At 35.9% G+C, this 144,179-nt stretch overlaps 1 protein-coding gene across 3 annotated transcripts; it reads right to left on the reverse strand.

Moving 5' to 3' along the window:
• Positions 1–38,949: 38,949 nt before the first annotated feature.
• Positions 38,950–116,816, reverse strand: ADAM29 (ADAM metallopeptidase domain 29). 3 transcript variants are annotated; one of them, XM_045462594.1, is made up of 4 exons: positions 116,732–116,815; positions 98,887–98,992; positions 39,408–41,810; positions 38,950–39,359 (listed from the first exon to the last, which is right to left on the reverse strand). In XM_045462594.1, the coding sequence occupies exons 3-4, from the start codon at positions 41,682–41,684 to the stop codon at positions 38,979–38,981; spliced, it is 2,658 nt and encodes an 885-aa protein (XP_045318550.1). In that variant the 5' UTR covers positions 41,685–41,810; positions 98,887–98,992; positions 116,732–116,815; the 3' UTR covers positions 38,950–38,978. The 3 variants fall into 3 exon arrangements, with proteins under 3 accessions (XP_045318550.1, XP_045318536.1, XP_045318545.1); XM_045462580.1 differs by having other exon boundaries at positions 38,950–41,810; XM_045462589.1 differs by lacking the exon at positions 98,887–98,992 and having other exon boundaries at positions 38,950–41,810; positions 116,732–116,816.
• Positions 116,817–144,179: the final 27,363 nt, after the last annotated feature.

A 144,179-nucleotide genomic window follows, 5' to 3' on the forward strand; every position in this document is an offset into this window, starting at 1 on the left:
TATATATGGTTAGAAAGAAAATTCTGCTCTGCACAGCAATATGGATGATTCTGGTGGACATTATGCTAAGTGAAAAAAACTGGTCACAGGAGGGTAATTTCCACATCATTCCAATTACATGAGCTATTTAAAACAGTCAAACTCATTGAAACAGAGGGGGATGGTGGTTGTCAGGGGCTGGGGGAAGAGGCAGATAAGGAATTGCTGTTCCATGGGTATATACTTACAGTTATGCAAGATGAGTAAGTTATAGAGATCTGCTGTATAGCATCAGGCCTCTATTTAACAATACTGTATTGTGTGATAAAAACTTGTTGAGAGGCTAGATCTCATATTAAGTGGTATCAGAAAATAAATAATAATTGAGGGAAATGTGAAAAAAAAAAGTATGTGGGGCACCTGGGTGGCTCAATTGGCTAAGCATCTGGCTTTTGGTTTTGGCTCAGGTCATGATCTCACGGTTTCGTGGGTTCGGGCCCCATGTTGGGCTCTGTGCCGCAGTCCATAGCCTGCTTGGGATTCCGTCTCTCTGCCCCTCCCCCACTCAGACTGTCTCTGTCTCTAAATAAACAAACAAACAAACTTAAAAAATAAAATAAATATGCGAATAAAAAATGAATAAATTTCTAGAAAGTAGAAAAAGATAAACTAAGAAAAAAGTTCCATAGACTATTATGTTAAACTTATTTCCACATGCTAAAATGAGAAAGTGACCATTTATTATTTAACAGATCCATTTTTGCCAATGATAATCTTCTTTAGGAATACTGTATTAGTTTCAACTGAAATGGACTATGAAATGTTAAATTTTTATTTTGCTTATAAATATTGCCCAGTAATGCTTTTACAATTCTTATCTTATAAGCCAGTAACCTAGGGCATAAATATTATGAGAGCTAAGCCACTTTCTCCCCCTGAGTTGCTTATGCTTTAAATATTTAAAGCATAAGTTCAATGTATTTCTAGAAAGCTTGTTTCCTTTATATATATCTGTGTGTAAATGCTTATTAATTTTTTATAAACCAGTCAAAAGAATTTTATCTATGAAAATTTAACAAAATTTATATTTAGATACCTTAATTCCCTCCAAAATAGAAAAAAATATGGAAATTTATTTTAAAAAATAGTTTATGCTCTCCAGACAGAAAGCTGTTATCAAATCTTGGGCACAGTGTCAATAAACTACAAGTTTTAAAGTTGAAACAGAAATATTGGTTTTCATTAAGAATGTTGATTAGTAGAGTAAATAACGATATAGTTAACATCACTGGACCTTTCAGAGCAGCATGAGTGGTAAAATATGAAAGTTCTATAAAGTTTCTCATGAATCCACCAGAATAGTTATTTTTCTAATTGATGGGGAATTGTGAGATACCCCCAGCTGACAGACGGTAATAAATTAGGACCTTTAGACATATAGCTGCAATAAATGAATTGTGCTGACAATGTGAATAAGCTTGGAAATGGATTCATTTCCAGATGAGCCTTCCCAGATGAGAATACAGACTGATTTGTGAGGCCCTGAGTAACAGACCTAGTGTTGCTCTACCCAGATGCCTGATTCACTGAAACTCTGAGATAAATTTGTATTGTTTTAAGCCAATAGATTTGGAGTGATTGCTTACACAACAATCAGTAACTGTGTTGTACTTTTTAGAACACATTTTTCCTATCTCTGCCATCTTTAGTCTTAAAGACTCTTGAAAACATAACAATGCTGTGTGCTGTTTGTTTTTGATACTAACTGCTACCACCACCACAAAACCAAAACCAAAACCAAAACCAAACAAAACTGAACAAAGCAAAAAACCCTGACCACTTTGTGCTAGAGATTTGGTTTTCCTTTTTTTGTTCTAAAGTGTTACATAAGTATGTTACCGTGCTAGATTCCAAATGTTCCCACAGTGGATCATTTTATATGAACATCATCTTTTGCCCAAGATTTCTTTTTGTTGGTATTAACTATGTGGTCCATAATGAGTAGATTTAGAACAGAATGAAGTTTTGGACCTCACACCATTCAGAATGGCTAGTATCAAAAAGACAAGAAATAACAAGTGTTGATGAGGATAAGGAGAAAAGGGAACCTTTCTGCACTGTTGGTGGGAACATACATTGGTGCAACCGCTGTGGAAAACAGTATGGAGTTTCCTTAAAAACCTAAAAATAGAAACACTACATGACCCAGTTATTCCACTACTGGGTATTTACCAGAAGAAAACGAAAACAGTAGTTCAGAAAGATATATATACTCCTGTGCTTCTTGCCGTGTTATTTACAATAGTCAAGATGTGGAAGGAAGCCGTGTCCATCCATAGATAAATGACTGAAAAAGATGTGGTACATATATACAATAGAATATTGCTCAGCTATAAAAAACAGTGATTTCTTGCCATTTGAGACAACACGGATGGACCTGGAGGATATTAAGCTAAGTGAGAGAAGTCAGACGAAGACAAATACCATATGATTTCACTTAAATGTGGAATCTAAACAACAAAACAAAAGAAAAAAAACAAAAGAACAGACTCTTAAATACCGAAAATAAACTGTTAGTTGCCTGAGGGGTGGTGGGTAGGGGGATGGGCAAAATAGATAGAAGGAATTAACAGTTACAAACTTCTTGAGCCAAACTGCTTGTATGGCTCAGTTGGTTGAGCATCCAACTTCAGCTCAGGTCATGATCTCACGGTTTGTGGGTGGTTGGAGCTCTGTGTCAGGCTGACAGCTTAGAGCCTGGAGCCTGTTTCAGATTCTGTGTCTGCCTTTCTCTCTACCCCTCCCTGCTTACGCTCTGTGTGTCTCTTCCTCAAAAATAAATAAACATTAAAAAAATTTTAAAAAAGAGTTACAAAGTTCAGTTATAAAATAAGTCACAGATGAAAGGTCAATATAGGGAATATGGTCATTAATATTGTAATGACATTGTATGATGACAGATTGTGACCACACTTATGGTGAGTAATGTATAGAATTGTCAAATCAGTGTGATGTATACTTGAAATGAATATAACATTGGATATCCATTATATTTCAATAATAAAAAAAAAGAAAAAGCTATCTGGGAGGTATGTAAAGACATTCATTTGGGTTAAAAGTCACACTTTCACCAAACGTAATAGCAACACAGATGTCTCTATGATTGGAAATTCAAGATATTAATGGCTTCTATAACATGTAGACTCAAATATCAGTAAATATCTGAATTCTAAAGAAATGTACAAATAAACTAACAACATGAAAAATATAAATTCACACTCATTTGCCACTTGAAAATTAATAGAGCATCTACTATTAAGCAGAAATCTCTAAATGAATGTACCACATAACTAAAAATCAGAATCCACACTAATGTGGCAAATGAAGACAAATAATTTCTCAATGTTCAAACCAAAATCAGAACCAAAATTATTCTTGGATAAGAAGGCATTTGGCACATAGAGAATTACTGACAGTATTTAAGAGTTCCTGGAATGTCAAGGCACTTGTTTGGATAACATATTTTGTTATTATTATGCAAGTGAAATCTCCAGATGTATGTCAAGGAATATACCAAAAACTTCCAGAAGTATCCAGTCAAATATTTAAAGTAGATTTTGTGAAGTGAATCTTAGAGACATTCTTGGCCCAAAATCAAGGAGGCATACTGCTTCTTTTCCAAATCGAAAATTAATTGTGAAATTTTTCTGAATTTGTTTTGATAGTAAGGAGAAGATTCAAAATCCCAAGATTAGCCATCAGTCAGAAACAATTTTCAAAACAGCTCCTCTCATAATCACATATAACTCATATTGATTTCCTCAGAGATATGCTAACGAGGTTCCCTTTAGCTTCATGAGTGTTTTCTATATTACAGTAGATCTGGAGACTCCTCTATCTCGGGATGGGAAAGCAAAGAGAAGGTTTGCCCACAGAAAAGCTTACTGGACACAATCTGTTCAGGTTATTTATAGGTAATTAACAAATTATGCTGATTTAGTGGTTTAAACCAAAACACATTTTATGAAGTTTTACAAATATATAGACCAAGAATTATGCAGGACTTGTTTGGGCAATTATTTTCCTCCATGTCATGTCCATTGTTCACCTGGTGGCATTTAGCTGATGGTTTTGCTGGACATGACAGTCTGTGTTACTTTCATTCATATGTCCGGTGCCTTCACAGAGATTGACAGAAGACTGGGCTTGTTGGATCTGTTTAGTAGAGAGCCTGGAGCATAGAGCTATCTTTACTCTAGAGTGTTCTGAGTACCAACATTTCAGGAGGCCCAGGAAGGGATTGAAAGGCTTCTTACCACTTACCTTTAGAAGAGCCAATATGTCACTTTAGCCACATTCTATTAGTCAAGAAAGTATAAGTCTAGGCCAGATATACCTGGGGATGGAAAGATGGTAAGAAAGAAGACAAAGAAATTCCATCTCGTAATGAGAAATAATATTTATGTAGAGGAAAAGAAGACATTAATGACACTCATAGTGGATACAAGACACTTCAGTTCTCCCACTAACTCCAAAAATTAATCTGAGTGGTAAGCTATTTTTTAAGATAAACTTGATCTTTTGAGCAGTTTAAGGTTTACTATGAAAATAAGCTGAAGATACAGAAATTTCCCATAACCTCTTTCCTCCACACATGCATAGTCTTCCTCATTTTTCATTCCCACCAGCAATAAATGAACATTTCACCCAAGAGAGCAGAATACACATTCTCAAGTGCACATGGAACATTTTCCAGGATCACATTTCCATATGCTAACAAATCTGAAAGAGAAAGAAAACAGTCTTAAAAACAATAAAATTCTTACAATAAATTTAATTAAGACATGAAATATCTGTACAATGAAAATGAGACATTGATTGAAGAAACTGAAGAAACACAAATAAGTGGAAAGATATCTCATATTCATAGATCAAAAAATTAATATTTTAAGATGTCATATATCTAAAGCTATGTATAGATTCAATAAAATCTCTATTAAAATTCCAATAATATTTTACACAGACATAAAGTAATCCTAAAATTTTATATGGAGCCACAAAAGACCCCAAAAAGGTAAAGTGTCCTGAGAAGGAATAATAAAGGTAGTCACCACATTCCTGACTTTAAATTTTATTAAAAACCTACAGTATTCAAAATAGTATGATACTGCATAAAATCCGACACATAGACTAAAAGAACATAATCAAAAGGATAGAAATAAACCCATGCCTGTATGGTCAACTGATATTTAACAAGGGAATAAAGAATATACAGTGGGGAAAGAATAGTCTCTTCAATAAATGATGTTGGGAAAACTGGATATTAACATCCAAAATAATGAACTTGGAAACTTGTATTATACCAGACACAAAATTGAAATCAAAATAAATTTAGGATATAAATGGAAGTCCCAAATTGCAAACTTCTAGAAGAAAACAGGAAAAAAAGATCTTTGACTTTGGTTTTGGCAACATTTTTTTAAAATATGACAATCAAAAGGATAATCAACAATTGACAAAATAAATAAATATGATTACATCAAACTACAAAGATTCTACAAAGCAAAAGAAATAATCAACAAACTGAAATGCCAACCAAGGAAATAGAAGATAATAGTTGCAAACCATTTATCTGATGAGAGATTATTGTGTAATTCATATAAAGAACTCATACATATCATTTAAAAAAATCTGATTAAAACATTGGTAAAGGACTTGAATAAACATTTTGTAAATAATCAATTAGTACATGAGAAGAGACTCAACATCACTTATCATCAAGGAAATACAAATCAAAACCACAGTGAGATATCATCTCACACCTGTTAAAAGGGCCATCATCAAGAAGATAAGATATAACAAGTTGGCAAGAATTGGAGAAAGGGAACACTAGCGCACTGTTGATGGGGATGTAAATTGGTACAGACACTACTGAAAACAGAATGAAGGTTCTTAAAATTTTAAAATAGAACAACCTTATGTTCTAGCAAACTGATTTCTGGGTATAAGTTGGAAGGAGATGCAATCACTATTTTGAAGAGATATCTGTGCTCTCATGGTTCTTTCAGCATTATTCACAATGGCTAAGATATGGAAATGACCTAAGTTACAAGTGTCCATTAATGTATGAATGGTTAAAGAAGATTCAGTGCATATATAAAATAATAGTATTCAGTGAAAAGATGAAATCAATCTTACCTTTCTTGACATCATGAATGAACTTTGAGGGTATTATGCTAAGTGAAATAAATCAGACAGAGAAAGACAAATGCTGTATGATATATCACTATATGGAATCTGAAAAAGCTACCCTCATAGCAAGAGTGAACAGGGTGGTTGGTGATTGCGCCTGAGAAGTGGGGGAAATTGGGGCATGTAGGTCAAAGGGTATGAACTTACAGTTATAAGATGAATACGTTCTGGGAATCTAACATACAACATGGTCACTATAATTAGCAAAACCATATTGGATACTTGAAAATACTTAAGAGAGAAGATCTTAAATGTTAAATCACCACACATATACAAAAAAAAAACCAGATATAGCAGGGGATGGAAGTGCCAACTAACTTATTGTAATTATTTTTCAATAATGTGTTTATCGACATCACATAGTATAGCTTAAATTTGTGTATTTTATATTTCAATGATAGTTTGATTAACTTGGGGAGAAAATAAAAAAAACATTTTTAATTTCAAAGAAAATTTTAGAAATTATGTATCTTTGACATCCATTTTATATCTTGACAGTCTAAGACCAATATGCCATAGAAAACTGTCCCAGGTCATGAATAGAAAAGAAAACAAAATAATAAAATTATTATCATTGGGTCTCAAATGCTATGCTAAAAATCATTTTACCTTTTTTTACTTATATTGTAGAGAATTTATGTTTAATGTATTGTGATACAACCTCTCTAGTTAAATCATATACTACATGTGAATCCTGTGACTCCATAAGATATCATTGGCTTCTGGTGTGCCTGGGTGGCTCAGTCAGTTGAGCGTCTGACTTCGGTTAAGGTCATGATCTCACGGTTTGTGAGTTTGAGCCCCGTGTCAGGCTCTGTGCTGACAGCTCAGGGCCTGGAGCCTGCTTCGGATTCTGTGTCTCCCTCTATCTCTGCTCTTCCCCCTGCTCACACTCTGTCTCTCTCTCGAAAATAAATAAAGATTAAAAAAAAAAAAAAGATTTCATTGGGTTCTTCAGCTTTACCAGGAAACTTTCTGTCTTTAAATATCATTACAATATTGCTTACTTAAAGCATATAGTGTGTTTAGTATTGCTTTCTCTCTATTAAGTTAATGATTATATTTTAGGTGGTGCCATTTTCCAGAGAAGCACTTGTAGTCAGTTTTTCTGTGTGGGAAGTGGTGGGAAAGTCAGCTTTGAAATAACAATTAGGAATTGAGATCAATCCATAAAGCTTTCTTGGCATATATTATTTAATTTCATATGTAAAGTTTCATTTGATATAATCAAATTTTGTCATATCAAAGTAGAAAGTTCAAAAATAGGAAAACATTGAGTTCTTATTCACAATAATTGTGTTAATCATGATTGCCTAATAATTTCAGTGCAGAGAAATTTCATTTTGATAATTGATTAATGTCATCAGTGGGAAACTCATGACATGAAAAATTAATTGGTGTACTTCACCAATAGAATCAGTTAGCTATTAGCACCTAAATATATGCATTAACTTCAGCATCTGCAAAAGTGAGACAACCAATTTTTGTGTGCTTCCCAATACAATTTAATATTAAGCAACTGGAACAATCTATTATGTAATCTTTCTAAAAAAAAAACTTGGCCTGTATCTTATCAAAACTTGACAGTCTAATTGAACTTAGATGGAAGTCAAGTGATAAAAAAAATTTAGTATACCTCCAAAAACACTTATCCAAGAATGATATTTTCTTCAGGTCAACCGATTTAGTTTCTGTAATAAAGTAAAGATAATAACAACACCAAATACAAAAACAGTACGCAGAGAGCAACTGTTCTAATACAAAATAAACTTAAGAAACACAACCAAGTCCAATGCAATGTGAACCTGGGATGGATCTTTATTTACATAAATGTGTGGAGTGATATTGTTATATTGTTATAACATCAGAGAAATTGATTATTATTAGCTGATATAAAAAAACATCTGTTTAGTTTGTCTGATATGATAATGGTTTAATGATGTCTGTTTTTTGGAGTTTCAGGTGTAGATATAATTTGTGGTTTTCTCTCAAGGTTTTAGCAAAGAAAAAGAAGAAAAAGAAATATGTAAACCACATATAAAATAAAAGGGAACCCTGACAATTTAAGCAATAAAAGCTTTCACTATATTTTCCTTCATCCCTCAAATATATATATGTATATTTTCCCAGTTTTTATTTAAATTCCAGCTAGTTAATATACACTGGGTGTTATATGTAAGTGATTAATCATTAAATTAAAAAAAAAGAAAAAGAAATACTGAATCTTGGAAAAGAAGCTAAAAGTAATTTAGTTCACCTCCCTTATGGAATATTTAAATTTTGTTTTTCTTTTATATATGTATATGCAGACATATACAGACATACTACAATGGACAATATTATAAATTTGTGAGGCCTGAATAAATATATGGTAAATATGATTATTCCTTATTATAAATATAATATTAATTACTTGAATAAGCAGTCCATGCCAAAAACAAATTAATTAATTAATTAATTAAAAGTACCCAATATGCAGATCAATGTAGATATAGACTGATGTGAGATATGGGCTGGAGATATACCAATGACTGATACACTGATGACATTAATAGCCATGATATCACAAAAGGAAGGAGGAAGAAGGAGGGGGAGCAAGAAAATAAATAGGGACTAGAAGAGAATCAAAAACTGGGACAAATTAAGTGCATTGATTGTGGATAAGGAGAGTAACCAGCTAAGAATATGCAGAAGGAATAACCAGTGAAATAAAAGGTAAACACTTTTATCACTTATGTAGTATGTAGTTATGTAGCATGTAGTATGTAGTTATGTAGTATCACTTAGGTAGTATGAAAGTTAAAAGACCAAAATAGTAAAATCAGTTATATCTACAAAAGTTATTTAAGGGATACACAAAATAAAAAGATATAAAATATGTCATATTCATATAACATGGAGCAAGGGAGTAAAAACGTAGTTCTTTCAGAATGTGTTCAAACTTAAGTGACCATCAACTTAAAATAGACTACTATGTAGATAGGATGTATATATGAAACTCAGTTGAATTTTTTGGTTCCCCCATACAAAAGTTTACACTACAGTATAGTCTATTAAGTGTGCAATAGTCTTATGTGTAAAAAAAAACAATGTCAATAACTTATTTAACAAATACTTAATGCTAAAAAAAGTTAACCATCAAAGAGCTGAAATACTTTTGTTGGTGAAGAGTCTTACCTTGATTTTCTTGGTTGCTGACTGATCAAGTTGGTGATTGCTGAAGGTTGAGGGGGCTGTGGCAATTAAAAAGAAATAATGTTTATTTATTTTTGAGAGAGAGAGAGAGAGAGAGAGAGAGAGAGAGAGAGAGAGGATGAGTGGGGAAGGGGCAGAGAGAGAGGGAGACACAGAGTCAACACAGAGCCCGACACGGGGCTCAAACTCATGAGCTGTAAGATCATGACCCGAACTAAAGTTGGACACTTAACCTACTGAGCCACCCAGGCATTCCTGTGGCAATTTTTTAAAAGAAAACAACAATAAAGTTTGTCACATTTATTGGCTCTTCCTTCCACAAACAATTTCTCGGTAGCATTTTACTCACAGCAGAACTTCTTTCAAAATTGGAGTAAATTCTCTCAAACCAGGCTAGTGCTTTGTCAACTATATTTATGTAATATTATAAATTGTTTGTTGTCATTTCAATAATCTTCACAGAATCTTCATCAGAAGTACATTCTATTTCAAGGAACCACTTGCTTTGCCATTCCATTAGAATCGACTCCTCATTGGTTAAAGTATTATCATGAGGTTACAACAATTCAGTCACATCTCCAGCCTTCATTTATAATTTCAGTTTTCTTTCTATTTCCACCACATCTGTAGTCACTTCCTCCACCGAAGTGTTTAATCCCTCAAAGCCATCAGCAAGGGTTGAGTCAATTTCTTCCACATTCCTGTTAAGGTTGATATTTTGACCTTTTCCCATGAATCATGAATGTTCTTAATGATAATCAGATAGTGAATCCTTTGCAGGAGGTTTTCAATTTACTTTGCCCAGATCCATCGTAAGAATCACTATCTGTGGTAGCTAGAGGCATATTAAATGTGTTTCTTATAATAAGACTTGAAAGTCAAAATTACTCCCTGATTTACGAACTGCTGCATGGATGCTGTGTTAGCTCGCATGAAAACATTACTCTCACTATACATTTTCATCAGAGCTCTTGGGTGAACATGTGCATTGTCAATGAGTTTTGAACGGAATCTTTTTTTCCTGAGAAGTAAGTCTCAACAGTGGGCTTCAAATATTCAGTAAACTGTGTTGTAAAGGGAAGTGCAGTCATTCAGGCTTTGTTGTTCTCTTTATAGAGCACAGGCAAAGTAGATTTAGCATAATTCTTAAGAGGCCTATTGTTTTCAAAATGACAAATGAATGCATTGGCTTCAACATAGCTTCCTTAGTTCACTGTCTTATATAGGTACTGATCATGGCAATCCAAAACAATAGCAATAGTAATAGTAAAATAAGTGATCACTGATCAGAGATCACTATAATAAATATACTAATAATGAAAAAGTTTGAAATATTGCAAGAATCACCACATGGTAATATAGAAAAGCAAAGTGAGCAAATGCTGTTGGAAAAATGGTGTCGCTAGATTTGCTTAACACAAGGTTGCCACAAATGTTCAATTTGTAAAATAATGCGATATCTGTAAGAAGAAGAAAAAGCATAATAAAATGAGATATAAAGACATATAGAAAATTCTGAAATAAGTTGATGGACAGGGACACCTTACAGAGGAACCAGGTAAAGAAGTACACTAAGTTTCTTAATAAACATAAGCACTGCCAACCTATAATTCTACACACAGAAGAATTCTCCTTCAAAAGTGAAAGAAAAATATCTTCTTACTAAGGAAAACATACAGATGGCAAATAAACACATGAAAAGATGCTCCAGATCATATGTTCAGAGAAACACAAATTAAAACAATAATAAGATACCACTGCACATCTATTACAATGGCCCAAATCCAAATCACCATTTGACAATATCAAATGCTGGTGAGGATGTGAAACAATAGGAACTGTTGATAAAAATGAAAACTGATATACAGACACTTGGAAAGACATTTTGGCAGTTTCTTTCAAAACTAAACATACTGTCATCAAACAATCCAGCAATTATGCTCATTGATATTTACCCTAAGTATCTGAAAATTATGTACACAAAATCTTGCATGTGATGTTTATAGCAGCGTCATTCATAATTGTCAAAACTCAGAAGCAATCAAGATGTCCTTCAGTAGGTGGATGGATAAATAAACTGTGGTACATCCAGACAAAGGAATATTATTGAATGCTAAAAGGAAACGAACTATGAAGGCATATTACTAAGTGAAAGAAACCAATCTGAAAAGGCTACATACTATATAATTCCAACTGTATGGCATTTTGGAAAAGACAAAACTATAGAGACGGTAAAAAATTTAGTGGTTGCCAGGGACAGTGGGGCAGAAAATAATGAGCTGGCAGAGCGCACAAGAATTGAAGCCCAGTGAAACTGTGTATGATACCAGTATAGAGAATGTCATTGTACATCTTTCAAAACCCCTATGATGTATAGCACCAAAGGTGGATCCTAATGTCAATTATGGACTTTGCATGATAATGCTGTGTCAATGTAGGTTCATCAATTATAACAAATGTACCACTCTGTTGGGTGATGTTAATAATGAGGGAAGCTATGTGTAGAAGCAGGGATAATAACGGGATATGTCTATAGCTTCCTCTTCATTTTGTTGTCAACCTAAAACTTCCCTCTAAAACAGTTTATACATTTTTAAATACAATTTACAAAACACCAAAAAAATTACTTAGTAATAAATCTAACACACTATGTGCAGGAATTATAAGTAGAAATTTACAAAAAAATTGATGACATAAATAAGAGAAGACATAAATACATGGAAATTGTATTTCATATTCACGTATCAAAAAGACTCAATATTATTAAAATTTCAGTTTTTTTTAAATATGATCTGTAGATGTAGTGCATGCCTCATCAAAATCATAGCAAGGTTTTTAGAAATAGCAACAAACTAAATCTAATATACAGAAAACAGAGGAACAAAATAGCCAACACAATTCAGAAAAGGAAGAACAAAAGTTCCAGACTCACATTAGCTGATTTTAAGAGTTACTGTTAAGCAATTTTAATCCAGACAGTGGTTCTGGCAAAAAACAAAAAAACAAAAAAACAAGAAAACAAAAAAACAAAAAAACAAAAAAACAAAAAAAAACTAATTAACCAATGGAACATAATATAGTGTCTATGAATGTACATAATATATGTCTAGAGGTACATACACAAATATTTTCATACACAAATATTGTCAACTAAGTTTGGTGAAATCACAAAGACAATTTGATAAAGGAAAATGATGCTGGATCAATTGGAAATCCATATGTAATCATCATCACCACCATCATCATCATCATCATCATCATCATCATCATCCAGAGACCTTACACCTTACACCAAATCTCAAAATGAGTCATAAACCTATATGTAAAATGCAAAACTGAAAAACTTCTAGGAGAAAATATGGATTTTCATGGGTTTGGTGATAAATATTTAGATACAACACAAAAAACACAATCCAAGAAAGAAAAATTGATGTTAAAACTTTATTTAAATTAAAATTTTCGAGGCGCCTGGGTGGCGCAGTCGGTTAAGCGTCCGACTTCAGCCAGGTCCCGATCTCGCGGTCCGTGAGTTCGAGCCCCGCGTCAGGCTCTGGGCTGATGGCTCAGAGCCTGGAGCCTGTTTCTGATTCTGTGTCTCCCTCTCTCTCTGCCCCTCCCCCGTTCATGCTCTGTCTCTCTCTGTCCCAAAAAAATAAATAAACGTTGAAAAAAATAAAAAAAAAAATTTATATTGGGTGCCTGGGTGGCTAAGTCAGTTAAGCATCTGACTTCAGCTCAGGTCATGATCTCACGGTCCATGAGTTCGAGCCCCGCATCAGGCTCTGTGCTGACAGCTCAGAGCCTGGAGTCTGCTTCGGATTCTGTGTCTCCCTCTCTCTCTGCTCCTCCCTCACTTGCACTCTATCTCTCTCTGTCTCAAAAATAAATAAATATTTTTTAAAAAAACGTATAAGAAAGGCAATATTAAAATAATAAAAACAAATTTTGGACAGAGAAAAAAAATTTGTATATCATATACCTGATAAAAGATACATTGAATATATACGAAGAACTCTTACAACTCAACAGTAAGAAAACAAACAACCCAATAAAACTGGGCTAAAGATCTGAGAAGATACCTCATTAAGAAGATATGCATACTGCAAATAAGAGTGTAAAAAATGCACACATTAATTTTATTGGGAATACGCCTATTAAATTTATTTTATACCTTTACCACACCAATCATGCTTCTAGATATTTAGCAAACTTAAAACATATGTTCACACAAAATTCATTCGTATGTTTATTGCAACTTTATTCATAATTACCAAAAACCAGAAGTAGGTTTGAATAGGTACCTGTTTAAACAAACTATGGTACATACATACAATGCAATACTTTTCAGTGATGAAAGTAATAAACTATCAATCCATGAAACATGGATGAAACAAATTCGTAATGTTAACTGAGAAAAGGAAGTCTGGAAAGGCAACACATTGTGTGATAGTCCAGTCTAGTTTATGATATTCTGGCAAGTCAGAATCATACAGATGGAAAACAGAGCAGTGGTTTAAAAACCCTAAGGGTTAGGTAGGATTGGAGAAATAAAAACATGAAGCATAGGGGATTTTTTTTAATAGTGAAACTATTCTGTATGATATTATAATGGAGGATACATGATACTTGAATGTATCAACACTCATGGAACTTTATGACACGAGTAAAACTTAATGCATGTAAATTTCAAAAAAAAATCAATATTAAGATGTAGAATTCTATAATGGAATACAGACAGCAGCAAAAAAAAAAATTAATTGTATTGCAAACTGACATAATTTGACTGAAGTGAGAAGGAAAACAATGGTGGTGACCCAAATAACTTTTGAAAAGGGTGGACAAACTGTAAGACAAACACTGTGTGGTAAATTTGTTTCTTAATGAGGATAAATGTTATTAATCCTGAAACCACTGTGTATACAGTGATTCTGTATTAACTGTATTAACTGTATAAACAGTTAATAAACAGTGAATGCTATGAATGAGATCCCTCAGTATTGCATTGGTTGAGGTGAGAGAATACAGATAATCAAGAGGTAGAGATTAGAATAAACCATGTGGTAATAGAATACAATGAGACACATCAGCACCTCAGAATGAACTCATTTGTAGCTTAATATGGTTAAGTTAATACATCTTTACATTCGTGTGTGCGTGTGCATGTGTACATGTGTGTTTGCAAACCCAAAGCCTATATCTTAGTTTCTTTTTTTTTTTTTTAATATATCTTAGTTTCTAATACTATTCTGCAATAAAAGAGATTATGATTTCTTGGAAAGATGACTAATTCTAGGACTGAGACAGGTAGTATACAAAATGAGCCAGTGCATCTAATAATGCCAGAGAGTAAGGAAGTGCTCAAATAAAAGATGGCATCTTATGTCAAAGGGACATAGCAACTAACTGAAAATCCCTCAATGGCCAGAACAATTTGAGTGACAAAGTGTAAAATAAATATCCTTGAGAACATACTGATAGGAATAAATTACTGAAGATGGGGCGCCTGGGTGGCGCAGTCGGTTAAGCGTCCGACTTCAGCCAGGTCACGATCTTGCACTCCGTGAGTTTGAGCCCCGCGTCAGGCTCTGGGCTGATGGCTCAGAGCCTGGAGCCTGTTTCCGATTCTGTGTCTCCCTCTCTCTCTGCCCCTCCCCCGTTCATGCTCTGTCTCTCTCTGTCCCAAAAAAAATAAATAAACGTTAAAAAAAAATTAAAAAAAAAATTCCTGAAGAAAGAAATAAATTGGGATAAGACCAACCTCCTTTACAGAATAATTCTAAATAATTTATATAGATATTCTCCCAAGGAGTTAGAGTGTGTTTCCTCACCCTGTAACTGTGGACTATGTATAATTTTCAAAGAGTACAGTTTAGAAATAGGCTAAAAGAGGGGTGCCTGGGTGGCTCAGTCAGTTAAGCATCTGACTTCAGCTCAGGTCATGATCTCATGGTTTGTGGGTTTGAGCCCTGCGTAGGGCTCTGTGCTTACAGCTCAGAGCCTGGAGCCTGCTCTGGATTCTATGTCTCCCTCTCTCTCTCTCTGATCCTCTCCTACTTGCACTCTGTCTCTTCGTCTCTCAAAAATAAATAAACATTAAAAAAATGTTCTAATAATAAAAAAATTTTAAAAAAGAGATAGGATAAAGGAAGTAACATTATATGTAGAAACCAAACATTAACTCAGCAAGGTAATTAAGGTTAACATCATCATTGATAAGTCTCGCTGATAGCATGTATTCTTGACAGCATCGTAATGAAAATGGCAGTTTACTTCTGTGGTCTAAAACCCATAATCCTGGTTGAATCATGAAAAAACATCAGAAAAACCCAAACTGAGGGACTGTCCACAAAATGATAGACCAATACACCTCAAAAATTTCAAGGTCATCAAAAATAAGGTAAGTCTGAGAGTCTCAGCCAAGGGGAATTAAGAAGATATGACACTAAATACACTGTGATATCTCATCTAGAAAGCTGGAACAGGAAAAAAAAAAGTCAGGTAAAATTAGATTTAAAAAAAAAATATGGGCTTTAATAAATAATATTGTATCAGTATTTTTTTTAATTAATTGTAACAAATCTACCAAAGTAATGCAACAGTTAATGACAGTGTAAACTCAGTGTAGGATTTTGTTTCCAGGAACTCTAACCAACTTTGCAATATTTCTCTAATCTAAGGGATGCCTGGGTGGCTCAGTGGGTTAAGCAACCCAACTTCAGTTCAGGTCATGATCTCAGGCTCTGTGCTGACAACTCTGAGCCTGGAGCCTGCTTCAGATTCTCTGTCTCCTTCTCTCTTTTTCTGTCCCTCTCCCACTTGCACTCTGTCTGTCTCTCTCTTTTTCATAAATAAATAAACATTTTTTGAAAAATGAAATAAAATTAATTTTAGGGGCGCCTGGGTGCCTCAGGCGGTTAAGCTGCCAACTCTTGATTTCGGCTCAGGTTCTGATTTCACGGTTCCTGAGATGGAACTGTACCTCAGGCTCTGAGCTGACAGTGCTAAGACTGCTGGGAACTCTGTCTCCCTCTCTCTCTCTGCCCCTACCCTGTTCTCTCTCTCTCCCTTTCAAAATAAATAAACATTAAAAAATAGAATAAAACAATTTTTAAATAATTTATTTAAATAAGCAAAAAAAAAAAAAAGAAAAAAGAAAACAAAGTTTACCTTATCACTCTAACATAGAAGTAGGGAGTTAGATCAATTTTACATTTAATTTTTGTTCTCAAGACTGCCTCAGGGGAAAATAACCAACAACTTTTAAGTTACTGCTTAATACCATGCATATTCAGAAATGACACTGGCTTTTAATCTCTCCTTTATATACTCTTGTAGTATGATTTTTGTAAGTTTAAGTCTCCTTGTATGATTATTTTAAACTAAGTTCCAATAATAGTTTTACAAAATTTGTACTTTCTACTGTATGCTTCTTTGAAATCATAGCTATTATATTTGGTATAGAATTAAAGAGAAATAATGAAAGTCACAAGATTAATGCCGGTTAAAGAGAAATAATGAAAGTCACAAGATTAATGCCGGTAAAAATAATTAAAATTTATTAATGGAGTTATAACATCATACACTGATGCTGCATTATTAAAGGAAATACAGATGTTCTTTTTACAAACACTGAGTCTATATGACAAAAAGTAAAATAAAGACTCACAACTATTTTTCTTTCATCATTATTAGTATAACAAACCAACGAAAAAGTTTAGATCAATATTGAGTTAGGCAGCTGTGATCTGAGGTAAGCATATTCCTAAATCAAATAGCGAGATTATCAGATTTTCATCTCACATTTTGCTTAATGGTCCCATGTTTGATTATAATTATTCCAAGTACAGTTGACCTTTGAACAACATGGGAGTTAGGGACCCTGACTCTTGTGCAGTAGAAAATACACACATTAACATCTGATTCCCCAAAACTTAACTACTAATGCCCTACTGTTGACTGGAAATCTTACCCATAAGTAGTCGAGTAGCACATATTTTGTGAGAAGAGAGCACATATTTTGAGAGAAAAGAAAATGTTATTAAGAAAATAATAATAAAGAGAAAATTATAGATATTACATTTATCAAAAAATCTGTGTAAGTGGACCCATGCAGACCCATGTTGTTCAAGGGTCATCTGTACTGTATCTTCCTCTTCCTTCTAATTTTCCTAATGAAATTCACATTAAATAGCTATATTATTAAGTTATGTTGATTTAATCATGCTGATTGATGGTACAAAGAATGTCTTCTATAATATTATTGAATATAGAACACATAGGATTTATTAATTGCCGGAGTAATATGCAATGATTAATTTCCCCTACTTACAATAAAAATGATTTAAAAATTATTAGCAAATTTTCATTTTTTGTTTATTTATTTATTTTGAGAGAAAGTGTGAGAGCAAGGGAGGGGAAGAGAGAGAGAGAGAAAGACTCTCAAGCAGGCTCAGCACTGCCAGTGCAGAGCGCAATACAGGCCTCGAACCAACGAACCATGAGATCATAGTCTGAGCCAAAATCACAAGTCAGATGTTTAAATGGCTGAGCCGGCCAGGCACCCCAGAAAATTTTCCTTTTATAAGGAGCTCCTTTCCCAAGTCAATCTTTATTTCAAAAGATCAGTGCTATTAATTAATAAGCTTTGAATCCTGCTAACTAAAAAGGCTTTTGTTCTTAATATTCAAAAGTTGTCCCCTCTGCACTAATACATTTCCCATATATGTTTAAAATGAGATTCACTTTCATTCTATAAAAGGAATTTCCCAATTGATTTTGCCTTTTTTTCTTAGTTTTTCCATTTGTTTCTTAAATTTTTTTCATTTTAATACTTAAAATAATATATATACAATAGAATAAAACAGGCAAAACTTCCTGTCTACCCTAATGAAACATGGCTTTAGTATTGAAACCATGTATTAAGGGTAAAAATTTTGACTTTTATTTATAACTAAACCAAACAAAGGCAAGAGGTTAGTTCCATCGAGCTTGGCCATGAAGCAAACAGAACAGTTTTCAGAAGATTTTGTTTTAAAACTCTTTTAAAAAAAATGTCTAAGACTTTGAGTGCATTGAATTATTGGTTTTAATTTTGTTTAAAGTATAATATGCATGTAAAAATGAACATATCACAGAAATATAGATCAAAGGATTTTCATAGTGAAATATGCCTATTTAACCAATATTGAGTTCAAGAGTCCTAAAATTACCAACATGCCAAAAACATATTTTATATTCCTCCTTTAAAAAAATTTTTCTTTAAGTTGGTTTATTTTAAGAGAGAGAGAGAGAGCATGAGCGTGTGCACAAGTAGGGGAGAGGCAAAGAGGGGGAGAGAGAGAATCCCAGAGTCTGATGCAGGGCTAGAATTCAACAAACCATGAGATCATGACCTGAGCCGAAGTCAGATACTTAACTGAATGAGCCACCCAACCTCCCCTTTTCTTTCTCCTTGGAGAGTAGTCTCTATGCTGATTTCTAAGAGCATAAAGTAGTTTCACTTATTTTGTGACTCATATAACTGCAATTCTACAATATGCATTCTCTTGTGACTGGTTATTTCATTCATTTTGTTTGTAAAATTCATTCACATTTTTACATGATTTTACGTCATTCTTTCTCATTCCTGTGTATTACTCCAGTATTTGAATATAGCACAAGTTGTTTACCCAGGCTACTGCTGATGGACTTTTGGTAGTTTCTAGTTTTTTGGCCATCATAATTAGTTTTTCTATGAATGCTTTATTACATGTCATTCAGGAAAATATGGAAACATTTCCATTGGGCCTATAACTTGAATTGGATTGCTTAATCCGAATGTGTGCAATCAAACTTATTAAATACTTCAAAGCAATGTTCTAAGTGGAGGCAAAAATTTATATATCTAACATCATATATGAGAGTTCTAATTAGTCCATATCCTTACTAACGTTTGACAGTTCCAAAATTTTTATTTTAGTCATATTGGTGTGTGTAATGTGGTATCAGTTTTAATTTGCAGTTTTGTTTCCATTTTCTTAACTATTAAAGTTAAGCACCTTCTCATGTTTATTGGCAATCAAGTGTCTGAGTTATTTGCCCAATTTTCTATTGGGTGATCTTTCTTTTACTTCATTGGTTTGAAACACTTCTGTATTATGAATATATACCCTTTTTATATACATGTTTTGCAAATATATTTTCCAAAAATGCTAATGGCATGTATTTTCATTGGTTTAATGAAACCTGTTTATTAATTAAAAAGAGAACCTCTTAATTTCACAGTCTGATTTTTATTTTAAATTTACAGATTTTCTTTTTGTTTGAATAATCTTTGCCATTACCAACATTATAAAGTTCACCTATGTTATTTTTTTCTAATATTTTTAAAATTTCTCTCTGACATTTAAATTTGAAATTCATCCGGAATTGTTTTAAGTATTTAGTGTGAGCAGAGAAAAAGATACATCATTTCTATATGGATAACCAATTAACCCAGAACAAGTTATTGAAAAGACTATTTTGCTCTCCATCCTGTTTCATCAGTCAGTGCCACACTCTCTTAAATTCTACAGCTTTATCATAGTTCAGGATATCTGGTAGTATAATCCCCTGCTTTTTTCTCTTTCAAATTACCATAGGAGTAGAAGTTTTGGATTGAGTGTATCAGAAGCTCAGGGTACCCTCTTTGCCAGCCCACCAACCACTTAACTGGTAAAAGTTATTTTTAAAAAATGTCTGTTACCTATAACAAATGGATATAACAAATGGAGAAACATTTACCCATAAAACATACTAAATCTTTGGAAGAACATCAATAATCTGTGGCCTTTCAACTACAATCTTCTCCTATGCCTCTCAGGTTCTATGTCATGTAAATTCTATTCTGAACAGGTATGGCCAAAATTATGGTGCCTATTTCAACTCTCAGCTCCACCTCTGGAACTCTGATTTCATGTAAGCATGCAAAAGGTGCAAGGAACTCTGATTTCATGGCTCAGCCCAACCACCCATCTTCCACTCATAGGCTATGGGTTCTGTTCTAGGTACAGCAGACCTAAAATATTGAAGATGTAATTTTCCCAATCTGTCCCAGATTGCTCATACCAAGATTTTATGTCAGGACTAGTAAACTAAGAAGATATGGTATACTAGGCCCTCTTGTAGAGTGGAAAAGTCACTTCAGAAGAAGTAGGCCACATGGGGCGCCTGGGTGGCTCAGTTGGAAAAGTGTCTGACTTCGGCTAAGGTCATGATTACCCAGTTATGGGTTCAAGACCCACATGGGGCTCTCTGCTGACAGCTCAGAGCCTGGAGCCTGCTTCAGATTCTGTGTCTCCCTCCCTCTCTGCCCCTCACCTGCTCACACACACTCTCTCTCTCTCTCAAAAATAAATAACAATAAATTTTTTTTTGAAAAGAAGAAGAGGTAGACCATTATTCCAAACATCCAAACATCAAGGCATAGATGTGCTGCCCAGGCAAGAACTTGGCCATGAGAATAGCTCTTCTTGAAGAGACTGGCTTTATTTGGAACAGAAATGTTTATGACTAAGGGCATTGTCAAAAACAATGGAGATTTTGGTAGCAAGAAATTAAGAGGGAGCTAGTAGCTCAATGAACTGAATAGCTATAAGCAAAATGGCAGACCAGGCAGAACTTTAGCAGAAAGAACCAGAGAAAGAAATAGTAAACAAGATTCATCCTGAGATCACACTCATCCTTAGGTTTTTAGAAGATTGTGTATTTATGTAAGCCTGCACTACTCAGTAGCAACCAGAGTATGACCTGTGGTAGATCTGAAGTCTTTGCTAAGCCATATATGTTTCCATGGATGAGTGTGGCAATAGCTTCACCATCCGAGGAGCAGCCAAGAAAATAACTGTAGTGCTACTAGTCCCTAGTTGAATACAGGACAAAATCACAAATTACCTGAACTGTTAAAAGTCTTCAAATAACACACACACACACACACACACACACACACCCCATAGCAGAGTGAAAATCTGAACCAAAGGTTTTGGGTACAAACTTTTATTTAATAATAATAATAATAATAATAATAATAATTCCAGTATAATGAACATACAATGTTTTATTAGTTTCAGGTATACAATATAGTGATTCAATATTCATACACATTACTTAGTGCTCATCACAGTAAGTATACTCTTAATCCCCTTCACCTATTTCACCCATCCCCCACTCACCTGCCCTCTGGCAACCACCAGTTTGTTCTTTATATTTAGGAGTCTGTTTTTTTTAGTTTGTCTCTTTTTTCCCTTTGTTTGTTTTGTTTCCTAAATTCCATATATGAATGAAGTCATAGAAGACATACAGATAGCCAAGACACCTGAAAAGATGGTCAACATTACTAATTATCAGGGAAATGCAAATCAAAACCACAATGAGTATTGGTGAGGATGTGGAAAAAAAGGAACCCTTGTGCACTGTTGGTGTATATATAGATGTGTGTGTGTGTGAATATATATATATATATATATATATGTATGTATATATATATATATATATATGTATTATATAACATTTGCAACAACATGGATGGATCTAGAGACTATAGTGCTAAGTGAAATAAGTCAGAGAAAGGCATAAACTATTTTAACTAAATGTCTCCTTTTGACTTGGATGCTAGAATTAGCAGAGAATTCTAAGCAGCTATTACAAATCTGTTCCAAGAACCAAAAGAAACCACTTTTATGAAAAGAGAAAAATGTAATAATAATAAAAACTCATCAAATAGAGAATGTCAATAAATGATAAAAATTATTAAAAAGAATCACATGTAAATTCCAGAATTAAAAAGGTAATGAGCCCAATGAAAAATCCCTAAAAGAATAAAACAGTAGATTTGAGTTGGCATAAAAAAAATATTTACAATATGAACAAAAGAAATAATCAAAAATGAAGAAAAATAAGGGCTCCTGGGTGGCTTAGTTGGTTAAGCATCTGACTCTTGATTTCAGTTTGGGTCATGGTCTCACCACCATGAGACTGAGCCACACATTGGACTCTGTGCTGGGCATGGAGCCTGCTTGAGATACTCTCTCTCTGTCCCTCCCCTTATCAAAAAAATGAAGACAAATAAATGTTGCAATTAAGTCATGTAAGACATTATTAAATGTACCAACATACCCACAATGAGAGTTTCAGAAGCAGAGGAGAAAAAAAGAAGTGGGGAAAATAGATATTCACAGTAATAATGACTGAAAACTCTCCAACTATGACGAAAGCCATTAATCTACACATATTAGAAATTCAGTGAACTCCAAGTAAAACAAACACAAAAAGTTCCATATGCAGACACATCATACTAAAACTTCTGAAAGCAAAGGTAATAGAGAAAACCTTGAAAGCAAAAAGAGAAAAATGACTTATCACATCTAAGGAAAGCACAGTAAGCTTGACAGCTGACTTCTCATCAAAAACAATAAAATTCAGAAGGTAGTGGAATGACATAGCATGCTGACAAAACAAAGGCAAATAAATATCCTACATCCGTCAAAGATACCCCTCAAAATCCAAGGATAAACAGTGATGTCTTCAGCTTAAAAACAAAACAAGCAAAATAAAGCAAAACACACAAAAAAGTGGAGAGAAATTATTTTCAGGAGACCTGCCTTAGAAGAAATACCAAAATAAGTTCTTCATACTGAAAGGAAATGATAGCATCAATAGTCATTTCCATGTGAAAAAAAGAAAGAATACCACTAAAGGTAATTTTGCAGATAATGATAAAAGATAGTATAGTTACATATTTTTCCCATCTCTTCCATGATTTAAAACTCATTTGCACAAAACATAAATAATAAAGTTGTATTGTTAGACCTATAATGTAGAAATGTAATATATTTGACAATAGCAACACAAAAAAGAAGAGTAAGACTGACATTGTGTTAGAATAAGGATAGACATCATTTAAAATATGCAGGAAACAATGAACAAAGCCAGAAATGGAAATAATGTTTATCAATTACCTGTTAGTACAAATGTGTGCTAACATTTTTATGGCCAGCAAACTAAAACTTAAGGTGTGGGGAGGTTTATTGGGTTTATTTTCTATACTCATAAATTTGTTCTCTTCTTTCTTAAAATAAATCTGAACATGTTTGCTTTTCTTCCTCTGGTTGTTTCATTCACTTTTTAAAAAGGAAAATAAACATAAAACAAAGAAAGGAATTAACCAAATGGTAAATGGTTACCAATCAGCAGGTAACTCTGCCTTCTTTCTCTGGGGACAGGGTCTGGGGGCAGGGGAGGGCCACTGTCAGCACTATCTCCATTACCTTTCTTGTCAGTTGGAAGGGCCACTGGACATTGCCTTGATATTTATGGCTTTAGATCTCCCTCATATTATAAGTCTGAGGAAAACAACCCCTTTTCAAAAAAAGACATATGGATCTTCATCATATGGATGCAGATATATTCTGGACCACATTCTGTGCCGTCTTTCACTTCACCAACATCATCCCAAAATGGTAGTCTGTATCTTAGCATTGAAGTGAGTCCAATTAAAGCCACTGAAATGAGTCAAATGCACAGTAGAATGATCTCTTAAAAAGTGAATTCCTTTTTTCTAATGCTGACCTCTTCAATACAGATATCTTAGATATCACATTTTACATATGTAAAACCACACATACCACAGTGACCAATTTGGGGCATTTAATTCCCTGTTGCAACTTTGAGTTACACTCTGTCCCATGGCCAAAAATCTCCCTACATTATTCATCATGGCTGTTACATCTCTTTTTATAACAACCCCTGAATGGGATCCTGTCCTGCACATAGACATCTTCTGGCCACTGATAAGATGTCCCATTGCACCGCTCTGGAAAGCCATATTTATTGTCTTCATTTCTAAAATTTCATCTGATGGCATGAATTTGCAGTATTTGCAAAAAAACTCAAAAGCGCAATTAGCCTCAGGACTCAGTGCAGTTTGAAAGAACACATATCCTTTTCCCGATGTTATAAGGATCTGCAGTCACGCTTCTCTCCTTCAACCACACTGTTCCCACTGTGCTTCCATAGAAAGATGTCCCCTGGATTTTAAGAGTTGTTCATGCATTCTTTTTATGCAATAGTGTTACACAAATCAGCATAACAGCATTTACTGAATCGACTGGTCTTTAACTTTGTTGGATATGTTACACACACTGTTTACTCATATGTACACATTTTTTCATCCTGTTTCATACTCAAATTATGATTGAGCTCATGAGTCACAGTGAATGCAAAATCTCTCAAATTGACCCCTTGGAAACTTTCAAATACACAATCAACCTGATGCTTACATATCCCTGCATGTAAGTGATACTCAAAGTAATGTTAAAATATTTATTTACAAAAAGATGAGCCACATTAGGATGCAGGTGAGAATTAAAGATGATTATCTTCCAAGTACAAAGATTCTTCCATAGTTGACTTTGTCATGTATTCCATGGGATTTTCTTGACTCTAGATCACAAACCCAAATAAAACCACATCAATTGCCAATGAATCAAAATAAGAATTGCTATATTGGCTACAGTGCAGGTGTCCTCTTGCATCTATGAGATATTACTTTCTGAATAAAGAAATCAATTGTGGTCTACCACCACTGTCTGTTTAACAAGATATATGTGGTTCCACCATCCCTCATAAGAACTATATTTCAAAGAGGAATTATCCCTTTCTTAAAACTTCATTTGTGGTTCTTCTCCTTCTGTTAAGCCACAGTTTGTGGGTAGAATATTTGTCTCTTCACTGGCAATAGTATACACCAGATGTTTAAATGTAGAAAGCCTTTTGGGCTCGATTTCATAAGCAATATCATTTATCTATAACATTTCTCGAAAGCGACCAAAACAGGAGTTGAGGGCAACCAAGGGTTCCAGGTCCTTCGTCACATAACCACAGTAGTAAGTCATTTTGGACAAAAGGCTAGTCCTTGAAAAAAAGAACCTTGATCTGTGTAAGTGAACACTGGGAGGTGTCTGGACAGCAAAACTTCTTGACTTTCAAATGGAGAACGTGTCTCTGACCCCCAAAACACAGACTGTAAGAGTGCCAACATGGAGGCTTCATTAAGCCCCTGCCCATTCCCTTTACCCTCAAGGGAATTACCACTTCTGGAGACCATGGTATTGGGAGCACCCAACCAGAAAGGACCAAAAACACCTCCTGCCAGAACCGAAGAATAATCTCACATGCACCAGGGTCTTATGGAGCAATCATATGGATCCATTGATGAAAACAAAAGAGGACAGGTCAGGAAACATCACTTTTCACGTTCTCCCTCTGAGCTGGCTGTATGCAGTGCTGATTTTTAAGGATGTTTCTTTTGAAAGATTGAACTATCAGAGAAGAAACACTATCAAAATTAAAAGAAGTATAGAATGAAGATGGTTATGAGCATACTGGAGTAGAGAAGAAAGAGAAGGATCCAAGATAAAAGTGATTAGCGTTTGGCCCAAGACATCGCTCAATGTATTGCCTTGGATATGTTCTTAACATTGGTGAAGCTGAATGATATTGGAAGAGTAGGAGAGAATGGTGATTAACTGGAGATTGATAATTATTAAATCTGAAAAATGAACACATATGGATTATTTTACTGCTCTCTAATACATAAATATCTGTGAACATTTCCACAACTGACATTTAAAGCAAAAAGGCCTTGGGGAAAAGATGAACATAAATCTTAGTTTTCTGGGGATATTTCAATTTACATATGTTGACTTCACATAAATATTAATAGTTTTTCCTTTAAATTTCAAATGATAAATTACTTGGTCACACTACTCAAGAGATGTATATACAAAAATTAATCATAAATTATATTACAAAATCTTTCATGGTAGTTCACATATACTATATGGCACAATTATGTATTTACTTGTTTTCCCCATGCTCTCTCTTGTAACCCTGTCAAACTGTAATGTGTTAATTGCAAAGAGTCAACTATTAGTATCCATTGTAATGTTTGGTTACTTCAAGTAATAATAAACAAAGGTAGAATTTGAATGGGAAATATTTTGAGGTGTTAGATGTGTGTTACCAAACTGTGTTTATGATTAATTTTATTCTTTTTTTTTAAGTTTACTTATTTACTTTGAGAGGGGTGGGGAGGGGTAGAGAGAGTGAGAGAGAGAGAATCCCAAGCAGGCTCTGCACTGTCAGCAGTGAACTCACAAACAGGAGATAATGACCTGAGCTGAAGTCAAGACTCAGACACTTAACCCATTGAGCCACCCAGGCACCCCATATGATTGATTTTATTCTTAAGAAAAATAACATGTTGCATTTTACAATGAATATGTTTTGCTCTTGTAATTAGAAAAAAGTGTTTACTTTTTATTAAAAATAAAACCTATGATTCTCTCCTTCTGCCACAAAAAAAAAAAAAAAAAAGAAAAAAGAACATGTTTCAAATCCTCTGGCCATATGAAATATAAAACAAATTAACTTAGTTAAGAAAAATTGGAGGGGTGCCTGGGTGGCTCAGTCGATAAAGCGTCCTAATTCAGCTCAGGTCATCATCTCATAGTTCCTGAGTTCAAGCCCTGAACTAGGCTCTGTGCTGACAGCTTGGAGTATGGAGCCTGCTTTGGATTCTGCCTCCCTCTCTCTGCCCCTCCCCCACTCACGCACTGTCTCTTGCTCTCTCTTTCTCTCAAATATAAATCAACATTAAAAAAATTATATATAAAAAAAAAAGAAAAGTTGGAGATCGAGGGATAGTGTAGACAAAAGGAAGTGTCTTTAAAACTGAAGAGAAAATTAATGAATCCAAAAAGGAGCGAGGGAAAGTTGGGGGAAGGTGTGGTTGTCTTTCTGGGGCAAAATCATTAAACTCTAGCATTTTTCAAATGGCAAGCTAACCTGCTCCAGAGATTGACTTTCAAATGCGTTTATCTCATATTTGTGAAAGTGAGAAATCTGGCACTGGCACAACACTAGCTGGGATGTTCTCTCACTACATTCTTTCTTTGTGAAAAGAATTAATAAAAGCCACAAAATGGTGCAGACACTGTTACACCCTTGGGAAAAACAAATGAATGATATAGGCCTAGCATACAAATTTGGGCAGAGTAATTGGGATATGAATAGACTTGAAGCGCTTGTAAAATTGTGTTCAATATTTTACCTATAAGGTGCCTGTTTTATTTTTGTAGTGAAAGGTTCCACAGTCTTTATCAGGTTATAATGATATGTGATTATTTAAGGTAATGACTGTAAGAATCTCTAGCCCAGTTAAAAAAAAAAAAAAAAAAAAGAAAAGTCTGTTATGAGAGATCTAACACACACCACTCAAAAATCAATTCTCGTAGAAGGTGATATAAAAATGAAAGATGCCTGATTCAGAACGTACCATCTCCTGAATGCTTTATTCATGTCTGCTTACTTTTTCTACCTTGATTCAGTGTGCCTTGACTTCTTCTCTCTCTGAAATCATTTTCCTGTCACTTCCTTTTATGAAAAGCAACAATTGCTTCTTTATTCTTCGTGGAGAATTCCTTATTCCTACTTAATCCTACTAAAACTTATATCTCAACAATCTGAAGCCCTGCAGAGGGAAAGATTCACATAGTCAGAATCCCCGTATACCATACAGAGTAGACAGATGGTCATAATTTTCTTTGATTACCAAAGCCGCTTGCAAACCACTAAACTTGGTAGCCATCTCATTAAATCACTATTTACTCTTTCAAAAACACCACCACCACCACCAACAACAAAACTCTTACAGCTCAAGGAATTTTATCTCTGTTTTATAGATTTCTTCTCCACCATCTTATCCATACTCTGACTATGTTTAGCAAGCAAGTGGACAACGTATATAACATCTAGCTTATTTTACCTTCAAAACTCAATTTCATTGCTCTCTAGCCATCAACCCATGGCCATGACCTATATTATATTATATTATCACACTCTCAACTCTCCTGGTTCTTCCGTCTTAAATAGCTTACCACGATTTTTATTTTTAATCTAAATTAACTCATCAAATTCATAGAGGACTTAAATAACTGCTCTTTCCATTTTATTGCACTGTTTTCAGGAACACATTATTTTCCCTTCCATTTTCATAGCCTTTCGTGGAGTCCATTAATTCAACCACCATTTTCCCAACTCCTCAACCTAAAACGAACTGATTCCTTCACTACTACAACAAACTGCCATCACTCCTGGGAAAATGTCATGCTATGTTTAGGAAGATGCTTAAAAGAAAGTAATGCAATCGGAATTAGAATGATACCTTGATACCCCAGTCAAAAGGTTGAAATTATGAATATTTCTTTCACAAAACTCTTATACATTAATACTTTGTCTTTTGTTGTCCACAAGTTTTTTAACTTCCTGAATGTCTAAATTTCTTCATTAATGCACAGAGTGCTGCGCTGAAATTCTACATTTTTTTTTTGTCTTCACAACTTATTACTGTTGGCTTTTGATCATGGTTGTTTAAATGTTTAAGCCAAGAATTCCTCATTACCCTTGTTTTAAATACAGGATTCAATATTTGTATTAAACTTTACTATCAGATTGTAGATAGGAAAAAAGGATGTGCTTCAGGTAAACATCATCCTCATCATTAAGGTGACAAAGTACCTGGTTTACCCAAGTACTTTCCAAGTACTAATGTGTAGGCACCATACAAAATGCCAAGAACACATAAAAATAACTCAAGATCATGAGCCAGAATCTTTGTCCTCATTAATTATTGTATTTGATGACTCCAGAAACCAAAGCTTCTGAAGCAGTATAACATTTTCATTAGTAAGTGTAATAATGACATAGTATAGTGACTTCAAATTATGCTGCTAGATTTTCTATGCATCTTGTATAAATGCTTTTTCCTTCTAACAGTTTCTTCAAATTCATCAATATCTGTACTCTAATTACCACCTCCCTCTTATTCTCATTCATAGCCTAAATCAGTGTTTTCTAAACTAACTCCTCCTAAAACACATTTTTGTCCATCTCAACAAACTAAAATACAACTGAATAAGATACATTAAATGGCATGAATCCTAAACGGGATGTCACCACTTGGCAAGAAAGAATACTGTTGTTTGTGTGTATGTGTGCATGTGTTCATATATTCATATATGCACAAATATATTCATGCATGCATATATTCATGCATGACCAAATACTGGATGCTTCTCTCCTTCACAGCTAAACTTCTTACATAACTTAGCAGAAGAAAAATTAGTGAGGTTTTCATGATCCCTTCCAACTATAGTCCTTATACTTAGTTTGTCTCACCAATCTTATGGACAAAGATTTTTATTGGAGACCTCACATGGCAAAGGGAAATATAAATATCTTCCCCTGTGCCTCTCATTTGATTAAGATCAAGATTTAGCTGCTTAGCAACAAGACTTTCTCAGTTTCACACACCATGGCAACTGGCTAAAGTCCCTCCCAATTGTGACTTCACCACCCCCATCCAAGCTTTACTTCTAATTTCTTCTCAATATGAATAAATCCAACTAACTTTCTTACCCTCATCTTATATGCTTATTTAAGCACTTCAGTTTAGTACTTTCACTCATACTGTTCTCCTATTCCCAGATTGTTTCCTTAAGATTAAATCATATCATAAAACACTTGAAGGTCTAGAAAAAAAGTTTGCCCCCACTATTAAACTTTCTCTAAAGAAAACAGACATCAATAATCTTCTCTACTTTTCTTTTTACTCTCAAACAATATTTCAGAGACATTAGGTATCTGCACACAAATATGCTTCATCTCTAAGGAGAACTGTTGAATTGTCAGCAAGAAAAACCAAAAATAAAATTCAGAAGAGAGGCGAACAAAAAAATAGTGTGGGAATAAATTTAATAGGTAAATGGACTTGCTAGCAGTTAAAAATGCTAATCTGGGAAGTCTACATTTAGCAATTTGGTTGGATAAATCACAGAAACAAGTTTAGCTATGTCTTATCTTTGAGGGTTTAGCTTTGAGACAGAGAGGAGGTTTTCTCTGGTATTCTCTGCCAGTATGATTTGAGAACCTCAGAAATATTCTGGGTTCAGTTCCAAACTGCCACAATAAAGAAAATATCCTTTACCATTCCATCTAAATAAGTATGGACGTATACCTTTTCCATAAGTGGAGTTTCTCATTTTTCCATAGCTTTGGTCACAACCAGTTTGCAAAGGGACAATATTTGACCAAGAGGGTTTTAATCTTTTCAGCTTAATTTAAGCCTCTATAGGAACATTCAATTTACTTGAACATTAGATGGGTAGGAGGGATACATGCATGGGAATAGCAATATGCATTGTGTGAAAAATTTGGCTTTATCAAATTTTCTATACACTCTAGTCTTAATCAGATAGATAAGATGAAGGGTTAATTTGACTAACTTTAATTGCATGGATTTCTTTTCATAGTTTACTTTTATTCCATCTTGTTTGCAAGCCTTTAACCAGGTATAAAAGATGTATTAGTTGTTTTTTGTTTTGGTGACCAATAAATAGTTGAGAACTATTCATTTGTTTAAGATTATTTTAGCCATTGATGTTATATATGTCTGTTGAGTCTCTAACATTTAATTGTTTCATTTTTGGAGGAGGACAGTTACAGAAATTGTGTATCACATATTTTAATCTAGAAAATTTAGGCCAGAGTAAAACCTTGATACGCAGAGATAAAAATCTAGTGTCTCAGATCACTCTTGATAAGTAACTATATTTGGCTCTTAATAAATGTGAGAAACTGAGGGCATTGCATAAGTACTTACAAAGACCACCTGTCCATATAAAGAACACATGTTTATATGATAAACACGAGAAGTTCTTTTGATTAGTTAAGGGGTATATTGGAGGAGTTTTACACTGAGGAGACAAAAATGTATGCTTATGCCTACAGTAAGGAACAATTATCTACATTTAACAGATCCGACTCGGAAGGAAAAAATTAATCTTGGGGAAGTTGAACAAATCATGCAATGGTTTTGTATGGTTTTATAAAAAATATTTGGGCTGTAATTTCTATAATTAGTTTCTTCTCCCTTTATTTTCTGATGTCTTTGGATCTCTTTGTGGATATTGGAAATATTAGTCATCAGATAACTTTAGGGATACACACACACACGTGCACACACACACACACACACACACACCACCTCTTTTTTATCCATCCATCCATTGATGGACACTTAGGTTGCTTACATGTTTAGCTTTTTATAAATAATGCTGCAATGAACACTGGAATGCAGATACCTCTTTAACATAATGTTTTCCTTTCCTTTGGATAAATACAAGTGTGCCTCAGAAATATTCTGGGTTCAGTTCCAAACTGCCACAATAAAGAAAATATCACAATAGATCAAAAATGAATTTTTTAGTTTCTGGTACATATTATGTTTATACTATCCTACACTCTATTTAAAGTATATAGTAGCATCAAGTCTAAACAAACAATGTACATACCTTATTTTAAAAATACTATATTGCTAAAAAACGCTAATCATCATATGAGTTTTCAGTGAGTCATAATCCTTTTATTGGTGGAGGATCTTACCTCAGTGCTCATGGCTGCCGACTGATCAGGGTGGTGGTTGCTGAAGGCTGGGGTGGCTGTGGCAATTTCTTAAAATAAGACAGCAATGAAGTTTTCAACATCAATTGACTCTTCCTTTCACAAACAATTTCTCTATAGAATGCAATGTTGCGTGAAAGCATTTTATCCACAATAGAGCTTCTTTCAAAATTGGACTCAATCCTTTCAAACCCTGCTACTGCTTCATCAATGATGTTTATGTAATATTCTAAGCCCTTTGTTGTTATTTTAATAATCTTCACACTGTCTTCACCAGAAGTAGGTTCCATCTTAACAAACCACTTTCTTCATTCATCCATAAGAAGCAATTCCTTATCTGTTAATGTTTTATCATGAGATCACAGCAAGTCAAATATTATAATAATGAAAAAGTTTGAAATATTGTGAGAGTTACCAAAAATGTGACACAGAAACATGAAGTGAACATATGCTGTTGGAAAAATGGTGCCAATATTCTTGCTTGACTCAAGGTTGTCACAAACCTTCAATTTGTAAAACATGGAATATATACAAAATGCAATAAAGCAATGTGCAATAAAACAAGACATGCCTGCATCTGAAAGTGAATTGCTAAATGATAGTTCTATTTCAATTTTTTGAAGAACTTTTCTACTGTTTTCCATGGTGCCTACCCTCAATTTATATTCCCACCAATAGTCACATCAAAGTGCTGACCTTGATGAAATAATTTTTGTATCTATTGAGATATAATTTTCTCAGGTACTCTGTTAATATCAATCATAAAGATTTTTTTTGAGTCAGAAATACTTTCAAAATTTGATCATGATGACACATTATTGTTTATAAAAACATGTTGAAATTTATTTGCCATAGAAACACTTTAAGAATATTAGATCTACTCTCATAAAATAAATTGCTTTGAAAATTTTGCCCTTGTCAGGTTTGCGAATTAAGATAACCCAAAACTCATAAAAAGAGTTTGAGCCATTCCTTTTTGTCTCCAAAGTTCTTGAAAAATATTTTTTGGCAGATTTCTCTGAGAAAAATTATATTTATGGAAGATTTCACTGAAAAGTTATCTGGGACTGGCTGAGTCTTTGAACGCTAATTCAATCTCTTTAGTATTTATTTCTACTGTTGGCCTGGTAATTTAGATTGTTCAATAAACTTGCTTAATTGTCTAAATTGCCAAGTTTATTGGTAAAAAACTTCCTATTTTTTTTTCATTACACATGCCCTTTGTGATACCCATTTTCATTTCTGCTCATGGTAACCTGTATTTTCTTGTTTTTACTTTTTTCCTCAGTCAAATGAAGGTTTTATAATGTTTTAATTCATTTAATCAAATTTTATCTTTGCTGATTTTCTCCATTGTGCATTTGTTTTAGTTTCATTGACTCTTTCTCCTAGTTTTGTTATGACTTCTAATTGCCATAGATCTAAAGTGTGGTTATTTTCCTAGTTTTTGACATGGAAAGTTAAATCAATGTATCTTCACTTTTTTTTGTTGTTGTTGTTAACATAGGTATATGACTACATTTTCCCTAAAAGACTGCTTTAGGTTAAATACTATGTAACTTAATATATTGTAGTTATTTGTATTTCAATTCAAAATATTTCCTAATTTTTGTTTTGAATCTTCATTGACATATAGATTATCAAAAATATATATAAGGTGTGATATTATATTGTGATTTATTAATAAGAAAAATGTTTGGTCATCATCCATCCTTTTTGGCAGAGCTCCTAAACCCTTAAATCTCCCAAATTAAGAAAGCAATACAGTTGTCTTTTGTTACGTTAATGAGGCTACTTTTGGAAACCACTTAAGGATGGTGGTCGGCTCCCAGTGGAGCCAACAATGTTATTAGAGAGTTAGAACTTCCAGTCTCAACTTGTCCCCCACCATCACGTCTGTAGAGGAGAGAGGATCTGGAGATTGAGTTCAGTTACCAATGGGCAATGATTTAATGAATCATGCCTAGGTAATAAAGCCTCCATAAAACTCCAAAAGGACAGGGTTTGGAGAGCTTCTGGATTGGTGAATGAATGGTGAGACCTGGAGAGAGTAACATTCCCAAGAAGAACATTCCTTTTCCCTTCCTACATACCTTGCCCCGTGCATCCCTTCCATCTATCCCTTTCTGGATTATATCCTTTTATAATAAAACGATAAGACAATCAGTAAAAAGTTTCTCTGAGTTCTGTAAGCAACTCTAGCAAATTAATCAAACCCAAGGAGATGGTCTGTCAGAAGTACAGATGACAAACGAGGGGACAGGGAGTCTTATTGGCCTGAGCCCTTTACCTGTGTCACCTGGAGCTAACTCTCAGGAGACAGTGCTAGGATTGAGTTAAACTGTAGAATACCCAGATGGTGTAAGAGAATTATTTGATGGTGTGGGGGTACCACGGCTCTACCTTAGAACTGGGTGCAAAATCTTGGTTGGTAACCAGATGTGAGACCAGTGTCACAATTGTCCCAGGTAATTGGAATTTGTCCTGTTATCTTTAATGCGATTGACTTGTAGATTAAATATATAAGGTTTAGGAAACGACTCTTCTTGATTAAAACCATATGAAATTTGTTGGGACTTTCTGGCCCACCATAAAGTGGCTTTTGGTAATAGTTTATGTGTGGATGAATCAAAGTCAATTTAGCCATTTTGAGTTTAGTATTTCTTTTCTTATATATATAATAGATCCAGTTTGTTAATTATATACCAAAAATCTTATTCTGCAGATTTGCTGTTTATCTTTTCTATCACTATTAAGAGAATTGGGTTAAAATTTTCCCTCTTGTTTACTATGGATTTCTCTACCTCCATATTCCTCCTTATATCTTTGTTTTTTATTTGTCCTTTAAAGTTTAAGAGAGAGAGAGAGAGAGAGAGCACCTGTGCAAGTGAGGGAAGGGCTTGGGGGGAGGGAGAAAGAATCTCTCCGGAGCTGGACACAGGGCTTGATCTCATGACTATGAGATCATGCCATAAGCCAAAGCCAAGAGTCAGACACTTAATCAACTGAGCCACCCAGATGCCCCCCCCCCCTTATATATTTGAAGTTATATTAGTGGGTGCTCACATATTAAGGACATCCTACCTCCTAATGATTTGTCTTTTATCATTACAAAATATCCCCCTTTATTTCTAGTAATGCTTTGTTCCCCAGTCTTCATTATCAGATAATAAGAGAATTAACACTAAGTTAATTTGGTTAATCTTGCATAAAAAATTATTTTTCAAGTTTTTACACCCTCTAGGTCTTTATTTTTAAATTGTGTTTTTAGTAAACAGCATACTACTAGGTTTTATAATACTAGATTTTTACACTCTGAAACATGTCAGTCTTTTAATTTCTTAATGTAATTCATTTTACATAGGCCTTATATCTACCATAGGTTTTTTTTTCTATTTTCACATACCTGCATTATGTTTGTTTCCTTCTTCACTTGCCCATATCTTTACTAATCAAATACCATTTATTTTGCCTTTTTTTCTTTTATTTCTTATATTTACATATCTTATCATTTTAATGGTTCCCTTTCGTTCTTGTTTGTTTTTGAGAGTGAGAGACAGAGCGCAAGAAGGGAAGGGGCAGAGAGAGAGGGAGACAAAGAAACCAATCCAGGCTCCAGCCTCTGAGCTGTCAGCACAGATCCTGACAAGGGGCTCAAACCCACAAACCGTGAGATCATGACCTGTGCCTAAATCTGACGTTTAACCAACTGAGTGACTCAGGCACCCCTTAATGGTTACTTTAAAGATTGCAGCATGTGTTCTCAATGTCATGTACTACTATGCATATCATTAATTTACCTCTTCCCCGTACTGCTAGATGCTTAGACCTGTTAACTATTTGCATACCTCCCAGCTTTTGTGATAAATACGTTTGCGTTTTGTTCTGCACATCTTTATAATCCATAAGATACTATTAGTATTGTTTGGTACATTATTTTTAATTATTATATCCACATAGTGTTTCTTGTGCATTTTATACCCACCTGCACATTCATGCTTCTTTCTGGTATTATGTTTCTACCTACCAAAAAAGAAATTTCAATATTTGAGTGCTAACTGCTGGCAATGATTTGTTTGCCAAAGGAAAGTTTTGTTCTCCTTCATTCTTGAAGGTTGTTTTTACAAAGTAATTCTACTGTGGTAATTATATTTATCAAGTAAATATCTTATTCCATTATCTTCTACATTCAAACATTTTGTTCAGGTCAGCCATCTATTTTATTGTCATTCCTCTTAAGAAATATATATCTGGCTGCTCTTAAGATCTCTCAGTGTCTGGTTTTCAAGTTACTCTTAGGTGTGAGTTTGTGTATTTATACTGCTTGAAATTCATTCAGTTTTTTGAAGTAGTGAGATGGTATGTTTCCATGCTTTTAGGAAATTCTCTGACATATCTTTTTTATTATTTCTATTCAATTATCTTTCTCCTCCTCCACTGGGGCTCTATTTTACTAATTTTAGGTTTGTTGATCTGTTTCACATATCACTAATCTGTATCCTAATCTTTAATATTTTTCACTATGTGTGTAATTGATATTTTTTCACTGACTGCTCTTCTAGTTAACTAATGCAGTTAATTGAAGAAAGCAGTCTATAATTCAAAATGTTCGCTAATTCCCTGCATTTAGTTAGTTTATTTTTTTAGTTCTAGAATATCTTTTTGATAATTTTGAATAGGGTTCTAATTTTCTGGTGAAAGTTATCTATCTTCTTTCACATAGTTTATTTTTCTTCTATTTTCTCTAAAATAGTAATCATGGTGGGGTTTTGTTCATTATTGTCTTTTCCACTCTCTGAATCATCTTTTAGATGGCTTCTAGCATCTCTTTTACTGTCATTGTTGGTGTTTTCTCTTTACCATTGGCCACAATTTTTCCCTCTTGATATGTGTGATAATTGTTTTTTATAGTCTGCTCCATGTTATGTATAAATAACCCTAGAAGTTCAGGGAAGGCTTTGAGATTACCTTTGACTTGAGAAGTTTTCATCTGTCTTACATTTGGAAGATAGGCTGACTGATAATTCCAATACAATTAGCAACTGAGTTGGTCAGCAAATAGTGTAGTTTTAGTAAGACAAATATATCTTGCTGTACTTTCTTTTGAGAGCCCATATGCCTCTATTTTTTCAGCTCTAAAAGCAATTGGTGATTATGTTCTGATATTCAAATCTTCAAAACTCAATTCTCTAACCTATTTCCAAACTCCTTCAAAATCAGGCTAACATTGTAAAGGGAAGGTAGGACATGTCCTAAGGAAATCCTCCTTTTCCACCAAATCTTTGATTCTTGAGTACAACAGATTATAGAGATTTCTTCCTTTAAAGGCTTCAACCTGTCTCCCCAGCCTCCCAGAGAGGACCTAAATCTAGCAAATGTGTTATAGAGAAAACTGATTTTGAATTTGATGCTCATTTAGTGTCTCGTCTACCAATCTGGTCTCCTATATACACTAAGAAGCTTCAGGCTTCTCGTTCTCCAACAGAGGCTTTCTAACTGGGATGGCCAAGTTGATCCTTAATTTGTATTCAGAATCATCACATTACAGGGAACAGTCACTTTTGTTCCCAGGGAAAAAGTACTGATATTTCTCATTGTTTTCCTTTCCTTTTAGTTTTTAAGTCTTTTAATCTTCATTTCCTTCATAGTTCTCTGATACTTTAAACATATAATTAAAAAATGCGTTTGGTATTGCACAATTGTTTCTATTGTTGTTTTCAGTGGGGGAAAAAACTTATCTACCAAGACCTACCTAGAAATGAAAACATTTTCTTTATCTCATTTTATAACCAAAGAAACACCAAAGGTTGAGAGACAATTCTTATTATCATCCTGTTCTTTCTTTTTTTGGTTGGAAAATTGAGGTACATTTAAGTAATTTTAAGATGGGAAAGGTCAGTGGTAAAGAAAAGCTCAAACAAACAAAAACTGGCACCTCCTGACTTTCACTTTCCTCATTACACAAAGATTAGTACTGTAACAGTCAGGATTGAGTCAGAAAAAGTAAAACCACATCAGCAATTTTAGGGGCACCTGGGTGGCTCAGTCAGTTGGCCATCTGACTTCGACTCAGGTCATGATCTCATGGTCTGTGGGTTTGAGCCCCACATCAGGCTCTGACAGCTCAGAGCCTGGAGTCTGGTTTGGATTCTGTCTCTCTCTCTCTCTCTTTCTAATCCTCCCAAGCTCGCACTCTGTCTCTCACACTTTCTCAAAAATAAATAACATTACAAAAAGAAAAAGTAAAAACACATCAGTAATTTTAGAGGGATAGAATTAAGTACAAGAATTGGGTAAATAGATATTGAAGAACAAGAAAAGGGAGTCATGTGCTACTAACTTGTTAGTAGGCATGAAATACTAACTGTTAAAAGGTGATTTCTTTCAAGGAGCTAAGGAGCAAAGGGAAGAGCTTGAGGGTTACTGAAATCTAGAAGACTGTAGGTCTGACTGCGTGGATCTGAGACCCAGAACTCTGACAGTAGGTAGTGCTAAGCTGGTGCAGAAGATTTGGGATACTGGTAGGAAGCTCAACGATCTGCAACTCAGACCTCTCAGGATAACACACTGATGCTGGATGACAGTGAAGTTGGTCTGCAGTGAATTTAAAAAATATACATAAATAAGTAAAGAAATAAGTATTTTCAGTAAATATTTTAGTGAAAAAATATGTAAACGAAGTATAACTGACAGTGTAAAGCATGTTATTGAAGTGATATTGACATACAGGAAGCAAACAGATCTCCCAGGTTTCCAAACTCTCACTCATTCCCCTTATTGCAGATCCCTATAGGAAGAGGGCCTGGTGCAGCAGAATATGGTCCCTGTGATGAAGTGTACAAAATGGGAAGGGGATTTGAAGCTGAGTAACTTGAAAACTGGTACACAACCCATGTGCCATGCTTTTTCCCAGAAAATATAAAGAAAGAAATTTTAGGCAAAATGGATCTTCTAATTGTTTAAAATAATGAAGAACAAGGAGAAACATTCCAGGAAGAACCTTGTTTAATGCATACTTATTTGGGTACATTTTTTACTAGTGATGGCCTTTGTTTCCCACCTTTACCCTGTTGAAGTGATAGGCTAGCTTGACTCTGAAGTCTTTGTGGTGGTTTTGAGGGTTGAGCTTTTTGTTGTTTTGCAGATTGAGTCGAAACCTTACTCACTTGTCTTGAAGGAGCCCTACTCTCTTGTCTTAAAGTAGCCTTACTCTCTTGTCTTGAAGGAGCCCTACTCTCTTGTCTTGAAGGAGCCCTACTCTCTTGTCTTGAAGGAGCCCTACTCTCTTGTCTTGAAGGAGCCCTACTCTCTTGTCTTAAAGTAGCCTTACTCTCTTGTCTTGAAGGAGCCTTACTCTCTTGTCTTGAAGGAGCCTTACTCTCTTGTCTTGAAGGAGCCTTACTCTCTTGTCTTGAAGGAGCCTTACTCTCTTGTCTTGAAGGAGCCTTACTCTCTGGTTTTGGAGGAATATTTTGTGCTTGTTTTGCAGGTTGAGTAGGAACATTTAGCATCTGTTTTGAAGGAACCTTTTGCACTTGTTTTAAAGGAAACGTTTGTGTTTGTTTTGCACTTTCAGCTTCCTTTTCCTTTGATTTTTTCTTCATGCAAAGACAAATAAGACAACATAATAAGAGAAGCAACCAAAGAAGTGAGAATGCTAACAAGTAACCCCTCTTTATTCTTTCTCTCTTCGGGGGTGGTCCACTATCAACACTACCTCCATTGCCCCGTTTTAGGCAGTTGGGTGGATCCCACAAATAGTTGCAATGGCAGTGATGTTTATTGTTGCAAATTCCCCTCAAGTTACAGAACTTAGGTGAACAACTACTATCCAAGCGAGATATATGGACACATTGCCTGTCAATGCAGAGATGTTCTGGGCCACACTCTGTGCCATCTTTCACTTCACCAATATCAGGTATGGGCATCCCAGAGTGGTAGTCAATACCCCAGCAGACGCCGTCATTGGAGTGAAATTGATGCACAGTATAATGTTCGATCAGAGTGGGAATTTCTGTCACATTCTTACACTGAACTCTGCCACACAGGCTGTCTGAGATATTACATTTTATATATGCAGCATTTTTGAGACCACAGTTACCAAAACGATCACCAAGAGTGTTTATTTTTTTGTAGCAACTCTGACTTGCACTCGTCGCCTCTTGGCCAAAAAGCTGCTTACACTGTTCATTGCGGTCATTACAGTTCTTCTCATAGCAATAGGCACTTTCATTACAAGGAATTCCATCCTCCACATAGACATCATCTGGGCACATGTGGGATATGCCATCGCACCACTCTGGAAGATCACATTCATTGACCTGTTTTCTACATATTTTTCCTGATGGTAATAACTGGCAGTCCTTGCAACAAAGCCCAAAAGCACATGTAGACCCAAAGCTCAAAGTGCAGTTTGACAGACAGCAGGCATCTTTTGCACAACTCTGTAAAGGTCCACAGTCACACTCCTCTTCATCTTCAATAATACCATTCCCACAACGTGTCTGTGAAAACATGTCCTTTGTATGTATAGTGTAGAACAAACATTTTGCCTGGTGTATAGAATATCTCCAAAAATAAGAATAACTACAATTGCTAAATTTAGTTATTGGTGGGTTTGAAAAATGCATTATGCATTTAGGCACTGCACATGTACAAAAGTCAGTATCGTGAGTCATACCCAAATTATGACCAATATGATGAGCCATTGCAATTGCAACAGTGCCCAAGGTTTTTTCTACATTAGTAACAATTGCACAATTAATGTGTGATTGACACAGTCCTTGAACATAGCCTAAGCCACTCATTCCTCGTACTGTCTTATTTATAAAAAGGTGTATAGTATCATGTGGTAGGCGGATATCAAGGTTTTCCTTTTTCCAAAGGCAAAAATATCTCAGAGATCTCCTTATATCATTTACTTCAATGTAGTTTTTTTCAGTCCAGAACTCCACACCAAACAATAGCAATTTAAGACCCAAGACGTCATAAATGGAATCCACTATATTTACAATAGTATATAGGTCTTCATTAAACTTTGAAATGTTCTTTTTTATATGAAGATATAAACTATGGTCCACCACCACTGCTATTTCAATAACAAACATATGGAGCCACCAGCCCATATAAGAACTTTGTTTCTGAGTAGAATTATTAATCTCTTGAGACTCCCATTGGGGTACAATTTTCTCTCGCATAAAGTCAGAGTTCATGATTGGGAATTGGGCTTCCTCACTCTCCATTTTATATACCAGATGTTCAAATTTAGTAGAAAAAGTCATGGGCTCAATTTCATAAGCAATGTCATTTATCTGTAACAATCCTCGAAAACCACCAAAACAGTAACTGAGGGCAACCAGGGATTCTGGGTCTCCCTCCACATAACCATGATAGTAGCAGTCATTCTGAACAAAAGGTTGGTCCTCAAGGAGAGCACCCTGGTCTGTATAGGTGAACACTGGGAGGTGTCTGGACAGCAAATGCTTCTTGACCTTTATATGGACAATGTGTCTCTTGCCCCCCAAATGCAGGCTGTAAGAGAGCCAGCCTGAAGGCTTCATGCCTCTGCCAGTGCCAGGTATCCTCAAAGGAATCACCACTTCTGGAGGACTATTATATTGGGGGTGCTCAGCCTGGGTGTGTCCACAAAAGAACAGACACACCCCAAACCAGTGTAGCAGAAGTATGATCCTCATGTAGAGCAGACCTTTAATCACAGTCATTATGAAGCCACCATTATGGAAATATTGGTCCAGATGCTCTGGCTTCTTATCCTGAGCTGGTCAATATGAAGGGCTAATCATTTGGGATCTGTGTTCTGGCAGAGTTGAACCATTACAGTATCACCCCTATAAGTAAAACAAAAAGCAACATGTGGATGGAAGTGGTTATGCCTGGTGAAGAAAAAGAAAAAGGCATGCAATAAAAGTAATTAGTGTTTGCTCAAGGAATAACCCAGGAAACTTCCTAGAATTTGCTCTTAAGTATTAATCCAGCAAAAAGGGACTCAGGGTATACAGAAGAATGAAAACTGGCCACGGATTTATAGTTTTTAAACCTAGATGATGGGAAAATAAGGATTTATTGTACTATTCTATAAATATGCATATGCATGAACATTTCCAAAATTAATAGTTAAAACAGAAGGGTCTTAGGGTTAGGTTACCATATATTGCTGGGATTGTCTCAATTTACACATGTTAAGTTGGCATAAGTAGTAAAACCTCTTTCTGTTTTTCAAACTCAACTGATTAGTTAAGAGACATTTTTTTTTGTAAAAAGCACTTATAATATTTTTAATATTATGATATTTTAATATTAATTTAATATAAATAGAAATATAATTTAATATTAATTTAATATTAATTTTAATATTTTTCATGGTGCTTACCACATACCTCCCTGAAGCAAAAAGGTTTATTTCTTTTTTCTTCCTTACATTATTCTTACTAGGCTTATCAGACTAGAAATACTCAAGAGCATTATTTGTGCCTTTCACAAATGTTGGTATCTCCTATAATGCCTATCTTAATTCTTTACGTAATAAAAAATGGTTGACTTGACTTTTATTGTTCTTTGGAATGTTACTCAATAGTGTTTATTACATTTTTAATATAGAACATCATTCAAAAAAATTGGCCAATTTAATTTCTGCAACAAGGTCATATAAACTCAGTTTCTCTGCTTGTTCCCTCTAAATGTAACTAAATACCCTGAAAACATTCAATGAGAGGGAGAAGGCGGGCCAACATGGCAGAGAAATAGAGGTATCTGTACTTCCCGCATCTCTCAAACAAAGAAGTACTCAAGCCAAAGGACTTTGAACCCCAGAAGTCTGGGAGGAAAAGAGACTGAGTCTTAAAAGGAGATACCGGGACATCCTTGATGGGATATAGGTGGGTGATTGTGAACTGGAGGAGATAAAATGGGCTGCATAGGCATCAAGGGGAAGGATCCCCTTTTGTGGAAAGACAAAGGGAAGAGAAAGAGCGGCTGGGGAAGCATAGGACTGTATCTGGACAAGAGATAAACCTTGGACTGGGACTGAGAGAGATCCCATAGTTAACTGTGGGGCTTTCTTTGGACTGGGGCCAGCTGCCCCATTCGTGCACCTGGGGAAGGGAGCCAGGTTCTGTGGTAGGTTAGGGTGCAGGCTGCAGTAGGAGAAAGTGGTCCCCTCCCTGGAGTGCTGTGGGATGGAACAAAGCCTGCTGTGTCCGCCACCCCCAGGCTTGGCAGCTATGTCAGTGGTGCAGTCCACAGCTGGAAGTGCTCCCTGAAGTGCTGCAATAGAAAAAACCAGCTGGGACCACATCTCAAGCTGCACAGAGAGGCACCTCCCCAGTGCAAGAGTGCACAGAGTGGGACTTTGAATCCTAGCAAAGCACAGGGTCAGGGGAGTCAGTGAAACCAGAAGGACTGCCCCCTCTGCACCTGCAACACAGTAAGGACAATTTGAATGGAGTCCACCAGGTCGTGGAGAATGGACTGGGTATCGCCATTTCCCCCCCTCCGCCCCCACCACCACCAAGGCAGGACCTATAGTGGAGGTGGGACCAGCCTACACCAAACCACTCCCCTCCATGCCGGGTAACTGTGTATCTGCTGGAGCAGATAGATGCTGTGCAACCAGATGGCTCCATCATCCAGACCAGTGATGCTGCCTAGCCTGGATTAATTCCAGGACAATTTTTGTTATTTAGATGTATTCTCCCTTCTTATCTCTTCCCTCCTCTAGCTGGTTACTCTGGTTGTTGGTTTGTTTAAGCAGACATATTTAATCCATTCTCTTCATACATGTTCTACACCTCCTTCTGTGCTTTCCTTTCTCTCTCTCTGGAATAATCAAGCCGTATAGTTTCTCTGTCTGGGTACCTTTATCTTCGTCCCCGCCCCCTCCTTCTTTATTTTCCTTTCTCTCCCTGGTTTAAGCCATTTAGTCTCTCGGACTGTCAATGTATATTTTCTCTTTGTCCCTGCCCCTGTCATTTCTCTCTTTCTATGTGTTCTTCCATCAGCACCGCCTCTACTCTGTTCTTTACTTGTACTTGTTTCTGGTTTTTTGCTTTTGGATTGTTTTTGTTTGTGTGTGTGCTTTGTGTGTGTGTGTGTGTGTGTGTATCTGTTTACTTGTTTGTTTTATTTGTGTGTTTGCATGTCTTTGTTTCATGTTCATCTGTTTGTTTTCCTTTCCATGGTTACTTCAAGGAAAAAAATCAAAGCACACCTCGTGGTGGGTCCAAAACATCATTACGAGTAAAGAAATAAAATAACCAAAGACACAACAACAGAAAGAAAGTAACACTCTCCAAAAAACACCTCCTAAAGGGCCAGGCCCTGGATAGTAGATGACCACCCTTTAATATAGCATTGCTCACAGAGGCAGAGCACATAACAAGCTTTTAAAACTCATACTGGACAGAAAACTAGCAAAAATTATGAAATGTGAGAATTCACCTCAAAAGAAAACCCAGAAAGAAGTGACAGCTAAAGAAATGATCAAAGCAGATATAAGCAATATAACGGAACAAGAATTTAGAATAATAGTCGTAAGATTAATCATTGGGTTTGAAAAAGGCATAGAAGACAGCAGAGAATCTATTACTGCAGAGATCAAGGAACTAAAAAATAGTCATGATGAATTAAAAAATTCTATAAATGAAATGCAAAATAAAAGGGAGGCAGACACAGCGTGGATTGAAGAGGCAGAGGGGCAAATAGGTGAATTAGAAGAAAAAGTTATGGAAAAAGAGGAAGCTGAGAAAAAGAGAGAAAAAAAAAATCCAGGATCATGAGGGGAGAATTAGAAAACTAAGTGATGCAATCAAATGGAACAATATATGTATCATAGGAATTCCAGAAGAAGAGAGAGAGAAAGGGGCTGAAGGTGTACTTGAACAAATCATAGCTGAGAACTTCCCTGATCTGGGGAATGAAAAAGGCATTGAAATCCAAGAGGCACAGAGAACTCCCTTCAGATGTAACTTGAATCGATCTTCTGCACGACATATCATAGTGAAACTGGCAAAATACAAGGATAAAGAGAAAATTCTGAAAGCAGCTAGAGATAAACGTGTTCTAACATATAAAGGGAGACCTATAAGACTCATGACCGATCTCTCTACTGAAACTTGGCAGGCCAGAAAGGAACGGCAGGAAATCTTCAATGTGATAAACAGAAAAAATATGCAGCCAAGAATCCTTTATCCAGCAAGTCTGTCATTCAGAATAGAAGGAGAGATAAAGGTCTTCCCAAACAAAAACTGAAGGAATTTGTCACCACTAAACCAGCCCTACAAGAGATCCTAAGGGGGATCCTGTGAGACAAACTACCAGAAACATCGCTACAAGCATGAAACCTACAGACATCACAATGTCTCTAAACCCATATCTTTCTATAATAACACTGAACGTAAATGCACTAAATGCGCCAATCAAAAGACATAGGGTATCAGAATGGATAAAAAACAAGACCAATCTATTTGCTGTCTACAAGAGACCTATTTTAGACCTGAGGACACCTTCAGATTGAAAGTGAGGGGATAGAGAACTATTTATCATGCCACTGGAAGTCAAAAGAAAGCTGGAGTAGCCATACTTTATCAGACAAACTAAACTTTAAATTAAAGGCTGTAACAAGAGATGAAGAAGGGCATTATATAATAATTACAGGGTCTATCCACGAGGAAGAGCTAACAATTATAAAGGTCTATGTACCGAATATGGGAACCCCCAAATATATAAAACAATTACTCACAAACATAAGCAACCTTATTGATAAGAATGTGGTAATTGCAGGGGACTTTAACACTCCACTTACAGAAATGGATAGATCATCTAGACACACGGTCAGTAAAGAAACAAGGGCCCTGAATGATACATTGGATCAGATGGACTTGACATATATTTAAAACTCTGCATCCCAAAGCAACAGAATATACTTTCTTCTCGAGTGCACATGGAACATTCTCCAAGATAGATCACATACTGGGTCACAAAACAGCCCTTCATAAGTATAAAAGAATTGAGATCATACCATGCATACTTTCGGACCACAATGCTATGAAGCTTGAAATCAACCACAGGAAAAAGTCTGGAAAAACTCCAAAAGCATGGAGGTTAAAGAACACCCTACTAAAGAATGAATGGGTCAACCAGGCAATTAGAGAAGAAGTTAAAAAATATATGGAAACAAACAAAAATGAAAATACAACAATCCAAACGCTTTGGGATGCAGCGAAGGCAGTCCTGAGAGGAAAATACATTGCAATCCAGGCCTATCTCAAGAAACGAGAAAAATCCCAAATACAAAATCTAACAGCACACCGGAAGGAAATAGAAGCAGAACAGCAAAGACAGCCTAAACCCAGCAGAAGAAGAGAAATAATAAAGATCAGAGCAGAAATAAACAATATACAATCTAAAAAAACTGTAGAGCAGATCAACGAAACCAAGAGTTGGTTTTTTGAAAAAATAAACAAAATTGACAAACCTCTAGCCAGGATTCTCAAAAAGAAAAGGGAGATGACCCAAATAGATAAAATCATGAATGAAAATGGAATTATTACAACCAATCCTTCAGAGATACAAGCAATTATCAGGGAATACTATGAAAAACTATATGCCAACAAACTGGACAACCTGGAAGAAATGGACAAATTCCTAAGCACCCACACGCTTCCAAAACTCAATCAGGAGGAAATAGAAAGCTTGAACAGACCCATAACCAGCGAGGAAATTGAATCAAATCAATCAAAAAAATCTCCCAACAAATAAGAGTCCAGGACCAGATGGCTTCCCAGGGGAGTTCTACCAGATGTTTAAAGCAGAGATAATACCTATCCTTCTCAAGCTATTCCAAAAAATAGAAAGGGAAGGAAAACTTCCAGACTCATTCTATGAAGCCAGTATTACTTTGATTCCTAAACCAGACAGAGACCCAGTAAAAAAGAGAACTACAGGCCAATATCCCTGATGAATATGGATGCAAAAATTCTCAATAAGATACTAGCAAATCGAATTCAACAGCATATAAAGAGAATTATTCACCGTGATCAAGTGGGATTCATTCCTGGGATGCAGGGCTGGTTCAACATTCTCAAATCAATCAACGTGATACATCACATTAATAAAAGGAAAGATAAGAACCATATGATTCTGTCAATCTATGCAGAAAAAGCATTTGACAAAATTCAGCACCCTTTCTTAATAAAAACCCTCAAGAAAGTCAGGATAGAAGGAACATACTTAAACATCATAAAAGCCATTCATGAAAAGCCCACAGCTAACATCATCTTCAATGGGGAAAAACTGAGAGCTTTTTCCCTGAGATCAGGAACATGACAGGGATGTCCACTGTGACCGCTGTTGTTTAACATAGTGTTGGAAGTTCTAGCATCAGCAATCAGACAACAAAAGGAAATCAAAGGCATCAAAATTGGCAAATATGAAGTCAAGCTTTCACTTTTTGCAGATGACATGATACTATACATGGAAAATCCGATAGACTCCACCAGAAGTCTGCTAGAACTGATACATGAATTCAGCAAAGTTGCAGGATACAAAATCAATGTACAGAAATCAGTTTCATTCTTATACACTAACAATGAAGCAACAGAAAGACAAATAAAGAAACTGATCCCATTCACAATTGCACCAAGAAGCATAAAATACCTAGGAATAAATCTAACCAAAGATGTAAAAGATCTGTATGCTGAAAACTATAGAAAGCTTATGAAGGTAATTGAAGAAGATTTAAAGAAATGGAGAAATATTCCGTGCTCATGGATTGGAAGAATAAATATTGTTAAAATGTCAATACTACCCAAAGATATCTACACATTCAATGCAATCCCAATCAAAATTGCACCAGCATTCTTCTCAAAAGTAGAACAAGCAATTCTAAAATTTGTATGGAACCACAAAAGGCCCCGAATAGCCAAAGTAATTTTGAAGAAGACCAAAGCGGGAGGCATCACAATCCCAGACTTTAGCCTCTACTACAAAGCTGTCATCATCAAGACAGCATGGTATTGGCACAAAAACAGACACATAGACCAATGGAATAGAATAGAAACCCCAGAACTAGACCCACAAATGTATGGCCAACTAATTTTTGACAAAGCAGGAAAGAATATCCAATGGAAAAAAGACAGTCTCTTGAACAAATGGTGCTGGGAGAACTGGACAGCAACATGCAGAAGATTGAAACTAGACCACTTTCTCGTACCATTCACAAAAATAAACTCAAAATGGATAAAGGACCTGAATGTGAGACAGGAAACCATCAAAACCCTAGAGGAGAAAGCAGGAAAAGACCATCCAATGAAAAAAAGTCTCTTTAACAAATGGAGCTGGGAGAACTGGACAGCAACATGCAGAAGATTGAAACTAGACCACTTTCTCACACCATTCACAAAAATAAACTCAAAATGGATAAGGACCTGAATGTGAGACAGGAAACCATCAAAACCCTAGAGGAGAAAGTAGGAAAAGACCTCTCTGACCTCAGCCGTAGCAATCTCTTACTTGACACATCCCCAAAGGCAAGGGAATTAAAAGCAAAAATGAACTACTGGGACCTTATGAAGATAAAAAGCTTCTGCACAGCAAAGGAAACAACCAACAAAACTGAAAGGCAACTGATGGAATGGGAAAAGATATTTGCAAATGACATATCGGACAAAGGGCTAGTATCCAAAATCTATAAAGAGCTCACCAAAGTCCACACCCGAAAAACAAATAACCCAGTGAAGAAATGGGCAGAAAATATGAATAGACACTTCTCTAAAGAAGACATCCGGATGGCCAACAGGCATATGAAAAGATGCTCAACGTCACTCCTCATCAGGGAAATACAAATCAAAACCACACTCAGATATCACCTCACGCCAGTCAGAGTGGCCAAAATGAACAAATCAGGAGACTATCGATGCTGGAGAGGATGTGGAGAAACAGGAACCCTCTTGCGCTGTTGGTGGGAATGCAAATTGGTGCAGCCACTCTGGAAAACAGTATGGAGGTTCCTCAGAAAATTAAAAATAGACCTACCCTATGACCCAGCAGTAGCACTGCTAGGAATTGACCCAAGGGATACAGGAGTGCTGATGCATAGGGGCACTTGTACCCCAATGTTTATAGCAGCACTCTCAACAATAGCCAAATTATGGAAAGAGCCTAAATGTGCATCAACTGATGAATGGATAAAGAAATTGTGGTTTATATACAGAATGGAGTACTACGTGGCAATGAGAAAGAATGAAATATGGCCCTTTGTAGCAACATGGATGGAACTGGAGAGTGTGATGCTAAGTGAAATAAGCCATACAGAGAAAGACAGGTACCATATGTTTTCACTCGTACGTGGATCCTGAGAAACTTAACAGAAACCCATGGGGGAGGGGAAGGAAAAAAAAAAAGAGGTTAGAGTGGAAGAGAGCCAAAGCATAAGAGACTCTTAAAAACTGAGAACAAACTAAGGGTTGATGGGGGGGGGAGGGAGGGGAGGGTGGGTGATGGGTATTGAGGAGGGCACTTTTGGGATGAGCACTGGGTGTTGTATGGAAACCAATTTGACAATAAATTTCATATATTGAAGAAAAAAAAAAAGAAAGCAAAGGAGAAGAAGCAACAAAGCAGACAATGGATTAGTAATGAGAGTGTGTGTTTTCGTGAAAACCAGGAAAAAAAAGTCTTCCATGTCAGGAAGATGAGGAGTGGACTGCCCCTTTGACATGATGTATTAGAAATTATGCAGTACCTTGATAAGAAGAGTTTTACCTTTTTTTTTTTTTTCAACGTTTATTTATTTTTGGGACAGAGAGAGACAGAGCATGAACGGGGGAGGGGCAGAGAGAGAGGGAGACACAGAATCGGAAACAGGCTCCAGGCTCTGAGCCATCAGCCCAGAGCCTGACGCGGGGCTTGAACTCACGGACCGCAAGATCGTGACCTGGCTGAAGTCAGACGCTTAACCGACTGCGCCACCCAGGCGCCCCGAGTTTTACCTTTTTGATAGGCACCCCAGGGCATGAAAGAAAGAAGAGAGCACATGTGTAAAGATATCCCTTAGAGCAATTGTACTGTCAAGGTTATGCAAGACTATAGGAAGAGGAGTGTTTATAGCAAAGGCTGTGATTTTAGATGTTGGAGACACAGCATAGTGTGTACAGAAAAGATTGAGCCAGTAGAGAAAGGACAAATTGTGATGTTGGACCAGGGAGCCAGTAAAGTGGAGAAGGGGATGAGGGGGTCAGAGTCATATACTCAAAGGAAAAAATCTTTGAAAAAAACTGGAGAGGATATTGGAGAAAACCAAACAGAATGATGTTTTAAAATGAAATATCAAACCAAACGAAATAAAATGGTTTTTGCTAGGGTGAAGAAATCCTCAGACCTTTTATTTGTAGATTTATCTGTGGTACTATGAGAGATTTTCTTCTCTGTTGGATTATATTTGTTAGTAAATTCTGAAGCAAGGTTGTCACCTAACAGAGAACAATGAAGAGAATGTGGGAAGTTCAAAGAGGCTAAAAACACTATTCAGATACCACATTGGTGACTTATTTATCTCTTTCACCATAGCCTCTCTTGTATAGCAAGGTTTACATCAATCTTATTTAAGCAAATAAGTATAAACTTACTTAGATCTATAACCTTATCTCTCAAACTAATTTATATTACATGAAGTAAAAGATCATGATTTTTATTTCTCCCGATTAAGGTATCCTTTTCCCAGAACCATTATGCCACACAAAATATCTTACAAATAACAACTGTCTAGAAATACATATGAATGCACTGAGTTGGGCTGAGTCACACCTAACATTTACATGTCTGTTTATTCTATCAATTACTTAATTAGTTGTTATGAATTAAGAAGCTTGAGTTACTAAGCACAGTCTTATTATACTTGAGTAACTAATTTTATGCCGTGGACAAGAAATGATTGCATCAGAAAGTCTGATAATTGCCTATCTTCCCAGAAAATTATGGTATAAAGCCTAGAGGGTTATCTCAAAGCTAAGTGTAGAGCATGGAGAGGTTGCCTTGACTCTGTGATTCTTTAAGTCTGACCTGCATATCTATATCTATATCTATCTATATCTATATCTATATCTATATCTATATCTATCTATATCTATCTATATATCTATATCTATATCTATATCTATATCTATATCTATATCTATATCTATATCATCTATATCTATATCTATATCTATATATCTATATATATGGAGATATATATAATATACATTATATATAGATGTATAATAATATATAGATGTAATATATAAGAAAACCAATGCAATTACAAAAATTTCTTAGCATTAAAGATATGACAATAGTTTCTACACATCAATTGGAACATCTAGAATTAGAGGAACAGCAGAGAATCCCTTCTCTGACACTTGATGACTTTCAATTAAGGGGTGAAGAACCATCACTGTCCTAGTTATTAAAGAAATTAAAGTGACAAAAATATAATTCTTTTCAGACAGATGTACACTACTCTGTTGGGATTCAAGTATGTGTTAGTCTGCCAGGGCTGCCATATTAAAGTACTACAGACTGGGGGCTGAAACAATGGAAATTTATTTTCCCACAGTTCTGGAGGCTGGAAATCTGAGATCAAGGTATTGGCAGGGTTGATTCTGCTGAGGGGCATGAGGGAAGGTTCTGGATCATTTCTCTCCCAAGCTACCTTTAAGCTCTCTTCTGGCTGAATTTTCACATTACCTTCACTCTGTAAATGTCTGTGTCAAATTTCCCTTTCCTATAAGGATACCAGTCATACTGGATTAGGGCACACCTTAATGACCTCTTTTCAAGGATCTTTAAGGATCCTTAAAGGATCTCCAAATATAGTCACATTATGACGTACTTGGAGTTTGGACCAACGTATGACTTTTTTAGTGGTGTAATTCATCCTACAATAGTATACTATCATGTTAAGAACAAGAATGTAAATTCTGAAGCAAAAAAGATAATAAACAGATTGAGTTTATATGCAAATTAACAAGTTATTTATTACCATTTAGTTGTGTGTGTGTTTGTTTACACACATGTATAAATATGTTACTTGTACACATATAACATAAATTGATTTATACCATATAAAACACTTTTTTCTTCAGCACGAGTACCATTTTCCTTCCCATATACAACATTTGGAGTAATTTCCATTGAAATAATTGGAAAATAATCAAAAGAATATGGATAAGAGAAAAGTAAAATTTTTTAAATTATGATAATTCACTGATTATGAATGAAAACAGGAAATATAAAGAAAAATGAGAAAACACAAATTTAGAACTCCTCCCATGTAATTTGCCTGGAAAAAGCATACTTACTATATGGAAATAATTTAGCATAATGCAACAAACATAGTGCAATTAAGCAAAAAAGGAAATAAAAGGCATTTAGATTGGAAGGAAGAAGTAAAACTTCTTGCGAATGGCATGATCCTGTATACCAAAAGTACTAGGAAACACACCAAAAACTTAAACTAAGTACAGAAATACCACAGGATACAAGATCAATATAAAAAAAATTAAATACATTTCTATGAGCAATGAACAATCAAAAATTTACATTAAGAACACAATTTGTGTAACAGTAGCATAAAAAAAATTTAAGTATTTAGAAACATTTAACAAAGACAGGAAAAAAAAATCAAGATTTGTACACTAAAAATTACAAATCTTTCCTGAGTGAAGCAAAAGAAGATTTAAATAAAATAGATATTCTATGTTCATTCGCTAGTAGATTCACTACTATTAAGGTGGAAATCTTTCTCAATTAATGTATAGAGTCACCTCAATCCCTATCGAAATTTCATCAGGGATTTTTTTTTAGATATTGAGTAATTCTAAAATTTACATGGAAAAACAAAACACCTGAAATAGTCAAAACAATTTGGAGAAAAAACAAGGTTGGAGGATTACCACTTCCTGATTCAAAAATATAAACCTGCAGCTATCAAAAAAGTGCAGTAAAGGTGTGAGGATAAACATGTAGATAAATAAAACAGAATTGAAGATGCAGAGATAAATATTAACCCCTATAATCCTTTTTTAAAGGTTTATTTACTTTTGAGAAAGGGAGCACAGGATGGGAGGGGCAGAGAGAGAGGAAGACAGAAGATATGAAGCAGGCTCTACCCTGACAACAGTGAGATCAATGCGGGCTTGTACTCAAGAACCATGAGATCCTAACTTGAGCTGAAGTGGGATGCTCAGCCAACTGAGTCACCCAGGTGCCCCTACCCCTATAGTCATTTAATCTTTGATTGGCAAGTAAAAGTTGCCAAGGCTATATATTCAGAAAATGATATTAGAACAATAGTACACATACAAAAAGGTGAATTTAAACCCTTACTGCACACTATATACAAAAGTTATCTTGAAAATGCATTTTAGAGTCTGATATTATTAAGTGGAGACATGGGTTGTTTCTGACTTCGGCTCCCCTCACAGGAAAACCAACTAGCAACTGTCCAAAGACAAAACACCATTGCAAAAGTTTCAGAACCAAGGGCTGAGGCTGAAGCAACCCCTTAGAACACAGAGACCAAGAGAGACCACATTATAAAACAAAGAGCAGTGGCTACACTCTTACTAAATTACCTTGACCCTTGGCCAGCAATCCTTACCCTGGGCCAGCACATTTTCCAGAGAAGGCCCACTTGGGCCTACATTTTCTCTAGTAGGGATTAAGGAGTCCAAGGTGTACATCAAGCTCCACAAGCATTGCAGGGTAATTCCCAGGAAGCCACTTTTGTCTTACCTGATAAGGATCACTGGGGAAATCTGTGGGACTTGGTCACTGAGGATAAGATAGAAATAGAGAAGGGAGCAGGGATTACAGCAACCAGTACTAAGACCTTGGCAAAATACATTCCTCTAGGCAACTCCACTTGAGCAGAGATGCCGGTTAGCATCTCATCCCATCTGTAGAGCCAAGCCAGTGGCTGTATCTAGCCAGAGAGCTCAGTGTGCAATTTTACCTGGTTTGATTCATCAGATATGCCAGATATGGGTCTTGTGCTATGGCCCCACGCAGGCAGTAAAATACATTTCAAGTTCCACCTACTGCTGGAGACAACCCCAACTCCACCCGACCAAAATACTTAACCAGAGAATCCAGGCAACTGTGTAGTCCATTCTACAGCTACACTTGTGGCAACACCCAAAGAGAGAACTCAATCAGTAGTTCTGTTCATCTGTAGGGCCAAGCTGGTAGCCCCATCTAAACAAGGATCTTTGGGCAGTTCCCATTCACATCCCCAGCAAATGAGCTGTAGTGGCCACAGAGCCCATCCTACGGCCTTGCACAGAGAAGCAAATTTGAAGTCTAGTCTGACTGCTGAATATAACTTCCAGTCTCCCCTGACCAGAAAGTATGACCAGAAATTCTGGGGTAGCCACAGAGCCAATCCTATAGGCACACTTGGAAAGAGAAACAAACCAGCAGTACTCTGCCTGAAAACAAAACCCAGTCACCATGCCCATCCAACTATGGAGCCCAGCCAGCAACAGCCCCCCGGGCTCAGAGAATGGGCAATAACCTCACCCAAATGAAAACTACAATAGCCAGCCTTGGCTACCCAAGGACATGATCTGCTGATGCATATAGAGTCCCAAGCTAAAGTGACTGGTGAAGGACTATCCCTGCCAAAGCAAATCTGTGAAGTCTAGAGGAAGGGATTGCTTACTCAAGTGTGAAGATACAAGTGCAAGGAATTAACTCATGAAGAATCAGATAAACGTGACATCAACAAAGAAAACTAATAAATCTCCAAAAACTGGTCATCTCCAGAAACACAGATCCATGAACTATCTGACAAACGATAAAGGGTGTTCTTCAAGTGGAAATAAAAAGATGTTAATTATTCTTACAAAAATATAGGAATGTGTAAAAGTCACTGGTGATATATATGTAGTCTAAGACATAAACTCTAATATTGTAATGATGGTACATAAATAACTTACAAATCTATATTTAAAGTTTTTTTTAATATTTTTTCTTTTCCTGCCTTTTATTTATTTATGTAATTTATTTATTTATTTTTAAAAATATAATTTATTGTCAAGTTAGCTAACATAAAATGTATACAGTGTGCTCTTGGCTTTGGGGGTAGATTCCCATGATTCATTACTTACGTACAACACCCAATGCTCATCTGAACAAGTGCCCTCCTCAATGCCCATTACCCATTTTCCCCTCTCCCCTGCAACCCCCACCAACTCTCAGTTTGTTCTCTGTATTTCAGAGTCTTTTATGGTTTGCATCCCTCTCTGTTTGAAACTATTTTTCCCCATCTCTTTCCCCATGGTCTTCTGTTAAGTTTCTCAAGTTCCACATGTGAGTGAAAGCATATGATATCTGTCTTTCTCTGACTGACTTATTTCACTTAGTATAATATCCTCCAGTTCCATCCACACTGCTGCAAATGGCAAGATCTTATTCTTTCTCATTGCCAAGTAGTATTCCATTGTATATGTAAACCACATCTTCTTTATCCATTCATCATTGATGGACATTTGGGCTCTTTCCATACTTTGGTTATTGTTGAAAGCACTACTATAAACATTGGGATATATGTGCCCCTATGAATTAGCACTCCTGTATACTTTGTATAAATTGCTAGTAGTGATATTTCTGGGTTGTAGGCTAATTATATTGTTAATTTTTTGAGGAAACTCCACCCTGCTTTTTAGAGCAACTGCACCAATTTGTATTCCCACCAACAGTGCAAGAGAGTTCCTGTTTCTCCACATCCTTGCCAACATCTGCTGCTTCCTGAGTTATTGATTTTAGCAACTCTGACAGGCATGAGGTATTATCTCAGTGTGGTTTTGATTTGTGTTTCCCTGATGGTGAGCATCTGGATGTCTTCTTTGGAAAAGTGTCTTTTCATGTCTTCTGCCCATTTCTTCAATGGATTATTTGTTTTTCAGGTGTTGAGTTTGGTAAGTTTTTTATAGATTTTGGATATTAACCCTTTATCAGATATGTCATTGCAAATATTTTCTCCCATTCTGTAGGTTGTCTTTTAGTTTTGTTGATTGTTTCCTTGCAGTGGAAGCTTTTTATCTTGATGAGGTCCCAACAGTTCATTTTTGCTTTTATTTCCCTTGCCTTCGGAGACGTGTGGAGTAAGAAATTACTGCGGCTAAGGTCAAAGTGGTTGTTACCTGTTTTCTCCTCTAGGGTTTTGATGGTTTCATGTCTCACATTTAGGTCCTTCATCCATTTTGAGTTTATTTTTGTGTATGGTGTAAGAAAGTGGTCCAGTTTCATTCTTCTGCATGTTGCTGTCCAGTTCTCCTAGCACCATTTGCTAAAGAGACTGTCTTTTCTCCATTGGATACTCTTTCCTGCTTTGTCAAAGATTAGTTGGTCATACATTTGTGGGTCCAATTCTGGGTTCTCTATTCCATTGGCCTTTGTGTCTGTTTTTGTGCCAATACCATACTATCTTGATGATTACACCTTTGTAGTAGAGGCTAACATCCAGGATTGTGATGCCTCTGGCTTTGGTTTTCTTTTCCAACACTACTTTGGCTGTTCAGGGTCTTTTGTGGCTCTATACAAATTTTAGGATTGTTTGTTCTAGCTTTGAGAAGAATGCCGGTGCAATTTTGATTGGGTTTGCATTGAATGTGTAGATTGCTTTGGGTAGTATTGACATTTTAACAATATTTGTTCTTCCAATCCATGAGCATGGAAGGTTTTTCCATTTATTTGGGTCTTCTTCAATTTCTTTTATAAGTTTCCTATAGTTTTCAGCATATAGATATTTTATATGTTTATATACATTGATTTTGTATCCTGCAGCTTTGCTGAATTCTTGTATCAGTTCTAGCAGCTTTTTGGTGGAGTCTTTCAGGTTTTCCATGTAGAGTATCATATCCTCTGTACAAAGTGGAAGTTTGACTTCTTTGCCAATTTTGATGCCTTTTATTTCATTTTGTTTTCTGATTGCTAAGACTAGGACTTCCAACACTATCTTAAACAACAGTGGTGAGAGTGGACATCCCTGTCATATTCCTGATCTCGGGGGGAAAGCTCTCAGGTTTTCCTCATAGAGGATGATATTAGCTATGGGCTTTTCATACATGACTTTTGTGGTGTTAAGGTATGTTTCTTCTATCCTTTCATTCTTGAGGGTTTTTATTAAGAAAAGATGCTATATTTTGTCAAATGCTTTTTCTGCATCTATTGACAGGATTAAATGGTTCTTATCCTTTATTTTATTTATGTGATGTATCACACTGATTGATTTGCAAATATTGAACCCATCCTACAGCCCAGGAGTGAATTCCACTTGATCATGGTGGATAATTCTTTTTATATGCTGTTGAATTTAATTTGCTGGTTCTTGTTGAGAATTTTTGCATCCATGTTCATCAAGGATATTGGCCTGTGAGTCTGCTTTTATATGGGATCTCTGTCTGGTTTGGGAATCAAGGTAATGCTGGCTTCACAGAGTGAATACAGAAGCTTTCCTTCCATTTCTATTTTTTGGAACAGATTGAGAAGGATAGGTGTTAACTCTGCTTTAAATATCTGGTAGAATTCCATTGGAAAGCCATCTGGCCCAGGACTCTTATTTGTTGGGAGATTTTTGATAATTGAGTCAGTTTATTCACTGGTTATGAGTCTGTTCAAATTTTCTGATTCTTCCCATTTGAGCTTTGGTAGTATGTGCATGTCTAGGAATTTGTCCATTTCTTCCAGGTTGTCCAGTTTGTTGGCATATAATTTTTCATTGTATCCTCTAATAATTGTTTGTATTTCTGTGGTGTTTATTGTGATCTCTCCTCTTTCATTCATGATTTCACCCACTTGGATTCTCTCTCTTTTTGTTTTGAGAAGTTTAGCTAAGGGTTTATCCATTTTATTTATTTTTTTAAACAAATTTTTAGATTCATTGATCTGTTCTACTCTTTTAAAAAAATTATATAATGTTTATTTCTGCTCTAACCTTTATTATCTCTCTTTTTCTGCTGGCTTTGTGGTTTCTTTGCTGTTCTGCTTCTAGTTTCTTTAGGTGTGCTTTTAGATTTAATATTTGGGATTTTTCTTGTTTCTTGAGATAGGCCTGGATTTGTTGTGTTTTCATTTTCATTTACTTCCATATATTTTTAAACTTCTTCTTAAATGTCTGGTTGGCCCATTCATTCTTTTAACCTCCATGCATTTGGAGGCTTTCCAAGTTTTTTCTTGTCGTTGATTTCAAGTTTCTGAAACTGTGATCTGAAAGTGTTCATGGTAAGATATCAATTATGTTATATATATTGAGGGCTGTTTTGTGACCCAGTATGTGATCTATCATGAAAAATGTTCCATGTGTACTCGAGAAGAATGTGTATTCTGCTGCTTTTGGATGAAAAGTTCTGAATGTATCTGTCAAGTCTATCTGGTCCAGTGTATCATTCAAGGTCATGGTTTCTTTATTGATTTTCTACCTAGATATGTCCATTGTTGTAAATGGAGTATTAAAGTCCCCTGCAATTACCATATTGTTATCAATAGATTGCTTATGTTTGTGATTAATTGATTTACATACTTGGGTGCTCTCAAGTTGGGGGAATAAACATTTACAAATGTTAGATCTTGATGGATAGACCCTGTAATTATGATATAATGCCCTTCTTCATCTCTTGTTACAGCCTTTAGTTTAAAATCTAGTTTGTCTGGTACATGTATGGCTACTCCAGCTTTATTTTGACTTCCTGTAGCACGATAGATGGTTCTGCATCCCCTCACTTTCAATCTGAAGGTGTCCTTAGGTCTAAAATGGGTCTCTGGTAGACAGCATATAGATGGATCTTGTTTTTGTTTTGTTTTGTTTTGTTTTTTTTTTCCATTCTGATACTCTATCCCTTTTGATTAGGGCATTTAGTCAATTTACATTTAGAGTTATTACTGAAAGATATGGATTTAGGGTCCTTGTGTTATCTGTGGTTTCATGCTTGTGGTGATGTCTCTAGTCCTTTGTAGTCTTTGCAGTATTTCACTCACAGAGACCCCTTAGACTCTCTTGCAGGGCTGATTTAGTGGTCATGAACACTCAGTTTTTGTTTGTCTGGGGAAGCCTCTATCTCTCCTTCTATTCTGAATGACAGCCTTGCTGGATAAAGGATTCTTGCTGTCTATTTTTCCCATTCAGCATATTGATTATTTCCTGCCACTCCTTTCTGGCCTGACAAGTTTCAGTGGACAGGTCTGCCACTACCTTTATGTATCTAACCTTGTAGGTTAAGACTAATTTTTCCGGGGCATCTGGGTGGCTCAGTCAGTTGAGCATCCGACTTTGGCTCAGGTCATGATCTCACAGCTTGTGAGTTCGATCCCCACGTCGGGCTCTGTGCTGAAAGCTCAGAGCCTGGAGCCTGCTTCTGCTTCTGTGTCTCCCTCTCTCTCTGCCCCCAACCCACTCACCTTCTGTCTCTGTCTCTCTCAAAAATAAATAAACATTAAAAATTTTTTTAAATAAATTTAAAAAAAGACTAATTTTTCCCTAGCTGCTTTCAGAATTCTCTTGTTATGTTTGTATTTTGCCAGTTTCACTAAGATATGCCATGGTGAAGACCTATTCTTATTAAATCTTAAGGGAATTCTCTGTACCTTCTGAATTTAGATGTCTACTTCCTTTCTCAGATTAGGGAGGTTCTCAGCTATAATTTGTTCAAGTAAACCCTCTTCCCCTTTCTCTCTCTCTCTTCTGGAACTCCTTGATACAGATATTATTATGTCTCACTGAATCACTTAGTTCTCTAATTCTTCCCTCATGGTCTAGTATTTTCTTATCTCTCCTTTTCTTGGCTTCATAATTTTCCATAATCCTATCATCTATTTCACTTATCCTCTGTTCTGTTTCCTCCATCCTTGCTGTTAGTGCAACTAGTTTATTTTCTGCCTCATTTACAGCCTTTCTTATTCATGGTGACTATTTCTTAGTTCCTTGATCTCTGCAGCAATAGATTCTCTGCTATCTTCTATGCTTTTTTCAAACCCAGCTATTAATCTTATGGCTATTATTCTAAATTCTTGATCAGATATATTGTTCTTATCTATTTTGAGCAACTCTCTAGCTGTCATTTCTTCTTTGAACTTCTTTTGAGAAGAATTCTTCTGTTTCATCATTTTTGGCTAGTTTTCTGTCCTGTATGTATTTTAATGTTTTGTTATCAGTCCTGCTCCTGTGAGTACTACTATAGTGAAAAGGGGTCATACACAGTTTAGGGCCTGGCCCTTCAAAAGGTGTTTTTGGAGTCCATTGAGTGCCTTCTGTTGTTGCTTTATCTCCCTGCTTGTAGTGGTGGTTTGGACCTTCCACCAGGTGTGCTTTGATTTGTTCATCAAAGTAACCCTGGAAAACATTTTTAAAAGGGGTGGTGGTGGAAGAAGTCTTATCTCATACAAAGAGAGAAATGACAGGAGCAAGGGAAAGGAAGAGAAAAAAAAAATTGACCAGGCAGAGAATCAGAGAAACTATACAGCTTAATCCAGAGAGAAAGAGAGGGAAAAAAAAAAAAGAAGGAGATACAGAAAAGGTGTAAAAAGAATAGATTAAAAATGTCTATGGCCCGCCAAGTTATTCCTGTGGGTCCCTGGAGATGTTTCTGTTACTCTGTAACCCAGATTCCTGGAATTCTGTCTTCTGGTCTCAGTACTACTGTGTTTGAGGAATGAGGGAACTTCAAGTCCCCCTACTTCTCCACGGTGTTGACTCTTTGATCTAAAAATTGTTAATATTAAAAGTAAACATAACAACAATACCTTGTTGCTCAACCTATAATATAAATAAAATGTAAAATGTAGCATCAATAACCTAACATATGAAGGGGTAGTGCAGACATGAAAGTATAAAGTTTCTGTATGCTATTAAAGTTATTATATGCTTAAAATAGAATGTTATAGTCTACAGCCATACCACCCTGAACATGCCTGATCTGGTCTAAAATAGAATGTTACAAGTATATTTTATGTAAGCTTCATGGTAACCACAAAGGAAACACCTGCAGATACACAAAAAGATTATGATAAAGGAGTAAAATCATACCACTAGAAAATGTTATCAAATCACAAAGGAAGAGAGCAAGAAAGAAGGCAAGAAACAAAGGATCTACAGAAGACAATAAAATGGCAATAGTAAATCTTTACTTATCAATAATTGCTTTAGTATAAATGGATTAAGTTCCTAATTAAAGAAATAGAATAGCTGAAGTTATTTAAAAAAAAAAAGATTCAATGGTATGCTGCATACAAAAGACCTTCTTTAGCTTTAAGGACACACATGCACAGAGTGGAGGAATGGAAAAATATATTTCAAGCAATGGTAACCAAAAGAAAGCAGGGATGGTTATGCTTATATCAGAAGAAATGAACCTTAAGTTAAAATTTTTAAAAACAGACCAAAAAATCATTATATAATGATAAAGAGGTTTCCATTAAAAAAATAAGGAGAGAAGACTCAAGTAAATAAAATCAGAAATAAAAGAAGAGACAATATCACTGATACCACAGAAATACTAAGGATCTTTAAAAGTCACCATGAATAACTCTACACCTACAATTATATAACCTAGAAGAAATAGATACATTTGTAGAAACATACAATCTACCAACACTGAATTATGAAGAAATAGAAAATCTGAGCAGACCATTAAATAAGGATAATACCTAATTACTAAAGCAATAATCAAAAACCTTCCAACAAAATAATGTCCCAGGGCCAGATGTTTTCACTGGTGAATTCTAGCAAACATGTGTAGAATTAATACTAATCCTTCTCAAACTATTAGAAAAGTTGAAAACCAGGGAATAGTCCCCAAATTGTTTTACTAGGCCAAACTTGATATCAAGGTCTGGTGGGACACTACAAGAAAAGAAAACTCTAGGCCTATCCCTGAAGTACAGAGTTGCAAACAGTTTCAAAAAGATACTAGCAAATTGAATTAAACATCACATTGAAAATACACGCCATGATCACAGTGTGTTCCTCCCTGGGGAGCAAGTATGGTTCAACAAATGCAAATCAGTATATGTGTGACATCACATTCATAAAATGAAAGAGAAAAGTGACACAATCCTCTCATGATGCAGAAAAATAATTTAAGAAACTTCAAGAATGATTCATAACAAAAGTTGTCAATGAACTGGGTGTGAATGAGCATAAATCAACATAATAAAAGCCATAAGGTTTGGGATTTCACCAGTATTAAATCCTTGTGATTCCATAAGTTAAAAAATGTGTAGTTGTGGCTCAGAGCCTGGAGCCTGTTTCCGATTCTGTGTCTCCCTCTCTCTCTGCCCCTCCCCCGTTCATGCTCTGTCTCTCTCTGTCCCAAAAATAAACGTTGAAAAAAAAAAATTAAAAAAAAAGTGTAGTTGAATTTTAATTAAAGGGACTAATGCTTATGTAGAAACTATATCCTTACAAAATTGTCTCTGCTATTACAAAAGACTCACAATAACCATAGAAACAAGTATTATAAATTATAAATTATAATGGAATATTTTATGTTTATTATTTTCATTAAGATCAAATTGAACCATTTTATCTTTTTTTTCTATTTTAATAGTAAAGCCTGAGAAATAGATTAGTAGGTTAAACCTGACAAAGCTTTTAATTACATAATTATTGGAAATTTACAAAACCCTTAAAAGTCATATTTAAGAGCTCAAATATCAGTTTTACAGTTCATGAGTTATTGTGATCTAAATGATGCCTAACTGAACTACATTTTAGATTCATTTCTAGATATCAATATATTTTTTTTGCCCAGAGATTTTAGAGTCAAATATATTCTAGATTTCCAATAAGGGATGGGGTAATTATGCAATTTTACATTTACCCTAATTTATGCTACAGAAGAAAACATTACTGTGACTAATCTGAAAGATTGGAGAAGCCTAAATTAATAAACTAAAATGAAATAAGGGAAAGAGATAAGGAAGTTCAAATGTATGTGAAGAGCAATAATCTAAATCTTAAGGAGAAGTTATGTGTTAAAAATATTCTGGGTACAACTATTGGAGAAAGCAGCTAGGGAACTAATAATTCTTAATGTAGGGGTCAAAAAGATCTTTCTATAGCAAATTCTTCACCAGTTCTTCATCAGTTAAGGCTTATAAGTATCATTTTCAAAATAACTCAAACCAACGGACAAAATGTCCCAGATGCCAAATCTTTCTGTATTCCACACACCACAGTAAGTCCTACTGATTGTTAATTTCGGTGTAGTAAAGAACTTCCAAATAAATGTTGCAATGATAATATGATCTTACCAGATAGTTAATAATTAGAATATTTTCAATCATCAGTTTTTTTTCTTTTGTTAATATGGTTACATAAAAGGATACAGACTTCCTTTTTTTTTGAAGTTATACTTTTAATTCATGGATGGGATGTTTTGGGGGGAATATGTAGTTTTCTTTCTAGGGCTAGGAAGATCGTATGTAGAGACAGCATATATATCTAGAATATTCTGAATAATATAGACTGATAATCCTTTCTTTTCTGATTTTGGTGAAACAATGGTGCTGTACTTTGTAAAATCACATATATATACACTGTCAGATCCAGAAATCATGCTCTCTGATAAGTATACTTAAATTATCATAGATTTCCAGAAGGATAAATACATGAGGACATTTTTGTGATAGGAAAGAGTGGGATTTATATGATGCCAAACATAAGAAGGATGGGATAAGTATAGCGCAATGGAAATATATTATGGAAAGTTTTGTAGCTTTGCAAGATAATCTATTTTGAGGTCATTTGATTACCAATTTTGATTGCATATGCAACCTTACTTTTCCTTTCCTAAACAGATTAGCATATTTTCAGGCTTCAGAGATTAGGACACAAATATTTTGGGAAGGCAATTATTCTACCCACCACACTCTTCTTATTCCATTCATCTCTCTAGGAACTCATTCCATTATCCTATAATCTGTACCTATTCTCTTCCTTGGTGAATTTTTCTTCTTGAAATGTAAAGTTCTTATCATTTTTCTCTTGTACCCGTCAAAACATCATACAATAAAAATGATACCACTCAGCTTCCAGGTTATTGGTCAGATGGAGGAGGAAAAGTGGCATGGCCAGAAGGGACATGGAAGCTCCATGCAATTCTCCACATACTTTGCCTTACACAGCTCTTCAATCTGACAATTCCTGAGTTATATCCTTTATAATAAACTCATGACCTAGTAAGTAAAATGTTCTCCTGAATTCTGTGGGTTTCTTTAGCACGTAAATCAAGTACAAGGGGGTGTCCATGGAAATTTCTGATTTATAGTACACTGGTCCAAAACACACATGATAACCAGAACTTGAGATTGGTGTTGACTATGAGGAGGGTAGGGAGGGGGATGTCTTGTGAAACTGAGCACATAATCTGTGGGATCTGATACTATCTCTGGGCAGACAGCATCAGAGTTAAGTTAAATTGGAGAACACTCAGTTGGTGTTGCAGAGTTGCTTGGTGTGAGAAGTAAGCCCACATATTTGGTGATCAGAAGTGAAATAGACTATTCTGTGAATAGAGTATTGATGGTAGGGGAGTGTTTTGTTCTGTTTTGTTTCCTTTACATTTGATATCAGAGAGGTAGTGTTTATTAGCATGGTCCTAGCTAACAGAAATATGAGGTTTGGGAAGAGAAAGATAAAAGGGCAAGAAATGAGGAATCTTTAATTCCTGGGTGGCCACGTGGTCCCCCGCCTGCCCCCGGTATACAGCACCAGCTGTGCAGCAATCCATAACGGATTACCATAAAGGTAAAAGTTACTAATCGAACTTAGAGATGGATCAGACTCCTGGGGAGTTGGTTCACCAGATGCCTAAGGAAATGCAAAATAACAAGAAAAAGGAGAAAAATTTAATCCCTTGGTTACTGGTATCCATAATAACTAAAATGAAATTAAAAGAGTGTTGGCTCAAATATGGATGCTAGACCATATTCAGATTTTAATATAAGCTTCAGCCACTAACCTTAAAGCTGGCTTCTGTGGGAAAAAAAAATTATTAGGGTCAATAGAATGTATCCGTAAGACCTCTGATTACCAGGAAAATGGTCCACGTCAGGTGGGAGCAAAACCAACTATTAAAATCAGGGATATGGTGTGAAGGAGTTGCTTCATTTTGTGTATTGCAATCAGAACTTTTACCAAAATGGATTTTAAGAGTAATTCAGGGGGATTTTCTCAGGTGTTGAATGCTACAGGATGGATGAGTATGTTTGGGTTGATACAAGATCCACAGCTCATTATGGAACAATCATAGATGACTTTACATGATCTAGGTATAGAGCAGGTTATTCCCAAGGAAACAGCCAGCTTGATAGGCTGGACAAAAGCCACCATAAGGGGTGTTTACCCTGAGAGGGGAAACTGTTTGTCTACCCCTATAAATGCCAAGTGGAACACTCCAGATGAAGCAGCTGATATGGTTCATATGTAGCAAGCCAGGTGTACTAGTCTCTGTGATAATTGGGATAATCACCCAACAAATATGCCCATTACACAGGCCACGATAAATGCTGTTGTTAAGAGAGACCCCATGAAACTTTACAGCACAACGGAAAGGCAGTTCAGGAAGCTTTATGAAAGTTTCTCTCTAAGCTTCTCCTCCTGGATCTTCAGATACCAACAAAAACATTAGGTTGATTAACAGGAGAAAAGAGAAAGGAGAGAAGAAAGTCAAGGGATTGTTTTTAACAATGTGGAATAAAACAGTTATTACTAACGAAAGTGAATAAAGCAAATACTGGTAAGAATGTAGCAAAGAGGAAACAGAAAAGGAATAGTCAGGAGTCTTACCCCAGAAGGATGGAAACCTTTAGATAGTTATTAAGAAACGCGATGAGGGGTACCTGGGTGGCTCAGTCCATTAAGCGGCCGACTTCCGCTCAGATCATGATCTCCCAATTGGTGAGTTCAGCCCCGTGTCGGGCTCTGTGCTGACAGCTCGGAGCCTGGAGCCTGTTTCCGATTCTGTGTCTCCTTCTCTCTCTGCCCCTCCCCTGCTCTCTCTCTCTCAATCAAAAATAAATAAACATTAGAAAGAGAGAAAGAAAGAAAGAAAGAAAGAAAGAAAGAAAGAAAGAAAGAAAGAAAGAAAGAAAAATAAAATGTGATGAGTGGGGCTCCTGGGTGGCTTGGGTGGTGAAGTTGATTTTGGCTCAGGTCATGATCTCAAGGTTCTGCTCCTCCCCAGCTTGCATGCGTACGTGCACGTGCGTGCTCATGCTCTCTCTCTCTCTCTCTCCAAATAAATATATAAACAAACATTAATTTAAAAACAAAATAATGCAATGAGTAATGCAGGCATTGATGGGGTTAAAGCAAAGGTTTTAATACAGCATTAACAAAGGTTGGACAGGCCCCTAACAGGTTCCCTAACATTAAGGGTCCCCAAACAAGTCTGCTATATTTACCCCAGCTTGGAGAAATTTAAAAAGCCAGAGGCAGAGATTACAATGAGAAACCTGACCAGCACTTGCTTGGGATAGTGGTAAGACAAATTGACCAGATAAAGATTGACAAAAGAGCCAGGGTCTCTTGGCTACACCCCTAGCTAGGAACCTAAAGCCTTTTTCTGGTGAGAGGATTAAATGGTCAGGGGATGGAGAAGAGAAGTTCCCAGGATTCCTTGATATACGAGCTTCATGCACTGTGGTACAAAATCCATTGTATGCGCCTTGACTCAGGCTACGATTAGGTTAAAAGAACCAAAAATTATATGGGTTGATAGCATTACAAAAGCGGGAATGTTTAAATAGGTTTTATATAAACATGTAGTGTTTCTTTTACCTGAATGTATGGAAATAAGTTCTTATGGGAATGGAATATTATGTCTGGCTGAGGAGCATTTCCCTTATCTCCTACTATAAAATCAAAATCTATCGATGAAGTTCTATTCTATAGTTAGGAATGTAAGGATTGATGGAATTTAGGTAAGGTTTGTAAGATAATTGTTCATGTGAACAGGCTTTATGTGAAGTAATTGTGTCTTTTTTTTTTTTTTAACCTAATTGTATTATGGGGATAGACAATGCATGTGACTGAGGAATGATTCCCTTACCTAGTATTATAAAACAGAAGGCATGAAGTCTGCCCTTCAAGCAATATTAATTGGACATGCTAAATGGGAGCCAGTATAATTGCCTGAGCCCAAACAGAATAAAAGCTGGCATGCTGGTAGGAACAAATTCTCCATGATAGCCCTTTGTGGAGCTAAGAATGGGGATTAGGGCAAATGCTTGTTAGTGTCTCCCAACAACGATCAATCGCTGGAACTCTGGACTAAAGAATTTCCGTTTGATGGACATTTATTACCTTGCTATCGGACATTAATTGAAGATGCCCTTATGACTGAAGTACATAAATGATCTTGAAACCTGAAATACCTATAATATTTTGGGTGATGTCAGAGAAATGCTCTCATAGGAATGAGAATGCCTTGAAGAGGTACAAAATAAAATGGAAATGGTCTATACAGTCTCATGGAAGGTACATACCTGGGAAATGCAAAAAGGAGAAATTCACAAGCAGGGAGACTCTTTTCCCCTAGGATTGACTTTGGAAGAGCACCAGGAGCTATATGACTAGGCAGTTCATGCCAAGTTGGGGAGGACACACGTATTATAACAACTGTTTTTTTTTCTTTCTCCCCTACATCACCTCAACTTTTAAAATTTCCTCCTACTTGAGGTGGTGCTCACAGGACCAGGGCTGCAACTACAAATGTTGGTGGCAGAGATGATTCCTAAGGAAGAAACCCTAACTGTAACTGTTTACTATTTTTAAACCTTCATGTCAGAATTCTAAAGGGCCTCATGGAAAGGGTTATGCCTTCACTCCATCTGGCAAAATTGGAATTAACAATGAATGAGAGTCAATTTCAATTTACATGGAAAAAACAGATGAACAGGAAAAATTTTAAATGCACCTGAAAAAATTAACAGCACATGCAGGATGTGAGATATATATATATTTTTTTTCTTTCTTTCTTTTCTTTTCTTTTCTTTTCTTTTCTTTTCTTTCTTTCTTTCTTTCTTTCTTTCTTTCTTTCTTTCTTTCCTTTCTTCTTTCCTTCCTTCCTTCCTTCCTTCCTTCCTTCCTTTCTTCCTTTCTTCCTCCTTTGTTTCTTTCTTTCTTTCTTTCTTTCTTTTAGAGAAAGACAGAAAGTGAGTGGGGCAGAGGGACAGAGAGAATCCTGAGCAGGCTCCACACTCAGCACAGAGCCCAATATGGGGCTCTATGCAGGGTCCGATCCCACCACTCTGGCATCATGACCTGAGCTGAAATCAAGAGTCAGATGTTCAGCTGAATAACCACTCAGGTGCCCCAGGACATGATATATTCTATAGGACAACTGTGTTGGTTTCTTCAATAAATCAATGGCATTGGCAGCAACAACACCAAAAGTAGGGAGGGGAAACAGAATTAAAATACAAGAAACTTAAGAGATACAACCTAATGTAAATATAATATATGGGCCACCATGGGTCCTGATGCACATAAACAAATGGTATATTTTTATGACCTCAGAAAAATTTGATTATTGATTCAGTATTAGTTCAAATCAACGAACCACTTGATAATTTTGTTTGAAATAATACTAGTTTTACTGTTGTATACGAATATACACTTTTTTCAGAGTTCACTTGTAAACTGAAGTGTGGAATTTGTTTAAATGCTTTAGAGCAAAGAAAGGTATATGTAAATTACATATAACAGAATCTTGATAATTTAGGTAATAAGGGGGTACATTGTACTTATATCATTGTTTCAAATATACTTTTAAAACTGTATAATAATTTTGTTAAGTATGATGTTTTCAATGGCAGAAACAAAATGAAAAAAATTGTTTAGAGAAAAATAATAAAAATTAAAACATGATTTGGCCTTATTTATTCTTCCCTTTCAACTACTTTTTGTAACTAAATTAGCAGACCATCTGATGGAAGTGGGATGTAATATGTTATTTGTTGATTAAATACTAGTATTGTCCCATATAATATTTTTTCCATAAATTATGTTTTTAAAAATTAAAGGAACTTGTTATAAACTGAAATATGTCTTAAAATTCACATGTTGAAGTCCTAACCCTCAGTACCTTTGAAGGTGATTATATTTAAACATTTGGCTTTTAAAAACTTAATTAAGAGTCTGTATTTTGGTTTGTCTCTTTTTTTCCCTTTGTTCATTTGTTTTGCTTCTTAAATTCTGCATATGAGTGAAACCATATGGTTTTTGTCTTTCTCAGACTCCAGAGGGGAGGTGGGTAGGTAGATGGGTGAAATAGAAGGGAATTAAGAGTATACTTATCTTGAGGATCTCTTTTGCATTGTTGGTGAGAATGCAAGCTGGTGCAGCCACTCTGGAAAACAGTATGGAGGTTCCTCAACACTGAAAATACAACTACCCTATGACCCAGCAATTGCACTACTAGGTATTTATCCAAGGGATACAGATGTGCTGTTTCGAAGGGACACATGCACCCCAATATTTAGAGCCGTACTATCAAGAATAGCCCGTATGGAAAGAGCCCAAATGTCCATCGATGGATGAATGGATAAAGAAGATGTGGTATATATATACAATGTAGTATTACTTGGCAATCAAAAAGAATGAAATCTTGCCATTTGCAACTATGTGGATGCAACTGGAACATATTAATGCTAAGTGAAATTAGTCAGAGAAAGACAAAAATCATATGACTTCACTCATAAGAGGACTTTAAGAGACAAAACAGATGAACATAAGGGAAAAGAAACAAAAATAATATAAAAACAGGGAAGGGGACAAAACAGAAGAGACTCATAAATATGGAGAGCAAACAGAGTGTTACTGGAGGGGTTTTGGGAGCGGGGTGGGCTAAATGGGTAAGGAGCACTAAGGAATCTACCCCTGAAATCATTGTTGCACTATATGCTAACTAATTTGGATGTAAATTAAAAAAATAAAATTAAGTTAAAAAAAAGTACACTTATCTTGATGAGTACCAAGTAATATATGGGAGTGTTAAATTGCTATATTGTACACCTGAAACTAACTCAACACTGTTAACTATACTGCAATTACAATTTTTAAAAAAAATTTAAGGAGTTAACTAAGTTAAAATGAGGCCCTTAGTGTGAGTCCTAATACCATGTAATTGTATGTATAAAAAGAAAATAAATAAGACATACAGAAAATCCATGAATGTACATGCATAAATAAAATGCCATGTGAGGAACAGCCAGAGGTAGACATCAGCAAGTTGAGAAGAAAGCATATGTTAAAAAAGAAAGAAAGGGGGCGCCTGGGTGGCGCAGTTGGTTGAGCGTCCGACTTCAGCCAGGTCACGATCTCGCGGTCCCTGAGTTCGAGCCCCGCGTCGGGCTCTGGGCTGATGGCTCGGAGCCTGGAGCCTGTTTCTGATTCTGTGTCTCCCTCTGTCTCTGCCCCTCCCCCGTTCATGCTCTGTCTCTCTCTGTCCCAAAAATAAATAAACGTTGAAAAAAGAAAGAAAGAAGAAAAAAAAAAAGAGAGAGGGAGGGAGGGAGGAGGGAGGAGGGAGGAAGGAAGAAAAAAAAGAAAGAAAGAAAGAAAGAGCAAGAAAGAAAATGTTCACACCAAATAGTTCCACAGTTTAGTCCTGCAGAATCTAGAAATCTTGCAGCCTGCATGCATTTTTTCTCTTAATCACTTCTCGGCCTTTTGGCTAAGATCAAGTGCATTTTTTCTCGTAATCCTGTTCAGTTCAAGTGGCAATGTTACTGCTTATATGACCTCATAATCTCCTTATCAAGTGATATTCCAGCCACATTCCAAGTGTTTTCTGAAAATGCTGCCTCATGTGTTTGCAATATGTACAGGCTGAGAATTTTTTAAATATTTATTTTATTTTTTTTCAAATGTTTATTTATTTTGAGGGGAACAGAGAGAGGGAGAGAGAGAATCCTAAGCAGGCTCCATACTCAGTGCAGAGCCCAACTTGGGGGCTCAATCCCATGACCATGTGATCATGATCTGAGCCAAAATCAAGAGTCAAACATTTAACACACTGAACCACCCAGGTGCCCTGAGAAATTTCTGAAACATTTAAATAATGGTTTCTTTTTGCTTAACAATCTCTTCTTCCCTTAATAGTCCCTCTTCTCTTATTTTACTTAAGTAGTCAGGAGAAACCAAGTCACTCCTTCAGTGCTTAGAAATGCTTATAACTCTGTAGGATAAATATCTAATTTCATCACCCAAGTTTTACCTTCCAGTAAACACCAAAATACATAGATAATTCCATAGGGATCTTTGCCACTTTATATAACAAAATTGCCTTTCCAACAGTTTTCAATAACGTTTCCCATTTCCATGTAAGACCTCACCAGAGTGGCCTTCAACATTTACAACTATATTTCTAACCAACATACTATACATTATTATTTATGTATTATTGAGGAAGATGGAAACTTTCTCTTTAATGTTTTTTATTGATTGATAAATGCATGTATGTTGAGTTCTCCTCAGGCTCTCTCTTAATGTCCACATTTCTAGCATGGTTCTCAAAATTCTTCCAGATTCTAATCATTTCCTGGTACCAAAGCTGCTTCCACATTTTGAGGTATTTTTTTTTAGCACTCCTACTTCTCAGTACCAAAATCTGTCTTCCCTCAGGTTGTTAGAGCAAAATACCAAAGACTGGGTAACTGAAATAAGAGAAACCAATTGCTGACAATTCTAGAAACTAGGAAGTCTAGGATCAAGGTGCCAACATGTTCAACATGGTCAGAGCTTTCTTCCTGGCTTGCAGAAGACCACCTTCTCACTGCGTGTTCACAGAGACAGATCAAAAACATGCTCTCTCACATCTCTTCTCATAAAAGCACTAATCCTATCCTGAGAATCCCACCCTCAAGAACTCATCTAAACCTAATTACCTCCCAAGGGCTTATCTCCAAGTACCATCACATCTGGGAGTAGTGTTTCAACATATAGATTGGAACGTCAAAATTCAGTACATGTAACAGTTATATGAATGGTTATGATTCAACGTCTTGTTGTGATTTAACCTACTTGTGAGTCTCACTCTGGAGAAAGGGAAATCCCAATGACCTATGATAACATAAGATTGAAAAGTAATTTAAAAATGAGTAAAAGTACATACATATCAGCTATTATCTCAATGACATTGATGTATAATGCAAACATACCCTTTTAAAAATTTGGACTTTGTTGGGATGCCTGGGTGGCTCAGCTGGTTAAGCGTACAACTCGATTTTAGCTCAGGTCATGATCTCACAGTTCATGATCTCGAGCCCCGAGTCAGGCTCTGTGCTGACAGCGCAGAGCCTGCATGGGATGCTTTCTCTCAATCTCTCTCTGCCCTGCCCCTGCATGCACTCTCTTTATCAAAATTAAATGACACTAAAAAAACTTTGGATTTTATTTAAAAGCTTGTAATCTTGTAAGTTTTCCCTTTCAAATCTATTAATCAATGTTATCTATAAATACAAAATATATAAACAATAGATGGATATATAAATAAAACAGAAATAAAAATTATTTTGAAAAATAAAAATAAACCTTAATAAATTACACTTTCATGTTTAAAACATTAAGCTGCCTTTTTTTATATAGGAATAATTAATGACTAATCAAAACATTTAGTTTTTAAAACTTTATAATAGATAAACCTTTTTCTTCAAACTTATATATTTTCTAGTAGATATTGCCAAACATGAATTTGAAAATCCCTGATTAGTAAATTAGAATACATGAGTGAAAGGCATAACAGTTATTACATTTAACAAATAATAAATACTTTTCTATGAAGGTTTTCCCTAAACTACATCAACTATTTTCGTTACAAAAGCTCTATTTCATAGACTCTGAAACCAGTATTTCCAGAAATATCTTCTGTTGTCATTTGAAAGCCTATATTATCAATTGCAAAATAATAATCATATTATTATTATAACATGTTTCCCCTGTTCCTTTCAAAATTCACCATTTTCCTCCTATAGAGTTATTTCCTAAAGAATTATGTGAATAGTATTAATATTTACATACCACTAGCTGACTAATTATCTAGATTATTAGCCCAAAGAAGATCAGTATATCTTGCTATAATCAGCCTGATAGCCACAAAATTATAAAATATCTGACAGAGCCTGATGTTAACTATGCCTAGATTTAATTAAATTTCCCACAATTTTATTTGATTATTTATGAAGTACTAAAATTGGGTGGGAAAAAACCTTAAGTTTATCTAAATGTTAAGGGTAAGCTCAGAGAGACATTACAGCTGTGCAAACTATGTAGTCATTAAAATATTACACAAATGCAGTGGAAAAAATGTAAGCTAGGATGGTGGAAATCTTTCAGAAAAAAACTCATGGTAGCTACAGAGAAAAAAATTGATAGTAAATACACAAAAGAAAATGAGGAAAGAATCTAAACATTACACTAAAGAAAACACACACACACACGCACAAGAAAATGGGCTGGATTCTATAATGAAAAGACAAAGTGGCTGAATGAATAGAAAACAAGACTCTCAATATGCTGTCTATAAGAAATTCACTTCAAACCTAAAGACACTAGCAAACTCAAAGTGAAAGAATGGAAAAATATATAGTATGCAAACATAAATCAAAAGAAAGCTATAGTCCTAACTCATTTTCACACACTCCCTCCCCATATTTTTAAAGCACTTTTTTAAAATGTTTATTTATTTTTTGAGAGAAAGTGACAGAGCACGAGTGGGGGAGTCATAGAAAGAGAGGAAGATACAGAATCCAAAGGAGGCTCCAGGCTCTGAGCTATCAGCACAGAGTGGGAGGAGGGCTCCAACCCACCAACAGGACATCATGAGACCTGGGCTGAAGTTGGACGTTTAATCAACTGAGCCACCCAGGTGCCCCTAAAACATTTTTTTAAAGGTATATTTATTTAGAGAGAGAAAGAGCATGAGCAGGGGAGGGGCAGAGAGAGAGGGAGAGAGAGAATCCCAAGTAGGTTCTGAGCTGTCAGCACAGAGCCCCACGGCACTCCCCATTTTTAAAAAACATATATGGATTTGGAGAGATTTATCTATGGGCATTTTTTCTTATTGGGTCTTATATGTCACAGTAAATAAAATCTCTTTTTAGAAATTTGAATAAATATTTATGAAAATATTAAACAAAAGCACAAGTAAATATATATTAATGAGATCAAATTGATTCCTGAATGCAATGTATACAAATGTTGAAGAAGCAACCGTTAATGTAGCTGCAGAGAACTGGTAAGGGAAAGATGTGTGCTTAAGTTTGAATGATGGAATGACTTTCGAAGAATGAGACATTGAATATCCATTGGGAGAGGTTGAGAGAAGGCATTTGGTTGAGAGGAATGACTTCTAGTACAAAGGGGATGCTGAAGAGAATGTTGAGGTGAGTCTAAAGGTAATTGGCTGTAGAATGTGATACTAGATTATGACATGCCTTAAGAAATGGTCTAAAGCATCAATAGTCTTGGGCACATTAAGGAAGAAACTACCAGTTCTAAATAGAGAATAGAGAATATCAGAGTCAAGAACATTTCAAGGTGCTCAGTTAGGTAGAGGATCTATTTTCATTTAGGTTCTGAGTTTTGAAAATTGGGGTGGCAGTTACTGTGGTATCTCTCCCGATCAGATGGGGGCCCCCAAATGTGGAGCTACCCAATCAGGTGGAAGCCAGCAATGAGGGCAGTGAAAGAATTCACTGGAAGCAGAACAAAGGAGATAGAGGTTTATTAAATACACCATGAGGGAGCAGGTGGGCAGGATAGCAAGGCTGAGATTGTCTACTAGGAGGCAGTGGTAAGGGCCACAGTTGTACGGGGGAGTGAGGGAGTATGGGAAGGTATAGAATTTTCCCTATTTTTGTAACTATGTCTGGTTGTTAGTAGCCCATTGGTTAGGTCGTATGGCTATTTCCAGGTAGGTCACTTAATCAGCCTATTTGCATTCAGCTTGGTGGTCACTGTGGGACCTTTTGCCTTGATCAAGTTTCCATTGCTCAAGCCTGTTGCCTAAAAGCTGCCTCTACAGTTACACCTTCAGGACCCACTGGGGTGGGAGATTTTTGATGTTTATAACTGCATTATCTACAATAGCCAAATTATGGAAAGAGCCCAAATGTCCATCGACTGATAAAAGGATAAAGAAGTGGTGTATAGTTACAATGGAATATTACTCAGCCATCAAAAAGAATGAAATCTCACCATTTGCAATGACATGGATGGAGCTAGAGTGTATTAGGCTAAGTGAAATAAGTTAGTCAGAGAAAGACAAGTATCATATGATTTCACTCATATGTGGAATTTAAGAAAGAAAGCAAATGATCATAGGAGAAAAAGAGAGGCAAACCATAAAACAGACTCTTAAATATAGAGAAAAAAAACTGATGGCTACCAGAGGGGAGGTGGGGGGGTGGTTTAAATAGGTGATGGCCATTAAGGAGGGCACTTGTGATGACACTGGGTGTTGTATGTAAGTGTTAAATCACTAAATTGTACACCTGAAACTAATATTACCCTGTATGCTAACTAACTAGAATTTAAATGAAAACTTACTTAAAAAAGAAACAAAAACTTATTTTAAAAAAGACCAAAATAATAAATTTTTGAAAGACAGAATACATACGTAGCCATAGTGTTATAGCCAGAACTCAAAGAAAAGTCAAAGTGGGCAATCAAAACCACACTCTCATTAAAAATTCCAGAAAGAGGAAGAAAAAAAGTGAAAATTGAGATAGAAATAATAATGATATGTAAACAAATATCTATCTGTATATGTGTTCCCGATAACTACTGGCTCACTTCAGTGTGAATGGGGGAATATATACCACAGGTTGGAACCAAAGAACTGGTTGAAGACTGACTGACCACATGGTAAGGTCAGGACACCCTAATGTGGATATAATGCCCGGAGTAAGTCTTCCATGATTTAACATGTCAAAGCTTTCCTTTTTATGCCTGTTGGTTTTCTACTCACACTAGAGTTAAGTTATGAGTACATTATTGTTGACATATAAACCATGCAATTGTACAATGAAGAAATTTGATAAGTGTCTACAAAAATAACCCTTTAAAACTATCTGTACTGAACTTACATATCCTGCATTCAAAAGTAAGTACAGATAACTAAAGGTGACCTGAGGTATGAGAAAAACTTACAATACTAAAAAAGACCAATGTGGCAACAGTTGATAATGTTGAAGGGAATTGAGATAATTCAGTAAAAGAAGAAAACTTTTAAAACAATTCTAATTAGTATAGAATTCTATATTAATTCAGAAAAATATTTAGTATTCAGAGATGGATTGCATTCATCAAGTTCAAGTGCTTATCTCAACGAAAAACAACTACATAAATGCTTACAGCAGCATTATTTAAAATTGCCCCAACTGGAAAAAAAAATTTTTTTTCTCACTAGTAGAGTGGATGAACTATAATATTTGTGGGGCACCTGGGGGCTCATAAAGCTATTTTCATGTAAACATACACTATTCTTCAAGGCAAGAGAAGGATGCCAAAGGTGATTCAGAGATCATCGTGGCTGCCATTCCCATCAAAGACCTAGAGTACACAGGCCCCAGGTACAGGGCTACATCCATCTTAGTTTCAAAGGATGGGGCCAACATCCAAGGGAGCTATGGGGATCCAGCTCAACTCCCATCCTGACAACAGAAGCATGCAAGGGTGAGGTCACCTCAGAAAACCACTTCATGGGAATGCCATGGTGACTCAGTCAGTTAGGCATCTGACTTTGGCTCAGGTCATGATCTCCAAATTTCTTGGGTTTGAGTCCTGCTTGGGGCTCTGTGCTGACAGCTCAGGGCCTGGAGCCTGCTTTAGGTTCTGTGTCTCCCTTGTTCATGGTCTGTCTCTCTCTCTCAAAAATAAATAAACATTTAAAAAAGGTAAAAAAAAGAAAAGAAAAGAAAAAAAAGAAAAGAAAAGAAAAAAGAAAACAAGAAAACCACCGCATGAACAGCACCCCATTGGGATATGGGAGTGACATGCTGTCCAGTGGGTCCAAAAAACAGGTTCTCCACTCCGGTGGGTCCACAAAGTGGGATCTCTGCCCCACTGAGTCTGAAAGGCAGAGCATCTAGCCAAAGAGGATTGTTTTTGAGCCTTAAGTTTTAATGGAAGTTAGTAGAATTTCCTCTATTAGGTTTTAGATTTACTTGAGATCCATGATCCCTTTCTTCTTTCTTATTTCATCATTTTGGAATGGGAATGCCATATTTTATGCCTGCCGCACACTGTATTTTGGAAGTACATAACTTGTTTGATATCATGCATTCGCAGCTGAAGAGAAAATTTGCCTCAGGACAAATCATGCCCTGAGTCTCACACCATCTAACTTAGATGATATTTAGATGACATTTGGAAATTTAGAGTTAATGCTAAAAAGAGTTAAACCTTTTGGAACTACTAGAATAAAATGAATGTATTTTTCACGTGAGAAAGAATAAATTTGGGGGGGGAGCTATGTATGGAATGTGATAGATTATTTGTTTCCCCAACATGCATATGTTGAAATCATAACCCCTAATGTGATGGTGTGTAGGAGGTAATTAGGCATTGGAAGTGGAGCCCTCAAGAATGGGATTAGTGCCCTTATAAAAGAAACCCCTGAGAGCTGTTTTTTTTCCACCAAGTGAGAACATTAAGGGAAGACACCATCTGTGAAACAGAAAGCAGGCTCTCACTAGACACTGAATCTGCTGGCATCCTTATTAAACTTCTCAGCCTCAAGAATTGTGGGAAATAAATATTTGTTGTTTAAACTGGTAATTTTGTTCCAGGAGCCCAAATGGACTAAGACAAATCTCTTAAGATAGGTATTTTAGACCATTCATTTTAAACAATGTGTATGAAGGCTTCTTCAGTAATTCACATTTGAGGAAATGTACGAGAGGAGTTATAAGAACAGAGAAGAGAAGACATTGCCAAGAGATATTAAAAATTGATTTAATTTTAACTAGTTGGTAAGCCCAGTAGGGAATTCAGAGACTTAAAGAGTTCCTAGGTGTAGGTTGAGAGACTAGGTTAGTGATTGTGCCACTAGCAATACATAGAATGCAAGTCTCTAGTTAGAGAACGTGAGCAGGGAGATGAAGCGTAACTTTGAAATGAGTCCAATGTAGGTTATTGAATTGATTCTCCCAGGCAATCTTAAAAGTTCTATGACTATGCCCATCTTCCAAATGATGAAACTAAGTCTTCACATTACTTCACATAACTATGTGATTCATACAGTCGAAAAGCAAACCCAAATATCATGCATGACTCAGAAGTCCATTTTTTTATCAAAGTGCTATACAGCATTTCTAATAATTATTGAATGGATGATGAAGCAAAGTAGTGTATTAGACATTCAAAGAAGGGAGTAATCAACGGGACTGCCACACTGTGAACCCATTTAATAAAAACCTCTATATGTATTAGGACAACCAGATTAACCTGCCAAATTTTGTAAATTTTATTTTGTTTCCCAGATACCCTAATCTTCAAGTGTATTGGAAAGTAGCAAAAGGGAAAAAAAAATCTTATTTCTAACTATGCATAAGGTAATAGGCTTATTTTAAGGGAAAACATTTTAATTCAGTAAGAAGTATAAGCAAGCTCCTTAAGAGGTGGGCCTACATCTCATTCATTTCTGATGCTCCCATTTCAAAGGGAACATAGGTATTCAACAAAAATACATCTATGAGTATTGACATGGCTTTTGTCCCAACATATTTGCATACCTAATATTGAAAAATCAATATGTGCTTCTCTGAAATGGAGAATTGACACTACAAAATGTATTTTTATTTTTATTTTTTTATTTTTTTTTCAACGTTTATTTATTTTTGGGACAGAGGGAGACAGAGCATGAACGGGGGAGGGGCAGAGAGAGAGGGAGACACAGAATCGGAAACAGGCTCCACGCTCTGAGCCATCAGCCCAGAGCCTGACGCGGGGCTCGAACTCCCGGACCGCGAGATCGTGACCTGGCTGAAGTCGGACGCTTAACCGACTGCGCCACCCAGGCTCCCCAACAAAATGTATTTTTAATCATAACGTTAAATCCTGTACTTATTCTGTGCTTGCCCACTAATCAAAATGTAATTTTTATAAGAATATATTTATTGTGAGAGATAAACTCCAATTGTAAGATTTTATTTATAGGTGTTTTTGTTTTTTGTTATTTTTTGTTTTTGTTTTTATTTTGTTTTGTTTTACTATGTAGAGTTTTAATGATAATGAAACATGTACTGTAATTCTCTGGAACGCTGCACAAATTCCATGCTATATTACTCAGCCTGCATTGTTCTCTGGGGTCTGGTTTTTCACAAAAGACGTAACTTATCAACGTTAGATTGTATTATATTACATTTGAATAAAGAAATATGACAGAAAGGAAATCCATTTGTAACCTCTTCCAAGAATTGTTCCCTGTGGTTCTAAATCTCAAAGCGCCTTAAAAATGTACTGTGTGGGGGCGCCTGGGTGGCGCAGTCGGTTAAGCGTCCGACTTCAGCCAGGTCACGATCTCGCGGTCGGTGAGTTCGAGCCCCGCGTCGGGCTCTGGGCTGATGGCTCAGAGCCTGGAGCCTGTTTCCGATTCTGTGTCTCCCTCTCTCTCTCTGCCCCTCCCCCGTTCATGCTCTGTCTCTCTCTGTCCCAAAAATAAATAAACGTTGAAAAAAAAAATTAAAAAAAAAATGTACTGTGTGTACATGTGCTTATTTTGCTTATTTTTTTTCTTATTTATATATTTTACTCTCACTATGAACTGAATTTCCTATGAGAAGGTACCTTGGCATATAATAGGCATTCAATGCATTTCTTATGATATGTCTTGTACTACATGCAGACACTTCTATTATGTATGTGTTGTAAAACTGTTTCAGTTGAGAGGTGACAAAATAGAGACCTTATCCAGGAGATTAACTGGCTTTTCCAGATAAGGACGCCTTGTGGTGTAGCTGAGGTACTTTGGAAACTAAAGAAAAAAAATCCACAGATCCGGCAATCCTTTCTCTTCATGTCTATGAAGCCTCTGATATGCAAATATATTTATAAACTATAGTATGTGTGTATGTATGTATGTGTCCATCTATTTTTCCTTATCTATACATTCAAGTAATTTAATATAAATAGGTAAATTGAAAGGATTACTTCTACTTAGCAGGTACATCTTTCTAAGGAAATAGGGTATTGTTTATGTCACTTTTAGCCTATCTTTTTGCATCTACTGTCAGAAACGTTAGTTGTGGGCCAAGCTGAAGATCTCATTTCCAAAGAACAGACTCACTAGATAAAATGCTGATAAACTGAACTCTAACAATGGCTTCCAATTTTATCTATGCGTCAACATCTCCCGTAGAATACATAAAACCCTAGAACTTCTGAGATGAAGCTTAACTAAATTACCTTAAAACATCTCTTTTTAATTTTTTTTTTTTAACGTTTATTTATTTTTGGGACAGAGAGAGACAGAGCATGAACGGGGGAGGGGCAGAGAGAGAGGGAGACACAGAATCGGAAACAGGCTCCAGGCTCTGAGCCATCAGCCCAGAGCCTGACGCGGAGCTCGAACTCACGGACCGCGAGATCGTGACCTGGCTGAAGTTGGACGCTTAACCGACTGCGCCACCCAGGCGCCCCATCTTAAAACATCTCAACAGTTGTGCAGCCCACAGTAAAAAGCAATGGGTTAGAATGAGGCACATTAATCAGACTTTTCAAATGCATCTCTCAGGTGCAAATTTGATCAGACCCAAGTAGATAGTATGATGTGGAAGACAAACTTTATAAAGGGAAATGCTATGTGTGTATAGATTGCTCCTTATAAGGGAGTCCAAAAAGTCTGTATTACAAGGCGAAGAGAATGTTTCTCTTTACAGAAGCCACTTCCAGCACATTTACAAAAATAAGTTGATCAATTACTTTTTTGTAGCCAAAGATTATGAAATGGAATATAAATAGATGAAAAAAGAGAGATTAACTAAAAAAGAAGAGATGTGTTCATAGGAAACTGAAACGCAATATCTGAATTAAAATTTGCAACAGTTGAAATTACAATTAGAATTATTCTGGAAAAAGCCAAGCAAGTGTTTTAACTATAGTAATGCACATTTTTTTTAAAGTGGAAATAAAATGCAAAGAAAGAAAATGGGAAATATGGGAGAAATAGAGATAAAACTAAAACCCAAGTAGAAATTTCTAAGAAAGAAAATATCACATCTGAAACTAAGCAACTCTGAAAAAGGTAATTAAAATTCTACTGAGCTGACAAAAGACCCATGGTGATTCATAAAAATATGTTTCACTATAACCTGCAGGTCCTTTAAGAAAAATTGGTGTGGAAAATGTTAAATTGCCAAAGTTAAAATATTCCTTAAAAATCTAGATTTTCAAGATCTCTAAAAAGGACAGAATGTATAAAGAAAAATAAAATAATGCTGACCTTAGTGTTCTCTAGAATTTCAAATTCCCAATTCAATTGAGAATTGTGGGGACTATTACACCGAAAAATGTTGAGAACCAAGAATTTCATTCATTTGTGGACCAAGTTAACAGGAAGATTTCTGAAATATGTAACATTTCAGAAGATACATCATCTTACCTGTTTATTTTAAAATTATTTTTCAAAGATGTGCTCTGATTACTAGAGAGATAATTTATGATTGAGAAAAATATAACAAAAATCATTTGAAAGTCTCTGGGATTATAAATGAGCAAAACTCTCAATCCATGAAAGTAAAAGTCAGGTGAAATCTTCAGATTAGACCATCACCAAAGGTTGCATATGTGCACTTATAAGAATGTAGTGCAGTTTCAATGACTTTCATGGCATTTAGATGCAGCTCCATATAAATAACTCTTGGAATATGGTAGAGGCACAGGATAAGATTATCTCCCCTAACTTCCTTGTAAAAACAGAGCAGCTAGGATAGCAAACTCCAAAAGCCATGATAAATATCTATAAAAAAAAAAAAAAAAAAAAAAACTAAGTGACAAAATATCCCATATACATCCCTGTATAACAAGGTAGGAAAATCACCAATGGCTGTTAAGACCTGTGCACTGTTGCCTCACCTCTGTGCAAAAGCAAGCAGAGAGGTGTAAAAGGAGATTCTATGGTCAAGGGAACAGGAGAATCCCAAAATATTCATCAGGTTCTCACTGAATGGTGAAAATAAAAAGTAATAACAGCAAATGCTTGAGAGAATGTGGAGAAGCTGTCTTATATATGCTAGTGGAAATGGAAAATGGTGCAGCCACTCTGGAAAAAAAAAATTGCAGTTTCTTTTGAAACTAAACATACAATTACTATATGACCCAGAACGCTCTTGGGCATTTATCCCAGAGAAATAAAAACATATTCATATAAGCACCTATACAGGAATGTTCATACAAGCTATTTTTTATTAGAGCAAAAAATCAGAAAGGTCCAGATGTCTTTCAAGGATGAATTGTTAAACAAAATGTGATATATATAACTCCACAATACTATTTGGCAATAAAAGAACAAGACTATCAATTAACAATTCACACAACTTGAAAGTATCTGCAAGGAATTATGCTGAGTGAAAAAAGCCAATACCAGAGGCTTCATGCTGTATGATTCCACATCTTTAGTATTTTTGAAATGACAAAATTCTAGAAATAGCAGATTCGTGGTTTCCAGTGTTTAGGGACTGGGGTAGGAGGGGAGGGATGGGGCAGTGATGGAGGGAGAGAAAGTTTGGTGTGGTTATAAAAAGGCAACATGAGAAATGAGTACAGGTCATGGAACGATTTTCTGCTTTTTATCTGTATTTTTTTAGTACGATAAACTATACATAACATAATATCATTTTTAGCCATCTGTAAGTACACAATCTGGTGGCATTAATTACTTTCACAATGTTGTATAACCATCACCACTATCTATGTCCAAAATCTTTTCATAATCTCCAACATAGACTCTGTACCCACTAAACAAGTAACTTCCCCTGGGGCGCCTGAGTGGTTCAGTTGGTTAAACATCTGACTTTGGCTCGGGTCATGATCTCGCAGTTCATGAGTTCAAGGCCTGCATGGCGCCCTGTGCTGACAGCTTGGAGTCTGGAGCCTGGAGCCTACTTTGGATTCTGTGTCTCCCTCTCTCTCTCTGCCTCTCCCCTGCTTTTGTTCTGTTTCTCTCTCTCAAAAATAAATAGATGTTAAAAAAATAATAATAATAGTAACTTCCCTTTTCCCCAGTCCCAACTTACGGTAACAGTCTACTTTGTCTCTATGATTTGGCTATTCTGAGTTCTTCATATAAATGGAATCATAAATATTTGTCCTTTTGTGTCTTAGCTTATTTCACTAAGCAAAAAATGTTGTTATTGTAATTTTTTATTTTTTATTGAACTATAAAATACAGTGTTATAGTGCTTTCAGGTATACAACATGATTCACCAATTCTGTACATTACTCCGTGCTCACCTCTAATAAGTGGAGCCACCGACCATTATCATTACAATATTATTGACTGTATTACCTGTGCTGTATTATTCATCTCTGTGATTTACTTTTTTTTTTTTTTAACATTTATTTATTTTTGAGAGAGAGAGAGACAGAGCATGAGCAGGGGAGGGGCAGAGAGGGAGGGAGACACAGAATCCGAAGCAGGTTCCATGCTCCGAGGTGTCAACACAGAGCCCGACATGGGGCTCGAACTCACAAATTGCAAGATCATGACCTGAGCCAAAGTCGGATGCCCAGCGGACTGAGCCACCCAGTGGAGTGATTTACTAGGAGTCCCAGTGATTTACTTTTTTAATAACTGGATGTTTGTATGTCTTCATCTCCTTTATCCATTTTACCTATGCCCCTACTCACCTCCCCTCTGACCACCACCAGTTTGTTCCCTGCTTTTAAGAGTCTACTTTTTTGTTTGCTTGCTTGTTTGCTTCTTTCTTCGTTTGTTTTGTTTTTTAAATTCCACGTATAGATGAAATCATATGGTATTTGTTTTTCTCTGAAATAGTTCATTTAGCATAATACCCCTAGTTCCATCCATGCTGTTGTAAATGTTGTTGCAGATCTCATTCTTTTTTCATGGCTGAGTAATATTCCATTGAATGTATATACCTCCTTATTAGTCTATTAGTTTATTGATGGACTTGGCTTAATTCTATGTCTTGGCTCTTGTAAATAATGCTGCAATAAACATAAGGGTGCATGTATCTTTTCAAATTAATGTTTTAATTTTCTTTGGGTAACTACCCAGCTGTGGAATTACTGGATCGTATAGTATTCTTTTTTAAAATTGTTGAGGAAACTCCATACTCTTTTCCACAGTGGCTGCACAAGTTTACATTCCCACAAACTGTGCACAAAGTTTCCTTTTTTTCCATAAGCAAAATTTTGTAAAGGTCCACTTATGTTGTAACATATCAAATAAGGAAGTATGATGCTTCTTGCTTTGTTCTTGAGATTTGCTTTTTCTTGCTTTTTCTTGAGATTGCTTTATCTATTTGGGGTCTTTTAGCTTAACATGAATTTTTGTTTTCTTTCTATTTCTGTAAAAAGTGCCATTGAAATTCTGATAGAAGCTAAGCTGAATCTGTAGATCATTTTGGCTGTTTTGGAATTGAAAAATACTAATTCATTTAAATCATAAACACAGAATATCTTCCCATTTATTTGTGTCTTCTTCATCAATGTGTATAATTGTCAGTGTATGCATCTTTCACCCCCTTGGTTAATTTTATTTCTGATAGCTTATTTTGGCAGGTGCTATTATAAATCAGATTATTTTCTTAATTTCTCTTTCTGATCATTTATAGTAGTGTATAGAAATACAACTGATTTTATGTATTGATTTTGTATCCTTCAACTAACTTTACTCACCTAGTTTATTAGCTGCAACAGTTTTTGGTGCTGTCTTTATGGTTTTATTAATATAATGTTATGTCATCTGCAAACAGACAATTTTGCTTCTTCCTTTCCACTTTGGATGCATTTTGCTTTTTTGTCTTGCCTCATTGCTCTAGCTAGGACTTCTAGTACAATGTCAAATGGAAATGGCAAGGGTGACATTGTTGTTTTCTTCCTGATCTTACAGGGAAAACTTTTAGCTTTTTATTATTGAGCGTGTTGTGGATTTGGCTTATATGACTTTTATTATGTTGAAGTACATCCCATCCATGTACAACTAATTGAGAGTTTTGTCGTGAAATAGTGTTGAATTCTGTTAAATAATTTTCTACATCTATTTAGATGACTATATGATTCTCATCCTTCGTTTTGTTAATGTAATATATCAGTTTTATTGATTTGTTTATGTTGAACCATCCTTGCATCCGCTCTCCCCCCAGGAATAAATTCTGATTGGGTGTATGATCGTTTTAATGTATTGTTCACTTCTATTTGCTAATATTTTGTTGAGAATTTTTGCATCTATGTTCATCAGGAAAGTTGGCCTGTAATCCTCTTTGCTTGCAATGTCCCCTTCTGGCTTTGATATTAGGGTGATGCTGCCCTTGTAAAATGAGTTTGACAGTGTTCCATCCTCTCCAATCTTGGGGAATGATTTGAGAAGGAATGATATTAATTCTTCTTTAAATGTTTGGTAAAATTCACCAGGGGAGCTATCTGCTGCTGGGCTTCTCTTTGTTAGGAGGTTTTTGATTACTGATTCAATCTCCCTCCTTGGAATTGGTCTGTTTTGATCTTATATTGCTTCATGATTCTGTGTTGGTAGGTTGTATGTTTCTAAAAATTTACCCATTTCTTCTAGGTTGTCCAATATGTTGGTGTATAATTGTACCTAGTAGGGTATTTTTTTATGATTCTCAGTATTTCTGTTATTTCAGTTGTAATGTCTTCTCTTTTATTTATGATTTTATTTGAGTCTTCTCTCTTTTCTGTTAGTCTTGCTAAAGGGTCATCAATTTGGTTTATGTTTGAAAAAAAAACAGTTCCTAGTTCCGGTAATCTTTTCTATCACCCTCCTACTTCATTTATTTCCACTCTGCTATTTGTTATTTCCCTAATTCTGCTGACTTTAGACTTAGTTTGTTCTTCTTTCTCTAGTTCCTTGTGGTTTTTTAGATTATTTATTTGAGATTTATTTGAGATTTATTTATTTAATGTATATATTTGATGCTACACACTTCCCTCTTAGAACTCTTTTGTTGCATCCCATTTTAGTGTGTTATGTTTCTGTTTTCGTGTCTTAGGATTTTCAAATTTCCCTATTAACTTCATCCTTGACCCATTGTTTATTCAGGAATATGTTGTCTAATCTTTGTAAATTTTTCAATTTTCCTCTTGCCTATTTCTAATTTCATACCATTGTGGTCAGAAAAGATACATGGTATGACTTCAATCTTAAATTTGTTAAGACTTGTGGCCTAACGTACAACCTACCTTGGAGTATGTTTTGTGTCTACTTCAGAAGAATATGTATTCTGCTGCTACTGGATGAAATATTCTGTGTGTCTGTTAGATTAATCTAGTCTAACACATAGTCAAGTCCACTATTTCCTTGTTGATTCTCTGTCTGAATCATCTATCCATTATCAAAAGTTAAGTATTATAGTCCCCTATTATGTATTGTTGTGTATTTCTCCCTTCAAATCTTTTTTTTTTTTATTTTTTTTAACGTTTTATTTATTTTTGAGACAGGGAGAGACAGAGCATGAACACGGGAGGGTCAGAGGGAGGGAGACACAGAATCCGAAACAGGCTTCAGGCTCTGAGCTGTCAGCACAGAGCCCGACACGGGGCTCGAACCCACGGACCGCGAGATCATGACCTGAGCTGAAGTCCGCCGCTTAACTGACTGAGCCACCCAGGCGCCCCACCCTTCAAATCTTTTAATATTTCCTTTATTTGTTTAGCTTCTCAGATGTTGGATGTATACATATTTGTAATTGTTAGAATTGACACTTTTGTCATTATGTAATAACCTTCTCTGTCTCTTATTACAGTTTGACTTAAATTCTATTTTGTCTGGATAAGTATAGCTACCTCTGCTCTCTTTTTGTTTGCATTTTCATTGAATATTTTTTGCATCTTTTCACTTTAGTCTATGTGTGTCCTTAAAGCTTAAGTGAGTCTCTTGTAGGTAGCTATAATTGGATCTTGCTTTTTATTTTTTTAACCATTCAATCACTCTGTGTATTTTGATTGGGGAATTTAGTCCATTTGCTTTTAAAATAATTATTAATAGGTGTGGATTTACTGCTGTCATTTTGTTAATTGCTTCCTGGCTGGTTTGTAGTATTATTTTTTCCTTTCTTCCTCTCTTCCTTGATTTCTTTATGATTAGATGATTTTTTTCATGTATGCTTTGATTCAGCTTCTCTTTATCTTTTGTGTATGTATAGAGCTTTTTATTTTAATATTAGGATGCTTACATAAAACATCTTATAACAGCCTATTTTAAGCTGGTAACAACTTAACTTAATTGCCTACAAAACTCTACGTTTTTATTTTCTTCCTCATTTATGTTTTTGATATCACAGTTTATATCTTTTTATATTGTGTCTCTATTAACAAATTTTGTAGCTATTGTAATTTCTCATGCTTTTGTCTTTTAAACTTTTTATAAATTATAAGTGATTTCCACACGACTATTCCAATGTTAGTGTGTTCTAAATTTAACTATATATTCACCTAATATTCTTAATTAACATCCTTTTAGTTTCAGCTTAAAGAACTCCCTTTACTCCACTTGTTGTAAGGCTGGCATATTGGCGATGAACTCCTTCAGCTTGTTTTGGGGAAAGTATCTAGCTTTCTTTCAATTCTGAAGGACAACTTTGCTGGGTAAAATATTCTTTTGGCATTCCTCACTCCCACCCCCAGCATTTTGAATATAGCATCCCATTCCCTCTCACTTGCTAGGTTTTTGCTGAAAAACCCACTGATACTCATCTTATGGGGTTCCTTTGTACATAGCAAGCCACTTTTTTCTTGCTACTTTTAAGATTGTCTTTAACTTTTGGCAATTTAATTATAGTCTGTGTTTCTATAAGTCTCTAGATTCTTTTTTTGATATTGTTTGGTCTTCCTACATTTGGATGTCTGTACAGTTTTGGGAAGTTTTTAGCCATTACTTCTTTGCATAAGCTTTCTGCCCCCTTTCCCTCTCTCTTCTCTTTCTGTTAAACCTGTAAAGCATGTATTGTGTCCCATAAGTCCCTTAAGCTGTCATCGCTATTTTTCATTCTTCTTTTCTTTTTGATTTTCTGATTGTATGACTTCTATCCTCTTATCTTTAAATTCACTGGTCTTTTCTTCCATTTGACCTAGTTAGCTGTGGGACACTTCCACTCAATTTTTCACTTCAGTAATTATATTCTTCAACTCTATGATCTCTGGTACTTTTTAATATTCTCTGTCTCTTGGTGAAATTCTCATTTGACTTATATACTGCTCTCCTTATCTCAGTGATCATCGGTATGTTATTTATTATGTTTATATGTATGTTATTTTGAACTCTCTTTTGGGTAAAGCACTCATCTCTGCTTCTTTATGGTCAGTTTCTGAAGATTTATTTTGTTCTTTTGTTTGGAACATGTTTCCCTGATTCTTGATTTTCCTTGACACTCTCTGCATTGGTTTTTACCCATTACATAAAATAGCCACCTCTCCCAGCCTTGACAGAGTGGCTTCTGTAGGAGATGAACCTCGTCAATCAGCCAGCCTACGCTCTCAGTTGTCTCTCCAACCTTTGTGTTTGTCCAAGATGCTGTGTCTGTTCTTTGTGGCTCTCGGTAGATTAGGGAGTGCTAAAACCTGTTACTGTCCCAAAGGTTTGGGAAATATCCACATACCTGTTTGCGTTCCTGTACAGCAACTAATTGCCTGCCTTTAGCTCTCTGATACAAACTAATTGGGATCCTGACCTTTAGTCAGCAGCTGGGAAATTCTAGCTGTTAGCTATGCAGCCTAACCCTATCAGGGAGAAATCAAGAGCTGTGAGGCTTTGCTTCCTCATTCTATGCTGAGCCAGAGGCCATAGTTACTGGGAATGCTTGTGCACCCATACAGACTGCCTCTTTAATATGCCAAGTTCCATCAGCTACCAGAGCTAGGGGATTGAGGAACCAGTTTCTTGTTTGACAGCCCTAACATTTGGGGTGCTAGGTGTGTAAAAAGCTTCTGCTAGGGAGGGAGCAGCTGGAAACTTGGTTTGGATGCCCACCAGCTCTTCCATGTTCCTAGAAGGATCTCAGTAAGCTCTCACATGTAGGTTTATTGGAAGCCAGAGCTTCAGGCAACAGATGAAAAAGTAGGCACCATGTCTCTTCCAGAGAGAAATTGGGAGATGGGTGTTTTTATCTCCCTCCTCTTCTCTGACCTCAGTGTTTATCTGCAGGGAGTACACATACTCCCATTTAAACACTGCTTCTTTGTTTGCTAGAGTCCCACAGGTACTGAATTCAAGACCTGTCGGTGGTGGGAGCTAGCTGATTTGGGAGCCTGTCCTTTGGATGGCAGCCATTAAAGTTGGGGTGCTGGTTGTGTGGAATCCTTTTAGGGAGAAGCTGGTGACTTTGTTTTATTGTTGGAAGAAGCTGGAGAGAGATTATGGGCGAAGTGCTTATTAGCGTTTTCATGCTCCCAGGAAGATCCCAGTCAGCACCCAAATAGGTAAAGGCTAATTAGAAGGCAGATCCTTAGGCAGAAGCTATGAAAGTAGGCAGATTCCTTCCACAGAGAAAGGGGAGATGAGTGGTTTTGCCTGTTCTTTCTACACTAAGACCAGGTTATAGGTGTGAGAATTGTTTGCACACCATTCAAAAACTTCTTCTTTGTATAGTTTGGTCCTATGGGAATTGTGAATGCTGAGCCTTATCACAGCTATCACAGGTAGGTAATGGAGGCCCATCCATTCCTTCAAAGGCTTAGGAATTGGAGTATAAATGTGTGATCCAAACCCTTCACTACAAAGAAAAAAATTGGAAGTTAGTATTCCCTTCCAACTGTAAGGCACTGTGCTGGGGTCAGGTTTAGAGTGTATCTCAACCTTTCTTACCCATTTCAATGTGGGTGTTTTCTCAGTTACCCAATATGTTAGAATGATTCCACCAGTTTCCAGATTTCTATCAAACAGAATTGATTCATGTGCGGCTGCATATTTAGCATCAGTCAGGAGGAGGAAGGAAAGTCAGGAACCTCTTATCCATCATCTTGACTCTATTTATTGACTCTGATAATGAATATACAAATCTGCACATATGATAAAATTGATAGAATTAAATACATCTACACACATGAATGAGTACAAATAAAACTGAAGAAATCTGAATAAAATCATGGGTTATATCAGCATCAATATTTTGTTTGTGCCATTGTTCTATAGTTTTTGTAAGAAGTTACTGTTTATGGAAACTGGGTAAAGGGTAAATGTGATCTTTTTGTATTTTTTTTATAATTATATATTTATCTACAATATTTTTAATAAATATTATAGTTAAAATATATATAATCATATTTTCTTTATCCATTCATCCATGGATGGGCACTTTAAGTTGTTTCCATATATTAACTATTGTAAATAATGCTGCAATGAACATGAAAGTGAATGTTTCTTTTCAAGATAGTGATTTTGTTTTCTTCAGATAAATACCCAATAGTGGAATTACTGGATCATATTGTCATTCTATTTTTCATTTTTTGAGAAAATTTCATAACTGTTTTCCATAGTGGTTGCATCAGTTTACATTCTCACCAACAACATACAAGGGGTCCCTTTTCTCCACATCATTGCCAGTGCTTTTTATTTCTCATCTTTTAGATAATAGCCATTCTAACAGGTTATGAGGTAATAATATCTCACTTGTTTTTATTTGTATTTCCCTTATGATTACTGATGTTGGACACCTTGTCAAGTACCTGTTAGTTATCTGTATGTCTTCTTTGGAAAGGTATGCATTCAGTTCCTCTACCCATTTTTTAATTGAACTACTTGGATATTTATATATTGAGCTGCGTGAGTTCTTCATATATTTTGCATATTAAACCCTTATCAGATACATGATTTGTAAATATTTTATACCATTCAGTAGGTAATCTTTTCATTTCGTTGGTTTCTTTTGCTGTTTACTGTAATATAGTCCCATTTGTTTATTCTTCTTTTGTTGCTTTTGCTTTTAGTGTCAACCCCCCCCACACACACACACCCCAAAATCACTGCCAAAACCAATGGTAGGATTTTACCCTCTATTATTTCTTCTAGGAGTTTTATGGTTTAAGGTCTTAGAGTCAAGTGTTTAATCTTTAAGTCTTTAATCTTTAAGTCTTTAATCTTTAAGAATTCAGTCCAATTTGAGTTGATTTTAGTGTTTGGTGTAAGACAGGATATGGTCCAGTTTCACTCTTTTGCAGCTGCCTGCCCAGTTTTTCCAGCACTGTTTATTAAATAGACTATCCTTTCACCAGTGTATTCTTGGGACCCTTGTCACAAATTAACTTCGCATCTATGCTTGGGCTTATTTCTGGTCTCTCTGTTCTGTTCCACTGATTTATGTGTCTGTTTTTATGACAATAGCATAAACTTTTGAATACTAAGGCTTTGTAATACAGTTTGGAATCATGAACGTAATACCTCCAGCTATGGTATTTCTTAAGATTGTTTTCACTATTTGGGGTCTTCGTGTTTCTATACAAATTTTAGGATTGTTTTCCATACCTGCAAAAAATGCCATTGGAATTCTGCTTGGGATTGCAGTGAATCTATAGGTTGCTTTGGGTAGTATGGACATTCTGATGATATTAATTCTTCCAATCCATGAGCATGATATCTCTTTTTTAATTTGTGTCTTTTTCAATTTCTTTCATTATTGTGTTCTGGTTTTTAGAGCATAGGTGTCTCACCGTCTTAATTAAATTTATTCCTGGGTATTTTATACCTTGTGATAAAATTACAAATGGGATTGTTAATTTCTTTTTCTGATAGTTCATTGATAGTGTATAGAAATGCAACTGATTTTTATATCTTGACTTTCTATCTTGCAATGTTACTAAATTCATTTATTCTAACAGTTTTTTGATGGAGTCTTTAGGCTTTTCTATATATAAAATCAGGTTATTTGTAAATAGTGACAGTTTTACATCCTCCTCTCTCAGTTGGATTCATTTTATGTCTTTTTTATGCCTAATTGCTTCTAATATTATGTTGAATAAAAGTGGCAAAATGGACATATCTGTCTTGTTCCTGATTTTAGAGGAAAAGTGTTCAGTTTTTCACCAAGTTTGATGCTCGCTATGGGCTTGTTATATATGGCCTTTATTATGTTGAGGTACTTTTCCTCTATACCCAGTTTGTTGAGTTTTTATAATGAATGAATGTTAAACTTTTTCACATTCCTTTTCTTCATGTAAGTTAATTGTATGATTTTTATCCTTCATTTTTTTAATGTGGTGTATAATATTGATTGATTTGTGTGTGTTGAACCATCCTTGAATCATAAGAATTAAGTCCACTTGATCATGGTGTATGATTCTTCCAATGTATTGTTGAATTTAGTTTATTAATATTTTGTTGAAGACTTTTGCATCTATGTTCATCAGGTATTTTGGCCTGTAGTTTTGTTTTGTTTTAGTTTGGTTTCTTGTAGTGTCTTTATCTAGTTTTGGTTTCACGGTAATGTTGGATGTGTAAAATGATCTGGGATATGTTCCCTTTTGCCCTATTTTTTGGAAGAGTGTGAGAAGGATTGGTATTAACTCTTTAAATGTTTGGCGGAATTCATCAGTGAAATGATCTGTTTCTGCACTGTTGTTTGTTGGGAGGTTTTTGATTACTGATTCAATCTCCTTACTACCATTGGTATATGCTGATTTTCTGTTTCTTCATGATTCAGGCTTGGGAGAGTGCATGTTTCTAAGAATTTATCCATTTCTTCTAGGTTGTCCAACTTGTTAGTGCATAATTGTTTATGGTAGTCCCTTATGATCTTTTGTATTTCTGTGGTATCAGTTGTAACATTTCCTGTTTCATTTCTGACTTTATTTACGTTTTCTTAGTGAGCCTACTAAAGGCTTCTCGATCTTATCTTTTAATAATTCCAACTCTTATTCTTTGCTGTCTTTTTCAGTCTTTAAGTCTGCTATATATGTCTGCTCTATCTTTAGGTCTGTTATCTTTAGGTCGTTTTATATTTTTAGGTGGATGCATAAATATTTACAAATATCATGTCCTCCTGGATTGAGGAAAAGTTTTTCTGTAGGCTAACTTGTCTTGTTGACTTATGACTAGAGGGCAAAGTAGGCATCAGTCTGAAGCATTATTCCTAAATTCTAATACCAGCACTTATACATACTAGATATGTAGGTAAATGATCATACATTTGGTTTCTTTTTTTGTAAAATAAGAATGAAATAAAATAGTAATGTCTATGCCCTGCTAAGGTTTTGATGGTTACATGGGATATCCCAGCTTAAATATTTAGGGCAATGCCTTCCATACCCTATGTATTTAATAAATGATAGTTATTATTATTTTTAAAGGCAACAAATGGTTTCTTTAATTTTCAGTTTATTCTTTTTAACAACAAAATATATTTTCTTCTACACCGAACAGGAAACAATTTTCTAAATAAATGGGTTTGGAGGGAAGCTGAGTGTTTAGAGTGTTTGAAACAGTGTTTCTTTGTGTGATCCCATATCTTTAGAAACATGTGTATGGTAACTTTGCTTTCATTTATCTCCCAGCAAGCAAGAAAAACAGAAAACACACGTCATGAATTTCTAGATTTTTTTCTAAGTCTTTCAAAGTAATTTTTGTCATCAATTTTAATCTAACATTTTATCTTCTGTCTGATTCACTTCTGTTTTTCGGGAACACAAGCCTTTGCATAGGAAACTAGATAACCACTTCCTTTTTCCTTTGAAATGGATACCTTTTCTGGCTCCTTAATTTTGGCATTAGTATAAGAGGTATGAAAACACTTTCAGATTTAATAATGTAAAACAAATTCTGTCAGAGAACATTTGTACTGAATAGTTTAAAAAAGAAAACTGCATAAAGTCACTTCCTTGTAAGGTGTTTTCTTTCTTCCTATCTTTAACAGAAGAGCCATTTCATTAATTCTATATTTAGTAGCATTGGAGGCATAAATATATGAAAGGCGCAAGATTGCCATGATATTTTAATCGTTTTTTTAATATCAACTTTTTTTTAGGCAAGGTTTAGATTTACAGAAAAATTGTAAATACGGTGCAGAGAGTTCCCATATACTCCCATGCCCATTTTTTCCCTATAACATCTTGCATTATATGGTATATTTACATGGTTAATGAACCAATAATGACAGGTTATTAAACAAAGTCTATGCTTTTTTCAGACTTTAATATTTTTATCTAATGTCTATTTTTAGTTCCAAGATTCTATCCAGGATTCCACATTACAATAAACCCCCATGCCTTCTTAGGGTCTTTTGTCTGTGGGACTTTTTTTCTAAGTTTATTTATTTGTTTTGAGAAAGAGAGAGTGGGGGAGGGACAGAGAGAGAGGGAGAGAGAAAATCCAAAGCAGGCTCTGCACTGACAGCTCAGAACTGGAACTGACTAACTGTGAGATCATGACCTGAGCTAAAGTCAGACACTTAAGCAACGGAGTCACCCAGGGGCCCCGGTGGGATTGTTTTTGATGACAAAAACTTTCGTGTATTTCTGGTCAGGTGTTTTGTAGAATATCCCTGAATTAAGGCTTATCTGATTCTTTTCATGATTAGACCGAGAGTATGCATTTTGTGAGGACAGCCATGAAAATAGCATACCATTTCATCATATTATGTAAAGGGTACCTACTATTAACATGACTTATTACAATTGATGTTGACTTTGATCAACTGTCTTGATAGCATTTGTCCAATTTCTTCACTGTAAAGTTACTCCTTCCCCTTTTTTATACTGTACTCTGGCAGTATGTCCCTTTGCACAGCCCACATCTAAGAGATGGGGAACAATGCACTTCCCACAAATTCCTACCACCCACTAGTCTTCTTATTGTCTTTTTCCTGCCTTCTCCAGAATCCCATTTAAACAAAGTCAAATACTATGTAAACTTTTCAGACTGACTTCATTCACTTAGCAGTATGTACTTAAGGTTCATCCATGTCTTTTCATTGCTTAATAGTTTTTGCTTGTTTGTTTTAAGTACTGAATGATATCCCTTATAGTGATATAACACAGTTTGTTTATTCATTTACATATTGAAGGTCATTTCTAGTTTTTGGTGATTAAGAATAAATCTGTTTACCACATTCATGTGATGGTAATTATACTGACAAATTTTCAGATTATTTGCATAAACACTCAGGAGTATGATTGCTGGATTTTATGGCAAAATTATATTTAGCTTTGTAAGAAACTTACAAAATACCTTTCAAAGTGTTTGTGCCATTGTCCTTTACCGGTAATTAATGAGAGTTCCTCTTGCTCTGCATTCTTACCAGCAACTAATAGTGTCAGTTTTTGGATTTTACCTTTGTTTGTTTGTTTGCTTGTATATTTACTTTTTTGAGAGGCAGAAAGAGTGAGAGAGTATGAGAGGGACATAGAAACAGGGAGAGAGAGAATCACAAGCAGGATCCATACTGTCAGCACAGAGCCTGGTACAAGGCTTGGATTCACAAACCATGAGATCATGACCTAGCTGAAATCAAGAGTCGGATGCTAAACAGACTGAGCCACCCAGGTGCCCCTGGATTTTATCCATTCTTAGATGTATGTAACAGTATTTTTTTGTTTTCATCTGCAACTTCCTTTTTTTTTTTTTTTTTTTTTTTTCAATGTTTATTTATTTTTGAGACAATGTGAGAGACAGAGTGCAAGCGGCGGAGGGGCAGACAGGGGGAGACACAGAATCTGAAGGGGGCTCCAGGCCCCGAGCTGTCAGCACAGAGCCCGATGTGGGGCTGGAACTCACAAACCCTGAGATCATGACCCGAGCCAAAGTCGGACGCTTGACCGACTGAGCCACTCAGGCGCCCCAATCTGCAACTTCCTAATGACAAGAGTTGTTGAGAATATTTTCCTCTGGTTGTTTGCTATTTGTATTTGCTTTGATGAGACTGTTCAAATATTTTTTTTTTCCCCATTGAGGCTTTGACAGTGCAGAGCTTGCTTGAGATTCTTCCTCTTTATCTGCCCCCCGCCCCCCGCTCGCACTTTCTCTGTCTCTCTCAAAATAAGGCCCTAGAATTCATCAAAATTACTCTTAAAATGTTCCTACCAGTTTATGGCTTAAGTAACTTCTGCTCCAAGTAAGCAGATCCTAGGTGTGACCCCCTATATTTGCCTGTCTCTAGAGTTCAGATGACAGTTTGTTCTGTGACTCCAACTCTCTGATGGCTCCCAAAAAAGTCACTGATTTCAGTTTGTTTATCTTTTTTTAATCTTTTTTCTTGTTGAAAAATCGTGTGTGACAACTTTTAGGTTCTTAATATGCTAGAGACAAAGCCACAAGTCTGCCATGATATTTTTAGAACTTAAGCTGCTTATGATCTGATCTGTAGGGACATTTCAACTAATTAGCTACCACTATTAACAGACTTAAATGGAAACATTGTTTTTTATTTACATTGTGTTTATTAATATTCCCTGGTGACAGTTACATTTCAGTTCTTTGTTTAAAGTTTATATATGGTTTGAATTTGTCTTCACATTTTGAAATATTTAAGGAATTTGATACTAACATTCGCTTCTACCAAATCAAGGTCCTAAAGGTTAGAAAGAATAATCATGGGTTAATGTATTAGTTGGACAATTAATAGAGTGATTCCATTTGGGTCTCATATTCAAATTAATTGTTACCATAACTGCTTGAGTCTGGCTATCTAGTGGATTTATTTCTTTCTATTTTTATTGTATATTTAGAACTCCATGTGAAAATTAAAATCCTTTTATTGAAACCTTCCTTTGACTCTTGTAGCTTAGAAGCTCTTTTAAAATTTGACCACAGGGGAGCATGCACACAAACACACACATAGAAATTATTTCTATATATATCCACTATAACAGTTAATAACATGCCTTCCACACATTGGATATTTAATAAAGGTTTGTTAAATGTTCAATACATATAAAATATCCCAAGAAAATATATTAGTATCACATAATTTACAATATATGATATGGAATACTATTTCTTGCCAAATAACAAAATCATGCTATGTGCATATCCAAATTAGATGTAAATCTAATTTAAAAACTGTATTATATTTGGGGTGCCTGGGTGGCCCAGTCAGTGGGCATCTAATTTCAGCTCAGGTCATGAACTCACTTTCGTGGGTTCAGGGCCCGCACGGGGCTTTGTGCTGACAGCTCAGAGCCTGGAGTCTGCTTCAGATTCTGTGTCTCCTTTTTTCTCTGCCCCTCCCCTGCTCATGCTCTGTCTCTATCTCTCTCAAAAATAATAAAGATTAAAAAGAAATTTTTTAATTAAAAAGCACTGTATTATATTTAAGTATTTGCTTAGTTTATTTCAAAATTATAACTAAGGTTATTTTAGATATCACATATATATGTCTCTAATGATTACACTCATAAAATGAAGCACCAAATACTATGTAAATGTTATTTATACATGTACATTCAAAATCTCATTTTATCTCTGCTATTTGTAAAATTATCTGCAATTTTACATGCACCCTCTAGAGAATTTACATTTTCTATTTAAAAATTAAATATAATTAGAAAAAATTAATAAATATCTCATATAATGTTTGGGTACAACTAATAAATTTTACATATTTTTTAAGGAAAAAATATCATCCTGGGGCAAGCATTTTAGAGAGAAATATAAGCAATCAACTAATTTTAAAACATATAATTTTATTGTTACAAAAGAAATTTTTTTTTACATTTAATGCTTTAATTTTAGCATTTACCAATTCATTTTAGATCATGGATCCTACTTAAATACTATAACAGGGTAACATATTTCTTCAATTATTTTTTCAAAAACATATCCATTTACTATTTATTTGAAAACAACTTTAGACTTCAACATTCTAAAATACTCAAAACATCAGCAGGAAAATACAATACTGACATTCTCACACTGTTTTCTTTATGGTTTGACTAGAAGTTGCTCCATCAAAAATGAATCACATTGTATATTTTTGGTTCGTAGAAATGACCAATGTACTTTACCATTTTATTTCTTAACATTATTATTATTATTATTATTATTTAAATACAGAATACTTAAGCACTTTCCAATGTGACTAATAAAACCAAAAGAACAATTTCAATTAACTAAGAGTATTATTCTCAAAATATGCAGAAAAGATATTTATTTACCATATTGGATTGAAGATTTATAATAATCTTCCTTTTAACCTGAAGTATATAAATGATTTCATGCTCTAAAACTTACATAGAGAAAATACATATTGTTAAAAAAATATCTTACATCAAGAAAAGTTTCATAAGAGGGGCACCTGGGTGGCTCAGTCAGTTAAGCGTCTGACTTCAGCTCAGGTCATGATCTCACGGTTTGTGAGTTCCAGCCCCACATCAGGCTCTGTGCTGACAGCTCAGAGTCTGGAGCCTCCTTCTGATTTTGTGTCTCCCTCTCTCTCTACCCCTCCCCCAGTCACGCTCTGTCTCTCTCTCTCAACAATAAATAAACATTTAAAACATTTTTTAAAAATGTTTTATACGATACAGAAAATATATATATATTGTTTGCACAAGACTGGGTTAAATTCTACCAAAATTCTACCAGGTTGGAAAATGAAACTGGCTTGACTCCAGATATAAACAATGAATGTAAAACAGAGTACTTTCTAAGTAACTTCTGTGATTTAAATTGATAACTCATTGGAGGGCTGGAGGAAAAAAAAGTTGGGGAAGAAAAATTTGGAAACTATTTCATAAAATGTTACCTCATGATTATCTTCATAACTTCTTTTCTTGAAAGTGTCTCAAGATAGGATCAAAGAGATATCTTAGGGAAGTGGTGGGAGGAGAGCTGAGGAGGGTTGCACCACTCTATGAGGAATAGATAAGAACATTTGGTATGAAACGAGATATGTATAGTATGTAAACAACACGTTTTAGGGTAAGCATTATGTGATTTTCTCTACAAACCCAGCATATTTGGGAAAAGGGAATAGGAACATATGTTGTGCATAAAGGAAAATATCTACCTCACTGGGCTGGCAGAGGTCCATGAGAAGGTGTTGTGAGAGCTATACTATAAAGGAATTGATTCCTATACAAAAGGGTTTTACAAGAAGAGCATTTAAGAGTGAGAATAATGCCATTATTCTGTGTTTTTGTTCAGAACATTAGCTACCTATACACATATCACAGTGCCATGAGAAAAATCATCTTTTGTATACTGTACGTCAATATCCTCTGCTTCTACGTTTCAGAAGGTCAGATACAGATGATCAGCTTTCAAAGACTGTTTCCCCTTCTTACTTTGTAGAAACTATCTACTATCTTTTACCTTATCTTTTATCTCACTTCCTCAGTTAGTACCTTTTACCTACTATTTGTCTCTTCTTTTTTATTGTTTCTTTTCTTATCTAGTTTATTCATTTTTCACTTTTAAAAAAAAACAAACACATTTCCTTGAACTTCCATCCATTTTGGATGACATGTAATAATCATTTTTTTCAGAGCTAAACTGAAAAGTTATTTTCTTGTTTGTTTTGTATGAGTGTTATAGTTTCTATTTTTAAATATGCTACCATTGCATATATAACAAGGACTTTTAAATTTCTAAAAATTTTTTAAAACTTTTTTTAAAGCAAATTATGAAAAATATGACATTCCATTCCATATACTTTTATAAGCATCTCTGAAGAAGTATTTTCCTACATAGTCAAAATAACATTAGATCTAACAAAATCAATTATTATTATTTTTAAACCATCTAATATCCAGTGCATATTCAAATTCCCACTTATCCTCAAAATGTTCTTTGTAACAAGCTTGTCGAAACAGAATCTAACAAAAGTAGTCTTTGTAGAATGGTTTTAGAACCATACAAAAGTCTTTTTTTATTACAAATCATTCTTCTAATAATTTTTGGACTTACTGATAATCCTTTCTAAACCAATAATTTCATTATATCTGGCAAAATGGTAGTTTTTTTTTTTTTTTTACTTTGTGTTCTTTCACACAAAAAAAATAAAAAAAATAAAAAAAAGGAAAGAAAGAAAGAAAACTTTATGGGATAACAACAAGGCTTATAGAGATGTCAAAAGGAGAAAAGGGAGAGAAAGAGACAAAACAAAACAAAAAAAAACAACCTTATCTGAATAAATAATGATGGAAAAATTCCCTAGTCTGGAGAAGGAAACAGACATCCATCCAGAAAGCCCAGACTATTCTAAATAAGATGAACCTGAGGAGATCCACACCAAGACACCTTATAATTAAAATGTCAAAAGTTAAAGACAGGGAGAGAATCTTAAACCAGTAAGGGAAAAATAATTTTTTATGAACAAGGGAAAGGTCATAAGGCTAACATCAGATTTTTCAGCAGAAACTTTACAAGCCAAAGGGAGTGGCACAGTATATTCAAAATACTGAGAAAAAAACAAAAAACAAAAAACAAAAAACTTCCAGCCAAGAATACTCTACCTAGAAAAGTTATCATTCAGAATTGAAGGGAAGATAAAAAAAATTTTCAGACAAGCAAAGTTAGAGGAGTTCATCACCATTAATGTTAAAGGAACTTCTTTAAGCTAAAAAAGAAAGGATGTTAACTAGTAACAAGAAAATATATGAAAGTATAAATCTCATTGGTAAAGGTAAATATATAGTAAAGGTAGTAAATTAATTACATATAAAGCTAATATAAAGGTTAAAAGATAAAAGTCGCAAAAATAACTATAACTACAATAATGAGTTAAGGCAACCACGAGGTAAAAAATGCAAAATGTGACATCAAAAACCTAAAGTGTTGGAGAGAGTAAAAATGTAAAGCTCTAGATTTCATTCAAACTTAAATTGTTATCAATTTAAAATGGACTATAATAAATGTTATACATAATCCTCATGATGATGACGTAAAACCTATAGCAGTCACACAAAGATAAAATGAAAGGAATCTAAGCATATCACTAAAGAAGGCCATAAAACCACAAATGAAGAGAACTAGAAGAAAGAAACAGAGAGAAACTACAATACATTCAGAAAACAATGAACAAAAAGTCAGTAAGTGTATACCTATCAATAATTACTTTAAATGTATATGGACTAAATTCTGCAATCAAAAGACATAGTGCAGCTTAATGGCTGGAAAAAAAAAAAAAAAAAAGACCTGTCTATATCTATATGCTGTCTACAAAAATCTCACATCAGATTTAAGGACACACACAGACTGAAAGTGAAGGTATGGAAAAATATCTTCTATGCAAATGAAAACCAAAAGAAAGCTGGGGTAGCTATACTTACATCAGACAAAATAGACTTTGAAACGAAACTATAATAAGAGACAAAGAAGGACATTATATAATGATAAAGCGGTCATTCCAACAAGACGATATTACATTTGTATACATTTATGCATCCAACATAGAAGCACCTACATACATAAATGTTAACAGGACTAAAAAGAGAAAAAGACAGCAATACAATGTTAGTATGGGACTTTAATAGTTCACTTATATCAATGGAGAGGTAGTCCAGATAGATAACCAATAAGGAAATATCAGCCTCAAATAACATGTTGGACCAGATAGATGTAACAGATATTTACAAAACATTCCATCCCAAAGAACTGAATATACATTCTCCAGGATATATCACAGGTTAGGCCACAAAGCAAGTCTTAATAAATTTAAGAATCCTGAAATTATATTAAGTATCTTTTCGGACCACAGTGGTATGAAAGTAGAAATCATTTCCAAAAAACAAAACAAAACAAAACTATAAAATCTAAATATATGTCAAAATCAAGTCAAAAGGTAAATAAAAATACCCTAAGACAAATGAAAATGGAAATAAAACATACCAAAACTTATGGAATGCAGCAAAAGCAATTCTGAGAGTTACATTCATAGCAATAAATGCCTGCCTCAAGAAACTAGAAAAATCACAAACAACTTAACTTTACATCTAATGGAAGTAGGATAAGAACAAGCAAAATTCAAAGTTGGCAGAAGGAAGGGATTAACAAAGAGCATAAATATACAAAATAGAAACTAAAAAAATCGATTAAACTAAAAGTTGGGTCTTTTTAAATTTTATTTTGAATTCCAGTATAGTTTACAGTGTTATCTTAGTTTCAGGCATACGGTATAGTGATTCAACAATTCCATACAACACCCAGTGTGCACCATGACAAGTGTAGTCCTCAATCCCCATTGCTTATTTCACCCATCCCTTCTCACCAACCTCCCCTCTGGTAGCCGTCAGTTTGTTCTCTATAGCTAAGAGTCCATTTCTTGGTTCTCTCTCTCTTTTTTCCTTTGCTCATTTGTTTGTTTATTCTTAGCTTCCACATATGAGTAAAATCATATGGTATTTGTCTTTCTCTGATTGACTGACTTTGCTTAGCATTATACTCTGTAGCTCCATCCATGTCATTGCAAATGGCAAGATTTCATTCTTTTTTTGGCTGAATAATATTTCATTATGTGTATATATCACATCTTCTTTATCCGTTCATCTATCGATGGAGACTTGGGCTGCTTCCATAATTTTGCTATTATAAATAATGTTGCTATAAACATAAGGGTACATGTATCCTTTTGAATTACTGTTTTTGTATTTTGGGAGTGAATTAGTGCAATTGCTACATCATAGGGTAGTTCTATTTTTAACTTTTTGAGGAACCTCCATACTGTTTTCCAGAGTGATTGCACCAACAGTGCAAGAGTTTCTTTTTCTCCACATCCTTGCCAACACGTACTGTTTTGTGTGTTTGTGTGTTTGATTTTATCCATTCTGACAGGTGTGAAGTGATATCTCACTTACATTTCCCTGAAGATAAATGATGTTGAGCATCTTTTTATTTGTGTGTTGGCCATCTGGATGTCTTCTTTGGAGAAATGTCTGTTCATTTCTGCTGCCTATTTCTTAAATTGAAGACGACACAAAGAAATGGAAAGATATTCCATACTCATGGATTGAAGGAACAAATATTTTTTAAAAATGTTTATACTACAAAAGCAATCAGGTTTAATGTAATCCCTATCAAAATACCAACAGCATTTTTCACAATAGAACAAAAAAACACTAAAATTTATATGGAACAACAAAAGACCCCAAATGGCCAAAGTGACTTTGAAGAAGAAAAGCAAAGCTGAAGGTGTCACTATTCCAGACTTCAAGTTATATTACAAAGCTGTAGTAATCAAAGCAGTGTGGTACTGGCACAAAAGTAAACATATAGGATCAATGGAACAGGATAGAGAACCAAGACTCTTGGCGAATCTAGCTAGAGGCTTGTCAATATTTTTTATATATATTTAAAAACAGCTTTCAATTGGATTATTCTTTTTTTTGGAGCATTAAATTGTATAAGTTCTTTATATACTTTGGATGCTAACTCTTTATCAGATATGTCATTTGCAAATATCTTCTCTCACAAAAGACTCCAAATAGCCAGAACAATCTTGAAAAAGAACAAAACTAGAGGTATCACATTCCTTGATTTCAAACTATATTTACAAATCCATAGACTCAAAACAGTATGATATTGGCATAAAAATAAGCACATAGATCAATGGAACAGAATAGAGTTCAGAAGCCCATGCGTATATGGGTAATTAATTTATGATTAAGGAATTAAGAATATACCCTGAGAAAAGGACAGTTTCTTCAATAAATGATGTTGGCAAAACTTGGCAGCCATGTGCCAAAGAATGAACCTGGACCCATATCTTAAGCATACACAAATAATTCATGATGGGTTTAAGACTTGGATATGTATATTTTGAAATCATAAAACTCCTAGAGGAAAACATACGCTGCAAGTTCTTTGATATAGTATTGGCAGTGATTTTTTGGGATCTGACTACAAAAGTAAAGGCAACAAAAGCAGAAAATAACAAGTGGAACCATATCAAACTAAGAAGCTTCTTCACTGGAAAAGAAAACATCAACAAAATGAAAAGGAAAACTGGAATGGGATGAAATATTTTTTTTTATATATTTGATAAGGAGTTAACATACAAAATATATAAAGAATCCATACAACTCAATAGCAAAAAACAATCACATTTAAAAATGTGCAGAAGACCTGAGTGAACATTTTTCCAAAGAAGACATACAGATGGCCAATAGGTACATGGAAAAGTGCTCAACATCACTAATTATCAGGGAAACGCAAATCAAAACCAAGAGATATTACCTCACACCTGTTAGAATGGTTTTATCAAAGTGACAAGAAATAAAAAGCTGTTGGCAAGGATGTGGAGAGAAGGGAACCCTTATGCATTGTGGGTATGAATATAAACTGGTGCGACTACTATAGAAAAAAATGTGAAGTTTCCTCAAAAAAATTAAAAATAGAATTACCATATGATATAGCAATTCCACTTCTGAACTTTTATCCAAAGAAAACAAAAACACTAACTCAAAAATATTCATGCACCCCTATGTTCATTGTAGTATTATTTATAATAGCCAAGATATGGAAACAGTCTAAGTGTCCATCAATGAATAAATGGGTAAAGAAAATGTGGTGTATATACATATACACACATTGCTATTTTTAACAACACGGATAGACCTTGACAGCTTTATGCTAGGTGAAATAAGTTAGACAAAGAAAGATAAACCATATTATTCTCATTTGTATGTGGAATAATAATAATAATAAACACTAACAATAATAAAAATTTAAAATCTCCCAAAACAAACAAAAAAGCTCATAGATAAAGACAACAAACTGATGGTTTCCAGAGGTATGGGATGGGTGAAATGGATGAAGTGGGTCCAAAGATACAAACTTTCATTTATAAAATAGTCATGAGGATGTAATGCACTGCATGGTGGTTATATTTTATAACACTGAAGTACACATTTGAAAGTTGCTAAGAAAGTATTTCTTAAAAGTTCTCATCACATACACACACACACACAAACACACACACACTCACACTAGTTTGCTTATGTATGGTGACAGATGGTGACAGATGACAGACTTATTGCAGTGGTTATTTTGCAATATTGAATCATTATATTGTACACATGAAACTAACATAATGTTATATGCCACTATACTTCAATTAAAAAACTGAAGAAACTTTTCCACATTTAAAAATAGCTCATTGGAAATATTTAAGTATGGCAATACAAAATGCGTGTGCTAAGCATAAAGAGAGTTGCCACTGGTTTATGAGACAAAGATACATTTAGGGATGGCCCTGGTTGTTCTATGGCCCATGTTAGTTACTAATAAATAATTACCAAAAACACCACAGCTACTCCTGCAGGAAAATATATATAATTATTATATAAATAGTTGTTTCTGTAACTCCCCTTTTTGATGTCACTCTGTATATATCTTTTAGTACTCTGTGGAAAAGCATCATTTAACATTTTTATCTTTTGTTATATATTAATATGAAAAAAGAGGTATTATAGTTAAGTGTATAACAATATAACACTACATAAAATGAATTTTAAGGACCATTAATCATTTCTCCTTAAAGTGGCTTCTGGGAGTTAAAAATCCTATGTTTGCAAATGATCTCATATTACCATTCATTTAAGCACTTTTTTACTCTTATTTTACCCTTATTCTTCATAATTCCATTTGCAACAATGTTGTACTTTTAACTTTATAATCATCCCCATTGTGAAAAAGATAAGTTTTCTTCCAGAGCAATTCTCATGTATAAATCTTATTTTCATAGGAAATAATTTCTGGATTGTATTCATTTATACCATTGAAAGCTATAAATTATTAGAGACAAATTTAACTGGTTTTCAAACAAAAGTTTCATAATATAATTATTTTGTATATGTTTTGAAGATTAAGAAAAAATCTTTTTATTTAGTGTGTGTGTGTATGTGTGTGTGTGTTCAGAGAGAGAGTGATAGAGACAGACAGAAAGACAGATATTGCATTGATTTTTATGGTATTTAACAGAGATATCTTGAGAGAACATGAACAGGGGAGAGGGGCAGAAGGAGGGAGAGAGAGAATCCCAAATAGCCTCCACACTGGGCATAGAGCCCCATGAGGGGCTCCATTCCATGACCCTGGCATTGTGACCTGAACCAAAATCAAGATTCAGATCCTTAACCTACTGAGCCACCCAGACACCCCTAACACCGATATCTTTTTAAGTCGACCAAATATTTTCTTGGAACATTACCAAGTATCTATGTAAATATATTTGGATATCTAAATCATAATTATATTTTAATTGTCATTAAAATTTAAAAAAGTAACTCAAGGATACATGCTCATTTTTAAACAATTCAGATTTCTAAAGAATGAAAACTCTTTTCTTATTCTTAATCTCATACTTCTTCCCATTAGTGACAATTATTAACAGGATGATGTGTATCTATTCAGTTATTTGTCTCATAGATTATATTTGTATAGTACTTGTTTTGTGAGTTGTCATACCTGTCAAAGATTAAATATAGATCCTAAGTTAACATAGAGTATACAGGTTGAATATACAACACTCAGACATGAAGTTTGTACTTCACTGATCACTTTGGTAGTGATATATATCTTTATTTTATTCTTATCTCCTATGAGTATCATTCATTCTAATGTGAGAGTGAATGTTCTCCTTTTACATATCTGTGATATAAACATAATGTTTAAGTGTCAATGTTCGTTTATGATTGAAGGGAATCCTATATATTAATGTCAATTGATATTTTTGTCTATATGTTTTCTAAGATCAATCTATAGATATGCACTCTATATATACATAATTATTATTCAACCCCTGTTCCACAGCCTGTCATTTCATGGCCCATTGAAATATCTTTACTTAATTAGATAACAATTTTGGATATTCTATTATTGCAGAAGACCATGTCAAGTATATATAATGTATACCCCAAAAGTTATTTTCTTGAAAACTAGTAGAGCAGTTTACATTTTTTAGAACATTTCTTTGATGTTTTTAAGTTCACTTTTAGATTCTAAAGATATAGACATTGATTACTTAGTTATTTGTAATTGCTTATATTTGATTTATCTAAGTTGACAAAATTGATCTATTGTTTTCCTCACTTTTAGCTTAGTACATGAAAAACAATGTACTGTTGTTGATATTGCTAGAGTATAAAAGGGCAATAATTGCCTTCTGTGGAAAAAAAAACCATTGTTATCTTTTGTATACCAATGATCCTCAAACTTAAGTTTGCCTACTAGTCCCTTATTAAACTTGTTAAAAACACAAAATGATGGGTACTACTACCAGAGATGCTAGTTTTCAACAATAGTTCTTTAAACACTGATCTCTACTATTATGCTTAAGTTGGGTAGTTACAACGGCACTTTGACAAATATACTCCTGGAGCAGGATCTAAGTTGTTGCTGAATTTCTTTCTTATGAACAAACAAACAATTGTGTCATCATCAATATGCAACTACTCACCTCATTGTTTCCTAATCCAAAGAGTCTGAAGAACCAATATGGGAGTTTTAGCTGAAGCACTCAATTTAATAATTCCTTGTTTCCCAGAACATTCTTAGTAATATTAAAAATGCCAAAGAGGTAGACAAGAGGTCCTTGGAAGAGGGTAGGAACGGCAGAGAGGCTGTGCGTGCTACATGGCCTGGTGGGAAGAAGCCAGGGTGGTGGAGGGGCAGCCCACCAGGCAAGGCAGAACCCCCAGTCTGGCTTGCAAAAGCAGAGGGGCCAGATGGAGTGTGTTCTGGTAGCCAGCGGGACTTAATATCTGGAATGTTATAGTCAACAGCTCTGTTCTGAAAGAGTGGGGAGGTCGAAAGGATGCCAGGAGGAAGGTTGTTGAGACACTGAAGACAGAGCTCAGCTCGGCTGGGGAATAAAGGTGCTGGCAAGCACCATCTCCCTCTCCCATCCCCCAGCAGAACATCCAAAGGAAACCAGTTCCAGTCACCGAACTTGCTTGCACTGCGTGAATGCCCAATGCTGTGCTTCTGTGGGTCAATCCCTCCCACAGGTCTTCCTCCTTCCCAGTGCTGCAGGGCCCCTCCCACAGGGGACCACTGAAGGCAAAACGGGCTAAGCCTGCCCCTCCTGTCCCTGTGCACCTTGTGGATCCACCCTGGCTAATATGCCAGATCCCATTAAAGCAGCACCACAAGCCTGGCAGTGTGCAAGTAGCCCAGACAGGGGCCACACCACTCCACAGTGAGTCCTGCCCCTGGGAGAGGGGAAGATAAGGTACACACCAGTTTGACTGTGGCCCCAGTGTTGGGCTGGGGGAAGACATTGGTCTGACTGTGGCCCCGCCCACCAACACAAGTTTCTATGGACAGCACAGGGGAAGGGCCCTGCAGTTTGGAGCCACTGCAGGGACTACCCAATGACAAAACAGAAAAATTCTCAAAAGAAGCTCCAGGAAGTAGCGACAGCTAACAAATTGATCAAAAACTATTTAAGCAATATAACGGAACAAAAATTTAGAATATTAGTCATAAAATTAATCGCTGGGCTTGAAAAAGGCATAGAGGACAGCAGAGAATCTATTGCTACACAGATCAAGGGAATAAGAAATAGTCATGAGGAGCTAAAAAAGGCTATAGATGAGGTACAAAATAAAATGGAGGCAGCCATAGCACAGACTGAAGAGGCAGAGGAGAGAATAGGTGAATTAGAAGATAAAATTATGGAAAAAGAGGAAGCTGAGAAAAAGAGAGATAAAAACATCCAGGACCATGAGGGAAGAATTAGAGAACTAAGTGATGCAATCAAATGGAACAATATACGTATCCTAGGAATTCCAGAAGAAGAAGAGAGAGAGAAAGGGGCTGAAGGTGTACTTGAACAAATCATAGCTGAGAGCTTTCCTGATCTGGGGAAGGAAAAAGGCATTGAAATCCAAGAGGCACAGAGAACTCCCTTCAGATGTAACTTGAATTGATCTTCTGCATGACATATCATAGTGAAACTGGCAAAATACAAGGATAAAGAGAAAATTCTGAAAGCAGCTAAAGATAAACACACTCTAACATTTAAAGGGAGACCGATAAGACTAGTGGCAGACCTATCTACTGAAACTTGCCAGGCCAGAAAGGAATGGCAGGAAATCTTCAATGTGATGACCAGAAAAAATATGCAGCCGAGAATCCTTTATCCAGCAAGTCTGTCATTCGGAATAGAAGGAGAGATAAAGGTCTTCCCAAACAAACAAAAACTGAAGGAATTCATCACCACTGAACCAGCCCTACAAGAGATCCTAAGGGGGATTCTGTGAGTGAAATGTTGCAAGGACCACAAAGTACCAGAGACATCACTACAAGCATGAAACCTACAGACATCACAAAGACTCTAAACCCATATCCTTCTATAATAACACTGAATGTAAATGGACTAAATGCTCCAAACAAAAGACATAGGGTATCAGAATGGATAAAAAAACAAGACCCATCTATTTGCTGTCTACAAGAGACTCATTTTAGACCTGAGGACACCTTCAGATTGAAAGTGAGGGGATGGAGAGCTAACTATCATGCTACTGGAAGTCAAAAGAGAGCTGGAGTAGCCATAGTTATATAAGACAAACAAGACTTTAAATTAAAGTCTGTAACAAGAGATGAAGAAGGGCATTATATAATAATTACAGCTCTATCCATCAGGAAGAGCTAACAATTATAAAAGTCTATGGGCCAAATACGGGAGCACCCAAATATATAAAACAATTAATCACAAACATAAGCAACCTTAGTGATAAGAATGTGGTAATTGCAGGGGACTTTAATATTCCACTTACAACAATGGACAGATCATCTAGACAGAGGATCAATAAAGAAACAAGGGCCCTGAATGATAACATTGGATCAGATGGACTTGACATATATTTAGAACTCTGCATCCCAAAGCAACAGAGTATACTTTCTTCTCGAGTGCACATGCAACATCTCCAAGATAGGTCACATACTGGGTCACAAAACAGCCCTTAATAAGTATAAAGGAGATCATACCATGCACACTTTCAGACCACAATGCTATGAACTTGAAATCAACCACAGGGAAAAGTCTGGAAAACCTCCAAAAGCATGGAGGTTAAAGAACACCCTTCTAAAGAATGAATGGGTCAACCAGGCAATTAGAGAAGAAATTAAAAAATATATGGAAACTGGGGCGCCTGGGTGGCGCAGTCGGTTAAGCGTCCGACTTCAGCCAGGTCACGATCTCGCGGTCCGTGAGTTTGAGCCCCGCGTCAGGCTCTGGGCTGATGGCTCAGAGCCTGGAGCCTGTTTCTGATTCTGTGTCTCCCTCTCTCTCTGCCCCTCCCCCGTTCATGCTCTGTCTCTCTCTGTCCCAAAAATAAATAAACGTTGAAAAAAAAAATTTAAAAAAAAAATATATGGAAACAAATGAAAATGAAAATACAACCATCCAAATGCTTTGGGATGCAGTGAAGGCAGACCTGAGAGGAAAATACTTTGCAATCCAGGCCCATCTCAAGAAACAAGAAAAATCCCAAATACAAAATCTAACAGCACACCTAAAGGAACTAGAAGGAGAACAGCAAAGATACTCCAAACCCAGTGGAAGAAGAGAAATAATAAAGATCAGAGCAGAAATAAACAATATAGAATCTAAAAACACTGTAGAGCAGATCAATGAAACCAAGAGTTGGTTTTTTGAAAAAATAAACAAAATTGATAAACCTCTAGCCAGGCTTCTCAAAAAGAAAAGGGAGATGACCCAAATAGATAAAATCATGAATGAGAATGGAATTATGACAACCAATCCCTCAGAAATACAAGCAATTATCAGGGAATACTATGAAAAGTTATATGCCAACAAACTGGACAACCTGGAAGAAATGGACAAATTCCTAAGCAGCCACACTCTTCCAAAACTCAAACAGGAAGAAATAGAAAACTTGAACAGACCCATAACCAGCAAAGAAATTGAATCAGTTATCAAAAATCTCCCAACAAATAAGAGTCCAGGACCAGATCACTTCCCAGGGGAATTCTACCAGACATTTATAGCAGAGATAATACCTATCCTTCTCAAGCTATTCCAAAAAATAGAAAGGGAAGGACAACTTCCAGTCTCGTTCTATGAAGTCAGCATTACTTTGATTCCCAAACCAGACAGAGACCCAGCAAAAAAAGAGAACTACAGGTCAATATCCCTGATGAATATGGATGCAAAAATTCTCAATAAGATACTAGCAAATCAAATTCACAGCATACAAAAAGAATTGTTCACCATGGTAAAGTGGGATTCATTCCTGGGATGCAGGGCTGGTTCAACATTAGCAAATCAATCAACGTGATACATCACATTAATAAAAGAAAAGATAAGAACCATATGATCCTGTCAATCAATGCAGAAAAGGCATTTGACAAAATTCAGCACCCTTTGTTAATAAAAACCTTCAAGAAAGTCGGGATAGAAGGAACATACTTAAACATCATAAAAGCCATTCATTAAAAGCCCACAGCTAATATCATTCTCAATGGGGAAAAACTGAGAGCTTTCTCCCTGAGATCAGGAACATGACAGGGATGTCCACTGTGACCGCTGTTGTTTAACACAGTGTTGGAAGTTCTAGCATCACCAATCAGACAACAAAAGGAAATCAAAGGCATCAAAATTGGCAAATATGAGGTCAAGCTTTTGCACTTTACAGGTGACATGATATTATACATGGAAAATCTGATAGACTCCACCAAAAGTCTGCTAGAACTGATACATAAATTCAGCAAAGTCACAGGATACAAAATTAATGTATAGAAATCAGTTGCATTCTTATACACTAATAATGAAGCAACAGAAAGACAAATAAAGAAACTGATCCCATTCACAATTGCACCAAGAAGCATAAAATGCCTAGGAATAAATCTAACCAAAGATGTAAAAGATCTGTATGCTGAAAACTATAGAAAGCTTATGAAGGAAATTGAAGAAGACATAAAGAAATGGAAAAACATTCCGTGCTCATGGATTGGAAGAATAAATATTGTTAAAATGTCAATACTACCCAAAGCTATCTACACATTCAATGCAATCCCAATCAAAATTGCACCAGCATTCTTCTCGAAGCTAGAGCAAGCAATCCTAAAATTTGTATGGAACCACAAAAGACCCCAAATGGCCAAAGTAATATTAAAGAAGAAGACCAAAGTGGGAGGCATCACAATCCCAGACTTTAGCCTCTACTACAAAGCTGTCATCATCCAGACAGCATGGTATTGGCACAAAAACAGACATATAGACAAATGGAATAAAATAGAAACCCCAGAACTAGACCCACAAAAGTATGGCCAACTAATCTTTGACAAAGCAGGAAAGAACATCCAATGGAAAAAAGACAGTCTCTTTAACAAATGGTGCTGGGAGAACTGGATAGCAACATGCAGAAGAATGAAACTAGACCACTTTCTTACACCATTCACAAAATTAAACTCAAAATGGATAAAGGACCTGAATGTGAGACAGGAAACCATCAAAACCCTAGAGGAGAAAGCAGGAAAGACCTCTCTGACCTCAGCTACAGCAATCTCTTACTCGACACATCTCCAAAGGCAAGGAAATTAAAAGCAAAAATGAGCTATTGGGACCTCATGAAGATAAAAGCATCTGCACAGCAATGGAAACAATCAACAAAACTAAAAGGCAACTGATGGAATGGGAAAAGATATTTGCAAATGACATATCGGACAAAGGGCTAGTATCCAAAATCTATAAAGAGCTCCCCAAACTCCACACCTGAAAAACAAATAACCCAGTGAAGAAATGGGCAGAAAACATGAATAGACACATCTTTTTTTTTTTTTAATTTTTTTTTTTAACGTTTATTTATTTTTGAGACAGAGAGAGACAGAGCATGAACAGGGGAGGGGCAGAGAGAGAGGGAGACACAGAATCGGAAACAGGCTCCAGGCTCTGAGCCATCAGCCCAGAGCCTGACGCGGGGCTCGAACTCACGGACCGCGAGATCGTGACCTGGCTGAAGTCGGACGCTTAACCGACTGCGCCACCCAGGCGCCCCGAATAGACACTTCTTAAAGAAGACATCCGGATGGCCAACAGGCACATGAAAAGATGTTCAATGTCACTCCTCATCAGGGAAATACAAATTAAAACCACACTGAGATACCACCTTATGCCAATCAGAGTGGCTAAAATCAACAAATCAGGAGACTATAGATGCTGGAGAGGAGATGGAGAAACGGGAACCCTCTTGCACTGTTGGTGGGAATGCAAACTGGTGCAGCCGCTCTGGAAAACAGTGTGGAGATTCCTCAAAAAAATTAAAAATAGATCTACCCTGTGACCCAGCAATAGCACTGCTAGGAATTTACCCAAGGGATACAGGAGTGCTGATGCATAGGGGCACTTGTACCCCAATGTTTATAGCAGCACTTTCAACAATAGCCAAACTATGGGAAGAACCTAAATGTCCATCAACTGATGAATGGATAAAGAAATTGTGGTTTATATACACAATGGAATACTACCTTGTAGCAATATGGATGGAACTGGAGTGTTATGCTAAGTGAAATAAGTCATACAGAGAAAGACAGATACCATACGTTTTCACTCCTATGTGGATCCTGAGAAACTTAACAGAAGACCATGGGGGACGGGAAGGAAAAAAAAACCAGGGAGGCAGGGAGCCAAATCATAAAAGACTCTTAGAAACTGAGAATAAACTGAGGGTTGATGGAGGTGGGAGGGAGGGGGAAGTGGGTGATGAGCATTGAGGAGGGTACCTGTTGGGATGAGCACTGGGTATTGTATAGAAACCAATTTGACAATAAATTTCATTTAAAAAATAATAAATAAATAAAAATAAGTAAAATTAAGTAAAATAAAATAAAGTAAAATAAAATAAAATAAAAATGCCAGAGAAACCTCTAGGCATGCAAGCACTATAGTCTTCTCCTAAAATTACATATATTCACTCTCAAAAGTCAGTATTATATCTAAAATGGGTCTATTCTGAACTACTGCTTCTGTCCAATTAAGTAATAATTTTGGCCAAGAGTTGGTGGCATTGTCTAGCTCTCCCTGTCTAGTCTCTGAACCACAGCATGTAGAATCCACCCTATTTCAGGTTCTTTTATTTAAAAATGAAGTGAATAGGCTTGAACAGAAAACAAAAATCCAGAATTTTCTTTAAGTGGTTAGGATTTGCTTCCTAAAATTAAGGTCTAGTTTATCTCATTTATTTTATTATTTTTTTTTTTTTGAAAGAGAGAGTGAGAGACAATGTGCAAGCAGAAGAGGGGCAGAGATGGAGGGAGAGGCAGAATCCGAAGCAGGCTCCAGGCTCTGACTGTCAGCACAGAGCCCAACGAGGAGCTCAAACTCACTATGAGATCATGACCTGAACCAAAGTCAGACCCTAAACCAACTGAGGCACCCAGGCACACCTAGTTTATCTCATTCTTGAATTCATTTAACTCTTCTTTTGAGAGTTAAAAGTGATGGGAGAAAATGGATGATGTCCCCAGCTACTAACCTTAAGGTAGATAACCATTTAACAAAGTAACACATACTTGTCTAGCTTTTGGATAATAGCCAGTAAGCTTTTGTACTGCCAACTGAATATCAGTTATTGGGGACCACCCAATGATCTGTTTTTGGTTAAAATTTCCTCACAGGTTTGTCAACAGTATCGTACATTTTTGGCATCACTCATCAACAATAGGCAATGAAGTCTGTTTCTTCACTAATGTTGATTGAGTACAGTGAGCAATTTGTCCTAAATGTGTGGGTAGTGACATGTAAAATTTTTTCAAGATTTCATTTGAGGTCACAAGCAGCCATTAATATATGTCTTTTTGTAACTCTGGAACAAAAGGATGGCAGTGTATAATATTTTATAATATTCTTTTTGAATTTCTGCATAGATGTGTGTGTGTGTGTGTGTGTGAGAGAGAGAGAGAGAGAGAGAGAGAGAGAGAGAGAGACAGAGAGAGAGAGAAAGGGAGAGAGAGAGAGAAGTGAGATTTTGGTGAGGACTGTTTGGCATAATGATTAACCAGGGCATTTTCTTTTGCTTTAATATCTTTTTGAAGGGACTTCTATCTTGAAAATAGCCAGTTTATTGAAAACCATTAGAGCTATTAAATGCCTACAATTTGCTGACCATTCTAAATTAGGATCCTTTCTTAGGTTAAGCACTTTTATTTTCTCTAAAGCTTTCTGAAATGATAAACCATCCCCAAATTTTTTCTACTATTGTGTACATATAAACCCTCTTCTTTTTACCTAGCCAGGAAGCTATTGGGACCACAACAAATTCTGTCACTTGGCCATATTTTTGCCTCTGGGAAGTAGTCATATTCTAGTGGTGAATCGAGATCTGTGACAATGTATCCTGCCTGATATTTTCTGGTTTTCATCTTAAGATTTAATTAACAAACACGATTAAATCTAGATGTCTAGGGATATTGTAATAAACTTTTTAATGGGTGTTTTAATAAAGCTATTAGATACTTAAGAAACAGTGTTTAAGGAGTCATAAACTTCCCTTCTTCTTTGGAAGAAGAGAAGTAGGATGTAGAGCTGCCAGTGGGTAGCAGCAGCTTTTAAAAGCAGAGGACCTCAATGCGATAACCACAAGGAACTAAATTCTGTCAATAACCTAATGAGCTGGGAGGAGCACCTCAAGCTTCAGAAGAGAACTGTAATGTGGCTAATGTCTTGATTTCAGTTCTCAAAGTCATGAGCAAAGGGCCCATCTAGCCTTGTCTGGACTTCTGACCCATGGGCATTGTGACATATGTGTATGTTGATTTAAGCACCTACATTTGTGCTAATTCGTTGTGCAGCAATAGGAAATGAACACCCTTGGAACACATTGCCTTCCAGTGAGACTTAGGAATCATCTGTGTGATCTCTTAGTTACAAACCTAGGAAATTTCTGACGTGTTACAATTTTTCAGGAGTGAGAAATATCTCTCTTTGGGATAAATTATGTTCCAAAGAATAAACTTTAACAAAATACTAACTTCTCTTCAGAAAGTATATAGCCTACTAGAGATAAAACAATAAATAGATAGATAGAATTGGTTCCAGAGCTCAAGTGAATTTTAGAGTACAACAAAAGATAATTGATACATGAGATAAAAAATAAAATATTGGAAATACTCTTGAAATCCTCGTTGAGGACTTTGGCTTTCCCAGGAGGAAGGAAAGAAATGACTCTTTGAATAAAAAAAAGATGCTAAAAGAACAGAAAACAGACTTAAAGCTATGAAATATGCAGCCTTATGGTACACTAAAGATAAGAGAATATTTGGATTTGATACTATAGGTAAGTAGGAAATGATTATTACATTTATACTGCTGAGATTCTGAATAAATATATATCTCTGACCTTTGGATTTTTTTACCCCAGACAATACAAGCATTATAAGGAAAAGTACAAGGTGTCCAATGACTAATCTCTCTATTAGATTTTCATTGCATTGATTTTGGTGCTCTTTTGTTTCTGGTGTTAGAGGGAAGGATGCAAGTAGATGTTAGCAGGGTTCGGTCTGAATATTTGGTTCAGTCCAAATATGTTGGAAAACCAGCATAATTTATGCCCAGAAATATGATTACTCCTTAGACTTTCAACTTCCATTAAGAATACAAGTAAATCAATGTTTAAATTATCTATGACCTGATTATGAGAGTCCTCAGGAATGTTCAGCAGTAGGCCATCAGGAGAGTATCTGTTTTACAGTAAATCCCCTACACCACCCTATTTAGTTAGTGGATGTGATGTCACAAAGGAGGAAAGAATGTTTCTCAGTTAAAGGTCTGATGGTAACAGTTGGGCTGGGACATACAAAATGTTTGATGGTTATTACAGGTACCCAGCATATGATAGTTGCTGGCTCCCAGGGAGAAGTTGAGTAAGAGTGTTAGGATAGATGCCAGGTGTCATAGGGCATATCAATCAAAAACTTTCAAGATTTCCTTAACTATTTAGAGAAATTGGACCCTATGAGGTAAAAGAAAACTGGTCACTTGATTTCCCCTTGGAGAAACTTCATCAATTCCCGCCCCCCCCCTTTATTTTTGTCCCTGTTATTTCTGAGCTAACAGAGTGCAATTATTTATCTAATACTCTTTCTGTTCAAAGTACATATAATTGATGAATTAAAAAAGAGTCTGCAAGAAAGATTTTAAAGGACAGGCTTCTGCCTTTGCTAAGTAGGATTTAATAGTTTCACTGTCAATTCTAGCTTTACTCTTTTCCTACATGAAATTTCACATTTATTCTCCACTCTGTGCTGCTCAGCCGAACAGATCTCTCACATCTTTCCTAAATATATTCCACTTTTATTTTTACTCAAATCTTGTTAGTGTGGTGGTCAAGAGCTAGAGAGGTGGGGGTCATTCTCTGAATTTCTGGTTAAGCTGCAATTCTAGTTAGGTACTATATAAACACAAGTCCCAGATGTGAAGCCTTCACAAAGGTCCATGCCCCTCCTCCAGAGCTAATGTTGGGCTGAGTTTGTGTTTTGCCCTTGGGTAAGGGCCTTATTCCCTCACAACTGCATTGGGTTCCCACCTGTACCCTCAGGCAACAGGTTTTGCATATTAAGGCTTTGCTTCCATAAGGAAACAGAGAAGATGAGACTAGGTGACCATTAGTCAGTGCATGCTTTTTCACTCCCCAGACAGCACCATCAGGGAAGCTTTCTTAAGAAAAAACAAAAATATATATATCTCATCTCCAATCATCTCTGTATGTATCTGGTGGGGTGTGTGTAGGAAAAGCTTATAAAGGCGTGTGAACATATTTGTCCCATGTGGCTTACAGCTTTCATGCTCACCCGCACTCGGATGTTAGCAATCAGTTAAAATCTTCTAGCTGATCCTTTTTACCAGCTTACGCTCCGTTCAATATTTTATGTCTCAAGTAAGCAAATTCCTGGATCTTGTTTCTCCCTGAGAATGCTTCCAACATTCCTGATTTTATTTTAATTTTTTTTCCCTTTGCAGCTTTCATTATCTGATGGGAACATTGTGAACTTGCAGTTTTTCAAGGTGTTTTTCTTATTGTAAAGTAAGAGGGAACACTATCCAATTCTCCACATTTCCGATATGACATCAGAACCCAGGAGCTGTTTTTGTATGCAGTTTTCCTACCATTTTGATTGAAGTAAATCTAAAGTGTTTTTCAATACTGTGCCTTTTTTTTTTAAGTTTACTTATTTATTTTGAGAGAGAGAGGGAAGGAGAGAGAGCATGAGTAATGGCAAAGGGGCAGACAGAGAATCCCAAGTAGGCTCCATGAGCCTGATGCAAGGCTCCATCACACGAACCATGAGATCATGACCTGAGCAGAAAACAAGAGCCAAAGGCTTAACAGACTGAGCCATCCAGGCACCCCTCCAACCCTGTGTCTTAAACAAAGCCATTTTCTCTGGAAATTCCTTGACCACCAGCTGTGTAAGAGAGTTGGGTGATGTAATAAATCATAGAGTTAATTAGAAAATAAAGCTAAATGCTAAGCTCCTATTTCCATTTTTGCATAATTATTGTAATCAGTTTTTATGAACAAAATGCTTATAAGTCAAAACAATAACTCGTGTGTCTTTTATTATATGACTCACAACACTAATTTCAAAAGCAATTGCTTTGTTTAGATGGAACTAGCAATAATAATTTTATGCTTTAATTCTGTGGTTCATGTTTGGTTGTGGATAATTTGTCAACAGTCCTATTATGAGAATATCTGGCCATATAATAAATCAACTTTTAAAATTAATAGCACTATAAAACTAAGAGTTTGAATAAGATCCTAACCTCAATAATATATATTCATATCAGAAAGGAAAATGCCATTCCAGGTTAAAATCATAGGCAAGGCCCTGAAAGCTATTCCCACTGATCCTACCAGTGAATTTATATACATCTGTACCCATATATAAATATCTACAAACCTGTAAGTCAATCTCTGGTTTATTTGGTGGTGTTGGGTGGGGAGGTTATTCTCAGGTTAAACACATAGTAATTCAAATAGGTTTATATTTCCTTTTTCTTAAATAATTCAAAGTCTAAGAAGTAGTCCTCAAGGGAACTAAATTCTGCCATTTTACTTCTCAAACTTGACCAGCCCACAAGCTTATATAAAAAGTCAAAGGGAAACAAATGTGTGTGTGTGTGTGGGTGTGTGTGAGTGAGATCATCTATCTCAAATTATCAAATCATGTCCAATGTTGGTTTGTGAAGCTAGAGGATATTTATGAGGCCAAATATCATTTTAGTTAATACTGTTATGATATTAAATGATATGGTTTATACAAAGTTCCTTCTTTGTTATAATATACGGCCCAGAATAACACTGAGTATAGTGAGAAGTATAGTTTATTTAAAATGTGTATCTTGGGGCACCTGGGTGGCTCAGTCAGTTAAGCATCTGACTTCGGCTCAGGTCATGATCTCACAGTTTGTGGGTTCGAGCCCTGCATCAGGCTCTGTGCTGACAGCTCAGAGCCTGGAGTCTGCTTCGGATTCTGTGTCTCCCTCTCTCTCTGCCCCTCCCCCACTTATGCTCTGTCTCTCTCTGCCTCAGAAATAAACATTAAAAAAAAAATTTAAATGTGCATCTTGCGTTACCAACTTAGTTGAAACAAATCCTCATTTATTTAAAAAAAATTATTTTTAACGTTTTATTTATTTTTGAGACAGGGAGAGACAGAGCATGAACAGGGGAGGGGCAGAGAGAGAGGGAGACACAGAATCTGAAACAGGCTCCAGGCTCTGAGCGGTCAGCACAGAGCCCGAGGCGGGGCTCAAACTCACGGACCGCGAGATCATGACCTGAGCCGAAGTCGGAGGCTTAACCGACTGAGCCACCCAGGCGCCCCAACAAATCCTCATTTAAATTCTAGATAAAATGTGCTTGTGTTAAATTATTTTTGTGTTAAAAATTCACAGTGTGTATCCTAAAGGAAGACAAAACTTCAGAGGAATACAGTTTTTTTTTTGTCACAATTCAATTAATGCATCAGTGCTCAGTTATCATTATCCTAATAAATGCAAAAAAACCCCACAAAAAACAAAAGACAATTCTCTTCCTGTAACTGAAAGTCATCCTCAGTATTGAAAATATTCAAATCCTTCAAAAAATAAAAGCATAAATGTCCAGAATGATCACAAGCAGAATGACGAGGCCTACAATGAGCGGTGCATCTCTTATTCAGTAGCAACTCCAACAATTCACTTCCATGACCCAATTTTACATTCTATCTATTTCCATCTCTTCCTCCCAATTGATTTGCACCTGCTAACTCTTAAGTTTATTATTTAGCAGGGTCATTTCTCACAGATCAACTCAGATTTCACTTTATGGAGAAATAAGATTGTACAGCAACAATTAATATTCAGAATTTTTTTTCTTTACTTTCAAACCATATTTGAGCATTAGAAAGAGAGCCTCTCAACTGGGGAAGGAAAGAGATGGAATTAAACTGAGAAGAGGTGTTGCACATAGCAGTAATAAAAGGATCTGGCCTGGCCTAAATCTCCCTGGCAGGAGAAATGCTTGGTTACTATCAGGGAACTGTAAAGTCCCGAGTACATTCATTGCTGAGGATCAATCAAAATACTGGGGCCAAGACACTGCTCTTATAGACTCTAATTGGCCAAAGATCGTCCTGTTTTGTTTGTTGGGGCAGCCACATATGAATTCTTCTTCTGTTTTATCTTAAAGTGTAGGTTTTCTAAGAACAACATTTTTGCGTATTGACCATGGATCCTTTAAAGTAATAACTTTCACTTCCTTCCTATATTGACAGCTCCACATGGACAGCTGAAATAATAAAGCTCACAGCTCCTAGGTAACAGAGAACAGGGCCTTCACCCCGTACATAAGTGGGAGTATGAAAAAGCATAAGCTCCAACATGACTTGATGGCACTAACCTGACTCAGTATGTTGGCAATTATTTTACACACATATTTACATGTGCACATATGTACATATGTGATCATGTATTTTGAAATAGCAAAAATATTTGGGTCTCCCTGTAATAGAAGGTCTCAGCAGATATTTCGTGAGCATAAGTAATTAACCAAAATTTTGCTACCATGAAAACTGTAATAGTCATCACAGGGAATATTTGTTCATCTGCAGTGATAAGAGACAAATTTGTAAAAGTGAAAGATTTTTATAATGAAGTTGAATAATTGTAAATGTAAATGTGAAAGAGTAGCATTTATTGAAACTTTATAATTTATTTTTTACTTTCCTTACCTTTAATTTACTTATTGCAGTAGGTCAATAGTTTGCAAAGTATTGCAGAGTAATAACTTAACATCATCTAGAATGATTTTAACGTGTGAGCAAAGATAAAGAAACTTTTGAGTTATAAAATGAGCTTACAAAATATGGAGAGAAATGTAAAACATTTAAGCTTTATTATTTTATGTCTGTCACCATTAGTATTTATTTACAAAGTCTAATTCAAATGAGTTCTATGTCACAGGTCTGCTTTCTAATCTATAGGTCTTTTCAATGAAGAATCATTTCTTAAATACGTTTGAATAAACTGAATTTTATCATATGTCAAGAAAATACAGCCTTATTATTAACCTAAAACATTTATTTTAAATTAAGTTTTTGAAAGTCTTCTATAATTTCTCTAAATGAGCATCCTATTATTTCAATTACTTGTTGAAATAATACTTTTTATTTCAATATTTGCTTATTAATATTGCGATAACATATCATCATATAAATATACATTATTCTCTAAAAAAAAAATGCTTCTCAAATAACCAGAAATAGCTGTTAGTTCAGGAATGGTATGATTTCCTAAATAACACCATTTATTTTTTTGAAAAGCATATTCACAATATTTACTGAGTAAATACTAAAAGAGCCCAAATGGTTGTAGTTATGTGGGGCAGGACAGTGAATGAGAAAAATAAATTACTTACAGAGAGAACAAACTTGTAGAAAATAAATGAATAAAAAGATAGTTTAAGTGGAAATAAATGCTATAAAAAATAATACCCTTAATTGAATATTTGATATAAAATGTCCCAGAACTGAGTACTTGTACTAGTTAAAATTGAGTGCCCAGTAAAGCCCACTATTACATTTGAGCCATTACCTGAATGCAATACTGTAATGCTGTAATGCAAAGATCTTCGTGAAGAACTTTTGGGACAAGAGGAAAAACATGTAATATGACACTGTGTTGGAAATAACATATTCTGAAAACAGAAAAAAAGATGATTTGACTAGAGTATAGTGAACAGGAGGACAGATACAAAGTAAGCCTCAAAATAAGCAGAAGCCAGATTTGGTAGGAACTGGTAGGCCATGGTAAGAGGAATTACTTTGATTGTAAGTAACATTGGAGGTTTTATCCTGTTTCTTTTAGGAAGGAGCGTGAAATTACTTCATTTATATTTTTAGAAGCTCTCGCATTTTTATGATATATTTTCTCCTCACTCTGTCATTATTCATTATTCTGGAAAGACTAGATAACACTGTTGTTACATGAGAGTGGATAGACCAGTTAAAAAGCTATTATAATGTTCTAGGTGATAATGTTACACTACGTGCTATTTGTAACGATAGTGAGAAGCAATGGAATTTAGAGTCTACTGAAAGTAAAATTAACTGAGTTTGCTGATGGGTCTTATGTTGGGGTAGAGAGAAAGAGAACCAGAAATATCTTTTAAGTTTGGGATATTAGACGGTGCCATTGTCTGAAAGATGATCAAGAGAAGAAACAATTGGCAGGGATGGGGAAGGTAGTTAACAGTTGTGTTTCTGGACTTGTTAGCTTTTTTTTTTTTTTTTTTTTTTTTTTTTTTTTTTAAGACCCAACCTATATCTAAGAGGATATGTCAAGGAGTCTGACAAAATATGATTCCAGATCTCAGTTGGGAGATCAGGCCCAAAAACATAAGTTTGAAAGTCTTGGTCTTGAGGACTAGATGACATTGCACAAAGACTATGTGGTTAGCCGAGAAGGTGTCTCATTAGGAATCTTGGGGAATTCCAATACGAAGAAATCAAATAGAAGAGGGAAATCCAGCAAGAGATGGAGAAAAAGGGAAATCAGCTAAGTCTTGTGTCACTAGAATTAAAGATGTTTCAACCACAGGAATCTACCCCCAAAACCAAGAGCACACTTTACACGCTGTATGTTAGCCAATTTGACAATAAATTATATTTGAAAAAAATGTTTCAAGAGGAGATCTGGGGACTATATCAAATTTTTCTGAGAAGCTGAGTAATATCAAGATAAGGCCGCATCCACTGTATTAGAATGACAGGAATTTAAGCCAATTACAAAGGGTTGTGAGCAGACTAGAAGTGAAAGAGGTAGAAAGGAAAAGCATTTTACTCTATATCTTTGATGAGTTTATCAATTTTCATTATACCCATTTTCAGACTTTTTTTTTAATTAAACCAGAAATAAATAACAAATGTTGGTCTATTCTTACATTAATATACTCCACAACTCCATTTCTCTATCCTTTTAATTTTTTTCAATATCGGCATATGTACTTTTGATTAACTATCAGAGTTCCACATACAATGCCAGATTGGGGTTTGGTGTTTTGTATCACATGTGATTGAATTCTTTTGATGCAGAAGCAATTGTCATGCCGTTTTTGGTTGAATGGCTCACTCTGGCCAGAATCTCTTGGACATGATCTACAGTCACACGTCTTCTGTTGGGTCACATTGTATTGCTCGGCTCCTTCGATCAATATGGAGCACTTTAAAAATTATTTTTACCAAAATGCAGTGTTTTGCAGTTATTGAAACTCATCTGCCACTTTGTTGCCCACTCATACTCTTTTTCTATGATCTTTCCCATTAAATTGACATTTTGCTGCAGAAGAAGCCTGAACACTCAGTGAAAACTTTTAGACAGCACTGTGTGCTACCAATAAACACTTTGGAGACACTGGAGTCTCTTCTTTTGTCACTGTGTAGCAAGGAAGTAGTTGTCCTTGTAGCTAACCAGCAAAGTTCTGTTAAATCCTAAATTCCTTGACAAAGTTAAAGATACAGGAGAAAGAGTTATGGAAGTACTTTGAACATAAAAACTGTGTGATTCGTTCCAGTTTACACAGTGAAAAAAAAGTGAACTTATGGTTTGCACTATCAATGTGTTTTTTTAAACATCAATTATGACTTTATTTTATAATTCCCAAGAAACAATTTTTAACAATTCTCTTTTATCTCTAGGTGCTCTTTCGCTGCTGACTGTGGGCTTTTTTTTTTTTTTTTTTTATTGGTCTCTTTACTGAGGGGTCCTCCTTTTCCTTCTTTTTTTTTTTTTTTTTTTCTTTTAGAGAGAGAGCATGCAAGGAGCAGGGTACAGGGGCAGACAGAGAGAGAGAGAGCCTATCTTGAGCTCTTTTTTTTTTTTATTTATTTTTTTTTTTTATTATTTTTTTTTTTTAAATTTTTTTTTTCAACGTTTATTTATTTTTGGGACAGAGAGAGACAGAGCATGAACAGGGGAGGGGCAGAGAGAGAGGGAGACACAGAATCGGAAACAGGCTCCAGGCTCTGAGCCATCAGCCCAGAGCCTGACACGGGGCTCGAACTCACGGGCTGCGAGATCGTGACCTGGCTGAAGTCGGACGCTCAACCGACTGCGCCACCCAGGCGCCCCAAGCCTATCTTGAGCTCTTAAGCAAACTCCATGCTCAGTGCCGAGCCCAATGCCGGGCTCAATCCCACGATCCTGATCCTTGATTTTGAGCCAACATCAAGAGTCAGATGCTCAACCGACTGAGCCACCAAGGCACCCCTTCATTTCTTCATTACCTCTTGGTTACTTAGAGCCAAGGCCTAGCATGATACTCTTAATATGGTTGTGTGACATTTTTAGTTGCCTCTTAATTTTCCTAAAAAAAAGTCCCAAACATTTTATGACTTAACAAAAACAAAATTAGATTAGTAACTACAAAGCCATTTGTTTCCCCCAAAAGATAGTTACTCATCCACTGAATGGAAGCTAATCCATGTCTGATACACATTGAATTCATTCAGTGTTTATTGACCATGTACTATGTATCAAGAATTCTGTCACGTGGTAGAGACATAATGGTAAGGAGAAACTCTCACTGAGCTAACAGCTAGCTCTAACTAGGCTAAAGGAGGCAGAATTTAATCAAAACATCACAATGTGTTTTTATTGTTTAATGCCAATTTTGTGTGTTACAAAATGCTGTGTTAATCCCTGCTGATTCTATTCAGCGCTAATATAAGCTTGCCAATTTACAACAGTTTTATTAATTAACATCTTTACTAAGAGCAGTTAGATGGTCTTAATTTCAGCACACTATTAAGGAAAGGTTTTTTTTTGTTTGTTTGTTTGTTTTTTTTCTAATTTTTTAGATATCTCAACACATTTAAAAGTAAATATTTACTTCTGGTATATAAAGTAATATCCAAAGAAACTCAGTTATTTAGTTTAAAGACTATATTCAGAACAATGTCCTAGCTGACTATTAAAATCAACAGCCCTCATGGGGCGCCTGGGTGGCTCAGTCGGTTAAGCGGCCGACTTCCGCTCAGGTCAGAATCTCGCGGTCCGTGAGTTCAAGCCCCGCATCAGGCTCTGTGCTGACAGCTCAGAGCCTGGAGCCTGTTTCAGATTCTGTGCCTCCCTCTCTCTCTGACCCTCCCCCGTTCGCGCTCTGTCTCTCTCTGTCTCAAAAATAAATAAACGTTAAAAAAAATTTTTTTTAATAAAATAAAATAAACAGCCCTCAGTAGTTATGATATAGTTGATATATAAAGGAAGTTGCTAGCTCTGAATTCTGTTTGAAAAGGATTTATTGAAAACAGCAAACTCTCCTCAAAAGCTAAAACATATTAGCTATCTCAAACTGTCTCATGATGATGTTTGATGCTGCCCAATAACCTTCTGTAATATTTACAGAATATTGCAGAGAATAACGAAAGTTCTAACATTACTTGGTTCGAACATGACAAATACTTTGTGACAAAATTTTACCAAAAAAGCCTGGGGCATCTGGTGGCTCAGTAAATTGAGTGTCCTACTCTTGATTTCAACCCCCTTAGATAAGTTTTTTAAAAAGAAAAAAAGTGTGGTTACCTAATCCAGTTTTAGCTCTAATTTTTATAATTCAGATGAAACCCAGTAAGATAAGGCTGTAAACTTTTAACTGCATCTAATTTAAGATAGAATCTGAAGACTGCTTTAGATTGTCTTCCTCTCTCTCTGTCTTTCCTCTGCTCACATTCTGTCTCTCTCTCTTTCAAAAATAAACATTAAAAAAATTTAAAAATAAAAATAATTTCCCAAATCTTTTTGGTAATCTGAAAACTTAAAGTTATAGTAAATTAAGTTAAATGATGAACATTCATTAAATATCTAGGTCATCTTTAAATAAAGAAAATATTGAAACAACTTTTGAATTCAAGTTTATCTAGTCTTGGTGTCTTATCACAAAGAAAATAAAGATATTTCATCTATCAGTAAGCATGTCTTGTGCCACATGGATAAATTTACCATGAGAAAAAATATACTTCTAGAAATTATGAATTGCATTCATAAACCTGCAAATCCATAGAATTCTAGTGTAACAGCAGTCCAAATTGCTTACTTATTTGTCAATAGAAATTAAAGTTTCTAAGCATTAAGAATTCTAATCAATCCATGTAATTAAAACTACTAGGAATAGCAAGGCTAAAAGAAAGCTGTATATGAAAGTAGGTAAGGAAATTAAATTGTGTTTTTTGGATAAAGAAAAGTATTAAGGACATATTTTTGTTAAGGGAAAAAGACTAATTTTGTCCTATTGAAGGATAACTATTTTGCTTTTTGTTTTTCTGCAGAGTGAGAAAGAGGAAAAATATGATTATTTTAAGAAGTTGTAGATTTGTGGGAAAGGAATCTTGGAAAAGGAATTTCATGTACGGTCAAGCTGACTAGGATTGAAATGGGTTTATTTAAGTGTTTAAATAATGAGTCAATATTGAAAGTACACTTATGTGAAATTAGAATTTGTTTTCTCTCTGTTAAAAGGACAATATTTTCTTGGACTATTTTGATGTGATTGTGGTAAGAGGTATAAAAAGTTGTTCTTTACTTTTTGGGTAATCTGCCTGGAAAGCAAAGATTTTAGGTTTTAGCAAAATAATTTCCTATGCTTCCTGTTGTCTTTATCAGGTCTTTGATTACTCGGGAAAACTGAGTTTTCTCAGTATTAAAAGAACTAAGTTTTGTTCACACTCGTGTAACTTTCCATTTGCCTTTAAAATCTTCTATTGTCACTTTGGTTACATAGATAAGTATTATTTCATAATGATCTGTGATTCAATTTAGTCAAATGTTCAAACCTTTTGATGTTTTGACAACTACCCAAAATCAATTGCTAAATGGGGTCTTTTTGACCTCAAACTAACTTTCAGATTTCCCAGATGATCCCTGGAAAATTACAAAGAATTTGTCTCTCCACCTTGTAAAAGAGAAGTGTTAAAATTAATTAGGTTTATTTAGTATATTTAATTACATGGGAAACATTGCCAATAAGAAGTGGTCTTAAACCTCAAGTTATATGTATATGCACACACATTACTAATGTAGGTATTGCAGAAATTGTTTGAAGATCATAGAGATTTATCATTACTCGTATGGTCCAATTGTTATAAATATGCTACAGAAATAATGGCATTTCCTTACCAAATAAACTATCATCAGATCTTTAATCATGGCCATTTGTCATTTGTAGATAGTTATTGTTTTTATTGTTTTTGCAAAAGTGCTTCATATTTAGAGAGATTTATGAGAAGGATTCTGACAAGTACTCTAGAATATAGATTTCTGATAACTGTAAGATCATGCCACTGAAATGGACGAGAATCTCGAGAACAAATGGAAAACCAGAATTCAGGTGGAATAAGAATTAATAACATGGGACTTAATAAACTGGTAAGCATGATTATAGATTTTCTTACAACTTTTTCCTTGAGGGGCACTTGGATGGCTCAGTTGGTTAAGCATCTGACTCTTGATTTTGGCTCAGGTTATGATCTCACAGTCATTGAGATCAAGCCCTGTGTTGAGACTGTGCTAAGTGTGGAGACTGCTTAGGATTCCCTCTCTCCTTCTCTCTCTGCCCCTCTCCTGCTCTCTCTCTCTCTCTCTCACTCTCTCTCATAATAAGTAAATAAACGTTAAACAAAACAAAACAAAACAAAAAAAACACAAAGGCAAACTTACCAAATTGCTGCAAGTCATAGTCAGTTTAAGAGAAAAGAGAAAAAGGTTTCCTTAAATTTGGAAAAAAACAATACATTAAGGAATGAGCGATGTTTCAAGGAAAAAGTTGTGTTTTTTAAATTTTTTTTAAATTTTTATTTATTTTTGAGACAGACAGACAGCATAAGTGGGGGAGGGTCAGAGAGTAAGGGAGACACAGAATCAGAAGCAGGCTCCAGGCTCTGAGGTATCCAAAGTATACTTTGGAAATAGAATTGAAACATTTACTTTTTCTCCCTATCTGATCCCTCCAGAATTTAGAAACTTATTGAGTTGTCTTATTTTCATGACAATATTATTATTTGCATAAGTTCAACAAGAATTTTCTCTACTTATAACAGGACACAATTGGAAACCAAGGCTTTAACTGGAATGTCATATTTGGGGATGTGATCTCGCGGTCCGTGAGTTCGAGCCCCGCGTCAGGCTCTGGGCTGATGGCTCGGAGCCTGGAGCCTGTTTCCGATTCTGTGTCTCCCTCTCTCTCTGCCCTTCCCCCGTTCATGCTCTGTCTCTCTCTGTCCCAAAAATAAATAAATGTTGAAAAAAAAAAAATTTAAAAATGAGATATAACCATACAGTTTTAAAAAGATACAGATGACTTTATGGACTTAATAAAACCTCTTGTAAAAAAAAAAAAAACAGACTGGTACCTTGTTTATAGGGTTCCTGGCAGCCTTATCAGGTGAGTTACTTCTTGGTAGGCCCAGGAACCTCAGGGCATCTTGAGGACCTCAAGATGAAAGGAATTAACCCCAAATTGTAGACATTACAGGTGAAGCCTGATGGCAAGTCTTTGGCTTGGCTTCTTAGTCTGGAGAAGCTTTAAAGTCCAAACTAAAATTCCTTATGAGAAGCTCCAGCAAAGCAGATTTAAAAAGAACCTATATGGTCAATAAGTATTCTTGCTGCATTTATATAAATTATCAGACCAAGTTTAATGAGACTAGACTTTTTTTTTTGTAAAATTAGGGGTTTTTTTGTTTGTTTTTGTGTAATTATATTTGCTAGAAATGAGGTCTGGATGCTGAATTCTTTCAGTTTCCTCAAATATCTGGCTATGAGTCTCTAAACCACACTTTTGATTTTCTCCCAGCTTTCTGATTTGGGATCTTTACGTACAAAGACTGTCTTGAACCTTCTTAGAAGGGGCCATCCCAGGCCCTTCACACTATCCAGATAGCAGCCAAATTACAGGGACTTGAACCTTGGATTCACATCTCCTGATTAACAAGGGTCCTCCAGACTCCTGGAACTTCATACCACCTAGAAACCAAAAATTAAAATTGACCCTAGGTTCTTTCCCAGAAGCAGATGGCATCTTGAGGTGAATGACTCTCCAAAGATCATGGATCAAGATCTTCATCTCCAATATTAAATCTTTACTCCTTTTGTCTTTTTACTACGTGTTTTTTCTCTCTGTTAATGCACAAGAAGACAATATTCCTTAACTCTGGTAACTATCGTTGAATCTACTTTAAAGGCTCTGACTGTACAACAAAAGTCCTAGCTTTTCTTGCTAAGGTAGCTTTAGATAATAGAATTGCCTTAGATTACTTACTGGCTGAAGGAGGAATCTGTGCTATAACAAATACCTCCTGTGGTGCCTGGAACAACACCTCCAGTAGTCTAACAAATGAAAGAAATTAACAAAGTCAGTTGGCCAAAACAGGTTGGTACTCCTTCCGGTACATTCTTTGATTTATTTGATATCAGCCGGTTTAATTCATGGGAGCTCTGACTAAGGAGTATCCTAAAGTCTTCTAGTGTTATCCTCCTAATAGTCATTATTGTGGTCATTCTGGTGTGCTGTGTTAAGACTCAAGGATCTTAAATGCATGTTTACAGACATCAGCAGTACCACAGATGGTCTCGTTGTCCTTGGGAGAAACAGAAAAAAAGATAAAGAGCAAGATGGACGGCAAGACCGTTTTCTCCCATGATGAAACAAGAATAACTCAAACCTGATGGTGACCAAGCATAGTGCTTATACCACTATGAATTTAATTATTAAATTAATTGAACAAGAAGACCATTAGACTGAGGTATCTCAAATACTATGGTGGTCAGTATAGACAAACTGACATCTAAGACTGTAAATATCTCAAGGTTAAAAAATCAAAACCTAAGGACAACCAATCACAAACAGCTAACTGGTCTTTGAGCTATAGCCAATCAGATAATTCTTTGCATTTGCCCCTTCTCCCCATAGAGGCCATTCCCCTTGCTCTTCTTGGTGGAGCACTCCTGACCACTCCTGGTTTCATGCTCCCCAACTAGAATTTATTTGCACTCAAGTTCTTAAAAACAAACAAACAAACAAACAAAAAAACTCTTCAAATTTTTAGTATGCCCCAGTTTATCTTTTAATGCAGCTTTATATATAATAGCCATAAACTGGAATCAACCCAGATGTCCTTCTTCAGCAAAATGGTTAAAAATAGCTCTGGTCCATACGTTTCAGAGAAGCCCATTCAGCAATAAAAAGTGTAAATACAATCACTTGAATGACTCTTCAGGGAATTATGCTGAGTGAAAAAAACCAATCTACAAAATATACATACTGTATGACACCATTTAAATAACATTTTTGAAATATTCAGTTGGGGCACAGTGGGAGAGGGTGGAAGAGAAGTGGGTGTGCTTATAAAAGGGCAACATGAAGAATTTGTGAGGCTGGAGCTGTTAAGTGTCTTAACATGAGCCTACACATGTGACAAAATTGTAGTAAACTAAATGCCCCCCCACACACATACACATACGCACACACATGCACACACACAGATGGGTACAAGCAAAACTGGAGAAAATTGAAAAAAAATGGGTGGTTGTATCAGTGTTAATATCCTGGTTATGCGATAATACCGCAGTTCAGCAAACTGTTACCATGGGAGGGGACAGTAAGAAAGATTAAAAAATAATAGAGAAATATTTGTTATTCAAAGTTTACAAAAAGGGTGCCTGTGTGGTTCAGTCAGTTAAGTGACCGACTGACTCTTGATTTTGGCTCAGGTCATGATCTCATGATTTATGATTTTGAACGCTGCTTCAAGCCTGCTTGGGATTCTCTCTCTCCGTCTCTCTATGCCCCTCCCCACTCTCTTTCAAAATAAACAAATAAATATTTAAAAAATAACATTTACAAAGCTAATTATTTGTTAATAAAATATAATCTCCATAATTTTTTTTGTAAATTATAGGATTCACATTTACTTTAAAAAATTTTTTAATGTTTATTTCTTTTTGAGAGAGAAAGAGGGAGAGAGACAGAGCATGAGCAGGGAAGGGGCAGAGAGAGAGGGAGACACAGAATCCAAAGCAGGCTCCAGGCTCAGAGCTGTCAGCACAGAGCCCATTGCAGGGCTCAAACCCACCAATTGTGAGATCATGCCCTGAGCCAAAGTTGGACGCTTAACTGACTACGACACCCAGATGCCCCTAGCATTCACATTTCTGAAGCTTATTAGAATTTAAATGAATATTTGTTAATGTGTAAAGTTACCCTAAGGCTTTTAGCAAACATTGTTTCACTCTCAGCAAATTTTCTGCAAGTGGACTTCCATGTGAATTTATATAGGAAATCACTCAAATATCAGAGGGCAAAATAGCTAGTAATAGAAAATTTTAATGCCCTTTACCTGTACTTTTATATTATCTATTTGTATTCACATATATAAGTGAGAAATGTACCTTATGCAGTGATAAATAATTTTTAGTTACAGGATGACCAATAATGTTAACACAATTCAATGTCTTATTGAACTACTTACTATCTGTTAAATTTGTGGGTTTTATAGCCTAACATCTCATACCACAAAATATTTTATTCATAAGCCATGTGATCACGGTTTCACTGAGATTATTTAAAATAGCAGTATTTATAAAGATTTCTTTATTTTTAAACAAAAACTTTTGAAAGATAATAATTCCAATCAAATGATTTGACGTTAGCAAATTTCCTCACTTTGAAGAAATGTCCAAGGTAACATACTTCCAACTACAATATTTAATATTGAACAGTGTTGGTGTTCAATGACATTAATTCTGTGATGACTTTTTGTTTATTTCTCAATTTGTTTTTTTATAGACTTTCACAGGAACAAGGGAAGTGGTTGAATGTGGTTGTTTCAACTCTTCAATGAGGTTTTGTCTCAATAAATGCATTGATATCAAAGCCATGCAACTGAAGGAAAGCACTGAAAGATTACCAAGCAAAATATTTGATAATCTAACCAAAATAAAGAGCAATTTTGGATAGAAAAAATAATGTTTCAATTATGATATTCAATATTGCTTTGTAGAGTTATGTTATGTAATAATAGCAACTGCAGTGTTTTTTCCCAAATTAGTAAGAATGTGCTTGAATTCAAATTATAGACTATAAACAATATATCAGATAAAAACAGAAAATTGCATTTTATAAAAAGAACACTAATCAAATAACTGGATAAAATATAAAAATATTAAAAAGGTTTGTTTTTTGAAAACGACATAATTTCAGAATAAGACCCACAAAATTCACACACGCAAATAGCAAACCAACCAATGAATGAGTTATAATTTTAAAAAGTAATTTCTCTTGAGTTCTTGAATTCTAAAGAATAGATGAAACTGTTAAGAAACAAAAATTAAAAACACATCAGATTCCTTTAGCCTTTCATCACTATGTGTTAGGCTTGAAGTGAGATGTATATTCTGTGTTCTAATAGGAAAAAAAAAGTCATCAGAAATCCACAGAATAAAACACACTATATTTAGCAAGGTTCCAAATACACAGTGAGTGTTCATTAAATGCTACATAAAAATTACCACGACAATGATCATGCTATTGAATAATAACTCTGCCTGATACAAGCTTATAGGATACATTTAAATGCTAATTTAAAAGCATTTAAATTTGAAAGTAGAAACTTCCTGTTTTGGAATGAAATATTGCCTTAGCAGTTGCTCATTAGTGGAAATTTAATGAAGAGAATAGGCTTAGGCTATGATTAAATCTTTGTTTTGTACTAAGCAGAGTTTACTGTTACTACCAAAACACTATTACATAATAGAAACACTTTTTAGAAATTATCTTAACTTCCAAATGCCTGTAAATTTGCAAAGCTCTCAATGTTTGTCTTTATGGTTTATCAAGAATGTGAGATAACTTTCAAATATAGACATACATAAAGATATTAACAACATTTGTATTCTTGGTTTAAAGATTAAGCAACTATGTAAGCATCCTCATTTTTTGGATTTGTTTTTCCCTGCTATTTTATACCACTTAGATCTAGTGATTATAAATTGTTCTGCTAATGTGACTGAGGTCACTGTCTCTATCCATGTGTATATGAGGCACTTATGAGAAAGGGTAAAATAATAGTAAACCTGAGTAGCACCATGAGGTTTGATAAAATTTTTTCCTTTCTTTATAGCACCTTGATGAAAATTTACTATTGTTATATAATAATTATGACAGTTCACAAATTTATTTGGCTAATTTCATGCTGAGTTATTTCAAATTCTATGACCTTTCCCAAAATGGCATATCATCCCCTTTCTGGGAAGTTGATGTGGTGACTGTGCAGTATACTAAATGTAAAAGGAGCACATTTATTTATTTTCATTTAATACATCCTTGTATGTGTAAAATAGCAACAATTCAACTGAGTAAATTTGAAGATCAAGTTGGCTTTATTGAATGATTAATGACTCAGGCAGCATTCCATCCAAGATGTAGAAATGAGGTCCAAAGAGCTACAGAAAAGGAAAAGTTTAAAGTCTGGAAAAGGAAATCATAAATGCAAAAGAGAAAAAAAAAATTCAGGTTTAGGCAACCTACCTAGGGGGACAGAAGGAGACTATGTGGCAGATTACCTCATTAGTGCTAACCAGAAAATTCCAGACTGACCAGTTAAGACTACTTCCTGGAGAAGATTTTAACTGTGATTAGGTTAGGTATTAGGTCATCATGGGCTTAGCACAGGTGACTCCATTTGGGGCATGTTATTTCTGTTTTTAAAATTTCCCCTTTTTGATCAAACTCACAGCTTAATTTAAAGATGTAATCAAAATTCGAGGCATTAACACCACTCTCAGTTACCATTTTGCAGTTCTCATAGTTCTGTTGTTCCTTTATGTGGTATCTATAGGTTATGTTGTTTTTACTTAACCCCCATGATATTCACAGGTCATGGCTTCAAGTTCACAATCCTTAAGTTGGTCATTCTCTTTGCTTTTCTAATGTTGTAGTCCTAAGGAAATAATTTACTTGGTGGTTAGGGGCTGCAAACATGAATTCGAAGCTTTTGAGAGAATACAATGCCTCAGGGCATTATTATGATTATAATAAGCAGGATAATTCCCAGTGTTTAGTGAACACTTTGGAGCCATGGTCTCCAAAACCCAAACCAACCAAAATCAAATAAGTCAAAGAAAGACCCCTGTTGAAGGAATAGCATTATATATATATAATTTATTTATTTTTTTGTTTTTTAATTTTTTTTAATTTAATATTTATTTATTTTTTTATTAATTTTTTTATTAATATATGCAATTTATTGTCAAATTGGTTTCCATACAACACCCAGTGCTCATCCCAAAAGGTGCCCTCCTCAATACCCATCACCCACCCTCCCCTCCCTCCCACCCCCCATCAACCTTCAGTTTGTTCTCAGTTTTTAACAGTCTCTTATGTTTTGGCTCTCTCCCACTCTAACCTCTTTTTTTTTTTTTTCCTTCCCGTCCCCCATGGGTTTCTGTTAAGTTTCTTAGGATCCACATAAGAGTGAAACCATATGGTATCTGTCTTTCTCTGTATGGCTTATTTCACTTAGCATCACACTCTCCAGTTCCATCCACGTTGCTACAAAAGGCCATATTTCATTCTTTCTCATTGCCATGTAGTACTCCATTCTGTATAAAAACCACAATTTCTTTATCCATTCATCAGTTGATGGACATTTAGGCTCTTTCCATAATTTGGCTATTGTAGAGTGCTGCTATAAACATTGGGGTACAAGTGCCCCTATGCATCAGTACTCCTGTATCCCTTGGGTCAATTCCTAGCAGTGCTATTGCTGGGTCATAGGGTAGGTCTATTTTTAATTTTCTGAGGAACCTCCACACTGTTTTCCAGAGTGGCTGCACCAATTTGCATTCCCACCAACAGTGCAAGAGGGTTCTCGTTTCTCCACATCCTCTCCAGCATCTATAGTCTCCTGATTTGTTCATTTTGGCCACTCTGACTGGCGTGAGGTGATATCTGAGTATGGTTTTGATTTGTATTTCCCTGATAAGGAGCTACGTTGAACATCTTTTCATGTGCCTATTGGCCATCCGTATGTCTTCTTTAGAGAAGTGTCTATTCATGTTTTCTGCCCATTTCTTCACTGGGTTATTTGTTTTTCGGGTGTGGAGTTTGGTGAGCTCTTTATAGATTTTGGATACTAGCCCTTTGTCCGATATGTCATTTGCAAATATCTTTTCCCATTCTGTTGGTTGCCTTTTAGTTTTGTTGGTTGTTTCCTTTGCTGTGAAGAAGCTTTTTATCTTCATAAGGTCCCAGTAATTCACTTTTGCTTTTAATTCCCTTGCCGTTGGGGATGTGTCGAGTAAGAGATTGCTACAGCTGAGGTCAGAGAGGTCTTTTCCTGCTTTCTCCTCTAAGGTTTTGATGGTTTCCTGTCTCACATTCAGGTCCTTTATCCATTTTGAGTTTATTTTTGTGAATGGTGTCAGAAAGTGGTCTAGTTTCAACCTTCTCCATATTGCTGTCCAGTTCTCCCAGCTCCATTTGTTAAAGAGACTGTCTTTTTTCCATTGGATGTTCTTTCCTGCTTTGTCAAAGATTAGTTGGCCATACGTTTGTGGGTCTGGTTCAGGGGTTTCTATTCTATTCCATTGGTCTATGTGTCTGTTTTTGTGCCAATACCATGCTGTCTTGATGATGACAGCTTTGTAGTAGAGGCTAAAGTCTGGGATTGTGATGCCTCCTGCTTTGGTCTTCTTCTTCAAAATTACTTTGGCTATTCGGGGCCTTTTGTGGTTCCATATGAATTTTAGGATTGCTTGTTCTAGTTTCGAGAAGAATGCTGGTGCAATTTTGATTGGGATTGCATTGAATGTGTAGATAGCTTTGGGTAGTATTGACATTTTGACAATATTTATTCTTCCAATCCATGAGCACGGAATGTCTTTCCATTTCTTTATATCTTCTTCAATTACCTTCATAAGCTTTCTATAGTTTTCAGCATACAGATCTTTTACATCTTTGGTTAGATTTATTCCTAGGTATTTTATGCTTCTTGGTGCAATTGTGAATGGGATCAGTTTCTTTATTTGTCTTTCTGTTGCTTCATTGTTAGTGTATAAGAATGCAACTGATTTCTGTACATTGATTTTGTATCCTGCAACTTTGCTGAATTCATGTATCAGTTCTAGCAGACTTTTGGTGTAGTCTATCGGATTTTCCATGTATAATATCATGTCATCTGCAAAAAGCGAAAGCTTGACTTCATCTTTGCCAATTTTGATGCCTTTGATTTCCTTTTGTTGTCTGATTGCTGATGCTAGAACTTCTAGCACTATGTTAAACAACAGCAGTGAGAGTGGGCATCCCTGTCATGTTCCTGATCTCAGGGAAAAAGCTCTCAGTTTTTCCCCGTTGAGGATGATGTTAGCTGTGGGCTTTTCATAAATGGCTTTTATCATGTCTAAGTATGTTCCTTCTATCCCGACTTTCTCGAGGGTTTTTATTAAGAAAGGGTGCTGGATTTTGTCAAAGGCCTTTTCTGCATCAATTGACAGGATCATATGGTTCTTCTCTTTTTTTTTTGTTAATGTGATGTATCACGTTGATTGATTTGTGATTGTTGAACCAGCCCTGCATCCCAGGAATGAATCCCACTTGCTCATGGTGAATAATTCTTTTTATATGCCGTTGAATTCGATTTGCTAGTATCTTATTGAGAATTTTTGCATCCATATTCATCAGGGATATTGGCCTGTAGTTCTCTTTTTTTACTGGGTCTCTGTCTGGTTTAGGAATCAAAGTAATACTGGCTTCATAGAATGAGTCTGGAAGTTTTCCTTCCTTTTCTATTTCTTGGAATAGCTTGAGAAGGATAGGTATTATCTCTGCTTTAAACGTCTGGTAGAACTCCCCTGGGAAGCCATCTGGTCCTGGACTCTTATTTGTTGGGAGATTTTTGATAACCGATTCAATTTCTTCGCTGGTTATGGGTCTGTTCAAGCTTTCTATTTCCTCCTGATTGAGTTTTGGAAGAGTGTGGGTGTTTAGGAATTTGTCCATTTCTTCCAGGTTGTCCAATTTGTTGGCATATAATTTTTCATAGTATTCCCTGATAATTGTTTGTATCTCTGAGGGATTGGTTGTAATAATGCCATTTTCATTCATGATTTTATCTATTTGAGTCATCTCCCTTTTCTTTTTGAGAAGCCTGGCTAGAGGTTTGTCAATTTTGTTTATTTTTTCAAAAAACCAACTCTTGGTTTCGTTGATCTGCTCTACAGTTTTTTAGATTCTATATTGTTTATTTCTGCTCTGATCTTTATTATTTCTCTTCTTCTGCTGGGTTTAGGCTGCCTTTGCTGTTCTGCTTCTATTTCCTTTAGGTGTGCTGTTAGATTTTGTATTTGGGATTTTTCTTGTTTCTTGAGATAGGCCTGGAGTGCAATGTATTTTCCTCTCAGGACTGCCTTCGCTGCGTCCCAAAGCATTTGGATTGTTGTATTTTCATTTTCGTTTGTTTCCATATATTTTTTAATTTCTTCTCTAATTGCCTGGTTGACCCACTCATTCGTTAGTAGGGTGTTCTTTAACCTCCACGCTTTTGGAGGTTTTCCAGACTTTTTCCTGTGGTTGATTTCAAGCTTCATAGCATTGTGGTCTGAAAGTATGCATGGTATAATTTCAATTCTGGTAAACTTATGAAGGGCTGTTTTGTGACCCAGTATATGATCTATCTTGGAGAACGTTCCATGTGCACTCGAGAAGAAAGTATATTCTGTTGCTTTGGGATGCAGAGTTCTAAATATATCTGTCAAGTCCATCTGATCCAATGTATCATTCAGGGCCCTTGTTTCTTTATTGACCGTGTGTCTAGATGATCTATCCATTTCTGTAAGTGGGGTGTTATAGTCCCCTGCAATTACCACATTCTTATCAATAAGGTTGCTTATGTTTATGAGTAATTGTTTTATATATTTGGGGCCTCGGTATTCGGCGCATAGACATTTATAATTGTTAGCTCTTCCTGATGGATAGACCCTGTAACGATTATATAATGCCCTTCTTCATCTCTTGTTACAGCCTTTAATTTAAAGTCTAGTTTGTCTGATATAAGTATGGCTACTCCAGCTTTCTTTTGGCTTCCAGTAGCATGATAAATAGTTCTCCATCCCCTCACTCTCAATCTAAAGGTGTCCTCAGATCTAAAAAGAGTCTCTTGTAGGCAGCAAATAGATGGGTCTTGTTTTTTTATCCATTCTGATACCCTATGTCTTTTGGTTGGCGCATTTAATCCATTTGCGTTCAGTGTTATTATAGAAAGATATGGGTTTAGAGTCATTGCGATGTCTGTATGTTTTATGCTTGTAGTGATGTCTCTGGTACTTTGTCTCACAGGATCCCTCTTAGGATCTCTTGTAGGGCTGGTTTAGTGGTGACAAATTCCTTCAGTTTTTGTTTGTTTGGGAAGACCTTTATCTCTCCTTCTATTCTAAATGACAGACTTGTTGGATAAAGGATTCTTGGCTGCATATTTTTCCTGTTTAGCACACTGAAAATCTCGTGCCCATCCTTTCTGGGCTGCCAAGTTTCAAAAGAGAGATCAGTCACGAGTCTTATAGGTCTCCCTTTATATGTGAGGGCACGTTTATCCCTTGCTGCTTTCAGAATTTTCTCTTTATCCTTGTATTTTGCCAGTTTCACTATGATATGTCGTGCAGAAGATCGATTCAAGTTACGACTGAAGGGAGTTCTCTGTGCCTCTTGGATTTCAATGCCTTTTTCCTTCCCCAGTTCAGGGAAGTTCGCAGCTATAACTTCTTCAAGTACCCCTTCAGCACCTTTCCCTCTCTCTTCCTCCTCTGGGATACCAATTATGCGTATATTATTTCTTTTTAGTGTATCACTTAGTTCTCTAATTTTCCCCTCATACTCCTGGATTTTTTTATCTCTCTTTCTCTCAGCTTCCTCTTTTTCCATAACTTTATCTTCTAGTTCACTTATTCTCTCCTCTGCCTCTTCAATCCAAGCTGTTGTCGTTTCCATTTTGTTTTGCATTTCGTTTAAAGCGCTTTTCAGCTCCTCCTGACTGTTCCTTAGTCCCTTGATCTCTGTAGCAAGAGATTCTCTGCTGTCCTCTATACTGTTTTCAAGCCCAGTGATTAATTTTATGACTATTATTCTAAATTCATTTTCTGTTATATTATTTAAATCCTTTTTGATAAGTTCATTAGCTGTTGTTATTTCCTGGAGATTCTTCTGAGGGGAATTCTTCCGTTTGGTCATTTTGGATAGTCCCTGGAGTGGTGAGGACCTGCAGGGCACTTCCCCTGTGCTGTGGTGTATAACTGGAGTTGGTGGGCGGGCCGCAGTCAGACCCGATGTCTGCCCCCAGCCCACCACTGGGGCCACAGTCAGACTGGTGTGTGCCTTCTCTTCCCCTCTCCTAGGGGTGGGATTCACTGTGGGGTGGCGTGGCCCATCTGGGCTACTTGCACACTGCCAGGCTTGTGATGCTGGGGATCTGGCATATTAGCTGGGGTGGGTAGGCAAGGTGCATGGGGGCAGGAGGGGCAGGCTTAGCTCGCTTCTCCTTAGGTGATCCACTTCAGGGGGGGCCCTGTGGCAGCGGGAGGGAGTCAGATCCACTGCCAGAGGTTTGACTCCGCAGAAGCACAGAGTTGGGTGTTTGCCAGGAGCAAGCAAGTTCCCTGGCAGGAACTGGTTCCCTTTGGGATTTTGGCTGGCGGATCGGCGGGGGAGATGGCGCTGGCGAGAGCCTTTGTTCCCCACCAAACTGAGCTCTGTCATCTGGGGGCTCAGCAGCTCTCCCCCCCTTTGTCCTCCAGCCTTCCCGCTTTCTGAGCAGAGCTGTTAACTTATGACCTCCCAGACGCTAAGTCGCGCTTGCTGTTGGAACATACTCTGTCCGTCCGGCCCCTCCGCTTTTGCAAGCCAGACTCGGGGGCTCTGCTTGGCCGGCGAGCCGCCCCTCCGCCCTGACTCCCTCCCGCCAGTCCGTGGAGCACGCACCGCCTCGCCGCCCTTCCTACCCTCTTCCGTGGGCCTCTCGTCTGCGCTTGGCTCCGGCGACTCCGTTCTGCTAATCCTCTGGCAGTTTTCTGGGTTATTTAGGCAGGTGTAGGTGGAATCTAAGTGATCAGCAGGACGCGCGGTGAGCCCAGTGTCCTCCTACTCCGCCATCTTCTTCCAGCCCCCCTATAATTTAAATATATATATATATATATAATAAATATTTATATATTTATAATATATATATTTAAGAGAGAGAGAGCACAAGCATGGGCAAGGGCCAAAGAGAAGGGGGGGCAGGCTGGGGGGGCGGGGAGAGAGAATCCCAAGCAGGTTCTGCACTGACTGAAATCAAGAGTCAGATGCTTAACCAACTGAAGGAATCAACTTTTTAAGCCAAATGGCTTGCTTAGTGATGTTTTGTAATTGAGTTTGACATTCCCTATGTTAATCCAGGGGCAGCAGGTGGTGTTGACCACAGCACAGACTCCTCCTTACTCGGCTAAAAGATAATCAAGAGTAACTTTGGCCAGAGTCTAAGGATCTTTGTTGGGCAGCTATCGTCTTAGCAATATAATCTGCAATCTCTTCAAGTATTAAGGAGAAGTTTCTGAACATATTCTCATTTACATTTACTTGTAAGGAGGAAGTATGACTCTGCCAAGGGAAACAAATCTTGAGTCGTCCCCCGTGGTAGGTCCTTTCTAACTCAATAACGTAAATCCAGGGGAGTTTGACCAATGGCATGTCTTAGTTCACTTGTGAAAAATTAGGGGCACAGTTAGATAACCTAAGAGCCACGGTCTGGCTGTGCACCAGCTATTCAAGCACTCATAAGTCCAAGGAAAAGGATAACCACCAAAAACAAAGACAAACCCTGCTGGGACACGAGCCATTCCTGTTAAGGAGGTACTGTTAATAGATCCATTCACAAGGATTGCTGAATTTACTCATTCTAGCCAGAGGTCAGTCAGGTTTTTAGCACATAAGGGAAGAAAATCTCTAGCCTGAAAGAAAGAGTCATTCCAAATACCTTGTGAAGATGGGTGTTGCTGGTGAGATATCTTAGTGAATAGGGACAGATTTGATCTAAATAATCATGGGAACATGGGGGTGCAAATGTACTAAGATTTACATAAGTAATTGTGTCCAATTTAGGATGTACAGTTATAATCAGAGAAAGTAAAAACAGGGTACTGAATATTCTGGTTGTATAAGTTAAACTCAGTAAGAAACTTCTCAGAGGGGTCAATTGTAGTTTGAAGTGACATTGCAAATTGAAGAAATATTGATCACCGGGAGGACCAGAGGATCTCTTGAATCATGGATAGATCAGAATTTTCGATGACAAATCCAGCTACTGGAAGGTAGTCTACTTGAGCAATGCCTGGGAAATAAGGATGAGGGCATTATCTTCCCAGACCAACGCTAAAGGGAAGAAGAGAAGAAAGAGTTTCACATTTAGTTAAAATATGAATCCGATGTCTTGTGTGGAAGCAGTGTACCTTGATGTCAGCTACTTCTCTTTTTCATCAGTTTGGTTCCAAGATCTCTAGCTTTTGTAGACAGCTGGATGTCAGATGAAGACTCTTTAGCTGTAAGATGTGTGCCCAAGATTCAATGCCCAAGATTCATCTAGTTTTACAGCAGTGTCACTTGTCAGGAGCACTTGGCAAGGTTCCTTCTACAGGGGCTCAAGGACTGTTTCCAGAATACCCAATTACTAGGCTCCATCTGTGACCAACAAGAGTCTTTGAATTGGGATCCAGGAAACCTTTTAAAAATAAATGTTTTTTCATGTTTATTTACTTTTGAGAGAGAGAGAGAGAAAGTGGGGGAGAAACAGAGAAAGAGGGAGACACAGAATCTGAAGCATTCTCCAGGCTCTGAGTTGCCAACACAGCCCGACGTGGGCTCAAACTCACAGACCGCAAGATCATGACCTGAGCTGAAGTCAGGCACTTAACCAACTGAGCCACCCAGACGTCCCCAGGAAGCTCCTTTAAACTGTTAATGATAGGCTTTAGCAGAGGACGTTAAAGACTCACAGTAGCTGGTCATACAAGCATGAGACACCAGAGATAAGCAGAAAATTGTATACCAATAAACATTGTTCTACCAGTGACTATCTCATGTAGAAGGAGTTTATGTTTTCCAAAGGGGACACTGAAAATAGTCATAAAAATCAGAGGCAGTACCTTAGGCCAAAGGAGTCTAGTAATTCCAGCAAGTTTAGAGATTTTTTTAAGTTTATTTATTTATTTTGAGAGAGAGTGAGAAAGAGAGAGAGAGAGACAGAAAGAGAATCCCAAGCGGGGTCTGTGCTGTCAGCATGGAGCCCTACACAGGGCTTGAACTTATGAACTGTGAGATCATGATCTGAGCTGAAACCAAGAGTCAGATGCTTAAACTACTGAGCCACCCAGCTGCCCCAGCAAGTTTGCAAACTTTAAATTTGAGGATCCCATTAGTTCTTCTGACCTTGCCTGATGATTGAGGGTGATAGGGACAGTGTTAATTCCAAGAAGTTTCTAAAGCTTTTGCTAAGGCTCATATGATTTTCCCAGTGAAGTGCATACGTTAATCGTTGGAGATTATGAAAGGTATACCTGAAGTGAGACACACATTTTCTAACAGTTTCTTTGCCACTGTGAGGGCATCAGCCTTATGGCAAAGGAAAACATGCACAGTAAGAATATGTTATAACCTATCCTAAGTGGCAGTTAAATTAAGTCTAACTGCAAGTGCTCAACCACCCTTGAGGGAGGTCTGAGGTCTCCACGGACAAAAATAGATTTTTTAGGATTGTGGACCTGACTGGTAAGGTTGATAGTAGACTGTCTTAGCAATTTTATAGAAATGTCCCCACCATTGTCTGTTCATAATTTGAGTCATCTTGAATGCACCATAGTGTGTAGAAGAATGCAAAAACCAAAAGATAGGTTTTGCCAGAGAGCTAGGAAGAACAAAGTGGCCATCTTGGATTCTCCATAACCCCAACTGTTTATCTAATTTACAATCATTCTTTGTCCATCTTAATTTATCTAATTCAAGAGCAGACTGTCACCATGTTGCAAGGATGTCAGGATGGCAGAAGTCTGACAGTAAGAAGTCATTTTTTTGCAGAAGAAGAGTGGACTTTATTCACATGTGCCACAACCTTTATGGATTCTATTGTTGCTGCCTTTGAATAAAAGTCAGCTAGGGCATTCCCCTGATACTCAGATTTAGTCCTTTTAGTGTGAACCCCAGTTTTGATGACAGCAACTGCAGAAGGTAAGACATTGGCAGTAAGAAAATCACTTACTTGTCCATTTTTATTGGGGTCCCAGAGGACATAATAAAACCCCTCTGTTTCCATAAAATCCCCAAATCATGGATGACCCCAAAGGCATACCAGGTATCAATATAGATAGTAACAGTTTATCCTTTTGATTACTGGTGTGCTCTGGTAAGGGCCTGAAGCTCTGCTTGCTAGACCGACTTAGCTTGTGGAAAGTTTCTTTTTTCAAGTAGTTCATATTGGGTAGTCATAGCATAACTAGCTTACAAATTCTCTTTTCCATGTCTCAGT

The sequence above is a fragment of the Leopardus geoffroyi genome, chromosome B1 (assembly GCF_018350155.1).
Source record: "Leopardus geoffroyi isolate Oge1 chromosome B1, O.geoffroyi_Oge1_pat1.0, whole genome shotgun sequence".
NCBI classification, from domain to species: domain Eukaryota; kingdom Metazoa; phylum Chordata; class Mammalia; order Carnivora; family Felidae; genus Leopardus; species Leopardus geoffroyi.

Bases quoted from the DNA above. Each gene is read 5' to 3' on its own strand.
- ADAM29 (XM_045462589.1), bottom strand. From the start codon at position 41,684: ATGACTGTGATTAAAGGTCTGCTCTACATGAGGATCATACTTCTGCTA.